Genomic DNA, 119,603 nt, shown 5'->3' on the forward strand with positions numbered 1-119,603 from the left:
GCAGCCGCCTAATGAATATGTTCTTGTAACACATTAAATGGGGGGAACCAAATAACTGTTATCGTTATGAAGCCTTTGTTGACGCCACAGATATTTAGGCAAGATAACAGACTGCACATGGCTTTGCCTCTCTTTGCCGGTGGATCCCAGGAGCTGATTAGCATGCCATGGCCCCATGGCTCGGGAGCTGTCTTCTGAGGGTTTGCAGCAAACCTGTGGGCTGTGGGCTGCTCAGCAAACACATGCAGACACAACCCTTCCCACTGATTTCTGTTCATCCGAGGAATCGACAGCCCTGGGCCAAGCCAGGCTGCCAAAAATTTTGAACTCTTTGGGGAGTATTTCCATTCTCATTTGTAAGGTAATGTTTTTTGGATAACCAGCTAAATCTGACTTGCAGTTTGGCTTTGTGATCCTTGAGTGAAACTTTTTTTTCACCCTGTTGCACTTGTGCCAGGTCCTTGGAAAGAAGAAAGACAAAGGAATGTGATGGGCACAGCACCAGCACAATCCTGTCCCACCTCTGCTGCAGCAGTTCAGAGGCTAATGCTAAACCTCTGTGCTGTGTCCAGGTTGTCTCTGAGTGTTGTATTACCTGAAAAGGAGGCTGAGAGACAGGCGTCTTACCTCATTTTTATCACAGAGAGACCAGTGCCAAATGTCTCTGGATCTACATTCACATGAATCTGCCTTCCCTTCGGCTGATGCTGACTAACCCCAGTACAGCTCTGCAGTCTTACAAAGATCTTTCAGAATCAGTCACTGAATACACAGTCCATTAAAATGCCTTAGAATATAACTAATATTAAAAATTTGGGGTTTTCCCCAAACACACAGAAAATTACGAGAATCTGCAACATGAAGAATCTCTTTATATCCTCTTTTTAAAATCCAAATTCAATTGATGATAGAGGGGTGTGTTCCTGTTGGCTGGGACGCCTGAATGGTTTGGGGCACAGACATGTTTCAGGTGGCTGATTGACCTAACTGGCTAAGACGGCACCAACACGTTCTTCAGCTGCACTGTGAAAATAGCAGCCTGCAGCAACATCAGAAACCTGTGTCTTCCCTAGACAGATGCAGTGGATAGGCCACATATGTAGCATATTAATACATAGAGATGAGATATATAGGCTCTTTGTCTCATCCTTCTAAAAAGGTTATTAACTGTCTTTCTTAGATCTAAGGGGAGAGATTGGCCAGAGCTGTCATATGTTCCTGTCAGATTTTTTATACCAGCACTGCAAATTAGGGCTTTGGGGAATTAGCAAAAAATAAAGGTAGGTGGTACAGAGCCAGCTGGAGAGAAATGTTGGATGTTGTATTTGCATAGGTTTTAACACAGACAGGATCAGAGTGAATTCATTCCTGTTGCAAAGGGCTGGCTTGAGACCCATGAAATACCCCATTAACCCCTGATGGCTCCACAGCTAAGGTGGAGGGAGATATGTCCTTTGTATAGACAAAATACCCCTCTTAAAGAAAAGCAGTCTGGCTAGGATGTCCACAGTGTTTCCAGCTGACTCCAGAAAGATGCGATGCAGTGTCGGAAAACGCCATCCCACAAAAGCCATACAACACAGCTATCACTAGAACCTGGAGGGGGAGATAAATACATCAATTTTTTTTCCAAGGCAGGAACAGCTATTATTGGCCAGGAATACAAGGGCTATAGAAGTGATGAATTTCTGCAGTAGAAGTCCAGTTACAAGAGTCCTCTGCTTTGGTGTGATTTGTTCACTGCGTATGTTTACAAAAACAATGCTATCAGGTCTTATCCTTGCAAGTTGGCTATTTATTTATGATAATATACAGGCCATATCTTGTCATAACCTGGGTATCTCCCAGGCTGCCCCAATGTACAATGCCTTCATGAAAGGGAGGGGGAGAAGGACCACACCTGTTCCAGCCTGTTCCCACACGAGAGTGAGGCATGCAGTGCTGTGGTCAACAGAAGGAGAAACTGGCTAAAGAAACTGAGCCAATAGTAAATATCATTAACTGTCTGCATTTGAAGTTCCAAGTACAGAACTATCACAGGAGAGTTTATTTCCAGCCTCATCCAAGCTTTACTTTCTTTGTTTAGATGGTTCTGGGCAGCTGGAGGCAAAACCTTATTATTTCATTGCTCCAAAATGTTCCATGGGCACCTCTTGCCCCATACATACAATAGAACACTAATAGTTATAATAGCAGCAGTGGAAGGCTCATGCAAAAGACTTCAAGACTCATCCCTGCCCAGTTAAAAAAAAATAAATCCAAATACATAAGTGTAAACTACAAATAAGCACTATGAGAGTTTACAGGATTTTAATGTTTCTCAAAAATCTACTGTGCATCAGTACAAAGCTTTGCTCACTAGGAGAGAGAGAAAAAGGTTTATTCATACAGCTAGCAAGTTGACTTCAACTATTTTACTCCTATTGTTTTGAAGACATTCCTGTTTTCTTAAAAAAGAACTTTCTCTACCCAGAACTGAGCTGCTTCTGCTTGATTATTCAGCAAAGTCACCATAATTCTTCTGTATGACCAGTCTGTCACCATCTAAATAATTGCCGTGTCACAAATTCAACATCATAACTTTACAGTGAGATGAAGCAAGAGGAAACCACCTGAAAGGTAAGCAGATGTAGGCAATGACACAAGTCAAAGTGACCCTCAGTGTGAAAACTCTCCCACACAAGACAAATGAGAGCATTTGGGTCACAGAACAGTCAAGTCTATGTGAAGGGTGGAACATATGGAAATTTTTGCTGTTAATTAGGGTGTGCCTATGGCAAGGCCATTGCAGTTGGACTTCCTTCAATTCAGAAATATTCATCTCAGCATAATGGTCTGGTTGGAATTCAGAAAGGAAAAAAAACCCAGGCTTGTGGGGTTGGTTTTTTTTGTTTTGTTTTGTTTTGTTTTGTTTTTTCCTTAAATAAATGCCAGAACACACTATGTAGAAGTCAGGAGGAATAACAGTAGAAGGAATGGAAGAATTCCCAGAGTCTGAGCTGGGAAGGTGATGCCCCAGGGTGAGGCATCCTGTTTTGGGATACCAGCTAGGACAGAGGTCCCATACCTTTCTGTTCTGCTTAGGGTAATTTTCTGCCCCTCACAAAATGAGGATAGTGATGTTTAATGGCCTCTGTAAAGTTCACTGGGTTGGGATGAAGGCAATCTGGACTTTGTTCTTGTCACTTCCATCACTGGTTGAGTGATGCTGGCCTGGTTCCTTTGCTCTGTCCTGGGTTCCTCAGCTTAATCAGGGCCAGCAATACCGACCTCCTCTATAAAGAGCTTTCCAGTCCACAAAAATCTGGATGTTATTATAATGGTTGGCAATCACATTATGAGAGTGGGATTAATTTTTTCAAATTCAGATGTTTAAAATATTTTAACTCTTTCCTAACAACCCCAAGACAATTCTAAATTCTACAGTCACTTTAGAAATTAATATTGTCTATGGTTTTGTTCACAATATTTAGGAGACTGGATCCAATCACAAAATATAAATGCAGTCCAGAAGATGAACTACATTTAGACTCACCTTTTGAAGGAACTGTTGGATACTCAGGAATCGAAATCTCAACGAATGAAGAGAAACACAAAGAAATGTGTAATGGATCCAGCTTTTCCAGGCTTATTTTCATTACCAATGATTTAGTAATAAAGAGGAGTCTTGTGATTCCTAAATAAATCAAAGCCATCCATATATCTGTTAAGGTGATGGCTGTTTCTCCAGTGAAGTAGGGATTTTTTTGTCATTTTGCTCTTCTTTGAGCTGAACTTCAACAAAAATTGAAAATCAGGATTAATGGTGAAATAAAGTTCTTTGGATATCCAAAGACATGGACTTTGGATAAGGTCAGTGAACTACAGCCTTGTGTCCTCACTGGGCCTCATACAAGTATGAACATGTGTTCCAGATGACCACCCTTGTCACAGTACCCATGATGTATCTTATGGGCCTGACACAGCATGACACTTATGCTCAGGGGAAAACCTCGAGTTTATTTAATATAGTCTCTCAATGCTAATAAAGAACTTAGGAACTGATAGAGGATTTTAAATAAGCCTTTAAAATTATGCTCTCTCACCTGGGCATGAATAGGTCCCAATTAGCATTTTGAATGAGATAAATTGCTGTAGATCCAAGCAGGTAATCAATCATACTTTATCTAGGCCTTTCCAGGGGTAGATAGGGTGAATGAAACTGCAGTATTGAAAAGAAAAAGGATACAATACACCAGCCATGCTCCCTACACACTCCAGAATAAAGACGGGGAGATTTTAGAGTCTCCACTACAAGGACATGCTCCTTTTTGTGAGTATGCTTTACCAAAAAAGAGGTCACACCTTTAATTTCTTCTGCACAATCTGAGAAATGGAGCAAGCAAGACCAGCCAGTTGTGTTCCAGACACCATTCTTATGGTCTGTTTCCCTTTGACATTTTCTGCTACCCATTTTCTGTTTCAACAGCACGTACTCACCAGTTCATTTGACAGCATCTGCTGCCCTATACATAGACCTGCTGATTACATCAGCTTCATTGAGGTTCAAGAGCAACTCAAATGTGAAAGAGAGCCCTCATTTAGTTCCACGGTAATCTTGTAAATGCTGCATGAAGGCACCTCTAATTTCCCAAAGGACACATTGACCCACAGGCACTGGAGGACACCATCATCCTCCATCATTGTTTCAGCGGCTGAGAACTTGTAAGGGGTTGAGAACTTGTAAGGGGTTTTTTTGGTTGTTTTTGTTGTGTTGGGTTTTCTTTCCGGAATGATTAAACAATGGAAATCTACATCACATGAGATCTTCCAAATACAGCCTGTACTGATGAGGAGAGATATATTTATCTCCCTTTGTACTTTTCTGAGACCACCACAGATACAAAGAGTAGAGGTTATTAGGTCTGATGTCACAGCCTTTCTATACTGCAACTGAACACACAGAGTTGATTTTATTGACTAGGCTTATATCACTGAACATAGGTATCCAGAAAAAGATTCCTTCAGTGACCTGGGAGAAGAGACGGGGTTGAGGAAAAACATATTTTGATTTTCCTTCAATTAAGAACGTGGTGAAAAAAAAAGGAGAATATACAGCAGCAATGAGATGTTTTCCACTGTATAGGTATTCGCAGTCCAGTGTATCTGAAAGTTGTGAAATTATTCATGGGCTTTTTCTCTGAGATAAGTCAGTGGAGAAAGATAATATCTCCTCTCGGCTACTTTCTCCTAGGCTTGAGATAACCTCTGATGTTGAACTGGCTTACTTCATATGGCTAGAAAAATCAAATAGAAGACAAAAGTTGGATGCTTTATTCAGATAACCATCCATTTCTTTGGCAAATTTGAAATACACAGAAAATAGCTGAAAATTTCCCAAAATATACACAACCCCCCTCAATAATTTCAAGAGTCATTCTTGCCATATGTGGAAAGACTGTCTAAAATGAGACAACATTATTCCTTATTTATGTTCATTGCTACTCTTACAGAGAACTCTATTTATTTATTTATTTGTTTCCACAGAAATGTAATGATAGTCATCCACTCTTGGTTCTTTTCACCTCTGTTTTTCCATACAGTGCATGAAGGACAGCAGTCTTTCCAGAGCTGCTTCTGTTGCAATCACAGTTGTTATGTTGCAAGCAACAAATTTAATATTTTCTGCTACTCTCCCTTCAGGGTAGGTCATGTTTGAAGCAGTAGTTAGGATTCTATTTCACTGATAGCCATGTCCAAGAAGAATATAGTTTATTTGAAAACACTACGTACACTTGCTCAGTCAAGGAGCACAGAACTCTGCATTTTTAGATTCAGCTGACATGCACATTGGTTAGGCACAAAGTCTTTACCTTCTAGTATGGCTAATACTAGAATTTGGCTTTCCTTAGCCAGGTTCTGGAGGGATTTCTTTAAATAGACATGACCAATTAATTGACTTAAGCCAAAAGGAAGATTACTTGTTAAATAAAATTTGGTTTTGGTTAATTCACATTTTAGAACTGACTTGGATGGTTTGGAAAATCCAGGAGGCAGTGTAAACACCTGCATCCCGAACCAGTGTGAGCAGTAGCTATACCACCCCTTAAACTGTGCTCCCTGAACAGTTTTGCAGCTAGAGTAAAATAAGGCAGCATTTATAAAACTTCAGCTGGTTTTCTACTTTGAGGCTTAAAGACAATTCTTGGGGCTTCTGTTGCAAGGATCCCAAACACAAGTTAATTCAGAGGATGGATGAAGCAATACAGATGAGTTATCTGAAAATGCACTTCAGTATCTATTGTTGTCACTGTCTGCACTTAATATGTGTGACAGACACTACAAGAAGTGCCAATACATTATTCAAACAGGCCATCCTACTGAGAAATAGGCAGCTGTGGTAAAGGGATGCTTGGACAAGCATGCTATATTGGACGGAATTCAAAGCAAAAAGACCTCCCGCAGTCACACAGGAATCACTCTACAGAAGCTTTGTTTTTAAGTGAGATGCAAACAGCTGCAAACAGTGGGCCTGGATAGCAGGTGTGATCCACAAATGACAGCTCTGACCATCTCTTTTCCTTTCCTATACCAGACCAAACCACATTTGAAGGCAGCCTTGCAGTAACTCATGGCAGACTTCTCCACCTTACTCTGCCATTTGGAGCATGTTGCTGTTCTCTCTCCACAGACTGCCCACATGGTCTGGTCTCAGTCCCAGGCCCACAGATACTCATTTCTGGGCTGTGAAAGCAGCTGCAAACTGCTTAGATCTATGGAGCAGGTGGCAAACCCTTGATCCCTTGCCAGGGCTGAAGGGATTCTGTTGTGAAGGTGTTTTGGACCTTACCTGCATTCATAGACACAGAAATAGTTATACATCTTGCAGGATATAATCAAACTTGCTGTGCTAAATCCAGAGATGCAAAATGCAGACTTCAGAGCCATGGCAGAGATCTCAACAGAGTGACCAGAATAGGAAAATGTAGAAGTGTATGTATGACAGAGGATGAAAATGGGTGCAGGCAGCTGCTCATCACATAGCACAGGAGTACACAGTGCATTGGGCAATAGTCACAGAGGCACAGGGGGTTATTCTGGTCTCACCCTGTTTTCTAGACAATCCCTGCTAGGTGGCTATATCTAGTCACCGGGTTTCCCCAAAACAGCTGGAAGAACCAAGGATCTTAGCATATAAACTAAAATCTACTACTTTTCTGAGAAGAAAAAGAATCTCATTAAAGACACCATTCCCCATAAAAAAGAACAGCGACATCCAAAGTGCCATACATCTACCAATTTGATAGGCAAAACTGAAAAGCTCTGCCAGGTTCCCTTGCCTGTGGAAGAAAAATTCACCTCTGCCTCAAAACAGGAGCCAGTGCTGATGATTTCTAACTAATAGGTCAAAACAGAAAGACATGCTTGCACACTGGTTGGTTTACCAGAATAATTTATGTTGTTCAGCTAATTCCTGAGCAACAGCAACAATATTCACTGCTCACTGAGAGACTAAGTCTGTCAAGGGAGTAATTTTCCCCATGAAATATGTAAGCAGTTGAAGAAGCAGAGATGGGAAGAGTCCATTTTTACATATCAGATATATTCTTGCTTTGCTATAGTGATGGAACTTCAAAGGAGAGTTAAAATGATAGGTGTGGCTCAGTTTACACATCCAAATGTGTCAAAGGCTCAGCACAGTACCTGTTTGAAACAAGCTGCTTCCCGCCACAAAGGACTGTGTTGCCTGTGCCAGAGGATGCAGTCAGTACTGTAGTCACCTTATTTCCCCCTCTTTCACTTTTATCAGCTCATAAATTCTAAGCGTTCACGAACACATTGTCTTCTCAGACAACAGGCTTCAAAAACAAGGGGGACAGATGTGTTTTCACAGGGCTAGGTGGCTCAAAGGGTTATACAGCGATAAAGATCTACTCACAAGGGGATTCACATGAGAATATACACAGGATATGATGATAGGGATTAAAAAAAAATCAAGGTAGCTCACAAGACTAAGAAAAAGAGAAAACATTCAAAAATGTAAAAATCCCCAAACCTGATGCATTTCGGGATCCTAACTGGTAACTGCTGAAGCTGTGAGAAGACAAAGATCATTGAGCTGAAATATTAGTAGTAGTTCTTTCACAAGGGAATGAAAGGTCACAATGACATCTTCTCTCCAAGATGTAGTTTCCTAATTTTCTCCCCAGTATCAGGAATGAATTCACTGAGAAAGCTGTGCCCTTGTGGAAGGCATGAAATCTTCTGCTTAATATTTACATCTTTACTAAGTGGTAATATGGAAAACAGGTTTAGGGAGTGTAGAAGCAGGCAGCTTGGGGAATACTCTGGCTTGGTCTGAGGCTCTGCAGAGGCAGAGAGCCATCTACCGCCAACAAATAAAATAGAAAGCAGCCCCACAGGCTTCCTGAGAGTCGCATTTACAGAAAACCATGCCTCACAGGAAACAGCTTTGCTTGGCACATGAGGCTATCCATGCTAGCCAGCATCAGGACAAACCTGTCTCAGGAAATGTAATATTTTCTTCTCCTACTGGCATGTTCGTGCTGCATCTTGGGGAAAAAATCAGGAGCAGATGATGGAATGGAAGCCTTTTTCATACAGAAATGCTGCAGGTTTTTGGATACCATTTGTGGAAAATCTCTTCTCCCCGTCTCTCCACCCAGCTCCACATGCACAGTCAGATTCACAATGAATCCTCAGAGGCTGAAACGCTCTGAGCTCTGACAAGGAAGGGCAGTGAATGGAGGCCAGAAGTGCAAATTGGAGTGCTGGGAGCTCACCGCAGGTAGCTGAGTATCAGATTATGCAGGCACCACAGACTACAGCTTCCACCTGGAAGGCAGAGAAACAAAAGCCTCCCTTTGTGTCCCAGGGTTTTGCAGGAATTAAACACAGCTCCTCTTTGTGGTAGACCCAGACTCTCACAAGGAACAGGGAACAGCCAGTGAACTCCCAGGCTGTCCTCAGGGAATGGACTATTTTAAGCCTGCTTGCAAACATCTCCCTGCATATGTGCTGTATTTTCACGGAAGAATAATTTAATCTTCATTGCCATCATTAATTTTTGACAGAGAGCACCATATGACATCCTGTTTACAGCCCACTAAATCTCCATTATGAAGCCATGCTTACAGAAAGAAGAACAATCTGAAGAGCTGTGTTAACTTTTATGATTATATTCCAGCCCTGAAATACAGAAACATGATTGAAGTTACACATACAATACAAAAAAAAAAAAAAAAAAAAAAAAAAAAAAAAAAAAAAAAAATTAAAAATCTTGTTTAAATAACCTGTACTAATACAACAGATACCTTTAAAAAGACCTACATAACACATTGGCATTCATCCTTATGCAATATTTACCCTGTTGTTTCCAGCTGTGTTGAACAGCACAGGTAAATTCTGCTATTTGGAGAAATTCTATGACAGCAGCAGAGATTTAACCCTGGTGAGCAGGATTTTGTTAATACTTCTTATACTTACATCCTTTGATTTGAAAATATGGGTTTTGGTGAGATCTGCTACTTTTCCCTGGGGCAAAAAAAACCCACTCAGAACTAAAAACCACCATCAGCAAGGAGAATTGAGGAGAGCCAAAGGCTCCAGAAGGCTTCTGGCACAGAGGCATTACAGCCACCAAGGTTCTGAGAGGGACTTGTAAAACCAGGAACAGTTCAGCAGCCACAACACAGGCAAATGGCACAATTGCACCAGTTCAACAACAGGGAAAACCCATAGTTTAGGCTTAAATTTACCCAACTAAGTTAGGCACACCCAATTAATTTAACATTTTTCAAAAGACAGTGAAACAAGAGAGGTCCCTCCAGGGAGTAATTCTAGTCTTAGACTAAACTATTTGAAAGATAAAATAGAGCCAGGATTATCCTCTGGAGTTCTCCCACTCTTCCCCTCCTGCAGAGAGTGCATAGAAATACTCATAAGTATATATATAATAGGTGCCTAAAGACTGTGAGGTAAATTTGGACAATCACTATCTTCTAACCCGCCTCCTTTGAGATGAGACTTTCTCTTTGCAGCAGTTTGAAGGACATCCAAGACACAGCCAAGATTTCTAGTCCTACCTTACTATTTCAGGTGAGACTATTCTCTTCCACTATCTACTTTAATAAGTATATATTCTATTAAGCATTTTATGAGGCATTTAAGTATATATATTTAATACAGTACTTGCCTTTCAATCCTGCTCCTAGCAGCAATCATTCTTCACATACACCCAGTCTCCTTTGGATTCAAGAAAGCTGAGTCATGGCTTAATACTCTAAAATGATTCCCATTAACATTAGCTTCCAGTCATCAGTTTCTAAGAAAACCTCAGTGGCAGTACTGAAGCAACAGCTCATGACTATGCAGGGCAAACCCTGGCTTGTGTGGATAACTCCAGTCAGCAGGAGTCCCTGGAAAGTATTTATCTGGAAATCAAGGTGATAAAAATTAGACACTACAGCAAACAGCCCTGTGGCTAATTTATAACTTTCATAACCAAAAATCAACCAAAAAATTCTACAAAAATTTATTATTGTGTGTATTTTACAAATTTACACAAAGCCTGGGTTTTGGATTCATTAGTCTTTTCAGTCTCCAAAAACCTAGCAGCAAGTACATGTAACTCTCTTTGTTAGAGGAATTAGTAAAATTCCGGAGATTTGTTTTGGTATGGTTTTGCTTTTGTGTTTTTCTTTTTCAGCTTTTTATTATTATTTGTTTTTTGGTTTTGGAATTATTTTTGGAATTATTTGGGTGATAGAGACAAAATTAAGAATAACACTTTTAACTGTTTCCTACCATGTTTTCTCACAGCCAAGGTTTTTACAAAAAGAGCAGGAAATGTTTTTGTCACCATCAAGTACTCCATAGCATGAGATTACTGGTGGCTATCAGATATGACCATATTTTTCTTTCTTTTTTTCCCTCCTAATTATTTATTTTTATTAGTAGTACAGCCTGTTGAACTTCACATTCCAGTGAGGGCATTGCACAGCGTTCATCTGGGAAACACTGATGTCCTGCTGGACACCTCATCCATGACCCCCATGTATGCTCCCTCAGTTCAGGTTCTTTTGCCTTCCCCACCCATTTCCTTGAAGAAAAGTTGTCCTCTCTAAAAGCATAATGTTCCCAGCTGCCTTCTGCCTATTTCCCATGTCGATGACAAGTGCCCTCCCCAAGACTTCTCCCCTAAGCCCTTGGTACCTATGCTCCTTTTCCTTAGAGACACATTCCTGCTTCACAGCCCTATCTCAGCCACCGTGAGAGGGCTGCAAAGAGCAGAGGAAAGTTGAGGAGTGCTCCTCGACTCCTAGAAAGCACACTTTGCCTTTGCTGCCCACACTCCTCTGCGGAGCTCTCTCTGCTGCTGCTCCACCACTACCCACACCTGCCCCTTCACTTCAGGTTTCAGGGCTGCAGCATAAGGAGCATGGGGTAGGAGGCAGACAGAGAGGGCACATGGACGTGGTCTTGCTTGCTCTGAAGTTTACACCACATCTCAATTGCCTGGGTCATCTCTGTCTCAGCCTGATGCCCTGCTCCTCTATCCCTCCCTGACACAGATGTGGTGAACCTTGCCCTCTGTGAGCTACCTGGCTTCCTTCTGTCTTTCCCTCCAGCATGCAGAGCAGAGAGAAAATAAAGCTTTGAGTGCACACTGCGTTCAGGAAAGTATTGAGTGAAACGGCTACTTTTACTGACACTTCTTTATTCCCATGGCTATTAGGGGCAAAACTGAATAAGGGAATAGGATTGGTGATCACATCAGCTCTGCACTCTGGTTAAAGGGAACTCTGCTGAGAAACTGGTGATCTGCTTTTTCCTCCCATCTATATCTAATGCATTTCTGTCTAATTGCTCTGACATTTACCTAGTGGAGGTCAGATGTAGGATTTGGAAGAGAGAATATGTTTCAGTGAATGTAACAATTAGATTATGTAAATGAGAAGACTGCTTAAATACTTAGGTAGCAGACTTTGCAGAAAGCTCAACATCCCAAACCTTTGCAAGCTCAGTTAATCCTACATGGTATAATAGCCATGACCATGTGTGGCTTTTCATGTGAAGGCAAAGGAAGTAATAAAAGCTTCTGTAAAAGGATGACTAAAGGAAGCCACTCTCAGTACACAAGTCTTATTGGCCCCACAAAATCAAAGAAATTTGCTGCATATCCTTGATTCCTCTTTAATGAAATTATATTTATCATTTACGTGCAGAGACCAATGTATATTCTGACATTAAAAGAAAATAAAAGTTCAACAATCAGATCATGTGGGTGCTGTTACATTTGGAGGGTTAAAAAAGCTAATGCCAAAGAAGTTGTCTGCTCTAACTGCCTGAACTTGGCATTTGGATTTTTCTGAAAACAAGATTTCCTCTTCACCTGCAGGACAGAGGCCAAGCCAAAGAGATGCAAGGATTTTGTGCACTGGATCTTTGTTTGAAAGCTCACCTCTTCCTTTTTCATGACTTGAGAAGTTTTAAGTGAACTCGCTGAACTTGCTCTTTGGGAAGAGGAAAATGTTTTACCCTGTTCAGTGTTACAGTGACTTGGTGTTTGTGGCAAAACTTAATGTGTGACTTGTTTCCTGTGGGAAAAGGAATGCTGTTTGTGAGGAGCAGTGATTGAGGGTGCCATCAGTGTGCTTTAGGGATAGAAAGAATTTTGTTGGTAGGTGCTTTCTCCTGCCTATATCATTACTGTGAAAGGGCAGTAAGCATTGTATCTTGAAATGCTTACAGCTTGGAGAGGGTTGCTGGCAGAGCTCCAGAGAGATATCCCAACCTGATTTGAGCATCCAGAGCTTATGGGGACAGGCACCTCCAGCAGGCAAAGAAAAGTGGCATGGGTTTTCCTCACATGTCTAATGCAATCCCAGCTGTTGTCGTCTCCTGCAGTATATGTTCCCTCCTACTCTTCTGTTTCTCCTTTTCCTTTCCTGTCTCTGGGCCACTAAACTTTTAGTCGTGTTTGAAGTGGTTTGCTGCTGTGCACACACTACAGATGGTGATAGAGCCCACATTTATTCTATGACAGATATATGGAACCAGGCCCTAAACTTCACCATGCTCTATCTACTTGAGGCAGCAGCAGGAGCAAATCCTTCTCCTTGACCTTTCCCTGCAGCCCCAGGCAGCAGCAAATCCTCCTTCACCTTTCACCTTTGCTCCAGGCAAAATTTTATTGCTATTCACTTTCCTGTTTCACACAGGATGGACTACAGTTTATTTCTGTGTTCAGAGGTTTACACTGAGATGCTCTTCAGACTCCCCTAAGATGAGGGGCAAGAAAAGTAAGAAAATAAAAATAATAATAAACAGCCCTGAAACTACTAGCTCGGATGGCACTGCAGTTAAAGAACAGCAGTTTTGGCATGTGTGGAGAGACAGTGACAGCATCACACTTCCCTCTTCTCCTCTTCCTGCCCTCCCCAGCCTGGTGACTAGAGACCCCAGCACTGGCGCCTGGGAGCAAGACTGGGCTGGAGAGGCCTATCAGGATTGAAGCTCACAGAAGGGAGGGAGTACACCCAAAGGAGCAGAGGATCTGCCACAGCCTAGATAGCCTGAGGGTTTGTGTTTTGTTTAACAGCATGTTCATTATAATTTCCCTCAAACATGCCATGGCAGGGTGGGAGGTTGGAGTGGGGGAGGGTCAGTAATTGAGATCCTTTGAGGGTTCAGTCCTGCTCATTATTTGAATCTCTTAAGTATAAGAATTAACAAAGAGGCTGTGGAAGCTGTCCATGTTATGTTTTCACTGCTGGAATTTTTTCCAAGATGCATTTTTGACCAGAAATCATGCTTTTTGTTTCCTTAACAATTGTGCCAACCATTAGGCTATTATGTAGAGGGTGTGAGAAGAGGTGCTGCACCTATACTTTTCTCACTGCTATTTGCAGTGGATGGGAGAGAAGGAAGTAGTAAATACTTTAGGACTCATCACAGCCAGAATAAGGTGACATCAACATTAGATGAATAAAATTCACTCTTTGGAGGTGTTTCTACAAAGTCAGTGTTGACCCAAAAATCTTGATGAAGGTTAAATCAAATCATCCCACAATACAGTTGTACATCTACCTAACCCAAATATAATTGCCCTGGGCTGATGCTGCTCTTCCCACCTCTTTGATTTAATGGTAAATTTTTGGGACAAAGCACATCTTTTGCTGTCTTACAAGATTTATGTTGTATCATCTCTTTAGGCTCTGTAACATCACAAATAAATATAGTTTACTAAAGGAAGGGATCTTCTTTTAGCAGCTTTGCACCATTTGAGTGCTTTGGCTCCCTAGGATGCTATGATCATTTCAGGTGGTGCTGGAAAAATATATACTTTTTTGTAAGGGGTAAGTAGAACAAATGTCAAGAAATCAGAATTCCTCAAAAACTGACATGGTATCAGGAGCTTTGGTATACATAAGCTGCTATAAAAGGAGAAGTGTTTCTCACATCTATTTTATTATTTCCTACTTAAATTCCATTTCTTCCTGCCCTCCCACACAACGGCTTTCCACAACTCCAGCCCCCTCAGCTGAAGTTTTCTCCAGGGCTGTTTGACTGCATCAGGCTGTCTTCCTCTGAGAGATAGTTTAAAATAAACCCCCAAAACCTTCATGTACTAGAGGTGTTATCAAGATCCAAACCCTGGACCTTTTAATGACTGGCCAGCTGTGGCCAGACATATGAAATATGCTCTGGCTTTGCTTGGGCACAGTTTCTGTAGAAGCATGCAAATGAACCCCAAGGAACAGCCAGACAAGGTTCTCTGCCTTTTTTCAAAAGATGGAAAGTAATATTACTGTCCACTGAGCTGAATTTTTTTTTTTTTTTTTTTTTTTTTTTTTTTTGAAAATACAAGAGCTTTGATGCTAAGTTTCTCCAGCAGGCTGAGGTTGGTAAGAACATCAACCACAAGCCAAAGAAATGGTCAGAAATGTCACCCCTTCTGAAGAATGTGAACAGGACTACAATGGCTACACATGTGGGGGCCAGCTGGCCTGAAAGGGAGAAAAGATCCTGTCCTCCTGCCAAGGATATAAAGTACTAAAAGCAGTTATGACACTGTGAGCTCAGCATTCCTCCTTTCACTTCCCATTTAGAGTAGGAAGGATATAGCTTTTACTTGTCTATAAAAAACATGATAAAATTATGTTCTTCCAAAAGAACTGCTACATTTTCTTCTTCCATAACATGCAAATACCAGAAGTTACTTGGTATGAAGTTTTCGGGATCACCGCAATGGAAGAAGGCACAAAGGTCACAAATTTTGGTCAGGATGATGGCCTGACAATGCATCTAACCTCAATAGCTGTGAGAGCTCAGCAGGCAAAGGGCTGCAGGGAATCGCTGCCCCCAGAACTGTGTAACCCCATCCCTGCATGCAGGACCCCAGGCTATGCAGTATGGAGGCATATTGGTTACGGCATCTTTAAGATACTCTCTCCCTCTCCAAAGCCTTAAGCACTGCTGAAGTCAATGTTGCTCCTAATTATATCTTAAATAAACATGTGACATCAAAAAATTACTCTATAGATTCTCCCTCATCTATATTTACTCAGGCATAATAGCAGCTGCCTACACGATTTTTGTCTTGCTAATGCACAGCAATAATCATAGAACCACCCACAGCCCATCTATTTTGGTAGAGTGCAGAAATAGACATTAAACCTATAAATGTCAGAACATGCCTTCATTTCAGATGTTAGTATTATTTAAATTAGCACTTGAATGATGTTTCCACAACGTGATAGCTTTTCAAATGATGGTATATTGCACATGAAGTGCACTGGCCCTGCTTTAAGCACCTTCAACCCATTAGGCTCATCTATAATTTGGTGCTTTTAGAAAAGCAAACACATCGTAGAAGAGCTGTGGTCTTTTTTGCTTATGCCCAGAGGTCCTCAGGGAATTGCTGATGCCATAATTACCTGAGTAGGGCTTGAACATGGGGCTCTGGTGAGGAGGTAAACATGGCTTGTGCTTGTTGTCCACATGCATTTGGAAACAGCTGTGTCTGGGTGGTTGGAACATCACACTATCTGAACATGTCCTCACATTTCAGAGTGAGCACAGTGCTCACTGTGAAAGCAATGCTGTTGGAGGAAAAATGTGTTAACCTGAAAATCGAAGCAGCAAATCATGTTTTCTCTCTAGGTCTCAGACACACAGGAGCAAATACTCCACCTTGCTTTTGACCACTAAAACACAGTAAGATTAATTAAAAGAAAACCAGGAAAAAAGAACTGATTATTTGAGATTTAGTAGACATTGGGAAGCTTATTGAAAGGAAGTCTTGTTTTAAAAAGACAAAAACAGGGTAAGTGCGAAATCAGACAGCAGTTAGACCAGATCAACTTGATGTTGCTTTCAAGAAACACAAATTCTGCTCAAACAGAGCACTGCAAAAGGAGACACGTGAGATCAGATTGCTGGGAACAATATATGCCTGTTTTAGGGTGAAGTGCTTCCATAATTCTGTTACACAAGAGCAAAAATGAAATACTGTAAGACATCCATTTCTGAGAAGGCCCTATATGTCATTTAGTAAGTCTTCTCATTATAATAAAATCTTTGACCATAAACATCACATTTTATTACAAACTGCATGCAAATAGAACATCCTGATTCATCAGACAGGAGACTAAGTTCATACTCCTCTTTAAAGAGCCACAGCAACCACCAAACCACCACACATACACACGAGCTGCATGTACAAAACCAACAGTGACACCTCGTGGGCAATATTTAAGCACAAATCTAATAATTACGATTTCTTCCAAAATACCAATTTTAGGAGATTGATCATTTAAAAAAATGAAGGTATATGTTCTTTTGTAGCACTGGGAGGGGGGGTGGGAATCACCCTTTACAGAGTGCTGCAGAGGATAATGCAGACAGCCCAGCAGCTCCAGACAGTAGTAGTCTTGTATCCTGCAGGAGCAGTACCAGTGGAGTCCTGAGTGGCACTAGGGGCCTGCCCACAGCAGCGGTTTGAATTAGAATTGGGTGTGCACTCAAGAGGACATTTCCCCCCCCCCACGCCTATTTTCTCCAGTTTGGTTTGCATTCCAGTGCTGTTCCAGCACATAACACTAAACTGGAAGACAACATTCAGGAGCACGAATTGCACAGGACAAATGGGCATGCAGTGCACAGGCCAGGCTTGGTCTCACCTGCAGCAAGGAGCCCCAACATGCAGCATGGAGCTGATGGCCAGCCTGCCCAGAGCCTCCCACAGACTGGTTCTGGGTGTTTAGCAAGCCAGGCTTTGCATGGTGTCACTGTGGCTGCTTCTGGGCTCCAGCTAGCCTGGATTTGCACCTCAAACTGTCCCTCAAGGTATCTCTAGTCCCCATGTCTGCTGCTGATACCAAACTAGAATGAGCTGTGGGCTTCCTCAAGGGTAAAGGGACATCTGGATAGACTACAGAGCTGGGCAATCACCAATTGCATGAAATTTAAGGAGAGCAAGTGCTGTATTCTCTACCTAGGATGGGGCAATTCTGGTTGTATGTACAAACTAGGGGATGAGAGGCTGCACAGCAGTCCTGCAGGAAGTGACCTAGGGGTTTGGGTTGATAGCAAGTTAAATTTGAGCCAGCAGTAGCCGTGACAGCAAAAGGGCCAACCACACTCCAGGGTGCATCACGCACAGAATACTTTCTCCCATGTAAGTTCCAGCAAGAAATGATGTATTGCACACGCTCTCATAAAAAAATAAAACCTGTGTAATAAAACCTTCTTACTTGCCTTTATCAGAGTGAAAACTTGAGTAACCTGCAATTTGAGCACAGAAACAGCCTGGGTAAGCTGCAGGAGAGGCTTTTTTAATGGTAAGACTACAAACAACAATTCCCAAATCTCTTGTTAAAAGTGGCTGCTGAGCAAGAGTTCTGAAGAGAACAGTTAAGGACTGGAAGACTTCTGAACTCAAAGGAAATGCCAACAGAACATTTTGGTAAAGGAGCACTGCCAGCTCCTCCCTTTGGTCCACAGTTAAGGTCAACATCAAAGTAAAACCAAACAGACCAAGTGCCAATCTGTCCAGATTCTACTAAACTGCAAGCCAGTCAGTGCACAAGCCATCAGCTGCTCAAGGCACACTGTAATCTTTGCTGCACTGCAGAGCTCAACACGCTTTCAGACAGTGAATTAGCATGTTAAGCTTTAGGCATATGAACTCTCTCTTGCACACTGGAGCAAGGATATAGCTAAACACTGGATATGTGTTTTTAAAAGAGCATTAAATTTTGTTTTTTCTAGTCACTAGAAAGATTGATGAAGGAAAAGCATACATTAAATGCACTCAAGAGCTAACACTGACAGTAAAAGATGAAGCACAGAATCACAGAATCAATTACAATTCTTCTAAAGGATGGTGTAGCCTGGCATAAATCTTGACATGTTACAGCCTGCACATGCCTGTCAACAGCCATCTATGGCTACAAAGACTGACTGGATAATCACTATTAACACCACCTGGGGTTATTCACCTCAGCACAAAAAAGGCTATTCACACTAATACCTATGTGGTTTCAGGTTTAGATTAAGTGTCCAGATGCAGACCCTCTGGATCACAGTAGTAATAAATTCTTGGATAAACTGCCTAAATTCCTTTGTATGTTACAAATTGTTCAGCTTTCTTGCAGTGATAGTGAGCTAAGAAGTGTCATGTTGAAGAGGGCTCAATCAAACCACTTCAGATCAACTAGATTTGTGATTTCAAGTAAAGCCGATTTCCTGTAAAATCTAATGCTCTTTTTAGACAAAAGTGAACAAATGCAACTTTCAGGCACCTTAAATAAACACTCCTCTTTTAAGGAGAAAAATAAATACTCTACTTTGTAGGGCAAGAATAAAACCCCAACAAGCAACTTTCTAGCCAGGTTTCTCATCTATAAAAGAAGCAAATACCACAGTCTCTTCTACATTAGCCCTTCTTATCAGACTGACTTATTTCAGCTCTATTCTTGCCAAGTGGTACTCTTCACTTACCAGTCAGTTTGCAAGTTAGAAGGACATATGTCTTCCCAGACTTTGAAAAAAGCCCTCTACCAGCACAAAGTAGTCACCTGTTTCTGAAAAAAGCAAGTAATTATCCCTCAAGAGATAGTTCTCCAGAAGTTGAGAGCAAACACTGAGAGCTCTGTTGTGCTTAGCTCAGATAGAATATTAGCTTTTTACTGAAAACTTTTTTCCCATCAGAAAAACATAATATAGAAATAGAAAAGCAATTTCTCTGACCCCAGGAAATGCCCCTTCTCCCAAGCAATTACCCTTGCAGCTCTTCCTCTGGCCCACTGCACCTTAAGACCTCCCTCCTCACAGCTGCACAAGCGCAACCGCACAGAACAAATGTAAAGCTGTCTATATGTTCCAGGTGGACACAAACACACATTCAGCTCAGTCTTCTAGATAATCTTGCTAGCTATTCAGCTGAGGATGGTCTGGAGGATATCTGCTTGAGTGCAGACTTCAAGCTACACAACTAGAGATACCCAGTTATAAGGCACTCTTGGGTTCATCGTAAAAACATTATCAGAAGTGGCCTGACACTATGAGGCACTTCCTCCACACTGTGGTTTTTCTTCTGTAGTTTATTCCCATGTGTGTTGCACTCTCCTCCCTCTTCAAAGCTAGACACACAAAGTTCATCAAATTACTATTCTCAACATGCATATGTACTAACTGAACTGCTACAGAACAAAAATACCTTTAAAAATGTCATCTTCAATTAAGAACAATGTAAGATTATTCTCCCTGAGAAGAATATCTATCCTTGTACTCTGTGTACTTTTACAAATCCTGCAGGTTTTCTTCCCCACAATTAGAAACTAAAGCCAGATCCTTTTCATATTTCATGTGAACAGTACTATTGAGAATGAGATTGGTATTTGAGGTGTAGGAAAATAAAATTGGCCAGAGGCTATAGGAAATGCAGCAATGACATTTATTAGAATTTCTCCAGGCATTACATGAAAAAAGATTTAAAGTTGAAACAGAGGATAAAGCTCATTCAGTGCATCTTTAAAAAAAAAGATGTATCTGAATAATCTTGGTTCTTTGTAATAGATGCTGCTGCAGTTCCTGGGATTAGTTTTTTATGTACACATCAGCTGAAACTCACTTTGAACAAAACAGCAAAGAACTCCTTTTTCACTTGGCATTTCCCCATCTAGTACAATACGACATTCTTGAAATATCTAGACAGATTCCACATAATTTTATACACAGTTAAGACCTTTCACCCCAAATGTAAAAAGAGAGACTGTTAAGTAAATCAGCATCTTTAATCAAATAAAATATCATGGAAGTAAAAAAACAACAGCAAAAATCCCAGGAGAGCTGAAGCCCCTGCATTCCACAGCAGTGTGCAGCAAATAAGAGTTGTTGTTCCTCACTGTTATGGTAACATAAAGCATAATACTTAGAAAGCAGTGATAATCAGTCTTCGCTTTCTAAACTGGACAATCTTATGTGAAAAGACACTGCTGGATTTGGCACTTTGCTTAATTGGTTTTCTTACTAAAAAGAATAAGTGTTTCCTGAAATACAGTATAAACTGAAAGAGATAACATGAGCCACTGTAACACGCATTTAAGGGTTCAGACATGCACTCCAAAATACTCATCTATTACACATTTGTCTAAGCCCTCTCAAAAATTTCACTCAAAAACATTTTCAAATCTATATGCAACTTTTTATACCTCTATAAACATAATTTCTCCCTTGAAATGATCAGTTTATCCCACCTTCTGTCCAGAACACACAAATTTATTACTTTGTTTTAAAAAGAAAGACCACAAAGCAGTATTAAAACTGGAATAGCCTGGAAAGTGTTATTAAAACTGTGCCTGTACTTCAGGATCCCCTTTGAAATGTATAGCCACTGTATATGAGAAAAGTGAAAGGTACATAGTATCTGAGACTTGCTTGGTCCTCTCTTGTGCACTCACACTTAACTTCCTGCAACCTACCTCAATTTTCTTTTCAAATAAAATTTAAAACAGCTTTCTGCATCCCAATGTAATTAGACAAGGCTTCTTGCAGCATTTCTTTGGTTAAATGAGAACCCCTGACACACCCAACCCTTACAACAGGCAAGTCTCTGGTGGAATATTATCATCAGGATAAATCCCATCCCACTGCTGTGCCTCCTTCCTTTCCTCATCACCATCAAGCCCAGGACAGGTGGAAGCAAACAGGCCAGGAAGGAAGTGGCAGTCACTGCCAGCTCTTGCCTTGCAAGCTCTGTGAGTGCATGCAGACACCTTTTCCTCAGCTCTGGGTTATGGAGGTGGAGCTATGATGCGATGCATTTTTGTTTCCAGTTCCAACATGCACGTGGAATTACACCACTGACTGGTACAGCCCAGGCAGTGGATGGCACTACAGCTCTGTCTGTGCAAACCATGTCATGATACTTTTTCTGCTTATTGGTCTGTGCTCACAACGTCAGTAGAATTAAAAGAGAGGCACGCATGAGTTCACACAGATTTTCCACAGAAGACGTGAAACATGCTGCTCTTTGGAGGGAAAATTACATTCTCCTTTTTTTTTTCTTCAAGTATTATTCAACATATTCAATATACATATATATAAAGACACACTATCCTCATTTCACTACAAGACAAGCACATCCAGAGTGAATTTGCAGATCACCATTATCTTTGTCTACTCCAATTTCTCCTTTCCTTTAGGTCAACTCTAAATATACATCTCCTCATCATAATTACATGTGAGAATCCTTAATTTGCCCCTTGTGATTTATTTACATAATCATAAAAAAAATAATAGCCTGAATTTGCATACTGACACTTGAAGGCCCATCTGTAGCTATGAGTGTCCCAGCACTATTTTTGGGTAATACTGTCGCCTATTGCTAAGTAGCTATTGAAAGCAGCATACTCATTTTTTCATTCCCTTTTTTTTTTTGAAGAAATGCTGCCTAGAAAACCCTGGTTTATGGCTTACTCCATATTTTATTATTTGGGTTGTAGTTTACTTCCTTCAGGAGCTGTTCACAGTCAGACAACACTTCTGCTGGCAAATACTTCACTATCTGCTCAACAGTCTTTTGATATGTTGACTTCTCCTTTTCCAAGGATTGAATTAGAGTTTTCATTTTGCTCTCTCGTGTCAAAACAGTCTCCAGGCTGGCTTCCAGACTCTGAATTTTAGCGTGAGCAACCTGTAAACAATAACATTATTTTAAATTGATAAAGTCTGTATAGTTTTTTTTTTTTAATTTTATGATATGGTATCTGTTAAGGAAAGAATTACATAGCTACTTGTAAAAGACATCTGCGTAGGCAAACAGTACAAGGAATGCATACTGTGTATCATACAAAAAAAATCTCCTCATAGTGACCAGATCAATCTGAAGAATTTCTCAAAGCTTTACAGAGGGAAGGAGACACACAAGTGTCAGCAAGCAAGGAACAGCTGAGAGTAACAAGGAACTGGAGTCGGAGGGAGAAAAAGGAAATCAGCAGCTGGAGTAGCACTGGAAGACACGACCTGTCTGAGAATGATGGCTGGAAGAATTCTGATTCTTCCTAGAAAAGGGTACAAGCAAAAGAATGAAGAAGTTATGCAAACAAAAAGGTGAAGAGGTTAAGCACTGAGAAAGATGCATTATTGTAAGGCACTCTGAAAGAACAGAAAAGCTTTGATAGAGCCTTTCAAATCAGCCACTCAATTATTCTATATCTTTTGTGCATTTTCAGAACAGAGGCAAAAGCCACAGCTGAAGTAAATAAATGAAGAAAAATAAAAAGAAAAAATAATAATGGTAAAAAGTTCAAGTGATTCCTGCTTTCAGTATCAAAAGAATACAGCACCCTTAGCCCTAAACACAAAAATAATGAGGACTTGATCTTTGCTTTTTTCCTTCCATTTTCACGTTTCAGAAGCTGAAAGTGCTTTTTGAGCTCTTTGCAATGCTTGTTCAAGTTAACAAATATAACAAGAAATAGCCTGATGATGAAAAACCCAATAATTTATCTTTTAAGAAAATGCAAGACAATACAACATATTGCAACTGAAACAAGTCTTGGCCAAGCTATGAGACAAAGGGTAACCAGTGAAGGAGGAAGGGCTTTTTTAAAGCACAGCTTCACCAGACAAAGTCTGGTGGGCTTTCAGACGTCTGCTAGGAGAGACCACCTTCCAAAAGTAGGACTATGAGTTTCAGCAGAAGGAAACAAAACAACACTGCCTACAATGGCCTGAACAAAACAAGTCTGCTGCACTATGGATTATTTCTTAAAACTTTCCAACACAGAAGTAGAGATAGAAGGGACAGAGAATTCACTTTTCAGTAAGATACACAAATTCTGCCAACAGATTTTATGGCAGATAAGGGTAGAGAGATTTTGAGGAAAAAGAAATCTAAATCAAGAAGGCAAAGTCCAAGGAACGACAAAGGAGTTAGAAGGATGCCTAGCAGAAGTGAATCACAGTAATTAAGAGAACTGCTCAACTGCACAAGGTCTTGCAGTAAGAAGACTTCTCACATACACTTAAAACAATACTTTTTCCTCTGCTGGCTGAATCATAGAAATGATTTCACCATGAGTTTATTGCCTAAGTCACCTACCTGTAGCTTCTCCAACAAATCCATGTTTTGCCTCTTCAGATGATTATTTGCCCTCTCCAGCTTCTCCAGAGGTTCACCTTCATCACAGGGACTCACGTTTTCCTGTAGTTCATCCTGAAGAACATGGTACTCTACTTCATAGGCATGGAGCTGTTTTGAAATGTCCATCTCAAACACCTGCCATGAGAGAAAAGACCACTTTTAACTACAATAGGGAGGACTTATTCCACGTGAATGTTTGACTAAGAGTCAACTCTTCTTGATTAATGCTTTTCCTGTTCCCTTCAAAAAAGTATATTAAGGGAATGTCTACATTAAGAGCATTATAATAGAATTGTAGCCATAATAAATCATAGACTTCAGAATAAATTGGATCACACCTTTCACAAGTACCATCTCTGACTGCAAGATGTATCAGCAGAAAAGTCTTATTCAATACAAGAATTTTACTCTTGCACAGGAATATCAAGAAGTTCAAGACACATTTTTTAAACCTGGGATTCATCAGATCTCAGCTTTCAAAACTGGATCCCTTGACTCTAAGAGCTCATTTACAGACTTCTGTACAAACATTCTTCATGGTTACAGTTTCCACGTGCTCTGTCCCTGCATAATGACACACTACTTTCTTATTGGGATACTTTAGGGACAAAGCATTGTGAAGACTACAGAACTGAGCCACTAACAGTGATGGGACATACAACCCATATCTGTTTACACATCTAGTCACAGTTTCTCAGCTTTGGAGAATTACCGAAGATTTTAGACTAGGATTGGAGGGATGTCTACAGTGACATCAATTTTCTATTCCTTATCCTAGAGATAGCAAACATTCCACCAAGACACACACAGATTCCCTCAAAAACCAAGTTCTGTATTACTTTCACTGTTCTATTCTATTCAAGAGAGAATAGAAATATACAAAACTTTACATTATGTAATGTTCACGCTGGGTAAGAACCACTTTCCTCTACATAGCTACCTGATCAATCATCTGTGTATTACAGATCTGCACAATGTCTACATTTTTCTTTCATTACCCATTATAAGGGGATGGTCCTGGGAACTACAAGATTGAGATAGCCCAACAAGTGCCCCTGCAGCCAGGCTGGGTAGCAGCAACAGGATACAGGCAGTCTACACATGAACACAGATCTGGAAGGCTGCTCAGTACAAGACCACACCACAGGCAAACACAGCAGAGCTGAGCTGCCCTGTATGTAACCACATTCAGTTCTGCAGGCAATATAACCCATTCTTTATCAGACCTGGCTTTGCACAAAGCCATCTCTACCCTCCCCGAAGAGCACAGCTGCTCTGCAGCCCATGCAGAGCACAGAACAGATTTAATGTCTAAGAGTACCAAAAGTGTTAAACTACCATCTCTATCATTCCCAGAATCAATGAGCTGTGAAAGACACAAAAGTGCCTGACAGGTTTAGCATGGCAATGACAGTCAATGCAATGAGGAAATGAAGAGGCACATTATCTGTAAATGAATTCTTATCTAACAGCATCTGAAAGAGTCAAACCTTAACTTAAGCCACAGGAATGCACAAGTATTTACTCCACTCCTGCCCATGGACATGACTTTCTAGAGCTCTTCTGTTATCTCTGAACTGCCACCTGAAGGGGGAGCGCTGCTTGAAGTTTTACAATTAACATACTAGACTGAGGCTCACTCTCGGTTTGCAGCTTCAATGTAGAGGAAGGTAAGCTACAGACATGAAGATTCTAGACACTGTCAGTATGTATCAATAAGCTTTACATACCTTCTTCTGAGAAGACTTGCATATAGTGTAGGCATGATTATTTTAAAGCAAACTAAAAGGGGGGGGGGGGGCGGGGGGGGGGGAAGTAAAGAGAAAAACATCCTTACCTGAGTAATAATTTTTTCCATTTGAGGTTTAGTCATATCAGGAATAGTGGTTTTAAGAAAATCAACAATGTTCTCAAAACTCTCACATCTCTTTATAGATGTCTCTTGACTGCTAAGTAGGCTCAGTGCTACTTTAAATATGACTTCTGTTCCTTGAAGAAAAATAATGTCTAAAAGAGAAAATAATTAAAGTATCTTGAAAATTTGAACTAGAGTCATTGGATTAATACCTATATTTACTGGGATGGTCTTTGTAATCAATCACAGTGCAGATGTATTCAGTTCAGAAGTGAAATCTGTTTTATCTCAACATGAGGATAAAGCATGAATTTTCTTTCACCTTACAGATGTTAGGGAGCATTAAAAAAATACTGCATGCTTATTATGTCTGTAGCAGTTATCTGCAATGAGCAGTTATCTACAATGAGCATTTCATCACTGTCTGCCAGAGATGATAACTGGTTTTAAGTGCTCCTGTGACTGAAAAGCAATTGGGGAGCAGATCAAAACACAACTGTTTTCTACAGGCAGAAGCTAGTCCATAAAAAAAAAAAAGTTATTTCCATAACCAGTTATATTATTTTCAAAATTCATAGCAGTGATCTCAGTGATCTTACTGGCTCTAATCTAAGCCTGAAACCCTTACTGTGAGGTACTACATCAATAAGAGAGGAAAGTCTGGGCTCTGCAGGTCAGGAGACACAGATTGTACAGAAATGGGAATCTTGAGAACAGTAAATAGAAATTCTGTCTCAGAATCAGCGGTGGACTTGAAGTTACTGAGATGAAGGCAGTACATAGGCATTTCAAACAAACCTGAGCTGTCAGTTCTGTCACACCACAGGGTGTTGTAGTTCCCCAAACCTGGGGAATGTTTTTTTCCCCAGGACCCTTGAAGCCTGTAACCATGTAGTTTGATCCTTCCTTCTTTTCTTGACCCAACTGGCTGAGGTCCAGTATCTTTTCCTGAGCAGGAGACTAGATAAGGCCCTGGTCTTCCTTGTTTGTCCTCTTTCCCCTTAGAGAATAAATGCCTTGGACTAATCCCAGGGGTAACAGCCTCTTTTGGAATCTTTTGTGTTGTCCCTGAGATATTCCTCCAAAGCCTCTCAAGGAACTGAGTTAGCCAAAGAGCCCCGGGGGTTTATTTCAACAGGGTGTTTGTTCGGGGCTACACAACTGAAGAAATTAAGTTCCTGATCCTGATACTCCAGAAGTCATCCCTGGCCTAATACAGTATCACACAGCAGCACAAGGACACTGATGAAGCAGCCATCCCCTTCAAATGCAGTTCCTGAAATTCTCCCTTCCCAAGTCTCTGATGGACATTTAAACAACATAAATATGTAATTTGTAAAAGGTAAAAAACAGCCATTTGTTCCTGGATATGACAATGTCTTTAATAAGACATTAAAAATTCAGGAATTCAAAGCATTAAGAAGTAAAACAACACAATAATTTTCAATTTTAAAATGGGAATCTGCCTTGCACAGCTTATTACAGAGAAATGAACATCAAATCTCCTTCCCATCTTCCCCGTCTGCAAAAAATTCATTTGGGAAAGAAAAAACCAAACAACGAAAAAGAAACACGTAATGCTCAATTGTCCCAGAATTCAGAAAACCCACTGGGAAACAGATATTCACATAACTGGTACATCACTGAGAAAGAGATACACCAGTCATTTGTTTACCCAGACAGCAGACAAAAAATGACAGCTGTAAATGGAAAAAACCCTCTGCAACTGAGAAAGCACTGGGAAAAAAAATTGAAAACTTAAAATCAAACCCAACCAAACAAAACCCTCTTCCTGTCCCCAAGCCAACACACCACACAAATTGAGAACCTAACACACCCCAGTATTAAAATATGAGACAAAGTCAGGCTGAATTTCTTACAAAAAGACAGAAGGTACTATATGAAAACAGGAAGATCAAAGGGAAAAATGTATCTGATTTTTGAGGAAGTACTTTACACACGCATTTAGATTCTTGGTGCCTACACAAGTACAGTGAGTTTTGCATTAATAAATAAATTTAAAATTTAAAAAAAGATGTATTACTAGAGATTAAGCTGGAAGTTCTTATGGATAAGAAAAGAACCCCAAAATAATTACTTGACATCCTGATACCGTAAACACTACCAGGCACAATCAGTATTTAGGCTTCTGTAACTAGATGCTACCCGTAGAGGAATTTTTAATGAAAAAACTATCTAAATGAAATCAGAGCCATATTAAGACCCGGAAATTGTTCAATATATATACATGAATACCTAAACCAGCCTTTAAGTTCAAATTTGCCTAAAATTTTTTAGAAAGCACTTTAGAATCAGAATTCAGAAATGCATTTTCTTTTTTCAATTTGCAAGTTCAACAAGATGAACTTTTCTACTGATATAAACCAAATACATTTGCATAAAATATATTTGCAACAATAAACTTTCTGCTGTTTACACTTCAGAAGTCTCTTAGGTAGTAAGATAAGATTTTTTTTTTTTTTTTATATTCTGATGTTTCAAGAAACACCCGAATTTTCGGATCATCAGAACCTTTTGGATTTTCCTCTTAAGAGGGAGCTGATATCCCACCAAGACAAGTGCTGCTACTTGCCACCCACAACAGTCACCCCAAATGTCCCAGCATGTACAAAACTACTCCTGGAGTGTTTCAAAACACAATTGATATTGTTTTATTATTTCAATAGAATAAACTTTCTTACCAAACACTCTGGCAACAAATCCTAACGAAAACTGAGATGCGAACAGTGTAAGAAACCACGGCGCAGCATAAAGACTGGGACTGATTTCATTCTCTTCAAGATGATTATACAGGTCTCTGTGATAATCATGTAGAAGCCTTGAAAGCTGATACATCTGAATCTACAGTTCATGAGGGGGTTGGGGGACGGAGGAAGTAAAGAAAGAAAAGTTCAGTTTTACTCAGTTTTCCAAATCATTCATATTTCATTCAAGGGAAATTAACTGCAGTACAGATGGCACAGTAAAATGAAGCTTAGCTGCCTCCTGGGGCCTCAAGCGGTATCTACTCATGTATAAACAACATGCCACTAATGAATTAAAACCAACAGGGCAGTCAAAAACAAAGAACAGTTTGAACCTGATTACAAAGTATAATTTCAGATTCACAGGCTTAAGGTAAGAAGGCAATATATTGCTCCAACTTTTTCAACAAACCAGAACTTTCAGTCTTGCAGCAATGAAAGTAGTTACACCTCTTCCAAGATGTCAAAACCATGAGTTGTGACTAAATTTAAACATTTCAGGTTTCATTCTTTGAATTTTGGCCTTATTTTTGCTGCATTTAAAACTCCAGTGCTACAGTCATCACTTTGGACAGTTTCTGTACCCACAGAATACATTTTACACAGAGGTATACCTACATACATACTTCCCAGCACACCTCCCAGTGGTCCTGTGGAATTTAAGATACTGATGCAAAGAAGTGTTGCTGAACAACCTATAATGGTTGCATGGGGAAATGGTTAAAAGGTGCTATTCATGGCTAAAAATATCACTCTGTGGAAAATTATTTCCTTGCGACACTTCTCTCAGAAAGCAGAAGATGAGAAGTTGACGTATACTGTTAACATTAGTTGTCAGGTCCAATTTTATTGTCAACAGTGTTTTATGCTTAAGGTGAATCTGTTCCTCAATAAGAAAATTACTCTTTAGATCCAGCTATTTTCCCACTTCTAGAGTTCATGCTTGTTACCTAACAAAAGCTGAGTGCATTTGAAGCTACCTGTTAGCCAGCACTGAGCACAAGCAGAGGGATCACTTTTACATAGGCAAATCAGCTAAATTTGTGCACGCATTTGAGTTCTTGCTTTAATTGTGGAAGATACCCATTAAGCCCAGTTTGAACAGTGTCAACACAAAACACACGTGTGAAGTCAGAATTGCATCACAGAGCAGTAAACCAATTTGGATAGTTCTTTATGAACCAAGGACATAGATTACTACTTTCTTCAGACAACAACTGAAAAATCTAAGTCAAATGAGTGTTCATTAACCTGAAGTCAATTCTCCTTATAAGCATCACTACTGTAAATGCAAAAGAATTTGCAGTACTCTACTTCTAATAGAAAACAACACAAATATAGTAAGCTCCTCTAAGTCTTCTTGCCTAGTTTGTCTTGAGCAGACAAAACTTTAACAGAAAAACTGCCTAGAAGCAAACTGTGGAGAAAGATAGGTCATTTAATTTAGAAGGCAAACAGTACTACAAGTGGAAAACTTTCTCAAAATTGAAAGTGTTCTTACTGAGAGGTTCTGACAATGAAAGAGTCACACTCATTTGAACTAAAATGTCAAATGCTGGACATATGAATGCTCTCAAATCATCAGACATTGGAACTCTACAATTGCAATATAATACTCACACTTAGAGAGCATCTACTAGTGAAAAAAAGGGCACAAACATGCAATATCAAACTTTGAGCCTCACTAGTTTAAAACATATTTGAGGGGGAGAATTGGAACAGGAGGAGCTAAACCAATGCTTTTTATGGCTGTTCACTCTTAATTCATCAAGAACAAACTTGATACAGCATATTTACATCCAGAGTCCTCTATTGTATTCACAATAAGCACATACAATTTCTTTAACTGCAATTTATTCCATTGCTCTGGACATTTACCAAATAAATTCCTAAAGTGACTGGTTGTGAAAAGTGGGCTGAAACTCTCCCTTTAGTTTTACTCAATTATAAGTGTTTGCCATGCAGGGAGCATGGGGAAAAAAATGCGACTTTCGTATCTGCTGCTGTTTTCTCTTCTTCCACTGTGGATTATAAAAGTTTTTAACTCATCAGTGGTACATTCCTTTAGAATGTAAGGGGTTTATAGCATATTATAATTATTCAAATCAGTGGACAGTTGCATGTCAAGGTGAAAAATTTCTCAAACTTTAAACCCTGAAATTTCTATAGATCTGAAAACTTTCCTGTTTCCCTCCTAAACAGTCTTGAGTATCTATTGCTAGCTATTAAATATTTCAGAGCATGTATCATTGCATAAGATAATAAACTGATTAAAAATTAATCTGTTTTCTCTCTCTGTTGAGGGTGGTGGAATAGAAGACAATGAGAGAAAGAGGTGAAATGGTGAGTCAAGGCAGAGCAGCCCCAAGTACAAATGCCTGCAGAATACATTGACTGGCCACTGTGTGTCACTATTGACTTGACTTGGCCTTACAAGAGAGAAATCACATTCAAGTGCTCATTGACTGAAGAAAAAAAAATCTAATTAATTTTTAAACTCCATCCATACATGACAAAGCATATCAGGTTTTTTCTGGCATGAGGAAGAGAGAGGAAGAGAAAAAGAAGGGCAAAACTGCAGAAAGCAGAATTTTTGAAGAGATGACAGGGCTGTGTGCCAGGAAAAACTCTGCAAGTTATAAACTTCTGTGTTTGCCAATTGAGAGGCAAAGAGGGGCTTGACAGTAAAATATACACGTACCTCAAAACCTCCAAAACAGTACAAGAAGCCTCATAAGGCCCTGGAGAACCTAAGCAACCCCTAGGAGCTCCAAAGTAATTTAGAACTAGTTTCCTCCAGAAGGACAGACTCACCTGTAGCGACATCATGTCCGGCCTGTACTGTTTACGGAAGCCAAGGTCATACATGAGGAATTTCAGCATTTCAAAGGCCTGTTCTTCACTCATATGTAGAAGCAGCACCCCAGCTACAAAGCTTATACCTTGACAATAACCCACTTCTTTGTCCAGCAAAGAATATGCTTTCAAGAGATTAAACAGTGATAGCTGTCCTGCTCCCAGGTGTGTGGAAAAGTAAGGATGTGTTGGGAATGTCCGTCCTGATGCAAAAAGAGAAGAGTAGTTCAAACTCAATTCTTCTGAAGGAAAACCCCAATTCATCTGACAGTCAGCATTTCTCCTCCCTCAGACCATTTTTCTTTGCTTTCATATGCAGTTTGCTTTTAATCAGATCAATCTGTATGTTACCACTGATTTTGGACTGTACCTTTTGAACTCATTTAATATTCTCATCTGCATAGAATTTGCAGAAGCAACTGCCTGACTTCTCTTTTCAGACAGATGCAGAAGGGCATAAATACAAATGGCACAGCCTAAGAAATCATCTGCTTACAGGACTCTTAGTGGCACACACAGAATGTATCCTGATGACATAGAAAATGGAGCTCATATAACAGCATCCATCTTCAGCAACAGCTTCTATTAAGACTAGTGTGTTTTTCACTAAAAGACCCACAAAATCACTTGGAAAAAATAGACTTACCTAGATCTACGAGGATGGCATGCTGCTGAGCAGTCAGCTGTTTCAGAAGTTCTTTGTAAGAGATGTCGGGAGGCTGCTGCTTGTTTGGCAGCCTGTGCCTGACTCGGTGTTGCACAGCCAAAAACTGCCAAATTTCTCCCCGACGACTTTTTGGTACACCTGCATGTCAGTCAAAAAACAAGAGGCCTAAGCAGGAGGATACTTTTAGTGCTACAACAAAGGATTTTGCTTTGTCATAATTTTGGCTGAACCACTCTGGAGGATCCCTTACAAAGTGAACTCCACTGTGCAGCTCGTTCACTCACTAGTCACAGCTCAGTCCCAAAAACTAAACATGAATTACAACCTTAAGGGCAATTACACTGAGCAGTACCCTGGGCAACTGAGGTACAGATATCCCTTGCTTTGCCACTTCTGAGCTGCTAGCCTCCAGCAGGAAAAGATGCACAACTTCATTCAGAATGTAGAACAACCAGTTTAGAAAAGCTGAAATAACTTCTCAAGTGTAAAATACAGGGAAATCTAACTCCTCTTTCCCTTTGCAAAGGGCTGTTCATGTCACTTCACAGATGAGGAGAGATACATCCCCCTTTGATATCTGACTTGGTAAACCAACCTTTGAAAGTCAAAATGTTAACTCTGCTAATACCTTCTAGGTAAACAATTATTTAACAAGAAGACAAGTTAAAAAACCATATCCTTGTTCCCAACTCTGAACTGCAACCCAACAGCAGAAGACAGGGTACCAAGGTAAATAATTTGTTAGCAGACTTCTGTAGGTCACTAACAGGAACAGCTTTATATCTTTGCTACCATTTACTTTGGTAGCAATTTAAACTTCCCTTCTGTACCACAGCCAGATTACACTGAATTACTTTTTCAGCATCTGTAACACAGACATGAGACAGTGCAATCAGGCCCTACATCTGTATTATGCTAACAAGGCCCTCTGGATACCCTCTTGGCCTATGGCTAGTCTACAGGACTGGACTTCAAGACAAAATTCCCAGCCTTTCACTCCAGGAAATTAAATACAAAGTGACATATTCCAGACTCTCCAGAACTTGGCTCTGATTCCTCTAGGTTTTGGGCACAGTCCACAGTAGATATTATGGTCTGCTTTCTCAGTAAGCAAATAAAATCAGAACATCTGAAACTCAGAGCCAACTGGACGCACTGATCAGAAACCAAAAGGTCACAATGTTGGCTGCAGAGGCTCCAAGTTCACTCTTGAATGTAATGATACATGGAAACAAGCTGCTACTTTCAGGAGTATGACTACATTATACATGTTTCTGCATATACATTGCAAGCTGCAGACACAGCAGAACCTATTTTCTGTTCTGCAGCAGAAGGCAGCACCTTTGTGAAGAGAAGGCATTTTTTTTTTTTTTTTGCTACTGGAAAAGGTGTATTGCTGATTTCTGTTAGTATCAGAAGGGAACAAAAATATGATCTTGTGACTTCAAAGCTAAAAGCCCTGCTACATAAATACCTTCTTTTAAAGTGGAATGAATATCTTCCATGTCACATCGGATTTTGGCTCTGCAGTTTAGTAACTTCTTATCCCAAATATTTATGGCATCTTTCTGACATGTGCCAACTTCATCATAGTCCAGTTTTACTTTTCTTGATTGAAGCTCATCTCTACTTGCTAGAACACAGAACAAAAAGGAAGAGCAGATGGAAAACTAGACTACCAGAAAATTACAAGATAACAACAAATACACAAATGCCATTCAAGTTAGATATATCTATCCAATAATCTGACTGGGGATAAATACATCTACAATCCATTAGTTTATAGCTTAGATGGGGACAGTTGTCATAAGATGTTGCATATAACAATTAATCTTCTCTTACTGGGTCATGAATATTAGCAATTCATGAAGCCCATAAAAGTATTTTTTAAAGCTTGGGGGGGGAAAACAACAAACAAACAAACAAACAAACAAACAAAAAACCGACCCACTCAACAAAAGCTCACAGCACCTGCACAGCAAAAACACTTCTGATCACTTTATTCTTTTTTATATTGAACATTACAATTGTTTGCGTATGGAAAGTCCCAAACATATAAATGTTTGTATTAGAGATTTAGGCAAGCAAGCTAGGCAAGTGTTCTGATGAAGTCAGTCACACTGGTTCCAGTTCATACACATCCCCTTAGGAGAGTGAGAAGTACTCTTGGCACTGCTACCTGGCATCATCAGGCTGAGTAGGGCAAACAGAACGAACCAGCATGAACCATATCCAGAAAGATACGTTTGTGCTGAAGCACAGAACTGTTGCTGTTATAAACTTAGAAGCTTTGCTGCATAGGACTGCCTGGTACAAAGTATTTATTACACTAGGCTGGTACAAAGTATTTATTACACTACTTCTGAAAAAAAGCTGCACTGTCACCCTGGCATTTCATGGAGAAGCAGCTTTCATTTCCATCACTAAGAAATTAACTCTGAGTGTTTTAGTATTGATGCATGTGCAGAAAAACACTCCAGTTCCTCTAACTACTGGTACAAAAAACTGAAACCAGGATTTAAATGTCTCTTAATTTAGAGAGATATGTTTAATTACCATTGGAGTGAACTGTACATTTCACAACATCACCTCTGAGCTGCAATCACGTTTATCCCAAATTTGCCTTGATCTGTGCACACTACTTACTGCAGAAGCCCCCTTCTCTTACAAATGTATCCCCTTTCCCACCATCACCTCTAGCTGAAAGCAAACTCTTGCCCACATCTTTAAACATCTTGAAAAACAAGAGCATCTGTTTCTTCACCTACTCATCTCACTTCAGAGAGTCAATATTGGATCAATCCACAGGATCATTGCCTAGCCCACTTCAAAAATGACAAATTATTTCCAAAAGCTCAATGTTACACATCTGAGATCTTACCCATTCGAGACTACAAGGGCACCTGCAGAAGCAGGTATTACACAAGATGCAGTGCACTGCCATAAAAATGGGTGTGATCTTACCACAGGAATTTGCAGTTCAGCTGGGGCAATTTCAAATGCTACCCTACTGCTGTATGATTTCACCCAAGAACTCTCCCTCTTGTAAGCAGCATGCAACAGATTCAAGACAATAGTAACATATTTCAGTGTGACAAACGCCCACATGAACTGTGCAGTTAACCCTAGTGAAAGCCAGCAGGTTTGCCTGTTATCGTATGTGCCCTACCTACTACCCCCTCCTTGGTTGTTTTCAACCATCCTTGTTAACATTTCTCCTAATCATTGCTAAGTGGCCTGCTACTTTTTGCAGCTCTTATATTTCTAGGTGACCTACTGGAAAATATAGCTTCTAGCTTCTCAGAAAAGAAGAAAGGAAAATAAAAGGAAAGCAAGTTTGTGCAATTGACAGAACTTACCTTCTGTAAAATAAAGAACTAATAGCATTCAAGTCTCCTCGACAGCAAAAGGAAGAGGAAAAGAGGTTCTATTTATATTTTGTACATCAAAGTCAACAAATGATTAACAGAAATCCACTAGAAACAGTTTCACAGCAATTCCAGTCTTAAACCAGTCTAACATATACAGGTAATAAATTCACAGCTAGGAACCTGGCTTCAAGTCAACAAATTTCTGCATTTCGGTTACTACATTTCCCTGTCCTGAGATGTACATTTAACTGTAGGCTAGGATGCAAAGAACCACCTGAACCTACACTTGTTTGGATTGTATCAGCTCTGCACACATCCTGTCCATAAAATGGCCCATGTTGTAACAGCCCACAGGAAGGAAACCTAGAGATAGGTGTCAGAACAGTTTACTTTTCATCCTTCAAAAATAAGATGATGAATTCTAGCTAGCAAGAGCACCAGTTTCACCAGGGGTACTCATGAACCTGAAGACAAGAATGGAGACATGCTCCTCAGAGCACAAACCAAGAATGTGGGGTGGCAAATGTGTGCTGGCAAATGTGTGCCAGTTTGGCATCTCCACTGCCAACACTTCTGTTTTCACCGCAAATGATCAGGTAGGAAGGATCTGATTTCTATACATCTGTTACAGAATGGAAGAAACTTGTACCTGAGTCTTAAGGAACTGGACTGATTAAACAGTCAGTACCCTTAGCCACACAGGGAAAGTAGAGCAAAGAGTTTATCCCTCAGCAGCTGGAAGTATTAGAGGGAATAACGTGAAATTAGTCACCACAGTGGATCTCCAGCTTCCTCATCCCACAAAAATAGACTTTTTGCTAAAACAGTTTATGAAATGATGATTGTAGCTAAAGTTCTCTCTAGATGTTCCCTATAAATCTAAGAGTTTCCACAGAACTATGTGTCAACAGAGAGACAAACTGTAGAGAGAAACAGCACTGAGAAATACACTATGTATGTGTAGGAAATACATTCAAGGATGTACACTTGCAGGGACATGGAAAGACTTCTGTCCTGATGTTTATTTTTCCTCTCCCTGCCTTCCCAGTAAGCTAGTCTAAAGAAAGAAAGTTAACTGACCTTAACAAGATCATTATGTTTGAAGTAGTATGGCAGTATGAAGAATCAGATTACCATATAGGTTATAAAGCATAAAGGAGAAGATGAAGGTAGCAATTATAGAGAGGCTACTTGGAATTTTCAACCTGCACCAAAAGCTTGTCAGTCTATTATACTGAAGAACTTCTATATGCTAGGATAGACATTGCATCCTGTCTTTTATTTGTGTGATTCTTGACTAGTCTTAATAAAATATCCTAGCCAGAAGCTCAGGCAGTTGATAGTCACAAAATGGCCAACTTTAGATCCCTCCTAACAGCACTCAATTTTCAGTGTACAGTGCTCATGTTCCAAAAAACAGAACTTTCTGACATACCTCAAGAGCCAGTTGCTCAAAAATCATATTTGGATTCAAGCATTAATAAATTACCACTGTGATGTGGTTAATGAAGAACAAAAAGCCTGGAGAGAAAGGCCATGAGCTGCAAAGGACTGAAACGAGATAGAAAGGGTAAGGTTTACCATACCTAAGTGTTCACACAGCACCTGTTCTCCTCACTCCACAATACAACTCTTAGACCCAGACAGATACAACACAGACTGTAGCATCCTTTGTCTAACATGCACTCAAAAAGGAAAATTTATCACTTTCTTCTGTCACTAAGATTACTCATTTAAAGTGACATAGACAGAGAACCTGGTAGACTGTGAGACAGGAGTAGGAAAACACAGGTTTTTTCTAGTACTGTTAACTAAAAAGTTACAGAACCACCTCTCTGCTTGAGATGCCCAACACCAGAACAATTTTCACCTTCAGGCAGCAGAATCTGCAATAGCTTTTAGGGGTATTTTCTAAATAGCTAACCTTCCAGCTTCTGGTTTTCTTTTTCCATTCGAAGTAACAGAATTTGTTGATGGATGGCTTTTCTCCACAGACTTTGTAGTTCTTCTGAGTTTTTCCTCTCTCCAGTTTTATCTGGACCATCCTCATTTTGCAATACTAGAACAAGAGGGTCCTCCTCGAGGGGTGGAGCAAGAGGGGATAAGGGTAACAATTCACTTCCATCATGACCATCTGCAAAGAATCAGAAAGCTATTACAGAAAACTCAGATTGTTTGACATATCATGAACATCTATGTCATAGCAGAACAAAAATAAGCTGTCTATCACATCCAGCAAGTGACTTTGTGATTCCAAAGACAGATAAAATGCAGTGCAATGGTCAGAATTATTTTTTCAAAAGTGTTTTGTTGATATTAATAAAGTTATATTTAAATTAAGTAGAGTTAGATAAAGGGTCACCCAGTATTTCAAGCCTTTCCCCTGCCAGCTCCTTCGACAGTTACCACAAGACATTTATCCATCAAACCTCCTTTACAAGTTGAGCTTGTTTACTGGTATGATTTACCACGGGTTCTACATTAAAAAGACTTTTTTCCATCTGCTAAGCTGCACTACAGAGAGTGCTATAGCACTTTGTGGTCATTAAATATAGAGTTTGTCATTTGCCTATGGTTTTGAATTCTGCCAAACGGGACTTTATGAATAGCATGATTTCAGCTATTTCAGAGGCTTTTACCTTAAATGGCTTAAAGCTGTAAGAATTAGTGGCACACTCAATAGGTGCTATGTGCACTACAAGGGCAAGATATAAAATTTACCATTTTCTGCAAACACTTCAATTATGCAAACAGGTCAGGGTAAAAAATTTCCTAACTGTTAAAAAGAATATCTTTGTCAGCAAGAGACCTGTCATAATTTCCTTGCTACAGCAGTTGTGACAGATTGCAACTCTTTTGATTTTGATGCCAACATCCTCTCTTCAAAGCAACAAAAACCTACACAGTTTAAAGCCAAATGAACACAACCTCTCTGGCGAAGTTCTAGCATCAATATTGTACCACTCTGACTCCCTTTGCATATTATCACACGTTGCAATTCACTACAGTATAAATTAACATCTGCTTGTTTATTTTCTTTAAAAGCACACACAGACCTGGATGCTGCATCTTGGAAGGAGACTTATTCATAGGTGAAGCTACCTGCAGGAATATTCTCCGCCGCCAGGAGATGCGGCGAGGTGTGAGCGTGGCCCCCGCAGCATTTAGAGATTCACTGCTGCAGAAGGTTGATGTTCTTTTCTTTCCCTCCCCATCACTGAAGGAAAGAAAAAGCAGATGGGGTATTTAAAGTCAGTATTCCTTTTAGGGGGAACAAAACCTTTATTAACTCTGTCTAATGTATAACCAAGCCTGCAGGAGCATTTGTGGGGAAGCTTAAGAAGGCAATGCGTGCTGCATGTGAGCTTCACCTTGAATACTGAAGTGCCCAATTGTTTTCCTGTAGCACAGTGATGTGAAGTTTGCACTATATACCACCAGGAAGCATTCATACAGGGCTCAGCTATAAGATCAGAATAAAAGCTGAACTTTTTGAGAAGCTAAGAGAGAAACATGGTAATACTTAGCCTCTAACTTTGACAGCAGCGAGTTTTGTTTTGCCATACATCAGTCTTCTGGGAGCAATCTGATGTAACACCCCTAAAAGCAAAGATGGTGCTCCAGTGGAGCACAATACTCCATTTAGTGCTGTTTTCAATGTCATGCTGAACTCACAGGTGAATATTTAATTGGAGACAATATTCTGCCATCTCATACAGTCTCTTTCCTAAGCTTCAAGAAGTTGATACTTCACTTGGATAAATGGGGCACGTGTCCTCATGTTTCATCATCTATAGGAACAGAGACCCTGCAAAAAGAGGGCAAATCTTCTCCCCAGCTGCCATGTAGCAAAATAATTACACATTAATTTTAATAGTATCTTATGCTGCTGGAAGAAACAAGGAGAGGATACAGGAAAGCTTTACTGGGAGGACACACCAAGTACACCTTTCTACTGACTACTGCCAGAGGAAAAGACACTAAGCTTTCGTAAGTACTTGATCCACTTTCAGAAATATTTCAGAATTTTGCATTTGTGGTATTAAATGCATTAGGTGCACAGATATTGTATAGCAATGGGCACATCGATTATCTGCCATAAATCCTTCCATGTAGTGCCAACAGCAGAAGGCACAATTACAATCTTTAAGGAAGAGGGCATCAAACAGTGAGCTCTTTCTGCAGCTTCACCTTCACCACAGGGAAAACTGCCACATCCAAACAGTAGCTACACTTAAACCTTCCTAACAAATTTCCATGCTTTAGTGCAAGGATCTTAAAAAGTTAGATGAAAGAAAAGCCCAGCATGTTCAATATGTTTTTAGTGGGAAGGCAGTTGCAGGCAATTGCAGTTTGCCAGCTGCAGTCCATCCCCCCACATCTAGCTTGCACAGGAAAGATCTGCAAGGGAGGACTATGAAGTTTCAGCTACATCAGTCTACCAGCTACACTATATAATCAGCACTTCAGAACTAAAACTCTCTGCTGAGTGAACATGTTGAATTCACCAAGCTAGGACAGGCCTTCTTTCCCTGGTATTTGTAAGCCTGAGTGACCAGCTGGACTCACTATCACACCAAGATATCAGACCCTCTTTCTGTATCCTGGCAGAGAAATAACCACAACTTCAAATTCACATACCCAGCACAAGGCACCAGCCCTTGCTCTCCTCTAAGAACAGCACTACTGGCTGGGAGCCCCAGATGACACATAGTCTGAATTGTTCTTCACTCGTGATTTAGCTTGCATAGTGCCTCAGTTCCCTATAGCATCACACTGTCAGTAGGTGGTCTCAGTAGATCCCCACGTTGCATTAACCTAAACAGCAACAGTGACAATCTTCTTTGTCTAACTCTGTGTCTTTGATGATGGGTAAACACTGCTCCTGATAGCCAAACACAGACTATCAGACTGTAACACTAATTCTGAACCTACAGGTGTTGCTTTTCAAAGGTATTTCAGTCCAACAGCTCTTGGAAATGGGATACTGACTTTGGATAGATATAACTCTAAAAAGCTATGTTTCTATAAATAACTCCCACAGAACTACTTCTTACTGTTTCAAGTCTAACCTATCATCACATGTTATTAGACAAAAACTGAGTCATTCCAGGGCTTACTAAACAGACGCTATGCAACAAGGAAATGAAAAAATCTTTTCTACTTCTATGTACAAAAATCTACATTCAGCTACTGTGCCTCTAGACAGTCCTAGAAATAGTGTTCAATCTACAGTAGCAAAATTCACACAAAAGTCAGAACAAGAAGGTGGCTGTTTTGGGGTATGAAACTAACCTGTTTACACCACTTGAGTCACGCAGTTTACATTGGGATGAACTAATCACTTACACCACCTCATGAAGTATGCAAATCACACAGTTCTGAAGACCTGTATTTTTGTTGGTAAACCCTTCACAAAAATCCCCTGTCATTTTAAGCAACTAATAATCACCTTCTCTTTCAAAGACCTGTCTCGTAAGTGATTAGAGGAAAACTTTTGCAAGGCTCAGAAACACACCTTGTCATATTAACCCAGGAAGACACCAAGATTTAGGAAATGGAGGGTAGAAAGGGAGCAAAGAGAGTTTCCTCATTTCAAGACAGACAACTCCTAGCTTTGGATCTGATCTGAAGGTGTGAAACAATACCCTACAGAGCCAAAGTAGGAAGAAGTCAGAGTAAAATGGTAGTGTCTCTCACCCTAATGAAAAGATTCAGGTGCAAAAAGCAGTTTCTCTAAACAGGGTGGAGGTAAAGAAAAAAAAGCTAGCTATCAGCTCCCACAAAATGAAGAAGTTTATTAATAATGAGTGGAGAAACTAAGCCAAAGCATCTCCAAAACAGGAAAAACTAGTTCTTAAATAGAGTTCAGTCACCGCTATTGAAAAGCAGAGCAGAGTTTTCACTACCACCTAGGCAGACATCTTAGGTGGGCATCTTCCCATCCACAAGGGAAACATGCTTCAAGGTCACCTAGTAGAAGAACCTCTGGAAAAAGATAATAATGCAATACTCTGTATTTAAGGCATATGCATCACAACTCAGTTTGGAGGATAATGGTTCTCTGTAGGGCTACTTACCCTACGCTTCTGACCCATACAGAAATCAAAAGACATTTATCAGCTTGTATACAATAAAAAATGAACAGCTGTAAATTTAGTATAATTCCTCAAACATTTCAGTCTCTACTTTCATCCTTAAGCTTTTCTAAGCAATGACCCAAATACTCAAGAGTACAGAGTACTGATCATGTAAGGTTTTATCTCAGGTAACTGCAACTCAGTTTCACCCATTCACTATTCTATCAGATAATGTATGGCATGAGGATGAGGCAGATACTTCAGGGGAAGGAAATAAAAAGGAAAGAATTAAGAAATATCAAATAATCGGTCAGATCATAAATATGCTTATTGCTTGTTTTTAATTATCTAAATGTCTTCCCAGAACTGTTCTTGAAAATGCTGCCGAAGACTGATATTTAAAAAACCACAGTGCTACCCCATTTCTTGTGAACCCTTTACATAATACTTACCTGAATTATTTTGCACTTGAGTCCATGAAAGCCAAACAACTTGTGAATAAACACTGTTTTTGCTCATGCCAAGACGTGCATTTTTCCCCATTTTGCTTTCATTTCAACTTCTCCTCTTGATTGCTCTAAATAGCAGTTGAATCAATGCAACCTATTTTGCAATTTGGAGGTTGAGATGGTACAAAATTCCCCAGATTAAGTATAGAATTCAACTTCCCAGCCCTTAAGCTGGCAGAAACCTATACGTCAGACTAATACATGAAGCATTCCTCCCATCTGGGAGGAAGAAAAACCAGTTTCTATCGGTTTACACCCCTCTATTGGTTGTCACTCCTGTCACACATTTTTATTTTGAATAATTACTTTCTGCTATTTTGTTTGAAGAACATTCTCAAGTATCTCACTTCCTTCATGGGACACAAAGCTGTTTTAAAAAAAGCAATATGTTCAAATTCATCTTAAATTATCCTTGCACAGCAACACAATGAACAGAGAAATTGTGGGCTATTCAAACCTACACTGAAGGTTGTTCCACTTTTAAAAGTGCTGCTTTTGCGTTGATATTAAAAAGCTTTGTTTACCTCTACGTTGACCAGACATTTTTTAATTTCTTATCTGTAATTCTGTTCAATGCTGCACAGCACAGTTGTCAAAAGTCAAGATTATGTGGAGATCATTTCTATCCTAGCCTTCTCTCCAGAGAAATGTATTAACAGTGCCATAAAAACATTCTGAAGGCACCTATAAATATTATGTTAACGCTAAATTTAATATACTGTTAACTCCTCAAAGAAAGGAACTATCTGGGGAGCTGTAACTAAATAATCTTTATGGTCCTTTCCAACCCCAAATATTCTGTGATTCAATAGAAAACCCATAAAAAACAAATACAAACAAACAAAAAACCCAATAAAAAAACTCATGCCATTCTATAACATTCTCTTTGCATAGGCCAATCCAACTGCCACAATTCAAAAATCTTTCTAAAACTAAAATTCCAACTGAAACTGTCCCTGCCCTTGCGCATTGAAGTTTGCCAGAATACCAAGAAAAGTTGCCTGCTGCATCATGTATAATCTCAAAGCTATATGATAAAGAAGTGAGACTTCACAGATTTTTTTCTCCAGTGCAATAGGAATTCCATACTTCATGAATGCATAGTAACCAGGATTATTCTGGAAAATGCACTGAAGTTTTAATTAGGGTCCCTAACAGTCAAACAGAGATTGGAGATTGCAAAGCACTGACACACTGTGCTTAATTGCAACCTATCATACACCCACTCACGTGAAAATGCTAAGAACACCTCATACTGATCGTACTAGGATAGGCAGTGGTCCTCTCTGAGGAAAAGAACCAAAGGATAAAAATCCCAATGCAGCAAAGAAGAAACCCACATGAAAAAACACACTGTAAAAAATTAAAACTTCCTCTCTTTCCTAAACCTGATGGCATAACATACATTTGCAAGTTTTGGCCTCTGTCAGTTGGACAATATATTTCATTTTCCATTAGCCAGTTAAAGTGACAGATTACCTCACTGATCCCTATCACATCAGCATTATCCACTCAGCACTTCTTTCTGACTGTATCTGCTGTATTCCCTTTACAAACTCAACTAGATGCTAACAGTGTGCTCTTGCAATTTCCTCACCATCACAGTTCAGGCCAAGTTGCTCCCAGCAATATCTATAGCTAATAAGATCTCATTTCCACAAGAGTCTCCATACAAATTAAAGATAAAATGATATCAGAAATGTGAAGACTGTAAAACCTAAGTAGAAACATGGTGGTCTTCTAGGAATTACTCCCTGAAGATCTCCCCACTCCAAGAGTTCAAAACTCCACTACAATGAAACACACTACCTTGATCTGCCTGCATAACCAATTCCAAAAACAGTGTACCAGAAATTTCAGTTTGGAATTATCTAGCATTAAATACAGTTTTTGTACAATACCCAATCCCTCATCCTCCAGACCCAGAAAGCTGGGTTTAATGGTGTCCATTGCCTGTACAAACTGAGCTGGCCATTGGTTCAGCTTGGACCAACTTTGCTATCTAAAGGGAACACAGAAACAAAGCTGGACTGGAACCCAAATTAGAGGTAGCCTATAAGAGACGGGTTTGGGGTTTTTTTGCCACTTTTCATACCTTTGCTTCTTCCCAAATCCTCTTCAACTGGAAGTTATTTGTTAATTCTCTCTAAACATCTCACAGCGTTACTCAGTTAACTTGGTGTTTCCCATTCCTCATGCACAGGCATCCCACATTAGTACTGTACACTCTTCACATTGCTCTTTTGGTATTTCACATGCCAGTGATCATGGCAACACATGCTGGTTTGCATTCAGCAGAGAAAGCATTAAATTGGCATAACACTCCTAAAATCCATTGCATTACATGTGACAAACCAATGCAGCAGGTTTGCAACACTGTAACAGAAACAGGTGACAGCTACTTGATGTCAGCATAGTAGCCTCTAGTTTTAACAGGCTTTTTTTATCCAAAAGCCTGTTTGTCCATTTGCATCATGGAAGTCTGTTAGAAATGTTGCAGGAGCACAAGGCAGAGTGGGAGAGATTCCATGTGCTGCATTCCACTGGGAATCCTACTGTTAAGCTAGTGGCACTGGAGAACTAGGCAGGAGACAACGCTCTCACCTCTTGGAGAGGTCATTTTCTGAGTGCTGGTGCAACCTTCCTGAGCCCTGGTAAAGGGTTTTCAGGAAAGAAGGGGCAGAGAGAGAGGAGGGGAGACCAGGTGACGCAGATTCACTCTCACTGAGAGCGCGCCGAACCCCGACCACAGGACTGTGCAGGCAACAAGAGAACACAGCAGATGGGTCAGCACGGATTTGGATACAGCAACAAAACCACCAGATTAGAGACACTGGCCAAATGCCTCATCTTGGCTTACATTAACTTTGTTTCCCAGAAGATAAAAATCTACCATGTGCACTCCTGGGCAGCTTCCCTAGGGATATTGATTTTGCTGTTACAGCTACAATTGTATTAAAAAACTTTTCAATGATGTTGCAGAACAGGGAGACCACCTTATTTCTTTAGCTTTATTTATTCCCAAAGCAAATTCAGAAAAAACAATCTCTTAAACATTCAGAAAATATCCTTAGAAACCTTCTTCCAACAATATGAACCACATTGTTTCTTCCCCTTCAGTTTTCTTTTGCTTTTGTAAATAATACATTAGGAAGTAGAGATTATTTAAATGCAGCCTTTCTGGATAAATTTTTGTGAAGTAATTAAATTAAGAAAGGCAGTCCTACTCCAAAGTTAAACATTACTTAGTAGTAGTGACAAGTATTGGAGGGAACATAAAAATTAATTCAGTTTCTTTTGCTTAACATTTATGACTAATCCTCAAAAAGTAAGAAAGAAAAATCCCAGCCTAGAACCATGCTGCTACAAACGGTTTTGACTAAAAATCTGCTGATGCCACTTAATCAGTGTCTTCTTACAAGTTATTACAAAGTAATGTAGTCAGCAAGTCTTTCACTTTGAACTGTCAGGGTTTCCTGCTTGCATACAACGTGGTCAGTGGGAAAAAAGTTTACCTCAGTAAAAAACACACTATTTATCTCTCTAGAAACACAATGTAACAAAGGCCAGCTCCTTACCCTTTACTCTCTTCCACTCTCTCAAAACAGAAAAAAATTTTTTGCCTTTCTCTACTAGCTGGTGCAGCATTCAAACTGATATTTTAATGTAGACATCAAACAGGTGACAAATTTCTATTTAAAGCCATTTTTAGAAAGAGCCCACAAAAAGCAAAATTATAGCCAAACACTGAAACAGACAATAGGTTGGACAATATGATCCTCCAACAGAAAACAGTTCAGCTCATCTGGACCTGAGTTTTGTAGAGGGTTTGGAATTTGTAGTCACTTACTGCAGGTAGCCAGCATAGAGGAGAAAAAGAAGGCACAACCAAAGAGCCCCACAGTGAACTGTGGGGACCTCTTCTGCTGAGTGAAGGAACTCCTGAAGGAACAGTGTTTCATATGTTAACAGCTGAAGAGTCTCCAAAAAGGAAGCAGAAAGGAGTTACAGAGGGAAGCTACAGAGGGAAGCTCTGAAGAAAGGCAAATACGGAAATCACATGCCTCGGAGTTCAGTGGATGTGTTTAATCCTTATGTCCTTTTGTGAGACTCCTCACCAGTTTTAATTCCGGACATACTCTCAGTGAGATTTCACTAACACGGCCACAGACACTTGAAGCTGTTAGTGCCTTTCTCCTCCTGGCATAAAAGTTTCAGGCTGCCATCCCTGCCGCTTAAAGCACTGAGTGCTTTTATTTCCAAAGGGTCTGACTAACAAGACTGCCAAAAAAGGCTCAGCTCAGAGGTGACAAATAAATAAATAAACATATTGGTGCTGACATCTGGCCGAATCATCAATTTGATGGATTGATGCCTCCCCTGAACCCTTAATTCAGGGACTGCTGAGTTACTGCAAAGTACCAAACTCGTCAAAGGCAGAGAAGACAGGCTGAAAGTAAGTAAGTAAATGAACAAACCGACCCCGGAGAAGCGCAGAAACCAACCTGAACGAAGCTCCTTATGTACTTTGTCAGAAGCAGGGCTGTTGCAGCCTCCACCAGGAGGAAGGCTGGAGAGGCTGGAGTGGGAGGGCAGGGGCCCGCGGGCGGGTGGCACGGCATGCCCCGACTCACCTTGCCGCCTCCACGCAGTTCTGCCGCAGCAGCGGGGAGCGGGCGCTCTGCGACCTCCCGTTCTGGAAGGTTATCCTCCGCCGGGCACTGGAGGGCGGGTGGCTGAAGGTGTGCGCACGCCTCCTGAACTGAGGGGAGTCCGAGCCTTCCTCGGGAAACGCCTGCCAGGCCGGGGACACCGGGGACGCTGGAGGAGTAGCTGGCGGGGAATCGCCCGGAGAAGTGTCCTGAAAGGAAGCGCTGGCGGAGTAAGGCCTGAGGCTCTGTGCCCTATGAGAGCTCTCACTTAACCCACGGGCAGCCAGCACCGGGGCACCAAAGCCTCTCCCCCTTCTGGGTCATGGCCTATTGTATGCTAATTATCACCCAAACCAGACATCCTTTGATAGCTCACTCCAAACCAGCAGCGTCCTTCTTCCAAAAAGGGAAAGCGGAGGGAGGAATAAAACTGTATACGCAACACAAACAACACACTAATTACTCCAGGCATCCTCTCACAGGGATTAGCATTCCAGCTACTAGACTTCTGTCTCTTTCAGGAAAACACAGGAATGGAAAAGGCTAGGGAAACTGCTTTTTGCTAGCTTCCTCGACATATCGCGAGCATACTTCCTGTACCGTCACAGCGACATCCTGGAAGAGAGACTGTTATTACACAGCCAGTTTATGAGTAACTGTAGCAGGAAAACCATAGCAGAATCTTCACCTCCTGGGAAAACCAGTACCCAACCCTCATGTGAGGTAAAAGTTTAAAAACAGGAAATAAAAAGAAAGTGAACACAGTTCCGCCCTCTTGCTGCCATACAGCATCCCCAACAGCTGGGCTTAGGTCAAAAATTCTTACTTCCCTAAAGCCACTATTACTTACAGAAAGGATTCTTCACCTTTAGAGCACTTCCTTTTATTGAGACACGACCTTACTTAATTAATTCAGTAAAACAAGGCAGAAACCAGAAATTCCTTGCTTTTTGTAAAAGCAAGGGAAGTGTAGGATAAAAGGAGTGTCAATCAGATTAAAGCTGAAGCTTCAAGTGAACATAAACCTCAGTTTTCTTACACCCTCTGCCTCCCAGTGGAAACATTTTTGAGTTTTGTAAGTTGATGTGCTTTGTTCTATTTCCTTCAAATAAAAGCAGAGTGCTGTATTCACGCTCCATTGACAGCTGTGTGTGAAAATGCCAGTTTTAAGCTAAGCTCTTTACTTACCCTGTCAGAAGCCAGGCTGCTGCAGCGCTCAAAGCTGTCCACACTTCCCAGGCGGCCTCGCATTCTGTTGGCTCCCTGGAAAAAAAAAAAAAAAAAAAAAAAAAAAAAAAAAAAAAAAAAAAAAAAAAAAAAAAAAAATTAATCTAGTTTTTTTCTGAAGGTTAGGCAAAGATGGCAACACCTGCACAGGTGAACACAGGACAGTTCAAGAATGTGACATGTCTGACGTAAGACCACAGGTCATGGGTCAAGCACTGGACTTTACAAAAAGTGACATCGTTAGCTGGCCAAATTGCATCTTCTCCCCCATTGCTCCCAGTAGTTTTACACCTGTAGCTCTATTGTTTGAGGCAAGTGAGTATTTCCTGACACTTCTGAGGCAAAGTAGCTAAGTTCGCTTAAACAGCTGAGTTCAAAACACTCCAGACTTCAGTACTGTGCATGCACTGCTCCTAACACACTACAGTTCCTTGAGATACAGTTTATCAATATCTAAACATTTCAGACAAATTAAGTCCACCTGGGCAAAAGGAGTAAAAGTACTAGCACTGGGGACAAATGCTCCCCGGCAGCAAATCCAGCCAAACAGCACCAGACAAGACAAGACTTTCCATATATAATGCAGATATAAACCAGATGCAAATTTGCTAGAAATTTATACTAAAAGATCTCTGCTGAATTTTTAACCGTCCATTAGTTTCATAAGAAAAGGCAATAGATCCACAACACTTTTGACTATCCTTCATTCCTAATGTTAACTCCCCGGTGGTGTTTGCTGTTGGACACTTCTGACTGTGAAGCAAGTTGCTTTCAGTACTTTATCAGGAGAAAAATAGCCTACATTTTAGGAAAACCATAAGAAAGAGCTCCTCTTGGTACGCTTGCAACTCCAGGGGAAGTTTTGTCAACATCATCAGAATTTATTTAGCCTACTTTTTCCTGGTAAGTTATTTTCAAGACTTAGAGTGCCATTTAAGTACCTTATCCCACTTAAGCGCATTACCAATAAATACTCTGCCTGAAGCATCTCTTCACTGAATCTCCCAAAAAACCAAGAGCAAAGTGTAATCTGGAAGTTTCTCAGTACCTTTGAAATAGCACGCTTTTGGCACTGTAAGAAGGACTTTTTGGTTAAGAAAGAACAACAACAGAAGAGGTTAGGGCAGCATGGAGTGGATGGAATCTGTTCAAGGGGTCAAAGAAAGGTTATATTTATTTCTCAGAGGTACCTCATTAGGAAGCCTGTTTTTGGTTCAAACCTCACAAAAATAAGATCAACCAGAAAAATAAACAAGTGAAGAAGTGACATTCCTCTGGGACTATGCAAAGTCAGGGCAGAGAAAGCAACATGTTTCCTAAGGCAAGCAGTGAATGGCTTAAAATGTCACTTGATGCTATTTATCTAGCTAAGAAGCCATCCACTTAAAGTGTTCCTAGACACTGATTACCACATACTTCTTTCTTTCTAACTTTCCTAAGATTGAGGCTGTCTAAGACTCTCGCCAACTTATACTGACTTCTAACTTTTATTTGAAAAAATTTATGTATAAAAAGATGCTGAATGCCACTTTAAAAAAAAAAACAAAACAACAAAAAACCCCAAATTTAAGTTGTTTCTTGGTCTCTCTCTTACTAAATGTACTTTTAAATAAAGACGGCAACTTATGCATAATTAGCTCTATTGCATGAATGCCATCTGCACCTGGCTTAAGGAGGGGAAAACCCACTACAACAATAGGTATTTAGTGCTTAAATACCTTTAAGAATTAACCATGATCTGTTAGGCTTGTTGTAATAGCCTGATGAAGAACAAGAACTACTGAAACAGTCATTGTGTATCACATGTAGGCACATAACACAGAGCACACCTGCACAGAGACACTTGTATGTACCTGCTTTAAACAAATAATTAGTGGTTAAGCTGCACTCCAAGTAATCTTTCTGGGTCTTGCACTGTGTAACCTTAATGTGGATCTGCAAGGATGAATCCCTATGTGTATCAAGACTCACTGCAACATACTGCTGTTCCTGATCTATTGTACAGTCAAGGTAAACGTGACATGACCTTTCTCACAATTGCAAACCTGCTTCATAAACAGCAAACCTGAAATGGCCCTAATTCAGATTCAGGTGTCCCCTTCTCTTGAACTCAATCACAGGCTCTGGTAGAGCCTTATATTATAATATGCAGCATGTCTCAGTGGCCTGGTGAGAAGAAACATACTATACAAAAAACCTCTTAACATCTATGTATAAGAAATTTTCCTTCAGAGATTTTTCAATTTAAGCAGTGTGTTTCATCCAAATGACTTTTCCTTGACATGACTGGAGTGCCAGCATGGCCATAAAAGCTCTACTTCAGTGATGACTTCTTTCACAGCCACCACAGGGTTAGTGACCCACTACTAGAGCTAGATCACTTGCTCAGTCACATGTCCCTTAGATGTGGAGAAGAAACCAGACACATCAAAGGCATGACTGTAGCTGTCACCATTTGATGATATTCCGAACTGATGAAATTACCCAGATCTCCTGACAGCCATCACTCTTTTGCTCTCTCTTACATACAGTCACTCCCTCTTTCTCTCTCTCCATATTCAGACCAAGTCCCTAGTTTGTAAAATCTGCTACATGAGAGAGGTCAATTTGACAAGGAGAGTTTAATACTAGTTTCAGTCCTAGATCAAATTGACACCTACTGTAAGTTCTAAGGATTCTCTCTGGCTAAGAGTATTCAGGTATTTTTTACAGGGAACATCCATGGCATCCTACACTTGCAGGTTACTTTATGACATGTCCATGTAAGCTGCAGGACAGGTTCAACTCAGTGCTTTTGAAGTCACATTAAGCAGAAGGAGCTTAATGTCACTGGTCCAAATTATCCCATACTCTGCTCATAACATTTCCTCTGTAATGACACATTGGATCCCAGGCACACAGTCTTCTTCAGGTACTTCTCTATATGCCTCTCCTCTGACTCACCCTTCTGAGCAGAGGACACTAAGCAAAACTTGCCGTTCAGACTTCTTTACCAGAAGATCACTTAATGTACATGAGTTGCAGCAATTTTCCCAATTTCACATCATTTCTGGCTAGGAACATTAAAATGAAGATCAACTCACTTTTTAAGATTGTTGCTTTTTATTCCCCTGCAAAAGAAACTTTGTTACTAGTTTCTAAAGATTCTTAGTGCCTAATATGGGAAACTGTAGCTATGTGCTGGAAGGTATTACTTCTCAGGACAGAGAGAATGCCCATATATGCAGGCAAATTTATTCACACTTTGCAAAACCAATAACATGTCTCTTTATGGGATCATGCAACCATCCTGATTGAATTTTATTTTGAAGCAACACATCCAACAATACTCAACCAGCTCACTTGCTATGTACAATGAATGCTCATTATTCAGAAATTTGTCTTTTTTCCCCTCAATATGTGTGAGCGTACAGTAAACTTTCTAGTACAGGTAAGTCACAATCAACCCAGCTGTAACTCTCAGATTTCACAACAGGGATATTGCTTCATTAAGGATTTATCAGACTGAGGACAAAACAAAGAAAAATCTGATAGGTCTTTACTGTCAAGGATATCTAGGACAGCTGATGATAAGGCGTTGTTAAACTTACCCTTGAGAAGATATTTTCCAGAGAGCTAGTCAAGGATTTCTTTGCTTTGTTTTTTAGAATGTCCAGTTTAAACCGGCCACCACTGGTGGTGTTTTCTGGAATTGCACTGTTAGAAATGACCTGTTGAAATGAGCAAGGACACTATTCAGCTTCAGCAATTCTTTTTTTTTTTTTTTTTTTTTTTTTTTTCCTTTTTTAATTGTGAAGACTATTTCCAAGGACTAGAGCTGAACCAGGTGACATAAGAAAAAAAAATACCCTTGGCCTTATTAAAAAAAAAAAAATCAACACAAACACACTACCCTCCTTCCAAAAAAAAAAAGCCCCAAATAAAAAACCAAACCAGTCTCCCAAACAAACAAACCCACAGTTAAAGATACATTCCATTCCAAAGATTATATTGTAAAAGTACACTAATTTAACAATACTGTTGCCCATTTCCTTTGCAAGGTAAGTTCACAGTTTAAACTAGAACCGATGCCCTCTTCATTCCTATTCTTCCTAGGTACTATTGATTGGGCACGGGGATCAAAGGGGAAAGAAAAAGAAGAGTTATCCTCACGCTATAAGGAAGTACAGACATAAAATTAATTGGTTTTCTTTCTTCCTGTTGTGTCCCCTCAAGTTAAAACTCAGGCAAGCCACTATAAATTAAATCAGATTTCTTCCTGTACAGTCCTTTCTTAATTATAATACCCAGCTTCAGGTACTCCTGAAGAAATCTAGCAGTGGTCCTACAAGTGATTAAGACAGCATTTGAATAGGCTGGGAAGGGGGAAAGGGATGATACAAAACCAAGCTTTACCGATGGTGCTTCACCAATGTGGATGTGTGTTTTCTGCTTAGTCTCACAGAGCTGACGGAGATGTAAGATCACAAGTTCATTTTCTTCCTGGTCATTGTCAGGCTTCATTTTCTGTCAGTAACAGCAAAGAAAGGAGCTTGTCTTTCAAGTAATGATTTGCTTATTTTTCCTTCTCTTGTAGGTATTCCTTGAAATTAAATACTGATACACCAAATTGCCAGAGTGCACTGTTTTAATGTTGAATTGCAATTCTGTGTGCGTTCACACTCCAGAGCAAGACAGAACAAAACAAAAATGTTGCAGGCTGTAGAGAGAAGGGAGCTTTACGCCCACACCTTTTGTTTTCTAAGACTGTCTGTTACTATACAGCCTTCTAAGTGGCATAAGGAAACCAAGCCACTCTATTCTTTAGGAATCCAGAGAGGAGCACAGCCTTTGGAAGCCAAAATCATTGTAGTCTTCATCCACTAGAGTACATTGGCTTACACCAGAACGTTGTGCCAAACTAAGTCAAAAAAGACAAATTCTGAAAATGCCAGAGATGTTCCTGATACCTGCATGTCCCTCCTGCTCCCAACCTACTCCCACATCACTTTCAAGCAGGGAAACATGTTTACAGATGAAAAACTATTCTCTGAACAAAAAATATTATCTACGTTAAGAACACAGAGTATCTCAGCAAATTTGGGAACAAAACTTTTCCAACAGCAGTGTATCGCACATGAGGTTAAGTTGGAGCATGCTCTTTCAGTATGACTTTTGGTGGAAAAATAGTAAATTCTAAATCAACTACAAAATAAAATAAACAAGTCAAAAGCAAAAACATCTAGTCCATTTTATCATGGTCTTTTTCAAGTTAAGAAGAACAGCTTCTAAGGTATTACCTGAACACGTTCAAAAATGTCTGCTTGCTCATTGTCAGTTAGTGATGACAGATGTCTCTGAATTACAAGTTTGGCTCTTGGTGGATAGAGTCCTAGGAAAAGGATGGAACATAAAAGATTCTCAAATGATCTCTTATAACACTTTTGAGCAAAATGACAGTAGAAGATATAAACCTGCATTTGAGTTTACACAAGTTAAATGTATGACAGTTGTATATCCAATGTATACACGATACAAAATAATTGAGGTTTTGCTAAACCACATGGCTTTGTCTCCTTTCTTTAGCAGCAAAAATATAACAAGCAGCAGCTAAGTGGCTGGCTCCCGTGTAAAAGGTTGTGCTCCCTACCCCACCAATGGTTTCTGTCCTAATGCCAAGAGATCACTGACAGCTGGAAGCCTGACAACTGTATGGGAGAGAAGGAAAGGAGCAGATCTGGGTTATAATGGGAGAAATAATCAATATATAGGATACTTGGAAGTTTTCAGATGCTTTTTACAGAAAAATTTAGATGCCTTTCTGCCCAAGAAAAGGATAGGGTAGAGGTCATATCAGAGAACTGAAGACACTTTTAAAAGCAAGAACAGAATAAAAGCTGTAAGAATAAAGGAAAGAATTTCTGATACTCAATAAAGTTCACACTTTGTCGCAGAGGTAATTCTAGGAAGCTACAAAAAACATGAGTGAAAACAGATCCCTCAAACCAGATAAAGACTTTTTTTCCATCTAAGGTAGATATCATTCATAGAAAATTACAATCTGAACAAATAAATTTTTTTTTCAAAATCACGCAGCTTTAGGTTTGATTTTTCTAAATTTCCAGACTCAAAGCAGATGGGCAAAAAAAAACGGACACTAAAGAAAGTTTTTTAGTCACTAAGAAGAAAGTTTACGAAGAAAGTTTATGAAAGTTTATGAAAGTTTATGAAAGTTTATTACTACTGTACTCTAGTTGCTGCCTCAAGAGAGATTTTATTTCTATACTGGGTACTTTCCAAATTATTTACACTGTCTTATACAGCAGCCTCTAGAGTTTATTATTTACAGAAAACTTTCCCGGTTTAACCACTTCTGAATAGTTGTTGTTAAACCTGGAAACTATAAGTCACAGCCTAGCAAAATTTCACCCCACTAGGATTTTACATTTGGCTTTTCATCCACAAGAGGGAACCAAGTGGCAACAGTGACTTTCAATGAATGGGAGAACTGTAAATACCGAGCACCACCATAACCACACCAGAAAATACAAGACTATTTGCTTTTTGTAACATATTTGCCTTTTTTTTTTTTTTTTTTTTTTTTTGCATACAATACTTTGCAAGGACACATAGAAGAGTGACTATAAAAATAAGAACCTTTTTTAAAAAACTTCTATCTTGTATGACTTTTTGCATGTGTTCTAGCATACTTCATTTCCAGTGACACTACACAAGTTTGTCTATTCATATCTGAAGTCAGGCAGTTGCCTTAACTTTTCTTATTGGATAATAATCTCCTAACTTAATAATTTATTTTCCCATAATATAACTAGATTTTGAAGTGTGCGAGGGAACAAACACAAAGAAGGAAAAAATAACCCCACACAGAAAAGAAAGATCCTTTTTGATAATGACTGTCTTTTTATGAGTCATTTTGAAAGCATGCAACTTGAGAAAAAAAATCTCCAAACAAATGGAAGGTCAACTGCTGAGTTCTGCTGCTCTGCTTAAGAAAGTATGATGATGAAAGAATATGTATTTATAACAGAAGCTACACTATATTCTCTTGCAGTATCATTACTGCTAACACACCGCCTAAATACCAATAATGCAAAGTGACAATACTTTTCCCTCTGCTCTTACATTGTCTAAGTTATTCCTCTAGAAAAATCAGCAAACCACAATCAGAAGATAAACTCAGCTGCTACCTTCAATTCTTTCACAAAGTTTGTGCAATGAATGCATAGGGCAGGCCTCACACAGTTTAATCTGTGTCTTGGCATTCTGCAGGGCTGCAGCAGTGCTGAAGGCTTGCTTCAGGGTCAGCATTACCTCATCAACCTATATAGGAAGGAGGGAAAAGAGTGTATAAACAAAAATATCTGCCATATATACAAAATTAGGTTTATAAATCACATCTCAGACAGGTGTTTTACAATTAAAGAAAAAGACAAAAATACACAAAGACATTTGCTGTTTTCTAAAGAGATCAAAGTGGAATTCCCAGCTTTCTGCCTTTTCTGTAGATGATCACCATCTTTACGTTCTGCCGTAATTTTCCAGTTCTTACGTAATTTTGATGTGATTTTGAATTTTAACTGTAGCTACTCAAGCTTAGTGGGAAAGCACCCACTATTTTAAAAAGCTGCAAGTGAGAATTTCTGGCTTGAATATATGCTGGCTAAATAAAAAGCATTAGTTTCTTTAGCTTCATGTCTCTCCTGTAAACTGCACATGTTTCCTCTGAACCTCCATCCTCCCACCACTAGAGCATTTTTTCACCAACCCCCACAGACCCATTCCTGCTGCCAGACAGGAGCTTCCCACAGCAGTTCACTTTTTTCCTGGATACCAGACTGCCTACAAGCTTCATTACAACCACTACATATCCTTAAGTGCTACTGGCCTTCCCTGCAGTCTGCCCTGATCCTTCCTCTGCCACTACCACAAACATAGCAGTGATATGTTCCCACATACCAGCACTAGAAAAGCTCAGCTTGTTCCTAAGAAAGGTTGAGCTCACAGCATTTATCCACATTTATTCAAATATGCTCCCAGAGCTGGCATACAAAGCACTTGGAATTCTCCTCTCTCTATTTCAGGGAAATACAATGCTTATTAAAAGCTGTTTGCTCAGTCTCAGCATTAGCAAGGAAATAGGGAGACAGCAGCTTGAGAACAATTTTAGGAGTGAAATCAGTATTCTGCCTCAGAATCATGTCCTCACTCTGCTTATTACTTTGTTTTATAAGCAGGAAGAAGAAAACTGAAATATTTGAGATCAAAATCAGGCAGTTTAACATTAAAAACATACAGACTTTTTTGAGGGTCTGTCACTTGGGGGAAAAAAAAAGTAGAAAAAGAACCTGAATGTAGAAATTTGAACTAGTTTATGTCCCAGTATATCTAGGTTGTTTTGTTTACTTTAAACTTCACAGTTTTAAGCACTACCAGTAATTTCTGTGTGCTTTGTCTTTTTAGAAATAAAGCAGAACATTGAACAGCGAATGTCCATCTTGCAACATGGACTGGTAAGTTTTTTAAGTTGGCTGCAATCCCTCTCCAATGCAAGATCCACAGAACAGCGCTAAGCATACGGATTATGACTACCCTAAAACCGTAAGAACTATAGCACAAACTGTAACTAGGCTTGGAGCAAATACACACAGGCCTCCCAACACAGCCTGCTTGGCAGTGGAGAATCTGGAAAGCTCTGCCCTGCCACAGTCAAACTGCCACCAGGATCCAACTCCTTTTAAGGTGTCACAGATTTAAAATAAAAATAGAGTAGTCAAAATTATTTCCTGTATGCATCTCATATTATTAAGCTACCTGTTATCAGTAAAATCAGTGGCATCTAGAACTTTGGTTAATTGATACATACTATATACAGTGTCCGATGTACTTTTTTATAGCTATATACATCCACAGATACTATGCTTTTCTTCTTCTGTTATCAGATGTGGCTATTTTCTTCTCCTGAGGAACAGAACAGACTACAGGGAAAAAGCTAAAGCCAGATGCAGGCTTAAGACAGATGCAGGATCAGCCAGTAGTTAAAACCCTACCCTGAAGGGTGTGTTCGGGTTTTATCATCAGGTTTGTTACTGATTCAACATATGTCTTTACATGTTTAATGGGGAACGAAGTCTCTCAACAGCTAGAACTGGAAGAGTTACACTCAAATACAGAGCCCAAATATGTGCACAAACACACCCGTATGGATCAATCTATTTGTTATTTATATACACATCAGCAGGGTAGCAGGATGTGGCTGTGTATGAACAGAATGCACGCATTTCCTATTGCAAATTTGCATGTGCACAGCTGACGCCTTGCACCGGAGCAGATGTGAGCACTGAGGCTCAGCTGACACAGCAGAACAACAGAGACTCCTATAGTTCAGAAAATGCCTTGGAAATGCTCTGATGAAATGGTTGGGATCACTAATAAATACTCACCAGAGACTCACTTGCACACTGGAACACATAGCAAACATACTGGCTTAACCCAGGTTCCACAGATTCCCGGCAAATAAAACCAAAGTGATCAACGTGTTTTATACCCTAAAAGAGTTTAAAAACAGCATTAGTGGACTATTTTATAAACAGGTTTAGTTTCAAAAAATTTGAATTTTAAAATCTGAACTATAAATGCATACCCCTAATGATCTATTTTACAAGTAGTATAATTTTTTTGACTGTTTTTTTCATTTAAGTTATATAAAGATCTTTATACAATCAAACCCAAAGTCATACAGCAATACACCTGGACCAGGATTTATTCCATTAGCAAAACTGGATTTTTCAGGGAAGCAAACTAAGGACTGCTGGGTTGTATTTGGAAATGCATCCACAGTGAAAATTTTCTGTTTTAAGGCCATGATAAAACACAGAATTGGAGAAGTATCAGAGTAGCAGCAGACTCTTGCTTGACTGTAATACATGTTAGGACTACACAAAAAAAAAACCCAAAAAACAACAAAAGCCCCCAAACAACAACAACAAAAAAAAAACCTAAAAAACCCCCAAAACAAAACACCAAAAAGAAAAAAAATTAAAAAAAGAAAAAAAAAGAGGGAATAAGTGGCAACAGACAGAATTCCAACTAAATTCTGAAATAAATTCTTTGAGACTGAGTTATATACCAGAAGTTTCAAGACTTACTACACATTACTACCGACACTTTTTCCAAGATGTTAGTATAACAGCTTGACAGGGAATGCTGCCTTGCTAAAAACAGAGCCGAGAAGATCAAAGACAGCTGCTTCCTAAGAAGCACAATTTCCCAGTCTCAGTTCATGGAACATGACTCACTATTGTTAAAGCTTTTGCCAATGCTTTTATCATCTGAGTATGGTAATAGTAGATTTTCTCCAAATGAAAGCCTAATCCCTTCAAGTTCAAATACAGCAAGAGTCAGAACACGGTTGCTTGGATCCATCTCCAAAGAAAACACCTACATCATAAAAGAGAGGACGAGGCAAAGCAAGTTGCTTGCCACTACAGAAAACACTCTAGACAAGATTGGAAATGCAGTACGTGACAGACTGAATATTGTCACTACATACTGTTGTTTTTAAAAACAAAATTCTAAAAGTCACATTTGTGCCACTTAAGAGATGCACAGGGTTGCTAAAATGGCACAAATGGCATTAGTTGAACCACAGCCCAACTAACCTTGACTTCATTTTCTCGAGACATATGAAGTCTTCAAAAGCATAAAATTAAAAAGGTCAGATGTATACACATGTTGATCTATAGAACAGTGAAGTGTTGACCTCTGTTTTGCAAGAAATCATATTTATTAAAGGTGGTTTGGTGAGATGCCAGTTCCCTCCTTACTGACAGTGCCTGAACAAGTCTACTGCTGTCCTGACTTCTCAGTCTCCACAGGAGAACATTTGAAGGGGGAGAGAGATGTGACACTTGCCCTACTGAAGCACAAATAGGACAGCATGTTCCTAAATCAACAGTACTTCCATCACATTTCTTTAAGATGGTGGCTTTAAGAGGTCATGACAAGAGAGTCAAGTTCTGTGTTCTTCTGGGTTCCCTCCAGGGGAAGGCTACAACAAGAAAACTTCTACAGCATTTGATATCTGAGTTTAGACTGCACAGACAGGCTTATCATCAATTATGTCTGCTGCTTGACAATTATAAGGAGTGTGGAAAATTTCTTGAATGCAGCAGCTCAACCATGATTAAGCTGTGGAATAAAAAATACCTTTATTAGACCAGACAAAGAGAATACAGAATGCAAACTGGCAATAACATCTCCTTTTCATTGTTTGTAAAGCTTGGAAGGACAAATATTTCTAAGCCACAGGCCCACAATACATAGTAAATCACTGTCCTATAAATCCGTACCAGAGGAGCCCTGGGGCTAGCACTAAGTTCTTAAAGGAAGTACTGATGAGGTTTCTGCAACCAATGCTTAGTCTTGAACAAATTAATGTTTTATTTCGTTTAAACAAAGAAACCCCTTGACTTCTCTAAAGTAACTATTTCACATAAAAAACCCAAACAAACAAAAACCCCAAAGTATTGTGACTGCCTCTTCGAGGTATTCAAGAATGCAAAGTAACAGAAGCTTTGCTCCAAATGAAAGTGAAGAGGTGGAGTAGAAAACATCTCCAAAGCACAACACACAGAATTACCTGACACTATTTCCTGTACAAAGTTATTTTCCTGAAGGAAAGCTGGGTCTTGAAGGTTTTCCATGGTCTTATTGATCACCATACTTTAAAGTCAGCAGAAAAAAGGTTGTCCCTGCTTAGGACGGCTTTATTTGACTATTTTAAGTGTGTATATACAACCTAGGAGCCCAGTACCTAAAGTTGAAATGTAACTTCAGTACACCCAAAAAGCAGGAGAAGACCCAAGTTGTCTGCAAATTTTGCTTTCCATACCTCTTCTTTAAGAATCATTTTGATCTGTATTTATTATAAAGCCATTACTACATTGTTTGATTATACTGTCCCACTCTGTTTTGCATTAGCTTTTTTCTTCTGCCAAAAGCAATACAAATTGTAGTTAAAATGTAGAGCCAATTTAAGGACCTGGGCCTTTAGTTGGTAGCTCAACACTCCACTTGAGTTATAAGTATTGCCTAATTCTTAATTTGTCTAAGCATTGGTAGCCAGTCATGCAAGAGCAGACTTGTTATTAGCATTAAAATGAATGCACTTGTGGGTGAAATACAGGTTTAGAGAATGCCAAAAGTGTACTTTGAACTAGAATAATCATGTTTAAAGAAGCCTGAAGTGATGATGTGGCATGGCAAATGAAAAGAGATAAAAAAGTAAGACCTCAAACCAAAAAGTGTCTGTAGTAACTGGTGCTGAACAAGAGCAAGATAGAAAGGTGAACATCTTAGCCTTGACATTTAACTTATAAGAAATAATTATTTATTACTGAACATAGCTAGGTACAACTATCACCAAAATCTCCAGAAGAAATGACGCAGGTGAACTGCTGTTTTCCTGAGGTTTGATTTGATGCTCTCCTCCTTTCATTCTGAAGGCTTTCAGGAACTCATCTGCTCAGAAATAGTACACTCAGAGCATCCTAAATGGAGATAAAACTGCTTCCAAAAACATATCTAATACTCCCCCAAAGAAGAACAGCTTATACTTCGTTTGCTGATGAGTGAGTGAAGTTGCTGCTATTACACAGCTCAGACTGGTTATTTTGCATTCATATTTTCTGGACATTTTGGAAAACAAATTCTATGTTTTTCTTTTTTTCTCCTGCCTATAGTCCAGCAAGCCAACACAGCTGAAGAACAAATAAAATCTTTTTCTCCTGATGATATACATATTGCTTCTTATTAATGCTTACCTGAGAACATGAGGAGATATCTTTAAAATTCTTTTCAAACACAACAGATTTCGTATCTGGACTGATAAGGTTAACTTCAAACCTTCCAACCTAAGGGGGAGAAAAATAAATCTAATTTATGACTGTCTTGGGGGCATAGCATTTACAGCAACAAAAACATCAAAACCTCGCCCTTTCTTGTTCACATAGAGTACCTTCAGCACAACAGAGTACTCAGCAGGAACAAGGGTGCCAGGGTGCTGTAATTCTGCCTAGGTTGAATAAGAATATTTCAGCAAGAACAATACACTCAGCTGAATAACAAAAATGACTTGGAAAAAACACAGATTTTCTTCCCCTCCCCCATCTTTTTTCTTCAAGTTATTATAGTCCAAAGATCACATGTTTGACAGGCAATACTAAAACTTTTTATGAAACAATGTGGCTAAATTAAAAGCTAAAAAAAATTTAAATTCTTGATTTTTAAATTATACCCTAGATTAGCTGAGAAACTAAGATGATACTTTTTGCTTTGTACTAATTCCAAATGAGAAAGAGTAGGTTCTGTAGCAAACTACTTTTCAGCTTTCCCAAAGTACTTCTCAAGCCCATGGAATTTATTCTACAGACCTTAGAGATTCTGTCAGCTAAATCCTTTCATTACTAGTGATAATCTGTGGCTCTCTGAAGAGCAATGCATTCTCACTTCAGATATCACTTCCCCAAGAGAATACGAAACAAGAATGATCCTTAAAACAAATGGAAAGACAAAATCCAGGCATTTAGCCCACTGTTATTTTAAGGTCCAAAGATTTTTCCTTTTATGGGTCACCTCCTCTGTGTGTCCTTCTGTTTTCTCAAAACAAATTCCAAAGATGTGAAATGCACTTCAGGCAAGAGAAGAAATAACCATTGTAGTCTGAAGGAAGAAGCCTTCAGTGCAGGGATGTCTGAATACTCTTCTCATAAAGAGGTAACATTAACACAAATTATCAAAAAGAGATCAGCTCAAACACAAGACTATGGAAGTCTTATGTGCAGTTTCTTTTTAAGTGCACAAAAAAAGAGGTTTTGTTTGCAGGGTAATCTTCATTAATTCTCTTTTTGAAAGAATATTCATGTTTTTCAGCTAGGTTCTAAATATCACCAACACAGACAATCCAGAACTGCATATAAAATAATTATTTCATAAAAACTCTACTCCACTGAGTGATTACTCCATAAATAACTCATTTTTCTTTAAATTTGCCTGAGCTCATAAGTCGAGGTGAAAAGTTCAGCTACTTGTGTTCCAACCATTTATGAACAGATACAAAAATATTTATGACAAATTATGAAGCCATACTGGATCCATATTACTTATCTTGCAAAACTTGTCTCAAACTGCACAGGAGAAGAAAATACAGTACAAAACCAACAGGAAATTGCTTGTCCTAGAACACACCTGGAACAACATTGTCCTGTTCTTCTCAGAGTCAGAGGGCTGAACGTGACTGGGTGCACTTGCGTGTCTCCTGCGGGACTGTATTTTCAGGTTTGTGTCATGAACCCTTCTCTGCATCACTGCAGTGACACTGCTGCACCGGGAGCGAAACTCCTGCTGCTCATCGAAGCCGGAGTCCTCTAAAATCCTCTCTGGAAAGCAGCCACGAGTGCTGGCCAGGTTGGTCAAGTTGGTCTGGCTGCCAACTGTAAACATTGCAGCATGCCCTGAAGTGCTGTTTGGGCTGTCCAGCTCCTCAAAGGGGCTGTCCAGAGGAGAAGCTGGCACATTTTCTTCACACAGGGGCAAGTCCAAACTCGACTCATTATTCCGCTGCTCGTTTAACAGTTTCAGGCGCTGGCGCTCATGAAGGCTGAATTTCTCTATGCAGTCATCAATCAGTGTGGAGGGAGCTTTCTTGTGAGCCACTGTCACCTTTCCACAGTACAAGACCTCGAATTTTTGAGAGTCATAGAAGGCATCTTCACTTTCCTTACTTGGTTTGGCATCTTCTTTCAGCGCTGCTTTAGAGACTTGTCTTATGCTGCTGATGACATCAGGAACCTAAGGGCACAGTGTGAAAGGCCTTTTTAGTAACCACAAATGAGTCAGCAGAGACTGATGCATCAAGCATTTGTTAAGGTAAGTATTTACACAAGCTATTTCTCCAGCAGAGTGCCACAAGCTTCTTGGCAAAGAATATAAAACCAGTAAAGTCTAAATTTTGTATGGACAATTTATGCAGTGGAAGCAGAGCAAAGAATTTCTAATTTTTTTCCTGGAATGTCTTCCAGTACATAAGGTTTTAAATTACCAGAAGGTCAGCTGGCAAATGTTCACATCTTGTTTGTTTGTTTTTACTGAGACTACCTTCTCTTTTCCATTGTCCTCTGCCCACACTGGCATGTTTTACTGCTGTATTCTGTAAACAACCATCACTGTTCCTTTGTTTTTATTTTGCAGAGCCACTTACTCTATTCTTAAGACTGTTTTGGGAACAGTTTTGTGGAAAAGAGACCAGCAATCTCCATCAGTTTCAACTGACAGTTCTGGAACAGAGGTAGCAAGGTTATGGGTGTTTTACTGAAGTACCATGTACAACTGCATTAGGTCTAACTTATTAACAACTATAAAAACCTTGCCCCAACCATCCTATGACACAGTTCACCTTAAGGTCACACTTCTCTGCTGCCTCAGTCATTGTGCAATTAAGTGGTACACACAAATCTCTTCTCCTCTCCACAGACCCCTACTAGACCTTGCAGGGCCAAACTGCACATCTCCAGAGGAAAGTCACAATTTCAGCCCTGTGTCACAGTCTTTCAAAGACACCTGGTTCTTCCTCCATTTTATTCCAATCACCCTGGGAGGAGTCTGCTTTCAGTACCAATATATTTAATACGTGAACTTGTTTTTCATTTTGGCTTCACAAAAGAAAACAAGGACTTGCCCAACTCTACTAACTGCAGATCAGAGGGGCAATAGTTGCTCTTCTGACAGTACCTACTCTTCTGAACCATACATCTTTCCCACGTGTCCCGTTTTCTCTATAAGTACAATTACTGGCATTTTACTACATTCATTGGGGAAGTTACTAGTGACAATGAAATAGAGAGAATATCAATCCAATTCTCTTTGCAAGAGAAATCAATTCCCAACATTCAACTAATCCAATATAATCAATCAACAGCTTTTGTTCTCTATACAGCTTCCCACTATAATATTTGATATTTTTCAAAGAAATTTTCTACTAAAAGAAGGTAACTTTAAAGTCACACCTTAGTAAATAATCCATGCCCCTACAGTATCTCTTTCTTTGAGTCACATGATACCAGCTCAAGCCTGCTACTGAGGCAGCAATCTCATATACCAACACTTTTGCAAGTCACAGTGGAAAATTACCTCATTAATCCCCGTCTCCCATTACACACTCCTCATCGCTTGGGCATTCAACTCAAATCTGCTTCCAGTTCATTTATTGCAAAATGAAGTTCAATTACCCTAAGGTCTGCTGACTGTTTGGCTTCTATCCCTTTAGATGTCACCATCATCTCAGTTTTCAGTAAGGCTAAAAGCTAAGTCTAGATCTGACACAGATATGAGAGTGTAGCTATTCTTCCCCCATTCTGGCTACAGGGCTGCTTTACCATCACCCTGTTGCACTTCCTCCCAGCCATGGCAGTTCAGCTGGACATGCACAATCCTCACTTTGCACTTGCCTGTTTGTATTCCAAGAGGCAGCTCTTTTTCCACTGGCTGGTCTTTTGTTCTTTCTATGACCTGTGCTTAAACAAGCTCTAGAGTTTAAATTCCTTACTTCTCTATTTTAACAAAATTCACAAACTAGATATTTCTAATTAAAATTTCCCTTTTTAGAATCCAGAAGCTGTTATAGGGCAATTCACATTTATTTCTACTCAAATGAACACGTGACAAATGATAATTCCATTCAAACTGCATACGCTTTACACACAATGAACTAGAGCAACTACTGTCAGCTGTTTAATCTGCAATTTAAATGTTTTTAAAAGTGTAGCATCACTTCCACTCCAATAACTGGGTTTTGCCTCCTGCTCATCACCTCTAAGACAAAAAAACTGGATATTCCTAAGACTTTCTAAAAATACTCAATAGCCTCCTGACACATTCTCTCCCCCAGCAGCAAATGTCCAAATAGTCTGGGTGGAGATAAGACACTACCAATTCTACCCTAACAGTAATACCCATCCATTCCCTCTTCTGTCAGAGATCTCCTTCACAAATGCAGTTATAAGTAATTGCAATTCTACTTGGAAAAATCCACCATCCTAAGTATCCTGCTGTTTATCACTTCTATTTCCGTTTTTTCCAGATTGTGTACACTCTTCAGACACTAGTATTTAAGTATTTAACAAGTGTTATTTCAGTATGTCTGCTCCTTAGAAAGCTTTTGCAATACATAAATTGCTACAGTATTTTCACTTGTGCATAGGGAGACTCTAGCATTAGAGCAGGGGTTTCAGCTCATACAGCCCAAACAATCCTTATTCTCTGCTTTGTTTAGGTAAATTTTTTTACAGGCTATGCTATGTTTTGGGTGCTTCCTCATCAGCATTTTTTTTTCCCAACCTAGAGACAGAACTAAAATAAAATATCAAAGTGAACATTTTGAGACCTGTTTAATCTTTGTAGTTATGAATAGTTTTCTTTTATACAGATGAAGAGAAAAACAGTGTAATGCAATACAGGGATGTCACAACTGATAACTAATATCTGTCAGACAGCCCAGACATAGCTCTGGATGCTTGTAAGTTGTTTCATGGTTACTCTCAGTAGCACGGTGTTAAAAACAGCTTCAAGCATAACATTCAAGACAGTTACTAACACTGCCAGACTATTAGTTGTGCACATTAATTTCATTGGTCTTTACTGGATAGGAGTAACCGTGTGCTGCTGCTGATGTACTCAATGACAGACAGTGCGCCAGCCTGTGCTGTTAGACCTGACCCTCTTCACTCCCGGAGTGACACCTTCTTATCGAGAACCAAGAGCTACTTCTGAGATGTATCTGATCAGAGTACGGTATTTTCATGTAAAGATTTGACTTTGAGCAAAACCACTGAGTGGGATCAAGAGGAGTCTGAACAACAGTTTGCATCTGTGTTTTCCTGAAATGCAAGATACAGGAGAAGTTACATAATTATCAAGCATACATCCCAGTATGGCTTTTTACACATTTCTTTGACATATATAATTGGGTTTAGACATCTTGCTCCTCTGTGTATCAAGAAACTCCAGTCACAGAAGTTTCATCATCAAAGTTGTGTAACTTTTTTGGATTTCAATATTAGCTTATTATCTCTTAATGCCAAAATTGCAGGGCAAAGTTAGACAAGATATTAAGCTTTAAAAACGGAGCTTTTAAAATACTGAATTACCTGGATGAGAATTCTTAATTACTTTTAGAAATCAGTTTAGGAATATTAAGATGACAGACTCCTGAAGCAGTCAAAACTTAATAATGTGTTTCCAAGTTTCCCCGCAGAAATCTCATTAAATTAAGCAGCCAGAGGAGAGAAATGCAATTCTTACTCCCGAAACCCACTGGGCCATTGACAATCTTCCTGGACATCTACCACCAGCTCTTATAGCAGAGCAAAATTAAAAGTTAAAATTAAATGAGTTATTGTATAGGTTTTCAGTATTCACCTGAATATAAAGAAATTAAATCCTTAAAATGTTTAAGCAATTGATCTATTTAACATACTCAGATTTTTATTTTTTTGTCAGATCTTGAAGAGAGTTACATGAAGAAGGACAACTGGATTAGACAGGGCAACACAGTATATTCTCAGGGTGAGAGAGGGACACTTCCAGCCCAAACAAACCCTGTGGTGGGACAATTCAAGAAGACTTAATTCTCCCAGACTCAGCCTCTCCCAAATCCCATGGTCTAGGGGCCTAGTATCTTTTTGCAAATATTTTTGGACAGAGAAGGGAATTATTATGTTCCAAAGGGAGTTGCACAGGGCTCCTCAGTCCAGGAAGGTAGGAAGTCATGGTGCAGTACTGGAACAGCAGTTCTCAAATGCAGAAACATAATATAGGGCATATTTACAGGTTTTATTCATGAAGTTTCCCTATACTACTGAGTAGCAGCAGACTAATTCACAAATCAGAACAAGGAAATTACCCCCCACTCCAATACACTTACTCAAATACGCTGGAAGAGCACATAAAACTTTCTCTAATGCAGCAGTGACCTCATGCTTAAGCAGTGACAGGCACACTGAACCAAGCAAAATGGATCTGAGAGCTTCAGGCAAGCTTTCTCCCCCTCCAGGATGTCAAGAGCATCCATGCCTGTCAGGAAAAAGCAGCAGCAGTACTTTAAGACCCTTGAAACAGTGATCATAGTAACTCCTCGATCTCTACGCAGAGCCAAGAGAACTCAAGAGCAGAGATCCTTCCTCAGGGCCTGTTCCAAACAACACTCCCAAACGCAAGAGGCCAATAAGACAAGGATGGACAATGGCTACAAAACTAAACCTGTGATATTAGTTTGGCCCTTCAGTTGAGCAACACTACAAAACTTGGTTGAGAAAAAAGAAACCAAAAGACCAAACCCCAAAACCAAAACCCACCAAACAAGACTGTGATTTCAGAGCAAATAGTAAGTGCTCTATAATGTCATTGAAGAGGCAATATTTCTCTCCAGGGAAATACACTTGATCTAACAAGAGTAATTAAAGAAAACGACAAAAAACAACCCCACACCTGGGAACCCAAATCAAATTTGTTATTCACATCTGAGAAGTCTGAGATTGTATGAACTAGTCTTCACCCAAACAGATCTGATTCAATACATGGCAACTCAATAAGGAAAAGTCAGCTGCATTCAAATCAAAACAGATGGCATTGGCCAAGCTCTGCATCACCTACAATTAGATTCTGCTCTGAAAAAACAACATAATAAGTAAATCCTGACATTGACACAAAATTTGTTTACCACAGGCAGTAGAGTTTTGATAGCTGAAACTAATGATGCACCAGTTTTAGCCAAATAATCCCCCAATCTCCTCTCTTTGTACCACACACCTATGATCTTGGTTAAAGACCTTTTGAGCTACTGCAGGACATCATCCCTTTGGCCAAATAGTGTGGAATAAAGTGGCAGCACTTAGCTAATTCCTGCTCTGCAATTCAAGGACTAGATCTAGTTCTATCCCTTGTAACTAGACCTGTAACAATGTGAATTCATAAAGGAGAGCAAACACCTTCCTCATGCGTTAGCAGCACACTGCACAAAGGGCATGTGATTAGTACTGCCAATATATATTCTACTGTACATCAAGACACTTCACTGTGTTCTACATAGAACAGCATCTTCATGTTGGAAAGAAACATCACTTTAACTGATGTAAGTAATGCAAGGACTTTCATCTGACCAAGGTGCAAATTAAAACCAAAGGGTAGATTGCAGAAAAATAATCACCACCGAATTCGTCCCATGTCATGTAACTGAGGTTTTGTTAAAATTAATTCCAACTGCCACAACCCTCAAAACCTCAAAACCAGAATTTCAGTTATGAGTATTCATCATCAATATCTTTAAGTTGCAAAACAGAAAGACTGTTGAGACTACTAAATCATGACTGATGCAGCATAATAGTAGAACATTTTGTCACAAGCCTAGAAAGACTAGAGCATCTCCATTGTAACACTACATGCTTTCTGGAAGAGCAGTGAGAGAAATGGAAGGACTAAAAAAAAAAAAAAATAATCCTTTCAAATTTACAAGAGCCTCCAGTGAACAAAGGTGGATGTCCCCTTTCTGCTGGAGCGATAACTTTTAAATGTATCCCTCAGTAATTACTGAGCAGTGTTTTCAATTTTAATCCAAAATTAGAACTTGAAAGCTATGAATATTGCAAAGAAGAACAAAATTCACAGGCTGGATTCCATTATTTCCACAGATTAACAGAATTTCACTGTGCAGAGAAGCTGCAGCTCTTCCTAATTTCTGTCTAGCCTCCACATGGAAAATTTCAGTCTGGAATTTATTAACAAAGCAAAACCCCTCTTCATACCATAAGGCTTATAAACCTAAGTGTGACTGTGAAGTACTAATGTAACAAACATGCCTAACAAATGTGGCTACTTAATGACAGCATTTCTAGCAAGGCAATTATTTTCAAAACAAGGAAACAGCTCAACCCCTCTCACTCCATCACCACGCGAAGTGCAGCGGCAGATCCCTCGCACCGTACAATGAGACGGGGGATGAATGAACCTCACACACACCCGACAGGAGCAGGCAGTACCTTCTGGCGTGAGATCCAGCTCAGAAGCAGAGGCATGTCCAAGCAGAACTGTCACTAAACCTTAGTGTCACGAACACCAAGACTCAGCAAAAGATTCCTGGGATAAGTGAGTGCAGAAAGGATCCCCCTCTCACAAAGGGCTGGCAGTGCTGTCACGGCATTTCCTCAGGCTCGTTTCATGACATCCCAGCAGAGCCAGAGATCCGTGCAGCAGCCGTTGTTCTTCAAAAGTCAAGTATTTCCTGACTTGGGGCTGGAAGCATCCGCACTGCCTCGGATTTGAATAATGCATCCCACTCATGATCAAGCTATGTACACTTAAAAGCAAACAAAACAGAAACAGGATACTGTTCAGAAATCAACACCTTGCACTCTGTTAATTACTGGGAGTTTGACATCAATAAGAAAGCAATGGAATGTGAGAAAAAATTAGGAGCAGTTGGAATGACTCTCCTTTCAGTTGGTGTTAACTTGCACATTCACAAGATAGGAGAACCCTGCCACAGCAGTGAAACATGAACAGAGACAAAATAAGTGGCATGTTGTAGTATCCTGCTATGTACCAAGCATTTGATGGGAGGAGGCAAAGTTCTTACCTTAAAAAAACCACAACCGAATGCCAGCCAAAGTACAGATCTCCATAGCTATTCTCAACTAGAAAGAAGGGTGGGAGAGGAAAAAAACTGTTTTCCTTTAACTGCTAAAAATGTTTTTATTGCCATTCAGTTAGTCCAGCACTGATCATTCAGATCTGTTGCACTTGTAAAACTGCTGCATTCTGCTGCTTTCCACTCTGGTGACAGTGCTCCACTTAACAGTTTTCACTATTAAAAATGCATCTTTTTGATAAAGAGATAAAAGAGCAGGTCACTGTGATTCAACTTATGCAGTCACACAAGCAATTTACTGACTTTGTCTATGGTAGAGGTATTTAGAAACTAGAACAGAAGAATCTGCCTCCATCAGCTGACTTACTGCTGAAAGGATACTATCTTCTTTTTTACAGAAATGAGGAGGATAAGCAGCCAAGAGAAATGATATCACAAAGAGAAAGGAGTAACAGCCTAATTACTAAGCATTTCTATAACCCATCTGCACTTACTGGACAGCCTAAAAATAACTTTGAGTTTAGAAAACTCCAAGTCAGGTTCTCAGCAGGCAGTAATAAGCATCTGCCATCAACTCCAATTCACTCTGCTGCATGTCTGGGCTAACACAACACAAGCCCAGTAGCAGAAACCTGGAACACAGGGACTGACAAAGAAAGTTTCAGTGAAAGCAGTTTTTGGAGCTTCAAGCTAACTGCCATCCCTGGCAGCTAGTGCTTTCACATTTCCTCTCTACAGGCTCATGAATTCAGCCAAATTCTAAAGCATCAGAAAACACATTAAAGGATTGCATAGAGGAACATTAAAGGATTGCATAGAATAAAGTTTTGCTTTCAGGAAACAGTCTTCCCCCTATTTGCCTGGCCTATATTATTCCCAGGCAACTGGTCAAGACCCAGCTAGGTTTGCTTCTAAAGAACTGCGACAGAGCAGTGCATGCATTTTACTGTGACATTCAGCCTCGTGCCACATATTGGGGCGATCACAACACTCCTGCTAAAGGCAAAGCTGACTACTACTACTGCACTAGCCTAAAGAGAATTTTTTTTTTTAGATAGGTAAGCTAAAATAAAATAAAATTCAGTTTTCAAAATAATTCTTATCCAAGACCAACCCAGGGAATTACTTACACTGTTGAGCTTTGATACAGTCAACAAGCAGAAAAAAATACCAGAGTTGCACAGCATACATTTAGCAAACCACCACAGTATCTAATTTGCAGCTGGAAACTTGTGGACCACCTAACACATTCTGTGTGCTACACACACACAAGATGCTTCTATGCCAAATATACAAATTTAAGTAAGTGGTATAATGACAGAAGGCGGATCAAGTTATTTAACAGGAAAGAATGTTTAAGAGTTACAAGACAATTTAGATGCCTGAGCAGACAAGAGGTGCCTCTCTTTATACTTCTATGCAAGCACTACAGTGGTGTATCAAAGAACTTCAGTGATGGCAGTGACAGCACAGCACGAAAGAAGCAGTGCTTAAGCAAGGAAGGTTCTTGCACTCAGTACTTTGCTCCTGTGTTTAGGCCAGTCAGCCTTGATGCTTTTCCACCTTTCAGATACAGCTCACTCAGCCTGCGTACTCTGCAACCCACAGAAGTGTCAGGACAGAGGACTCATGACGATCCTTATGCTCTTGAATAAGTAGATTAGGAGAACAATTCACCTACCAGTTTTATACTTTGAGCATATGTAAGTTTGTTTCCAAGTTTAGGAGACAGTTCCCAGTGAAAGACTTAGCAAAGTACAACTTGCTTGGAACAGCAGTTCTTAAACTTCTTTAACCCAAGTTATCACTATAAACTATAAAAGCACGAATTCAGGTATTAACCAGGAATTTTTTTCCTGAAAACTGTGAAACAAACTGTTACAAAACTGTAAAAAGTTTTAGCTTAACTTCGCAGGTCTATTAAGAGATTTATTAAATATGTTGTTTTTAAAACTCCATCATGTTTAACACATACCCTATTTTTAAAAGGGCTTGCCTGAGAAGATAAGGCTGTCACGTGGACAGTCCCAAACAATTAATGCATTCTCTGCATTCATTTCCTTTTCGGGGGGGTAGGGGGGAAAGCTAGAGAGCTCATTGAAGTATTTTGCCCATTTATGGTCACTTCTTCTCCAATACAGATCATGAACTTCATTTTTAGCAGATTTATAGCAGCAATACTGAAATAAATGCTCTATGCATCATGTTGGAGAAGGTGGCATTTTTTTAATTCTGTAGTTTCAGATAGAAGTTCTCAAGATTTTAAATTTAAAATGTTCACTAACATGTTGATTCACTATGAAATGAACACACTTTGGTCTGTTTTTCCCCAGTCAAGAGATCAAGATTTCAGGACTCCTACAAGGCAGATCATGAATTTACTACTAATTTACTACAATAACCACCTTCTTCTACTATCACTGAAGAGGAAGATGATAAGTGGTTAAATTCAGTGTTGACTCTGGGAGATGGGAAAAGTTAGATTCTATTCAGTCTAGCAGATGTGGGTATACTTGGTCCAAAAAAGTCAGGCACTACAATAACTTCTGGCTCCCTTAATGAGGCCAGAATTCCTCAGTGACTTGAAACCAAGGAGTTAGTTCTTTTCCTATTTGATGTTTTCCCACAAACTCTCAGCTGCAGTGGGAGGTTCCAGACTACAAACTTTGCTTTAAAAAGGCTCTGCTTACAGAAAGTTGGACATCAAAAGTAGTGTCAATCAGCAGGTAATACTGTGGCAGAGACAAAAAGTGTTACTACTGGGTTCAAGGCTCTTTTTGTCACAAGAACATTTACTAAAAGACTGTGGAAGACAAATGCACGTGAATCATCAGGCAATGTGGACAGAGTAAAAAGAAAATAGACTGCAACCTAGTAGCGTTTCAACAGCTTCGCCACACCTGCCAAGCAATGTTCAATAGTTTTCCAGTACTTTGGAAATACACACGTGTACATGTTCCAGCTTGTCTACTAATCTCACAGTCCACCAGAGCAACTGCATTGTCTTGTGACAGTATCAAATGCCTGAGCAACCAGCAGTACAATTAACTCTTCCCAGATAACAACCAGCAAAGAACCCAAGCATAAACACAACAAGGCAGGATTTCAAAGCTGGATGCTGAATTAGGAACTGCTTTGAAATGAGGTGCTGGGAAATTCCACCTAACTAGACTTCCTTCAGCACTGAAGTCTTGAATCACCACTTCACCTAGGAGGCAGGGGAATAATGAATACCACACGTGAAGGCAAAGTTATCACAGCACAGAACACTAAATACTTAAATACTACTCTCCCTGGGAGTCACATTAGTCTAATCTTGTCAATCACTAACTGTTTAAAATACTAAGATTTCATCAGCTGGTTATGGTAGCTGTAAAGAGAATGAAATCATTAAATAGTTATAGTGTTCAAATGTAAATCCATACAGACACAGCTGGATGGGCAAGTATTTCAAATTTAATAGCTGAAATTAAATAAATGCATGGTGCTTTTATCTTTTGACAGAGAAATTCTAAAAGAGCTACAGACTTACTGTTACCAATAATAATAATAATAATAAAACAAACAAAAAAACATACCAAAACAAAAACAACTCACAAGACCCAGGGCCAGCAGATAGGAAAATGCTTTCCTAGAAAGCTTTGATATAAAGGAATCAATACAGTAAACACACAGTAAGGACCTTTCAGAGAAACAGCTTTATAAGGCAACCCAGTGGTGACATCCATGAAAAGTAAGAAAAGGGTGTGATAGACACCCATGAGACCATTTACTTTACATATATTTCCAAAAGTCTGTGAGAGCATTTGGTTTTTTGTTATGAATATGAGTTCTACAAAACTGAAGGGAAAAGAGGAGCACAGAAGCTCCTAATCACTGTACAAGTAAGAAAGCACAATAGGTACATAAAGATGGGTGGGAAGGAACTGTTTCTGAGCTCATCAAGGAGGTTCTACTCATTATTTTAGGCAACATTTTCATATACATCAAGTATATGAAAACTAACTTCTGCACTGCTTCACTAATTGTTACTGGTAGATGTTACTTATTTCAGTACAGCTTAACTTTATTTTCTGAATTTACTGTGGCTGGTACGTGCTCAGTATTTCTGCACCAGCATTGCCTGACAGCATAAACAGTAGGATTTTTGGAATTGGCTTGAGATCACATAGGTAAGAAGAACATCTAGGCTGTATTAAGGAACTGCAGCTTTTTGATAACAATATTCACAGGACAAGCAGCATTGGCTTAATGAAGTCCTAGCAACACAGTGACAAATTAACCCAGGATTTCTGGAATTTCAGTTCATTATTAAGGCAAAGCAAAGCCCACATTGCTTCACCTTCCCTAGCAGCATCTTCATCTTGGTAGTTCTACTGAGTTTGCATGGCAAGGTTTTGGTAGCAAAGGGGATTGCAGGGGTGACTTCCATGAGAAGCTCCCAGAGTTTCCCCAATGTCCAACAAAGTCAATGACAGCCAACTCCAGGACAGACTCACCACCCACAATGGTGGTGATGGTGGCAGCCCCTGCAGGACAATGTATTTGAGAGAGGAAAAACCTGTGCAATGGCAGCTAGGACAGAAAATGAGAACACATGAGGGGAACAGCCCTGCAGACACCAAGACCAGTGAAGAAAAGAGGGGCAGGAGCTGATCCAGGTGCCAGCACTGAGACTCCTCTACAGCTGGTGGTCCAGACCATGGTGAGGCAGCTGTGCCCCTGCAGCCCATGCACATCCATTCTGGAGCAGGAATCCGCCTGCAGCCCTTGGAGGATGCTACACCGGAGCAGTGGAAGATCAAAGGAGACTGTGACTCCATGGGAAGCCCATGCTGGAGCAGGCTCCTGGCAGGGACCTGTGGACCCATAGAGAGAGGAGCCAACAGCGGAGACAGTTTGCTGGCAGGACTCCAGCAGGAGACCCATGCTAGCACAGCCTGTTCCTGAAGGACTACACCCTGTGGGAGGGGCCCACTCCAGAGCAGTCTGTTCCTGAAGAAATGCACCCGTGGGAAAGACCCAGTCTGGAGAAGCTGGTGGAGAACTGTCTCCTGTGCGAGGGGCCCCACACTGGAGCAGGAGAAGAGTGTAAGGAGTCCCGCTCCCGAGGAGGAAGGAGCGGCAGAGACAATGTGTCATGAATCCCCCTTCCCTGTCCCCCTGAGCTGCTGAGGGGGAAGAAGGTAGAGAAAATTAGGAGTAAAGTTAAGTTCAAGAAAAAGGAAGGGGTGGGGGGGGGGGAAGGTGTTCTCAAGATTTGGTTTTCTTTCTCATTACCCTACTCTGATTTGACTGGTAATAAATTAAGCTGAGTCTGCTTTGCCCATGACAGTAATTGGTGAGTGATTTCTCCCTGTCCTTACCTCACCCTACTGGCCTTTTGTTATATTTTCTCACTCCTGCCCAGCTGAAAATGAGTGTGAGGGAGGCTTAAGTGGGTGTCTAGTGTCGTGCTAGGGCAGTCCCCCACACCAGAACTATTAGCACATCTTAGCTGGATACCTATATAAGATATGTGCCCTGCTTGTAAAGGACCTAATGTCTAGGGCTTGGTTAAAGTATACTTAGATGTAACATGGCAAATCCCATCATGCGGCTCTGTCTGGCCTGGAAATAGAAACTCTTATTTCTGGTCTGATGGGCGAGGGATGAGAAGGGAAGAGTGATTTTGTCAGTGACACAGCAGTGTTCTCATGACACTTAAATAAGCTATTTGTAAGGATAATGCAAATCCCATTCACTTCAGCTTATAACAGGAGTTTCTTTATGATTTCACCTAAGGTATTACTTGTCATGTTCAGCTGCCACCAAAGCAAGATACACCTTCAAATAACTTACAGTTTCAGAAATAAGTATGTGAATTGTTCTCTCATAGAAGTCAACAGTCCTCTCTAGACTGAAAAAAATTAAAACTCAGTTTACCCACAACTTTGTCCTTCTACAGCTTATTTTTTTCTTCCAATAGCACAGCTTATGAAAGATTTCTCTCCACAACTGGAAGTCGGTTTGCTGATGAGAGTTAACAGTGAACATACAGACTCTTAACAGAAACCAGGAAAAAGGTCCTCTAAACAGTGAACTTCATTCCTCCAGCTCATCAACTCTCTTTCCCCTGGGGCAGCTTAGTTGATCTGGGAATTATCTATGTTAGGAATCTATTCTTGGTCATGTCTGAATGTCCTGTTCTCACTGAAGTCAAGGCTGAAACTTGTTTTGCAAAGCCAGCGAAGAAACACTGTATCATAAAAGTTAAGCATATTTCTTAACTACCTCTTCTGTGATTCCCAGCATTCAAACTTGGCAGACAAGGTTATGTCTTTCTCTGGTGGGATTCACAAGTATCCCTCCAAGTTTCACCTGTGACACCCACAAGGGCTTCCAAAACAATTCCATACATTTCTGTATGGTTGATATTGGTAAACTTCAAGAGTGACAGAAATACACAACATTAGTTAGATTTACTTATTGTCTAGGGAATTTTTAAACCAGCTGGCATAGTCCCAAGTGCTGTAGTTTCTGTTTGTTTAAGAGCTCTTAGGGAGCTGAAGCTAGCATAGAACACAAGTTGGATAATTTCTGTGTTTTTGTTCTTGTAAAAACTAAACATCTTGCATAAATTAGGTAACTTCAAAAGAGAGTTATGATACAATGAAGCAGGGTTAGCAGATTCATACCCTATCAAGAGAATTTTATCAGAACTTATAAGAGTTCAGAAATTAATGTGAACTTTAGCTAGGAGAAAAATCAGAAAAATGCATAATCTATTCGAGAAGCCACAACTCATAGGCCAAGATGTTGTTCAAAGGGATTTACACGAACATAAATAAAACTGAATATATTAACATCTCCATCTATAATTTTCATAAACAGAAGTCAAGTCAATTTTTTTGTTTGAGTTTTGTTTATTTTTTTAAGTGGGGGAGACCTTTATGAGAGTGTTTTGAACCACTGGAACAAACGGTGCCAAAATTGTAAGTGAAAGTAATAGGAAAATGTAAGAACAGGCATGTTTGCTCCCAAATCCAGTACTGGATATGTGCACAATTTCAAAGTGCCAACTGAGAGCAGCTTTCTGCAGTGTTACAACCTGCCCAGCTGAGGCTGCTCCCCACATGCTTGAACCAACACCCCATAAAGAGATTTTAACATCCTATTTTCCCTCATGGGAACACTGGGAATAGCTATCTCAAACTTGGATATTCAATTTAATATCACACTAAAAGTACTGCACCTCGTCCACCCAAGCAGAGGAAGCATGAAAGGAACCATTTTATGCCATTTCTGCTTATCACAAAATCCTTGTTCAATCTGTTGGACTCCTTCAAAGATGCATCATATGTAAATACCAGTCTTAGAATTAAACAATTTGGAATTGCTACCAGCATGTAACACTTAAAAACCTGTGTTACTTTCAGTTAGTAGCAGATCATTGTTAGCCCAATTTATTTAGATGATGCCAGCTCTGAGGCTGACCATAGCAGACAGGATGCAATAAAGAAGAGTTTCTGGAAGGAATTTGTAAGCCCCAATAGCATATGGTAAAAAAAAGTCACTCTAAAGCAAATTTAAAACTTGTGCCCTCTTTTCATATTAAGAACACAAGAGGAAAGCAATCCGTGAAATAAGAGCTAATCAAAGGAAAAGGAAAGAAAAGAAAAAAACCCAAACTCTTACACATGAACTCAGTTAATTACAGGGACACAGAACAAAGCCTGTTACAAGTTACTGGATTGACAGGTATGAAATTTTTATGTACAACCAAGGAATAACAGTCTTTTGAGTTAAAAAAACCCACAAAACTATCTAAAGTGTCAGAAGTTGTCACTTCTAAAAATCAGTCACTGGTTTAAGTGGATAAATTGGTAAGTAGGAGGATGATTTTAAGGCAGCACTTCAAAGAAACAGATTAGGTAACAACAGATGCATGTCATGTAGTAACATCCTGGCATTATACCATGTTCCTAAGTGGCATGAAGGTGAAATACAGGGTTTAAGACATCAAAGGTTTCTTTCCAATGGCAAATATGCAAAGAGTGTAAGATTAGGACACTGGTGAAGAACAACTGGCAATCCCAGTATTTTACTAGTTTGGGTTTTTTTCTGTATCTGTAACTAGAGGCAGGAAATTAAGATCAAATTGAGGTCATGTGGCTATAACAGATGTTGACTGTAACAACTATTTTACCAGAAATACAGGTAGAGTCATCTTTGCAAGCAGCTTTTGTCAACAATCCTGTATTGTTTATAAGCTACACTGACTGCTTGTTGTGAATTCCCAAGCAGATAAGAACTGCTCATGCTGCACACACTTCACAAATAGCCCCACCTCAATAAAACTTGGGTTTGCACACCTGCTACTCAGAAATCAGGAAATCACGATTCCCCTCAAACTTTAAGTTATGTCTTATTTCATGGTCTATAAATTCACAGTAAAATACAGTTGTCATTTATTCTTCTAAGAAAAAAAAAGCATTGTTCTTCCCAGTTTATTATTATGGAATATACTACAATTTTAATATGAAAAAAAAAAAAAAAACAACACCACCACACACACAAAACACCCCCAAAAAACAAACAAACACCTAAAACCAAGAACAAAACAAACAAAAAACCAACCAAACAAAAACCCCAAAACCCCCCACAAACAAACAAACCCCCCCCCCCCCAAAAAAAAACCAAAACACCACCACTGAAACTCCCAAGCATTTATCAAAACTCCAGTGCACAGCCTAAATGTTTTTTCACCTATAATTATATGCAGTATAATTGGAAAGCCTCAAACTTACAAGAAGAACTACCCAAGTGGTGACAAGATGACAGAAGAAACTCCTACTGGAAGGGGAAACCCCCCACTCCCCAGCAGCTGGTCCTTAGAAGGGTTCGTACATGCAGCTGGAAAGGAAGAGATTCATCTCAGAGCTGAGATGTTGAAGAGGTTCCATACTACCACCTCCCCAGTATTCTCTCAAGATATCAAACCCAAAATTGTGGTGAACCTGACAGTATTAAGTTAATAGTTGGCCTTGATGATCTTACAGGCATTTTCCATAACTAATCTATGATTTAAACTGATAGCTACATAGAAACAGGATTGCAGACATTGTATTTCTATTAAGCTTGGTTGGATGCTCACACCCACAGAAGGTAGGAGTATACTTTCAGCCATTTACGAAAAACATTCCATTTTGCCACCCCAGCACTTCCACAGGCTTTATGAGCAGACTTTCCTTGAATACAAAGAACTGAGGCTGCCATTCTACCCAGCAGGTGTTGCTCATAAACTGACTAAACTGAAGCTTCAGAGCTTTTAAGTTCCCAGATAATTAAAAAATATTTAATAGACTGAGTAGGGGAGGGGGAGCAGCTTTTTACAACACATGAAATCCCTTCATCACGTTAAGAACAAAGCTGCATTTATATCATTTCACCGCTTATCTGAACACCGCCCTGCACTATCTAACAAAACACACACTGCACTTCCCTGACAAAACACCCTGTGCTGAGGTAGCTGTACCCACTGGGATGTGAGCATGTGTCCTAAGCCCTATTACAAGCAGCACAGAAACAGATGATTTCAGGTTTTATGTACTCAGCTTGCATTTAATCAGCAGCTGCACAGTGAAGCCTCTGCACAACCACAAGCCTGAAAGAACACTGGCTCCCCTTGCTTTATTTTTATTCTAACTTGAGATCTTGTCATCTTAACCTTTACCTTCTAACATCATCAGCCACATTAGGCTGAGTGTCTTCGCCAAGAGCTTCCCCATTTAGACAGCCAGAAAACAGACTGCAAGACTCTTTTTTTTTTTTTCTTTCAGTGAGGTCCAGAGGTCATCAAGGAAGGGGTCAAGCAACACCCACATGCAAAGGTGCAGTAAATTAGCCTTGCAAGGATGCACAGAGTGCTTGGTTCTTGCAACACAAGCATGGCCAAGAGGCTGCAATGTTCATCCTCATTCTGTTTTTTTTTTCCATACTCTTAGGCTCTGTGAGGACCCTCTGCAAGTGCTTTTAATTTTAAAAGCAGAAGCTACTAAATTATTCTTTATTTTACACTGGAGGGGACAAAAAAAGGAAATTATTTGTTTACTACAGTATTCAATATATTTACAAATGCAATTTAATTTCTTCGGTAGATCTCTCACATTTATCATTACAAGGATAAGGTTACAATATTTAATTTTCTACAGTATAATTGCTTGGGGAGAAAAAAAGAACTTGCTTTTCTGAGACACTCAAGAATTAGATGAGAAATTGAGACCCCTGGCAGTAAACTCTCCCCTGCACCAGCACTGTTACTGCATCATTGTAAAAGTGCAGGCTTTAATCTCTTTCCTTCCACAGCCATGCCCAGAAGAGTCCAGACACACTGATTGACCATTTCTAGTCAGCAGGTTTCTGTAAAAGGACAGAAGATATTCCTCTCAAACCAATCTGCAAGATCAGTTTTAAATACCTAAAAAGGTTCATGATCCAAGGTATGTGGTAAGTTTTCTATTAAGTAATTGTAAGGCCTGTGCAGTAGAAAAAAGGAAAAAAAAGAAAATTTTTGTATGAAAATTAGTACCACTTTTGTAAAAGCTTTTTCTGTATCAAAAGGTTTAAGAAAGAGCACCTTATCTACAAAAAAAAAAAAAAAAAAAAGGAGTTTTCATTTTGTCTTGTAGCCAGTAATGAACAAATTACGACTGCGCAGGAAGGAGGGGGGGAGAGTCTCTCTTCTCAAAACTTGAACCAAATAATGAAATCCAACTTTCCCAAGAAGAAAATGACAGCAGACAAAGCTTTCTCTCCATGTCACCTGTGTCATTTTTACATTCAACTGCACAGTGGCACTTCTCAAAGCAGCCAGGTTCTAGCAAACAATACAATAGCTCACACAGGGTGACCCAGCAGTGTCCACCTAGTATCTCTGTTAAGTGTTTCTGAAGTCACTCCTGCTAGCATCATTTTTCTACACATTCAAGGAATCTGACAGAAGATGGAAGACTGGAAGATTCAAGCCCCTCAAATTTCAGCCACCATCAGTTTGCTTGTTTCATATAGCACTGAGTCTTTCTGCACCAAGCAATCAAAAACATAGCAACTACCCAAGTTGAAGGTGGACTTGAACAGATAAGATGACAAGATATATACGTGCTTTACAGTGAATTCTCACTGGAAACACTTCAGTGCACTGCCAACCACTATCACAAATTTGGTGAGAACTGGATAAAAAAAAATAAAAAGCTCTGATTTTCTGAAGTCATACTCAAATCATATCCAGGCTTATTTTTAGGCATCAAGTTCTATTTTTTCATACTTCAAAAAATGAGATTTCAGATACTTCATTCCCTAGTAAAGCTGATTTACATTACACAGCACATAAGTAGCATGAAGAGCATAATCTATTTGTGATGGCTCATGAACGACAGACAGGACATTTATATATGCTACTTAAAACTTCATCTCTTAGGAAGGAAGTCATTTGCCTACCTACAGTTCTTCAGTTCAATTCAGTAGGGCTGGGAAGAAACTCAACTGTTCTTAAAAGCTTGTTTTCAGGATTCAGAACCAGGCAACATGTAGGCTGCACGTGTATGTCTTAACTTTTGCTGAAAGCATAGCCAGCTAAACCATTCCTACAAGCAAACAAGTGCTTGTAGCAACAACCAGAACTTGAGAGATTTATTTTTTAATAAACCTTTGGTTGATATTAGATTCCAGCACATGAAGCAGGGCTGATTTCTGTTTATAAAACATTATGATTTATCATTTCACAGAATGAAACTATCAAAGGTACAGCATAACAGACCATAACAATGTGCTTTTTCTTTCCTTTTTACATGAAACTAGTTCTTGGAAACAGACTGGAATTCCACATTGCCTGTCTTATTTCTGTTCTTCGATGAGCCTAGTCTATCACAGAGGTAAGTGTAGTCATTTTCTGCAGGACAGTCAGGGATATAAGAACGCTGCTCATGCACTGCCAGTTTTATTTCATCCCCAGCATCATGAGAAATGGCAGGATAATGCTGAGAAATTGCATCCTCAAGCACAGACAGAGCAAACATATATTTAATCGTTTTCTTTTGCTGCACCCAATGTGCAGTGCCTAAACTTCATTCCTTGCTTCAGATATTTGAACCCCTCAGGGAAAAGCAGAGCTTCCCAGTACCTAGACAGCAAAAGAAAGAGCGTTTGGAATGAAACACCTACTATTTAGAAAATCAGAATGAAAGATCTTGTTGGGATCTCCACAGCTAACCTGGAGGTGCCCAATCTGCCTTTGTAGGGGATCACAATGGGCTAGCAAACTTCTCACAATGAAAGAGTTCCATGTCCAGCCATGAGACTGGAAGAAATAATCACAAGTCCCCACATGTGCAACACCAAGGACCATCTACAGCAACCTTGTACATCTCCTTTCCTGGCTAAAAAAAAAAAAAAAAAAAAAAAAAAAAAGCTTCTGAAATTACATCATCAATTCCTTCTTGTCTTCTCCATTCTCATAAGCACCTAAGAGTCATGTCTTCCACCGAGTTTGACTGCTTTGTCTACATTTAGATTAACCTTTGCTGGGGAAGGCCAAGAGGGATGCAGAGAAGAGAAAGTGACCAAGGGGCTGTGGAAAGCACAGAGACCCACACAGGGCAGAACTGACAACTTGTACTGAGGGCATCTGTTCTGCTTGGCTGGCCAATGCACACAAGACTGTGTGCACAGTAAACATCAGCTACAGCTGGCATAACACAGTGTTTCTTGCCCAGAACTACCCAAGGACATAGAATTAGCTGGAAAATTAAAGACTGTGTAAAACAAAGAACTTCATAAACTCCTTTATATTAAAGAAATTCTTATTGTGCATTTTATTTGTGTGTTTTTACATTCCCTCTTACTTCTGGCTCCACCTCACAGGACAATTTCACATTCATTTTCCAGGAAATGCTGAAGGCCTAGAAGAATCTTCTGAGGTACCCAGCATATTATAATACATCCTTCTTATCTCTTTTAAACAGAAGGAAATGGATCAAAACAAGAAAGTCTGTAACTCATGAAGTGGCAGGAGTGTTTGTTCTGCAGCAATCTGGATTTTCCCAATTTGTGAATGAGAAGCTGTATTACAGTTTTACATGAACACTAGCACAGTGTTATTTCAGGCATGGTGAATATCACAAATTGAATCCCTCCTTCCTAGACACACACAGACATTGCAGCATTTCATCAATTACAGTCACAGCTCTCTAGAGCATTAAGCTAAACGTTGCACATTAAGACTACCCTATTCATTATCTCCAATGCTACACCAATTTTGTGTGTTTAAGCTCAACCTGTTCCTATTTACACTTTGCAGCATGTCACTGAACACCACCCACTATTTAAGAACACTGAAAACATTGAACAACAATGTTTTCAATTGGCAGCTTAGACACTGCCTCTGAAGCCAAAGTGCTGACTTCACAGCTGAACTTTACAAGAGCTACAAGACGGAGCTGTACCCCCAGCAGGACAGCAGAGAGCCTAACACACACCCAAACCAGCTCGTCTCACAGGGCGAATCCAGAGCTTCTAGATGTTAAGACTTCAGGTTTTTCAAATGTGTAAGAGCTATCCCCTCATCTCCTTCCACAAAGTATTTTTCAAGGGCATTATACTACCAAGCTGGAATATCTGTAATATGCCTTCAAGGACCAAAATGATTAAGTGTTTGAACTCAAGGGGTGTTACACAACTCTCATGCACAGAAACAAATCTTCAGCCTTGGAAGAGACAGCAAGGACTTTGCCATCCCATAAGATAATGCCTCAGCTACCTAAGCTACAATCAAATTCAATACTACAAAATTACTGAAGTCAACTTCTTGGTATACTTGTTTTCAATAGAAAAATGAACCCTAAACAGCACATAAAATGCTTGTGTAGAAGTACTATTTTTGACTAGTCAAAAATCTTCAAATCCTAAGTAGCTATGTAATATTTAACTATTTAGAATGAGTCTTATGCTGCTTGTCTTTTCTAAACTGAGCTAAAGCAATTCATGCATAAAATATTTCTGTTACTGTCAGTCAAACCACAACTTTCTCATGCTTTAGGCAAGAGTATTTATTCTGAGTGAACAGACTAGATTAATAATTTAGTGGGTAATTAATAAAAGATGGAAAAGAGTTTTAATACTCCATGTGAATGAGGTACAATAGCCATCTCATGCAGGAGATGGAACTTAAACCTGTAGCTGTATATCATCCTGCCCTGTCCCACTCCCAAACAGCTCTTTGTTTTCCTCCTCTGAAATGAGTTGGACTGAAGAAACTGAATTCTCAGAGCAGAAACACAGCAGAGTGCCCAGCATCTCACTGACATCTGGTCAGGTACCCCAGACTCCACAGACTGAATTTGGTAGACCACTGCCAACTATAATGTGCCAGGTGTAGATGCCTAAGAAAAAACTCAAAAGCATGAAACAATGGAGTGAGACTCTACTTACATGAAGCTCCAATTTTTATCATCTTTTCATATACAAACTCCAAGGTTAATGTCTAAGTATCCCAAACTGGCAAGAGTTACTTCTGAAGACAAATAAACACAGACTTTCACTTTTCAATTGTCCTGGTTCTGTTCAAGACAGGGTTAAGTTTTGCAGTAGCTGGGAGGGCCCATGGCCAGGACACAGAGGTTACTCTATACCACTTTGTGCCCTTGCTGGAGCGAGGTGAAGAGAGTCTCCTCCAGGGAGAAGTAGTTCCATCTGGTTGGGACAGAGCCATCCACTATTATCCATTATTGGGTGGGGTTTTTTGCTATATGAATAATTTCTTCTACCCTCTGTACTGTTGCTGTTACAGTTCGTTTTCTTATCTCATTGCTGTCTCCAATAAACTTTTCTTGTCTCAACCCATAATATTTGCCTTCTGTGTCTCCAATTCTCCTCTCCAGCCACCTGCATGAGGGAGGGGGAGGTGCAAGCTGCAGCGTGGGAGCACTAAATTGGAGAATACCATTCCTAAACCATGGCACGAGTTTATTCAAATACCTATCAATAAAAAAAAAATAATCCAGTCTGGATTCCGCCAAAGTAATTGGAAATAGTTGTTTTTAATGAGAACCAAGTTTACTGAACCTCATCTGGAATTTCAAATTATACTGAGCAGATTAAAACCTCTCATTTACTTACCATTCTCTTCCTAGTTATTTGCTATCACCTTTCTCTCACTGCCCTGTAAAGGTCGAAAATTAATGCTTACTCTTAAGAAATTTATTCTTCCTAGAGCAAATCCTTCATAAAATGCTCAATGATACCATTTAAAAAATGGATTGAGGCAACAGGGGTATCTCCTAATATCCAACTACCTAATTATGGCAACTTACATACTTTAATTTTGCCTTTATCCAGAATTTAACTTTCTTTTCCAGGGAAGAGAATAACTGAATTAAAGGAAAACAAACAAAAAAAAAAAAAGGTAAAAAATCCATCATATCTACTTCCTATCTTCCTAAAGAACCCTTTTCAAAAGGTTCTTTAACCCTCAAGCCTGGCTAAATGAGCAACTGCCATTTGAGCTTATTGACCAGGGATGCTACTTGTTATCATCCAAACCATCAACAGCCAGGAAGGCAGGACATTTCCTATGACATTTAGCATTATCTGAGATACGCATTTCAAAGGCGTCCCCTTTTAGTCTCGGGTAATAAGCACCCTCTAATAGAAAGATCACACATCAAGACTCCAGTCAGAATAACAACTTTCTGCCCTACCACCTCCACCATACCCTCATGTGGCCATTAAGAGCTTGTCCCTTTCTCAATCCATAAACCTGAAAAGAGGCACTGATTTCACAGGGAGCAGGCTCCCTGCTTCCAGCTCTGGATCCTTTCTGGGCAGAGTTTATGGTTAGCAGGATGAATCCTAAGGAGGCTTATGCTGATTTGTGTCTAGCAAGGCTGGGATCCTCAGGGAGTTGCATCATAGAGCTGCAGTGAGTTGCTACAGGATCAGCTCATGTGCATTTACTGAACAATTTATCATACATGCTTTGACAGCTCTGGCAGCTGCAGAAAGCCCTTCCAGCCCCTCCCTTACAGCAGGGAATCTCTAGCTTCCAAAAAATCCTTGCTCAAGTTTTAGACATCAATCAATGTTTTCTTTATGACCTTTGCTCACAGAAAGCAACTACACATTTTAAACTCAGTCTGAGATACTCCCTTCTGTATAGAAAGTGGTCCGCTATGTCCATATGGTTAACTTAGGTCTATATTATTAATTAAGAAGTAAGAAATTTAAGGAGTCTGCCCAAGGTTCTTTATGACAGACCCTAATTCATGGACCGGCTTTACCAAAACTGGGTCTTGCACTGACAGTTTTCTACAAAAGCGTATGACCTTTCAGAAAACAGTAGAGTCTACTATAGAGTAATTAGCAAGTTGGAGAAAGAACAGATCTGTCTAAAAAGTTGTACAAAGAAATCCTCCTTTATCATTCTACCATCCTATAATTTTGCAGAAAGACAGCTTTACAATTTGGTTCATAGTGGTGACGAAGTTATGCATATAAAGAAAACATTTCTGCACCCCAAAGCCAACTTCTCTGCTTGAGGGAGACAGACAAAGAAATTTAATTTTTTGGGGTTGTTTTGAGTTTTTATTATTTAAGACAAAACAAAGTGTACCAGATCTGAAAAGAGAAGCTCAAATACTGAGACACAGAGTCCTGTGAAAGATAAATTCTTGCCAATTGCATGTAACCTCCCTTCCAACTGATTCTGTTTGAACTACTAGAGCAAGAAAAGCTGATTTTTCACCTGAATTTGTGGGAAAAAATAAGGAAAAAACTTTAAAAATCTGTATCAAGGTTCAAATCATACAAAGGCCTTACAGTTACCATACAGGAGAGATCATATTTTACAATTTGACTTCTGACAGCTGGAAAATTGTTTGTGGGGTGAAATGATGCAAACAAGGTCAGAGAGCATCATCTACAAATTATGACAATGAAGTAAACTGTAGGAAACCACCTGTTTGCTGGAAGTTGCATGGCATTGTGAGGGCAACCTGAGCACCTTGCAATGCCGTCATCTGGGAATCAAGGTATTGTTAAAAACCAAGCTACATCATATCAGTTAATTCCTGGCTCATAAGGGCCATTATCAAAGTATTTTATCAAGTGTAACACCACCCGTACTAACTTTGATTCTCCCTGCTCCTTTTTTTCTCCTGCCCCCAGCTATGATCTAAGGGATATTATCCAAGAAATAACTACATCTATAGAGACAGTTGCAAAAGGGAAAGAGTTGCATAAGAGTAGAGAACTTTAGCTTTACATATGAAGCATGCTGTTGGAATTAAATCTTATACAGATGTAGATCTTTCACGTGACAGCTTTTCATCAGTTGTGGCAGGAGTCAAAAGACATTCCCAGGAAGCCTGAAAAAATCATTAAGGGATTTTGTTTATGGTGACAAGAGTGTAGAAGAGCAACAGCCAGCATTTTGCAGTGCTTTGGGGAAAGCAGCCCAGGCAGTAGTGAGATCTCCTCTTTACTGAGAGCCCAATCCAACGCTAAGCGGACAGAAGTTGCTCTTTACAGCTCCTACTTAAAAGGACTAATAAAACAAACTAGGAATAATATACCTTGTCAATCTGTACATCCTACAGTGGAAAGTCCATTTATTTTGGTCACAATTGCCAACTATCACACCACGAAACATTCCAAAAGATGTCATGATTTTTTTCCCAAACTAAAGCTCTAATGGAAGAACAGCATTGCTGTTTCTGATACATAGGTAGACACTACATGACAGCACATGACTCCCTATCTAGGCTTTTTTTCTGAAAACGGCATGGAGTTAAGGGAACTATCTTGCAGCATTATAAAATACTAACTCTGCATCAGTGATTCAGTCTGGCAGTTTCTCCAAAACCATCAACATAAACAGAAGAGGCTTTGTGCATCAAGTAGACATGCAGATAAAGGTACTGAACACAGCTGTTCCTACTATAAAATGCAAACTAGATGAAGGCACCAAGAACAAAACTTGTTTTCAGATGGCATCAGACAGGGCAAGGTTTTTTTTGTGGGTATAATATTAATTCTCAGGCATAAGACTCAGCAACTTACCCAGATCCTAGTATCTGGAACCATAAAGGCAGCGCAATATGTCACCAGCCAGTGGATATTTTTAAAATCCTTTGAAACCACTAACTGAAAGGAACCATACACTCTAGAGGAATTAATTACTAACTTGAAATAAATGCTTAAAACACTCAAGAGATCACATTAGAAAACTTATGCATGTATTGGGTGATAAATTCTACTCTGGATTAATTCCTAATAAAGAAATCCCTCTCTAAACACAACTCCAGTCCCTTTGAATCCAACTGTAAACGCTAAGTGTCTCAATGACCAGTCAGAAGTCAAAGTATACACCTAACACTGCACAGTTATCAGGCAAATGCCATCTTTGCAGCTAATGAGTGACCACATCACCCTACCCAAGCAGAGCTCCACAGCATGCTCACCAGCTCTCTGCACAGCATCTCCCACACTGCCTGTGCTGACACCTGGCTGAGGTGGGAGGGAAGTGCTGTAAGCCTGCTGTGTTCCACTCCAAGTAAAAGACAACTATGGCAGAGCTACTGTGGAGCTGTCAGCACTTGAGCTCTTTCCCCTGCACCTTTGCTGTGAAGCAGACAGGTCTTAACAAGAGCTGGAACACATCTCGTGCTCTCACCTGCACCTCTAACAGTCCTAGAGCTGGTCTGAAGACTTTCCACACCAGTGCCACAGCCTAAAGAAAAAGAGCTTGGGTTTAATGGAAATGTACTCAAAGGCACACTGAACCAATTAATGAGATATGAAAGTCTCATCCTCCTCTTATTCATAAAGCATCAAGATAACAATGTACCTAAGCATCAAAGAGTCTCAAATTATCTTCTCAAATGTAAAGAAATAGATTCCTTTAACTCGGAGCATGGGAGACATCATCTTTCGCCTTCCTCAGAAAGATCTTTTTTTGTTTCTCAAATGATCTTCATCCTCTGAAGTCAGAAGGACCTTCACTTGAAGTTTAATTAAAACCATTTGTCTTAAGAAGTGATGTTGCTCTCTCTAAGCACGGTTTGTGATAAAAAACAACATGAAGAGAGGTACTGGAGGGAAAAGAATATTCTGGACTTTTAGTTACTCTTGCTGGGAAGAAACTGAAGGGAAATAACCTCTATCTTCTCTTCTCTTGAAATGTGCATGCTCTAAAGCACAAACTAGCACCACTGAATACTATAAAAGCTTGATCTACACAGTACAAATGTATCACCCATCAAATGTACACTGACAGTCGTTCAGTAAGGAAATTCAAATTCATACTGTCACAATTTGCCAGTCATACATTCCCTATGAGCTACCCTCTTTGGGACAGCAAGCAGAAAAAACACATCCTTTAAGAGTTACATTTTTGCATGTGCAGTGTAACTCAACACCGCAAAGAGAGAAAACGACGATGCACTTCAGTCTGAATCCACTGCTAACATCCACCAACGAGAATATCCTTCCAGGTCCAGAGTGTTGCCAACATTCTGGAGTTCTGTTACACAACTGCAAGAACTGCTTCAGCTCCCACTGTGCAATTTTCCCCAGTAGCAATTGTTAAAGACTCTTTTTCCCGCTGTGTTATGGAACAATGGGAATGATTAATGTACCCAAGAGCAATACTTGAGTCAACGATTATTGATATCAAGTGTTGGTGTTTGGCATGAGATGAACTAAGTTCTGTTACATTAGAGACAACCCTCCTCTGCCAAAATCCTAACCTCATTTTTCCAGAGGGGAAAAAAAAAACCTCTTCATACAAGTAAAAACATTTTTAGGAAAGTTACCCACTTAAAAAGATATAGCTAGTCCCATTATTTATTTAGTATTAGCAGTAAAACATATAAAACTAAACCCTGACACATTTGATCTGACATTTAGAAAAATTCAGAAGCACTAAGATTTTCGCTTTACCCATAACTTGTCTCTTCCAGTACAGAGCAGGAACAACAGTTACTACTGTGTTTCAGCCCACTTTCTTTTTAATCAAGGTTGTTTGTTTGTTTATTCAGCCCTTATGAGCTGGGTGAAAGTACAGTTTTGCTTAGGTACACTTTGGTCACCATCAGCTCTCCCCTAGGAATTATTGTTCATGACCACAAAATTTGCTTATCTTAATATTTCAGTATATGCTATTTGTACTGAACATCCTTTTAATCAAAAGGTACAGATACCGCTGGGTTCTTTGAAGCACTTCAAAGCTTCCCTTTTTGAAAGCAGCTACAGAAGCACACAGGCAGCCACAGCAGCTCACCCCTGTGAGCAGCAGCTTAGGGAGCCTCTTTCATCCACATGAGAAATACCTTGTGAGGCCAGGCCTCGCACATTCAGCTCTGGACATGGATAGAAAGGTGGGGAAGAGGGGGGAAGCTGGAAAAAACCTAGTATTTTTCTGCATAAGCGATATACTGCTATGCAAGTGTTTGTACTGAGTTGATGATGAATGTGAGCGCTTGAGTAGTGAAATACTAAACACATGTAGCTTCTAAAAAGTGGATATAGAGCGAGGTGCACAAGTGTAGAATGCTTTCCAACTAAGGTCTTATGATTTTTGATAAATGAAACAACTTAATTTGGGGCCAAAACTCTTCCATTTTTATCATTTTGCAAAATGTAAGCATTACAGTAGCTAAGTTAGATCTAAATCATTTATTTGTACTACTGCATGCAATTTCACTGGGTTTTAGTGCTCAAGTTTAAAAATTGAGAACATGTGGGACCTTGGCACCCATTCCATAAGCACATTGTAAAAGGAATGGACATAAAACTTTTTTAAAAAAAGTAATCTCCCACCTTAATGGAGATATGATCCTCACAAGTCAATGGAGAAACACAATGGATTAATACAGGGTTATAAGGAGGGAATAAGACTTGGGGGGGGGGGGGTGTTAAAAAGTTTTATAACAGAGCTCCAAGATCACAGAAATGACATAGAAGAATGCAAAGACACACTGATGCAGATTTTTTTTTTCTCCCCAGACTATTTCAACTCTTCCTGCAACCACAATTCTTCTGTCCCTCTCATCTCCTCTAGCATTGTTCTAATGTGTGTAACAGAAGCATCTTATCATGACTTTCATTGCTGGACCTCTTAAATGCTAAGCTTATGAATGGAATACTTCTGTTTACATTCCTTTAAACAGAAACTGCTAGAAGAGTGAAAAGAGTTCATCATACAGCTGGGTCAATGAAACAATACCCTTAGGTTAAAAGACACACTCCTTAGGAAGCTGGTGGCTGCAGTTGTGGTGTACCAGATTATGGATAGCAGAAGCATGTGTCCAGGAAGTTCATGTTTGTGCAAATGTTATGTGCACCCTAAACCACCAAAGCAGCATGAACTATCTTGGCTGAGTGCAGTCAACTGGAGGAATAAACAGTAGGAACAGGACATGTAATTTCTAACTGTAACAAAACAAAGGAGAAAAAAGTCCCTACATATATTGCAAGAAATAATGCATGTTATATCTGATTCTTCCCCCCCTTCCCATTACTAATCCATTTTCTTAATCTATGTCTGTAGCTCATAACTAAGTGCAATTTACATCATTGTTTGCATACTAGATTCTTTAGCTATATCTTGGTTTCAATACCTGACCTTGTTATTCCTACGGAACATTTGAGCCTTACTTACCCATCTGCTTTAATAAGCCAGAGAAATCATTGTATCAAGACAGCACAGTAGAAAATACTTTACAAACATTTTAAGTACCACTTAGGTTCTACAACTACTAGAGAATAATTTTGTACTACAGACCAGAAGATCTTAAATCAGTATTTTGCATTTGCTGTAATTTCATAATCATTGATGGATACATTCCTTCTTGCAAGCTGTGAGAAACATACATCAGAAAACCCAGAGTACAGCTGCCTGGCAGAATCACAGCACATGGCTATGTTTGCTATTGGACAATGGCATTTTTAAAAGTCAGATACTAGTATTAAAATAATAATAATAATAAAAAAAAGGCTTTACTCCACACTCACACAGCAACCATAACAGAGCAAGAGAACATCAGCACTGTCAGCAACCAAAATCCCATAATCATACCTAAGCATAAGCTGGGTCGCTATAGTTTGACACTTCTTTTAAGTCTGGCATGGAATTGATTTCATTAGTGATATTAAACTGCAACGTGAAATTTCACAAATCCTGGCAGAAAATATTATTATGGGGTTTTTTCATCATGACACTTTTAACCTGTAGGCAACCTGACAACCCTACCGTGGAAACATTAGGGAAATACTTCTGGTTCTGCTCTTCAGAGTCTAGGTTTTTCTCATTAATTAAATACAAACACGGTGGAATCCAACTGTCATATAAGCAATCATTCATGAAGAGAAGCATTGGCAAACCCTTTTTTTGACACAAATAATAATTCAAGGAATATACAGCATTTTTTTCATATTCCTGCATAATATTAGAAATAACTTACAATCTTATAAATACAAAGATAAAGTTTCTTTAGGAAGAGCTAATTCATTTACTTGAAGACGCATTCTGCTAAAGATAAATGATTCACTAACATTCTATTTTGTGCCAACAAAAAGCACAATTTTTAATGACCTACTTCATGCATAAACTAAAGGAAATGAGCCATAAAAATGGATGCCAAAACTGCCACATTCATCAGAATGAAGAAGATGGTCCAACCCAGTTGTTCTTTGCAGGAGCTCCCTCTTCCTAGAGAAACTGCCTCCTCACCAGTTAAGACTACTTCATTTACAAAAGTAGGAAAAGACAGTTCCTGTTAGATGTGACCAGCTTCCCAAGAACTAACTCTCCCTACACACACTCAGAAGCTTTCTGGAATCAGTTTGGTCATTTGCTTCTCATACCAGCAGTCTGAGTGGCTCCAGCTGCCTGTAAGCTCCTCTTGAGAAATGCAGCAGTCAGTCAAAAAAGGTCTCCTCACACCTGCTTTCCTTTAAAAAAATCAGTTCCTCAGCAGTTTATCAAGTCATTCAACAGCTTTCTCTTGTTCACTGTGGATAAGCTGCCAGCCAGGTATTTTCACTGGTGTTCTTAAGACCCTCAAAATAAAATCCTTTGAAAATGCTGTTCGATGCCTTTCAGCCTGCCACTTGCTTTCAATTTCAGTCCAAAGTCTCATCCCTGCTCACCCACACCGTGCATACAAACTCACTCCCAAGCACCCTCTTGGCTTTCACCATCTCACCCCTTTGTCTTGCTCAAACATTAAGGATGAAGCCTAGCAACACTTGCTTGCAGGGCAATACAGAAAAACAGAGAGACTGCATAAGGCCTGACCCTTTCCCCCCTTACCCTTCCAACATTTACATGCAAGTGTTGCTTTCCACCCTCAGTACCCCCTACTACTCTTTGTGTAAGGAAGTTTCTTCACCCAGTGGGTGGTTGGGTACTGGAACAGGCTCCCCAGGGACATGGTCACAGCATCAAGCCTGACAGAGTGCAAGAAGCATTGGAAAAATGTTCTCGGGCACATGGTGTGATTCTGTTCAGGGCTGGAAGTGGAACTCATGATCCTTGTAGGTCCCTTCCAACTCAGGATATTCAGTGATTCCACGATTCAGGCAATGGCCAGGACATAATACAATCACTTCAACATTGTGCTATTGTGTCACTCCTATGACTGCCAACTCCAGCCTCATGTTTTTAGCTCCCTGTACCATGCAAAGTGCCTACCTTTCCTTGGAGCCCTGTGATGACAAGAGAAATGGATAAAACTCCAAGCAGATGCTGGCCAGCGTGGACAGAGCCAGTACCGTCTGGAGGGAGCTAGCTGGACACGTTCAAACATAAAACTCCCATCTGTTTGGTGCTGGAGTCAAGAACCACTTCCCAGAGCAGATACCTTTGTCAGGATATACATCAATTGAAATAGGAAGCTCTTCAAGGACAAGACCACGTCTTTATTTATACTCGCACAACTCCCTCTGCAATGCAGCGCTGACTCGTAACTGTTCAGCTGTGCAAGAGAGACTGCAACTGTTAATGCTATCAGCTCCATGCTAATTAGATTAAATCTGCCACTCAAAACTGTACTTAAAACACTTTAAACATCCAGCAAGGTGCAAGCTGTTCACTGACATCATTATCCTCCAAGAATGTTACAACTAGGGATGCCTTCCTGTGCTTCTTGGTATCGATATGTTTAACATTTACTGTTTCAGCAGTCTCTTCTCCAAGAATGAACCCCATTGTAACACACTGAATCTAATTCATAACACATCTGAGTGTTACAAGTGGGCTCACAACACATCTAATACCTGTTCCCAGCTGAACAATGAAATAGTGTTTTGGTAAACAGATGCACCTTGTGTGACCGATGGAGATGTCATTTCAAATTGGTACTGTTTTGTGAAATATGTGCACAGTCACAGGATCTTCACTGTTACCTCCCACTACCTCTCAATACGAAATCCCAGCTATAATGTGAAGGTAGCAGATGAAGGCTTTTTGGATAGCAGAAGGTTACAGCCTGATGCAAAACATCGTGCACTAAAGCCTCTGTCTGTGTAATACAGTGATTTTTTTCCCCCCAGCTTCAGCTTTCTTCTCCCACATTTGAAAGAACATCATAATTAGGGTCCACCTGAGCCCCCCAAATGTTTGGGGAATAGGACTCATTGCCCAAAGCAAGCTTCCTTTCCTTTATCTCCCTCATTTTCATAGATCTCTGAAGTACTAGTTCCATAGCACTGATGTCTCAGCGCTACCAGAAACAGAAATGCTATAGACACTAGAGATCTCTGTATTTAAGCAACTTGTAAATCTATAAATAGGCTATGATTTTTGCACTCTTCCTTTGTTTATTCCTCATCTCCATTCAAGTTTTTATCCAGTATCCCAAAATAATGCATGTCCCAACAATGTAGCTATCCTAATCAGAGTTTCTTATTGAAGGCTAAACCACTTGCAAATTTCTCTCCAAAGGGACTATTCCAGATGACATATTAAGTACAACCCACGTGGCAACCTGCTCTGAAGAGCCAATCCTGTCATCATCTTAAATAGTTTTGCTCTCAAGGCAACACCACGGAACTCTCATAACAGCATACATAGAAAAAGAAAGGCAAGTACTTGAAAACAAGAAATAATAAAACTGACTAGAGTACAGATTTTGCATGGTTAAACAGGAGCTCCAGTGCAGCAGATACAAGTCATCTCCATGTGCTTTAGGAAGGTGCTTTTTTGTAGCTTCAGAAAAATAGCAGAGATAGTTCACTTTCTGGTATTCCTTTTATAATCCAACCATTTTTTAGCTCCATTGTTCATTCTGGTCGGTAACTCAGCTTAATAGTAAAAAAACAAGCACTACTGTTCATTGTTTTTGAGGGGAAGCTCTTTTTTTTTTTTTTTTTTTGCTGACAAATAAACTGCAACAATAAACTTTTGCCTTCAATTGCCCTACTTTCTCCTAGAGCTGCAAATTTTGTCTGGAGTTTCATCAGGATAACTGAGGGCAGAGCCTACAAGCCGAATGCAGCTGATCTTGCTGGGAGGGAGAACAGGTCCATTGGACACCAGCTCTGAACTAACATTTCAGTCAGGAACATGTAACATTCCTGGCTAATGACAAAACATGCAAGGGCCTTGACTGTGCATTAGGAACACAGCAGCTGATTAAGGTGTTGATTTTGTCAGTCACTGGCTCCCAAGGAAAAACCTAGCCAAAGTTTCCATTATCTAAAGTAAATGCTAATCAGCCTTTTCAAATACTCAGCAACGTGAGTTGAAGCCCGTAGTTAATTAAAATTACATTGATTTTTTTTTTAATTTTTTTTATCTGCCTGTAAAGACCTGTCTGATACAAGCTTTTCAACCTGCAGTGAAACAAAGCACTGCTGTAGCTACAACAAAAAAAGGTAAGATTACAGACCTGTTGTAAGATGATATCCCATCCAGAACTATATGCTTGGCTGGAAGATGCTTAACCATTTACAGTTTAAAAAAATAAGTACAGGACACAGACTTTATTTAACTGCAACATTACCTGGGCATTCCCACCTAACCCGAGCCTATACTAACCCACTGGGCTTTGTCTTTCACAGGCTTTCCCCAACCCAAATGGATCAAGACTGTGACCATGACTTTAACCAGGAGACACTGAAATTGCAACAATGAGGTCTCATCGCTGGATCCAAGGCTGGGCACTATATACCTCTCTAATGCTACCCTTTCCTTCTTTTCCCTTACACCTTTTGTTAAGTGTTATATGTTTTTAAGCTGTTGCACTTCTAACCAAAACACATACATTTTAAAATCTGCCAAGCACCTTATCCTACCTTACTGTTTTAAAGTTTGCAAGTGAAAGTTTGTTACTGAACCTCCTGTGAATTTTCTTGTTTCTCCTATGCATCATCTAGAGAAAAATCAAATAACCTTCCCCTAAACTTTCTCAGCAGACTGGGGCACAACACACATCCTACAAAAATACAAGAACATGCAAAATAATATACTAAAATGCAAGAAATGATAACCACCCTAAAAGCTTCTGGTTAATGTCAGGGAATGACGGCTCTCCTGTAAATAGAGGTCTGGATTTCTCTCAGTCTTTCTTGTGGAAAGCCACAGCAACTTGAGCAATGGATATCCAAACTTAGATATGAACAGCCCTTGAACTCTTTACCCTCTAGCTGTTCCCAAGTTGTTTCTAGCAGTTCCTGGCTCCATTTGCCCAGCTCTTCTGCAAGACGTCCTTCCATCCCCCAAAGAAACATTCAGGTTTATTTTAAAATAAAAGCATTGTAACAGACATATTGGAAAAAAAAGTATTGTAACAGAAATAATAAAAACGTACAGTTTTCTTCCTTTCTTAAAGAAATGTTTTCTTGGCTGTTTTTTTATAATTGTAACTAGCCAAATGCATGCTTTTGTAGATTGCTGTTACTCAGTTATCCTACTGTGAACATTAAGGAACAATTAGGTAACTGAGAGTTACTCTTTAGCACTTTCTAATTTAGGAAGAGAAAAACTTCTCAGAATATGGAGTCTAAGAACACAGTGGCAGGCACAGAAGGTGAAGAAGCTTTCAAGTAGCCTTAATTTTTAATCCATACTACATTTAATAATCTGCAAATCCAGATACTTCAGCAAATATCCACATCTGCTAAGTTTTTTTTCCAACCACATCACTTCAAAAGCTTACTGTCAAAATTAATCCTTCCTTTCACTTATGACATTTTATCTCATATACTCATTTTTTTCAGGAAAGAGCAGCACAATGTTATTGCTTAAAAGCATCATATTTTTACTCCTAGATTTCTAAGCTACTGGAACTTAAATTGCAACACAATTAAATATAGAAGCAGATGAAGTATAAATAACTCCATCTGAATGACTGTAGCAGAAACATCTTCCCTGTTTATCTGTATTTTACAGGATTTGGGGTTTAAAAATTTAAGCTGCCTCCCAATGTACGTGGCTGATATGACATCTTCACCCAGTTTGGTAACCTTTCTGACAGCCCTTGAACAAGTGAAATTAAAGTTAAGCAGCTGAGACAAACAGTTCAAGAAATAGATCCAAGAGAGCCAGCAAAAGCTTTTGCTGAGATGCAAGTGTTTTATTGGTGCAATTAACATTATCATTATAGCAGATTTAATTTGTGAAAACCTTTGGAGGAAGCTTTAAATAACTGACATCCTTCCCCTTCAATTAAAATGTGACAGCTTAAACTATACACAAACTGAAACACCCTGGCCAGCAGCCTGCTAGAAATATTAGAAACTGAACCAGGACAGTTTCACAGACTGCCTTTGCACTGGAGGAGAGCCTGCAGGGAAGTAAGTCCAAGGATACCACATTTGCAGCCTCTTCCTCCAGGCGATGTAGTGCCTTCTAAATGCATTTTTGTCCTAAGATCCTTACCAGTACTTCACACTCCTCCAAAGGAGAAGCAGCACATGGCTTCAGACAGGAAAAGGTTTAAAACTAGGTAGGAGTAGGATGCTAGGTACATGCATGCTGTGGTTTGCTCTTCTCCTGGCAGTGCAGGACAAGGAAAATAGCCCCAAGGCCATGGCTTCCAAGTTACCTACTACTCTCATTTGCTTCTGAAAACTAGCTCTTGTTCTGTTATTTTACCCCTAAATGGGAAGGGAAAAGGTGGCCCTGGAAGCAGCCAGATTGTGTGTCCAGGAAGATGAAAAGATTGCAGAAGCAATAAAAACTTTCTGGCATTTAAGGGAGGCTGCATGTGAGAGAATGCTAGTCCTACCATTCTGGGCCAAAGCCCCTCTGATGTGTGCCAAGGAGCATTTCTCTTCCAAGAAAACTCCTGAATGCAAGTTACGATCTCCTATTCCACTTTGAGAGTTAAAAGCTTATTTGGACTACAAGAGAACTTGTAGTAGCTAATCATAAAGCATAATTGCTGAGGGCTTAAGCAAACTCCAGAAATAAGCATAACCAGAGTTTCTGACTGATGAGAAATGCAGCCATAAAAAGGTTCAGCAGAATCATGCAGTCATGCACCATGTTTTCCCCAATTATATGGGAGCTTTTTATTTTGGTTACAAACCATGTGAAATACCCGAGCTTTAACATTTGCAAAATTGCTGAAAAGTATTTGGAAATGTTACTACTTTGGACTTAGCTTTCAGGTTGTGCATAAAGAAAATTCAATTCCCATTGCTCATAATTTCCTTATTGGTTTATGTGCTTTTATGGTATTTTTTGTGTCAAATTTAGATTGGGAATCACAAAATGAAAATTAGCATTCCAAAATAAATGACTTTGTTTCTCAGCCTAAACATATGCTTGATGTAAAAAAAAAAAAAAATTTACAGTCAGGACTTCCTTAGATTTTAGGTTCTTTTCTACCTGTATTTAAATGTGCAACAGTGGAAAAGTGAATGAACAGATTCACCTTTTCTAATTAATAATGAAAATGAAAATTCAAAGGAAAAAAGCTGAGTCACTGTAAACAATACATTTCTTTACAAAAGTTATATTCCTGACTGACTACTCCATGCACCAATGTCTGGCTATTAAAAAAACCCAAGATTTAGATCTAATTTGGGATCTCTTAAAAATAGCGGTATTAACAAATGGAGAATGATTTTTACCTTATCAACACAGGATGTTTATTCCTGATTAACTTTATACATCAGTGTTAATCTTTAATACATTAAAAATAGCTCTTGCAAAACACAATACTCGTCCATGGTGCCTGAAGGTTATGTTCCTCAGAACTATTCTGGTGTTTCCAATAAAGGCTTAAAGGACTGTATGTAGATTAGGAACTAATCTTAATCCTAAACTAGAAGGTTGTACATGGTTGACCTTGAGGCACTGTAAAGTGAGAATATATGTAACTTTTTAATTTATTTTTTTTAATAAATTGTATCATTTGAGCCATGGCCTGGTTGTCAGGAACTGTCACATTCTGGTTCACTGCTCAGAGGACAGGACCAGTGCTTTGGGGACTAGCCTCAGCTCCAGCTAATCAACAGACCTAGGATGCAGCTTGGATCCTTCCACACTGGGGATCAGCGAGCAGTCAGCAGCCAAACATCTGCTTTCAAAAAGGCAGAAAGTAGCGTAAAAATAAAATTTTCTTGTAAGAAAGCAGATCCAGTTCCTGAGGAAAAGGGATCTTTTTGGTATGCCTGGTTTCCAGAGGCAGATTCTGACCCTCTTCTGTAACACATGCTATCAACTCTGATGTGATAGAGGTGAGGCCATTCTATGATGCCCTCTGAACAAAAAAGTAGGCTTGCTCTTCAGACTGAGGTGTCTTCTGGGGTGCAGCATAGTTCTGCTTCTGTTCTGGGGGCTCTCTGTCTAAGGAAAAACATTATGTAGGAGGCAGTGCAAACTTGGACCTTATGTCATGGACAGAGAGTAAAGCAGAATCATGAGCTGAAAACCATTCCTGGTCTCTCTCATACTACAAGTACCAACTAAGGACCTAGTTTATTTTCTGACATAAAGAAACAATCCCAATGGATTTCACCTTGTAAAGACAAATCTGTCACCGACCTTTGATCTGAAAACTAGAACAGTGCAATTTGTGCAGCTTACTTGTGCAAAACACAGCAATTTTGCTGAACTCGTGTTAAGAGCTATATAAAGCTTGCACTGAACAACTAAAATAGGCTGGTATTCTGGTGGGTACGTGAGGCAATCTCCCATGGAAATTTCCTTCCTGTTGCAATCCTAATTGAAACAACATGCTAGTAAATAACTGCTGAACACTCAACTGCTCCCACCACACTGTTTGTTTCAAAGCTTTCTGAACCTCACTGGCACATTGACAGTCTTGAAAAAAAATTGTGAAAGAGTCTTAATGAATAGAATTTCTCCTCTCTTTAAATACCACAACTGGGGGTGTGTGTATATACATGTATATAAATGTAACAATGACACTCACTACAATTTTTGTTCCCAGTCACTGTCTTATTCAAAAGGTGAGGATACAGTGCTCCACATCACCAGTTCCAACCTCCCTGAAGAGTTAAGAAAACTGAATGACTTGATCCTCCACCAAGTCTGTATTCCGTGGTGGTGTTTTGGGTTTTTTTTTATACAGCAGTCACTCTCTGCAGCACTATGTCAAAAAGAAGCCAGAATCCATGATCCTTTCTCTGCAAGAGAGCTGTATTTCACCTTCTTTCTGAATTTATGTTCACATCTAGTTAGGGTGATTCTTAAAATTCTTTTGAAATGCAATTTAGCTGGACCTGTAAAGTCACATAATAAACTCCATTTGATAAAAACAGCTGACAACCAAAATCAAGTAATTGATTGGGTTTTTTTGGCATGATTTTGTTGGGGATTTTTTTGAAAATTCGTTGCTTTGGTGAAGTTAAATAAAGCATATGGGCCACCCAGCATATGCTGACCTTTTAAAGTGTTATGTATTTTAAGTCCCTGTTAGGCCCATTTGTCTCTGCCCACAGCTGGCAAAGAATTTTGATCTTCATATGTCAGCTCATACAAAAAATAAATCTGTTTATTTTAACCTAATAAACAAGTTTGTAATACTGAATGGGTACAGGGCACCAAATTTGTTTTTGTCTCAAATGCAGTCTGTCCAAGCTGATTGTTTCAAATTCAGAAATACCTGGAAGTGACTAGAAACTGCTGCAGTTTCTCTACTCTATAAAAAAATAATAATAAAACAAGCATCCATCACCAACATACAGAGCTGGAAACTTCAAAGAGAAATGGAAGTGTGTGTGGACAGATCAACTTGTCTTTACAGGTAATAAAGGTGTTAATCAATGAAAACCCAAGGAAATCTCAAGAAATGCCCAATTTTTTTTTTCTAAATACTCAATATGTGTCTCAAAGGGTAGCAGTGAATTTTCACATTTACATTTAAGATAAATGGTAAATTTTTAAAAGGTGACAGACTTTTCCTCTCAAAAACAATCATATCTGCCCTTAATATGTGCTAATATTCTAAAAAGTAGTTGCTGTAATTTCAAAGCAGTTACTAAAATTTAGTACCCTTTAAACTATCCTTTAAATTCAGTAAATGAGTATTCATTTCCCTTCTGAAACTCTATCTGATAAACAGATGCATTTATCAGGAAATACCTTCTCAAAAATGAGATCAGTCACTTTCAGCTACGCACAGCCTGGTCTAACCACCGTGTCTCGAATTCAAATGCAGCTGAAAGCATTTTTCACAGATGGCAATAAAAAGGGTAATGCACTCTTTACTACAGAGGCGTGACCGAATTCATTTAAGCTGTGAAATTACTTCTAATGCTATTGGAAGGCCTTCCTCTTGAAAATGAAATTATTGTAACTGAACCATGCAGGGAATTAATGAACTCTAGTATTTCTTAACATCTCTGAATTCACAGAAATAGCTAGATTTTCATCTACCTTTTCCATAATATCAGGGGAACATCAGTCACACACCTGGCTCTAGATGCTTATGGCTAAGATGTGCAATTCTCTCCTAGTTTTACTCTGACCTGAGAAGCATCTCCTTTGGACTCCCTTCTTGCAGAAGCAGGCTTAGCACTGGACTGCACATGTATGGGTTTCACCAGCTCTCCAGACTGCACACAACATACAGTCCATGTGTCCTGTCTTTACTGTCTGCTCTTAAGGTACAAGGGAGGACCAACAGGTCTGCTGAGGCTCACCTCTTCATAACCCAAAAACTACTGTGCCAGGAAGATGCTCTGTCTCTTGGTGTTTGTTCACAAGTAAGAATATGAGACCATGAGCAAACGATCAGCTAACTGCATCAACATCTTCCATCCTTCTTGAAGATGACCTTAAAAAGAAATCGCTATTTTTAGAGCCACCCCTACCCCCAAAGGCGAGGGTTCCTCTCTAGTTCCTCTTGTTGGTCTGTCAGTCCATCTGGAGAGAAACTACAGTGCTTAAAATACAACAGAAAACACAGAATAGCTCAAGCACTGCTATGGAAGAAATACACTTTTGGCTTGGGTTTTGGACTCTGTTAAAAAATAAAATGACCAAAAGCAAACTCTCTCAAGGCATCTGGAAACGCCTTGTGCAAATTTTTCAGTTCGGCCTCACTCTTAATGTCTGTGCCACTGTGCCACAATAAAATTACTTTTTCCAAAACATCCCCAAGTCATCAGGAAGTCAAATAAAACTGTAATCTACTATAAGAAGTAGATGGAAGAAAAGATCCAATAGCAGGTTCTTTAGTCCCTGAGTTTGTGGGAAAACAAGTAACAGCTTATTCTTAGAATGTCTTGCAATTATTTGAAGTTGCTGCTTCCTAGTAAAGTGTGCCTGCTGGAAGAAGATAGGTGACATTTTACACACATTTCTACTAATGCACATTTCCAACCAGCTAATGAATAAATGAAAGAGCATACGCCTGCCAAAAATCCAAATTTACAAAAAGTTTTAATCTCAAAACAAGACCTAACCATAGTGCTCTTCAGATTAACTTTCCCAGTGAAATATTGGGCTTGCAGCCAATTTCAGGAATATTCATACACAAGCCAAGTCCCTGAAGTCAACCAGAGTTGTCCAAGAACACCTGAAAGGCCTGTGCCTTTAGAAATCAGCTTGGAAAGAATCACCACTTGTAAATATTTAAGCATGTAAAGGCAGTAGAATAATGTAGTTCTGTGTGATGTGGTATTTCTGTGCCAGCCCAGCTGTAACACTGGCCGATTGTGCTCAACCAGGAACTGCAGCTCACAAGGCAGCAGCAGCATGACTGCAAGGTCACAGACAAAGGTTGTTTACAAGCTGGGAAACGACCTGAAGTAAGGTACTTTATTAGAAATTATAGATTTGAGCCGGGGATCTAGAAGGAAGGGCTTAAGGAAAGGAACTTATCTATGCAATAGAGAGAGAGAGCTGGACATTTAGAGATGATCAGTCCCACAGACAGGAGGTTGATGTTTGCTGAAACAGGACTCATGTTGTTCAAAGCAGCCATTAGCACAACAGTTGCAGATTCCTTTATGTGAAACTGTAGAACCAGCTGCAAAAAATTCACTTCTGCTTCATCACATGCAAATTATTTCACAAGGTCTAAGTGCTCCCATGGATCATTTTTTTGCGAGGTACGGATGTTTTTTGCTTCATATCCCTGTGTGTGGGAATTCTTGGGATGCACAGTGAAAGATGTAACATAAACAGTAGATACTTAGACTCTGAAACAGCCAAGTGAAAGTCATGCTTGAGAAAATAATTATGGTAGAAGCTGCAGGAAAATTTATTGAGACACAATCATCCTTCACTGAAAAGCTGGAGAAATACACGAGAACTAGAACTCCCCAAAGACAGGTAATAGTCAATTTTGTTAATCTGGACTATTAAAATTGCCAGTGACTCAATCTATTCTTGAAAATAACTGATCTTGTCCTAATAGGCATGCTGCACATAAAATCAATTCACCTCCATCAGTACCTTTTTTAATTTTAATTTGCTCATCTCTAAAAAATCTACATCTAATCTAATCATATCAATTTATTTCCAACCTATTTCTGGGGCACAAAGAAATAATGCTTTTATGAATGGAATTTCCATGCTTGAGCTATACCAAAAACATTTTCATGCAACAGCATCTTTTAATGAGTAATTTTGACGTAGTTAATGTCCTCTCTTTTCTTAGCCAACACCATCTGCTAGTTTATACTCTGAAGGCTCGAGCAAGAGGTATGTACTGATGTATTCTGTCATCAGTGCTGCTCCTACAGGCTGAGACCATCCAGGTTGACAGAAAGAAGCTACTGGGTAACAAAGAACTATCAGAGCACTCTGAGCTACGTGGTCAAACAACAGGAGCCATGATTCTCTGTGGGACTTGACTCTGTGAGTGGCCAGATATAATATACTTGAAAAAATTACTGCCATGGTTTGGGAGTTTTTCCTTTATATTATTCAAACAATGCCGACAAGCATTGGATATCAGGGGGTATGACGCCCAGGAAGGTATTCAGGTAGCTACTTATGTTGTAAACTTGTAGCTGTAGTGCTACATCTACATAAGTAAACGTGTTCGGTGTTATATAAGCATCGCATTCGGTGCTAGAAACAACATGATTTGAGAAACAGTAGTGTATTTGTCAGAGTCACTGGTAAATTATTCAGAAGCCTGCTTAACATACAGGACACTAAAAGCTTCTCTCTTCTATGGCTAGCCACTAATCATTCCTCCAGAAGACTCCCATGGAAGCATTACTATTCCCTCATGGACCAGGGGAATTGCCCTACTTTTACCCTTAGCTTTAACCGATGTTGCTGCCCTCTCCAAAATGGCACTCCGAAATTTTGTAATGTATAGTCCCATATTTATATATATATCAAGTCCCATCAATTTGTTAGCTTCTTTAACAGCAGTGAGAGAACTGAAGGATTGTTAAAAACTATACCTACTCAGCCTTTGCCACAGTGCACCAGGGCAGGTGCTTGCAATTATTCTTGATGCTCAGTTTTGAGACTGCTTGCTTGTAAAAAGGCAGCTGGGAGGCAAAGGCAATATTAAGGAAGGTAGAAGCCTTCTTCGTTTTACAATTAATTAACTAATCTGTCAAAACAATCTTCCAATGGACATGATGTTCAGCAACAACAAACTGAATATAAATTTTTGAGAGGATTAATTTTACATAGTTGCATACTCTGGGGTTCACATTAAACACATTCAAACCTCATTAGACAGACATGACCATCAGCACAGGGACCTACAACAGCAGCCTGGTACTGCATTAAGAAGCAGAGAAGTAATAGTCAGGATACTTTCAAGGACAGATATTAACTTCATAATTTGGTATATGGACCCTATCTGTATTAACAGTAGAAAAGAATGTGTTCTCCACTACTATTACTAGCGGATTGACAGAGAAGAACAAATTATTAATTGATAATTTTGTGAATGTCATAAATATGTTTGCACATTTGAAAACCTGAGGCACTAGAAAACGCTATTGAACCAATTAAATGTTCCAGAGATTAAGTATGCTTATCTGGAGTGTACTTTATACAGCAGTTTTTACCAGCTTCAAGTTTACTTTGCTCTTACCCAGGCAATCCACCAGCTGTAGCAGCAGCCATGCGAAAACAAACATCCTTCAGCACCAATTTGTCTACTACCAGCTATAAATGACTCAGCTGTTCATAGTAGACTCCAGGAGTAATTTTGCTAATATTACAGACTTTTATCATACAGCACGCCATCCCTCCCCTCTATGGTAGAGGCTGGGCTTTTCTTACCCTTTTGAGGGTGTTTTTGTTACTCATACCTGCCTTCTGAAACAGAATCCATTTGTGCTGGTCACTGAGGAGACCAGCTTTCCCTTCCCATCAGCCACTGCCAGTACAACTTAAAAATAAATTTGTGCCAGGTCATGTGTTTTAAAAAAAGGGTGTGAAGGTGAAACTAAACTTCAACTGCAAAGGAAGTTTGAGCAAGTAAAACATTAGAACAGCTCTATTAAAATTGACATTAACACCATGCATTATTACTTTCACACAAAAATTTCTGTTCAAGTTCCTATTCAATAAACAGCTGCTACTGGAACATATGTTTTAAAGAAATGTTAATATCAATAATAAAAAGAGCTAGTCTTGGTAATACGTCCAATACATGAAACTTGAAACAAGCAATATGAACAGGAATAAAGTTAAAATTTTTATAATCCTGACGGCTGTATCTGAAAAGCTCAGCTCCTGGCAGCAAGTAATCAAAAGAATGAATGACTGCTTTTTTTTTTTTTTTTTTTTTCTTTTTTTTTTTTTTTTCTTTTCAAGCTTTAATTTGGGACCAGTGGCTTGTGGGAAGCAGTAGGGTTAAAGGGACTATTATCTTTTTTCCCCTATGGTCAGAATCATGACTCTTCATAACTGATAGTACTACATGCAATACCTTCAAAACCCAAAGATTATAATCCTGGACTGGGACAATTTCAAGGAGCTGAGAGAAACAGAAGAGCAAGAGATACGACTTAAGAAAATAATAAGCAGTATTCTTCTATTCTTCTATCACAGATCATTACTGTGGGCAGCTCTGATTTCTGTACCAGATTCCCACATTATCTTCATGGTGCACTTCCCTATCCTACCTACACTGTAACCACTCACAGGTGTCAACTAGAGAAAACATCCCTCAAAGAAGTGTGCTCCCCTGAAAGAACACTCCGGGTGCATAGCAGAACTCATGCAAGCCTCCACTGGCATGTAGATTTGGTGCTTTCTTAGGTCTCAGCAATGTTCCAAATGACAATAGCAACCCACACTGAAACTGAATTAGAAACCTATCACATCCTTTCAGCTCAACTGAATAAACAAGAGAAAGATATTTTGACATTCTAACAGGAACAATACAGGCAGAAAACAAAAACTTCCAGAGTATTACTTTTACGACATAGTAAGAGACTGCTATATTTGTTAGCAGGAGACACTTAAAGCAGCAACAGAGTAATGAAGCAGTATGATCCTCTAGCAGCTGGTGATCCTACAGGAAAACACTGCAATTCAGACAACGATTTGGTTGCCTTGGATCCTATTTCAGAGCAGGGCTCTCTAGACAGAGTCTTAAGCAGTTCACTGAATAGTCCCCTGAAACCAACCCAAAGCAATTAAAACAGGGGATGAAAGCATGAAGCAGACCCTGTATAGTTTCATGCAGGGCTCTTGTGGGAGCACAACAAGAGCCCTTCCAGGAGCAGTGATCCATTACAATACACGAACACTGCCCCTATAACCACAGCTGGGGAGCCCACGTGGCAGCAGCACACTCAAGTGAATTAAGTGACCTGTGTGACAGGACAACTATTAAGCCTACTCTTTATTTCTAAACAAACTAGCCCAGGAGAGAGCTGGGTGATACGCTTCTACAGGGATAGCAACAACCTTGAGACTCCACAGAATATCCTGAGTTTTTCACAGAGCTACAGTAAGAATTTTAAAATCCACAAAATGAGTGCCACAGCTAGTGGAACTCTGTCAAGTTTTCAGGTGCTGGTAAATTTTGCATAAAGTCTGACAGTAGAATTGCAAAACATAAGAGCAGGACTAAATAGCTGCAGGACTAAATAGCTACAGGAATCTCCAGTATTAGAGGCTGGGTCGGCAAAGAGTGAAGCAGAACGGCAACATTCATTTTGATACTTCAAGCTTAGCATAATAGGAAGCTTATGCTAATCCAGATATAACGTGAGTCTTGCAGATTTGCTACTTGATAGGTAATGAGCAGCAGTATACATATACATCCCCACCTTGCTGAGGTTGACACTTCTAGAACTAACATCCTAAAGCATCCAGCCTGTTGTCCTGCAGAAATACAGGAATTAATTATCCTCTCAAAATCTAACCTTTTTATGGTGGTCATGTGAGAGCTCAGACCAGAAGCATATCCAATAGGTTGTCAAATCTTAAAAATTTAAACTCAGATAAGAAATAAAATGGCACCAAAATTAAGCTCCTGTTCAGCTTACTACAGATGGTATTGTTAAAAATGGGGTTTAATCTCTGATTTTCACTAAACATGAAGTTCCCTTTCAAACGCCCATACAACTACAACCAGCGAAGCTACGATTTTTAAGTTAAAACAGATGAAATGCAGAACAGTGAGCAATCATACTCAAATCAAGCAAACAGTGAGAATCATAATCAAAATACTTGGTACATAAAGAAACACAACTCAAGCAAACTTAGCAGTCTGGGCTGGCCACTATGTTTCTCACACTCCCAACTATAATGCTTTATATTTTAAGGACAGCATTCATATTCAACAAATTCCCAAAAACTCCACAGCAGTTATACAGGTTGATTGATAGCTTGCTCTATATAATTTTTTTAATATCACCTTCTTCCGTGGTGATTTCTGCAGACAGAAGGTCACTGTGGAAGAAACTTATTAATTTTGTAAACTTCACACTCTCCCACTAAACTGCAGATATTATTTTTAGTTCTCCCTAGCACTAAGCAGACAGGGAATCCAAGGCACAGTGCCAGGATGTAACCCACTCCTTCTTGAGCTGGCTTTAATCATGTTGCCTTGCTCCTACTTGGCTCCCATGTTTAGGTCAGGAAATTTTCTCAAGGCTAAATCTGAATACACACACATACTGTGGATAATCTGGGTGTGTTTCTTCATGAATAATTTAAATAAAAGTATGGTGTGTTGCTTCTACTGAAAGCTCACTTGATTTTCTTTTGGCATGATTCACCCAAAAAACTGCTGCTGAAGGAAAGCCAACATCTTGAGTCTATTTATAAACGTAGCTGGTTTGCAAAAAAAGTGTATCCTCTTTACAAGTTATTTTTTTGTACTGCTAAAGTTTGCAGTCATGCTGCACAGAAAATTGAGGCCCTCAGTGAGTATGACCATAAAGTCAGCCCAGAAGTATTGTCTACAAAAGGGATACTTGTTTTAAACTGTTCTCCATTAAAAAAAAACCTTGACAAAAGCCTAAACCAATTTTACAGAAAGAGTAATACTTTCCATAAAAAGCTCTCTTATCAGTTGTAATGGGATTTGCATATCCGAGCAGCATTTCAGGATTTAAATTATGTTCTGGTTTTTTTCTTTTTTGTAGGCTATAGTTACAGTAGCTTGTTTGGCAATTTGTGACCTAACTGCTTGATTGCCACAGAAGTACCATGACACTGAGGGCAGCCTGGTATTTATTTTCATTGCCAAGTATGGCAGCAGTCATACACACAATCCCTTCGCCTTCTAATCTGCACACAGGCAAGAATGAATTTTTTCACCTTAGCTACCAAAGCTATAATTTTGCATGCTGCGACAGAGCTGGGGCAGGCAGGAATTGCAGACCTTAGAATTTGTACCGCACCTGAAGGTCAAACATCAGCTTTCAGCACAGGCTTTAGCTGGAGCTGGTGTGATGCTTCATTTCTGCCCTTCAGTCAAGCAGCAAACAAGCACTGGCTCCTCCCTGGCAAATACAGCACTGTTAAATATACATTAGCCTACTCTATTTTTATTTAGAAATCTTACCGTAACTTGAGATGGAGTTGTTAGGAATAATCAAGCCAAAGCAAGAAACAAACTATGAACAGGCACATAAAATACGCTTCAACAAGTTAGCACTGCACGTCCTGGTCTTTCACGGCTCTGTTACCGAATATTTACTCTATTTCAGAAATATTTAGGAACCACAGACCACTGACTATTCCCAAAGTTCCTGGGACATGGTTGCTTTTTGCGCTTTTTCTGAATTAACATAACAGGAAACCCATATCTGTGTCACATCTTCCCTCAGCTTGTTTTTCAATGCATCAAGGATGAGGATGTCTAAACAGCACCGTGAAGATCTACATGTTCCTGCCAAGAGGAGTAATGAAGTAAAACACAACCCCAGTTACTTTAACAGAGCAAGCTCTTTGTTAAGGTTTATCAACACAAAAAAATGAACTCCATGACTGAAACATACCGTTAAGTCAGCTGTAATGGGAGAGGGAAACCGCAGTGCTATGGATGGTAGAGCTGGAAAAAAGCCACACTTCTATGGTATGGTTTTTATCTTACCCAACAGCTTCTGCAAGTCTTTCACACTGGCTTTGAACAACAGTCTCCTCATGTTCGCATTTTAAATTTATTTAATCATTCAAAAAGTGCCACGTGCCCAATACTGTAGAATCCTACCTATCTTCAGTAGTTCCAGAGATGCTGAATAAAATCCTCACCATATTACCCTTCCAATTTCTAGAAATATAATTTAAAAGCCTACCTAATTCTGAATACATAAAATTCTTTTTAAAAAGGAAAATTAGGGATTTCATGAGAAAGCAACCAGATTTGAACACAGATGAAGAAAACTCACTACTACAAGTAGCTCATAAAGTCAGGAATGTGGTTGAATAGATACAATCCCTCTGAAGCATCAAGCAGAGTTTATGAATAGCATTAGGAGTCCATCAAAAATTTAAAAAGTGTTTCTTTTTTGCAGTGGTTCAACTGAAGTATTTTGCCACTCTTACAATGGTCCAAACTGAAGGAGCTGCAACACAAATACGCAATCATTAGCTCATGACATCTTTTTGAGGTTCTGAACAGAAAATTTAAGACATGCCATGTATGCATTACTATATGCCCTCAGCCTTATCTGAACTTTAAACTGTGACAGCCTTTGAAGTACATGTTGAAAGTTTTTGTTCAGTTGACCTCAACTAAAACCACACAGAAGGACATAAAAACCATGTTTAGGCACTGCAGCTGAAGCCAAGACACAAGGTTTGATATTGGGAAGGTAAAACGATACCTAACACTCTTGTCAGTGCTAAGCTTTTCCCTTTTTTTTCACCCAGCAAGAGTCTGCTAAGGGAAGTCGTGGAAATCCTGGCAGCACCACCCTATCCAAAAGAGGTGTTAGTCTCACTCTAAGTCCTAATTCCCTGCAGCAGGGAGAGGGGGCAGGGGGCTAAGCAGCCCATTTCACTTAAGAGGGATGGCTTTAAGCAGGCTTTGCCTCAAACAGCCAGACACAGTTGCTGCTCATTTCAAGCAGGGTGGCTGCTACAGAGAGGCAGAGGCAAGGAAGGGAGAGCAGCTTGAGATGATCATAGGCTTTGTGCTGGCAGAGTGTGACTGCATTCAGAATAAAAACCAACTGGATTTCTTAAGATACACAGTGAACTTCTATAAAATATAAAGCTTAAGACTCTAATATGGACTGCCACAAGCCCTTTCAGTCACATACATGTGGTTTTGTTTGTTTTGAGTTTTTGTGTTTTCTCTGCAGTCTTAAATATACTATCAGAATTAAACCCATCCAGCACAAACAGGTTTACCTGACCAATGCCAAAAGGAAAACTGAATAGCAGAGTAATTGCAGACCTACATGCCATCAAGAATATTTATTTGCCGACTTCACTAATCTGTCAGATGTCACCTGATTAATACACCCGAAAAGGAGTAAAAAACCCTAACATGCTCATGGACGAAAACAGGCATATCCAAAACTTATGCATCTTCTGTGGTACCCAAAACAAATCATAAAACACGAAGTCACGTAGTTCATGCATCCCTGGTGTAACCACTTCCATATTTTTATCCTACCCTCTGACATTCAGTATTGTCTTTTTATACTTTGACCTCCGCAGGGACAATATAGTTGTTTGCCAAATGATCACATGCTATCTTATATTCGTGATGCTCTACTTTATTTTGGAGCCCATGTAACTGATTATGGTCTAGATGCATGTATTTGTGTCAGAACATTGATACAGTGACAGATACTGTATTACAGGTGATACAGAACAGGAAACCACAGAGGCTATTTCTTAATTTAATCACTTCACTTTACTGCCTTAAATTTGGTTTTCAGCAGCTCTGGAAACGTCACGTTATTTAATGACCTCTACAAGTAGATTTTTACCCTTGAAGGTCTTGCAAGTCTTTTTATCTCCTTGTGGTCTCTAAAGGTGTCTCAGAACACTGTGTAACTCAAGGTGGAAGATGCCACAGCTCACATATGTGACAAGTAACAAAAGCCACACTGGAACAAACTCTTCCTTTTTTTTTCTTGTCCCTGCACTTGAAATAATATCTGAAACAAAGGAAGCAAAACCAGGTGGCAGAGGACAGCTGGTACCACGAGGAGTCCATGCCAATGCTGCTGAAATCTGCATGACCTACAGACCAGACAGCAATCTGAACTGGTCCCAACTCACTGCGGTATTCATTCCCCACTTTACCTTAGAGAACTCAGGATGTTCAGGGAGCTTCAAACGGGGAGGATCGATGGAAGAGATCCAAGGTGCACATCAAATGCTGTACCAAACTTTTGCAAAGAGCAGAGACTGACAGGCACCAGGAACACACTATTTCATAACGGCTGTTTAGAAATTAAATATTTTCTAGAATTCCCTTTATAAATAACCACCTTCAAGTATTTTGGTCAGAGATTTTCATTACCCCTAAAAATCAGACTCTCCTTGTTGCCAAGACATACATATGCTAGCTGAATCTTTTTTAAGTCAGATTTCTATTTAATTGTTTTTAAAAGAAGCTCCCTGCACTTTGACAGACAGGACAAAAAAAAAAAAAAAAACCCAGACCCTAGAAACAAATAATCAGAAGAGAAGCCTTGATTGGTATTCTGAGATACACACAAGCTCCTTTCTTAAGACAGCCGTATTATCTAGTCACTGTTTACCTACAGCCACTCTCAGTGAAATACATAATTTCATGTATTTATTTTGCCTTTTTGAAAATACGGTCCTCCAAGACATTGCTTCTACTCTGCAAATAATGGGTGGTTTTCATGAACTGCAAAAGGAAAAATTAATTAATTCTTTCTACAAACATGACAGACAAGGGCATTTAAACCATTCCCTTTCCTCTCCTAAACATTAGCTATCCCAGCTGGTTGAATGGGGTCTGCCGCTTGGGACCCAGAGAGCCACAGCCACCCCAAAGGATGTCTCACTAGAAACTGCTCCTTGGGGGATCAGGGCGCTCTTCAGCTGGCAGAGGGGCTTCTCAGCATCGGGCAGAGCAGTGATTTTTAAGCTCAGTGATTTCAGCTCTCAGTGATTTCAGCTCATGCCCTTGTGAGTTAGCACCTCTTTTAGCCGGCCGTGGTGAGAGAGAGAGAGGTCTCGTGTGGAATTTCCGCAGGTGGTACTTTATTGAGAGGGTACCAGCAAAATGGATCCAGGGACGAGGAACCCCTGCCGACCAGAGGAAACCCAGGGGGTTTTTATGGGACACCAGGGTGGGAGGAAAAGGGTACAGAACCAGTCAATTGTAACAGATCTACATAAATCCCGAGGGGACTTGTGGGTCTCCGGACAGGTCGCCATGGACTAGAAAGTTTGTCTTTGTCTTTGGGGCTCTGGGTGAAGTTGCGAAATTCTTTCTTAACTCCTCAGCTTGGCCCTCTCCAGGGCAAAGCAGCTGGGGCTCTGCCCACTCCCACAATTAGCCAGGAATAAAAAGGCTACATATCACCATTTAGAAACACTTAACAATTTTAAGTTTTTAATTATTGTTCCGTTTGTGGTGTAGGAAAAATATTATGGCCAGGATGTTCAAACCAAAATTTTAAAGATAGTTTTACAATCCTAAGATGAAAAGTACTCTCAGGGGGGAAAAAAACGTGCCAAATCTATGAAGGAAATAAAAAATGAAACCTTAAGCTCTCAACTTTCGTTCTAAAAGAAGGGAGTGCAGGACTTTTCATCTGAGGTGGTATAGCCTATGTAAGCTAGAGATAATAAGGCTGGTCACCAAACAATTCTTCTGCATTCATTGCAGGCCCTTAAGATCCATGCTTTGTTCTGAGTCATTGCTTTTCAGTTTCTCAACCCATGAATGACCCACACCAACGTTAGAAAACGTTTATTTTTTTGGTCCCTCCAAGACTTGTTTTCTTGGTAAAAACTGGGACAACCTATCTTTCTCATGGAAAAATCTTTCCTCTGCAACCAAATTGTGCTATCAACCAATGTCATCTCTCCCATTTGCTACAGAGCCCTTCAAAACCTAGAGTATATCTATTTTGTCATGTCTGTTACACTATTCAAAACACATCAGACAACTCAACCAGTGCAATGCTTTAATATGAATTCCAACAATGCTGTATATATGTACTCCCTACACTTGCCATTCAGCTCATGCTCCTATATCACATAAAAATCAAAGGACAACAGAAATATGCATGTTAACTTGACAAACTTTCTTCTTCAAACATTTCTAACTTACACTCTTCAGTAAGAAATTTATGTAACATGATATTCATACAGCACAAAAACCTCCTTTGACCAGACTTAATACTGATGCCTTGCTTTTCCAGAACAATTATCTTACATACGTTCTTGACTGAAAAACATTATCCAACAGAAGAGAAACACATTCTTGGAACAGATAAGTGTTTCTGACAAGTGGGTTGTCTCCAGCTCTTGACTCTGAGCTTCTACCTCTCCAGTTCTTATCACAGCTTTACACTGTCACCAAAAGGCTCCGTTACTTCTGCTTCACCTTGAGAAAGCCTAGACCTTTAATACGTGGGTGTAGCACAGAGACATAGCTATAGATTATACCCACAAGAGCTAAATTCAGCTGAGGTCTGTCCACCCAAATATTCTTTTTTCCACAGCCAGCACAGACCTTTGAAACCTTATACAAGACATTTTTATCATGCTTATAAGTTTGATAAAACAAAACCAAAAGGTATGAAATGAGTTCTTACTTAACTGGAGGAAACAACTATTTTCATTAATAAGAATCAAAAATAGTATAGCTTGATTTAGAACATCAGTTTGCGTTAAAAAAAATCCTCTCAAAACGTGCTTATTCATGTTTCAAGTAGGAAATACACAATCTAGATCATCATGATAATGATAAAAAACTGCAGAAAGATATCATACCATAGCTTCTCCCCAAGAGAACAGGGAACTCAAGGCAATTGTCAAACTGCATTGAGTGTTCCACACAATTAAAATCTGTTTACAGGCTAAAATTAGTATTTAATGATAAAAATGTGTTAAAGTTGAGTTTGAAAATACTAATCAAACAGCCTTTTCTTGGTGGCTGCAAGAAGAGCTTGCCCGTCATATTTATAAACTCTAACTTTGGGTTAAAAAAAAAAAAACCAGTTCCCAGAATTTTAAAGAAAACTTGTCAAATATAAATGAGACAGTGCTGTCATCTGATGTCTACATACAGTCTGTGAACACTCATAATTCTCAAATGACACCAACATAAAATAAAAAATCTCTGGCTGCTACTCAGAATCTACCAGGCGACACTAAATAGACAACTATCCTTGTTCACTCCAGCTGGCTACTGCTTTGAACAGTTGCAAGAAGCAGCAAACACTGTAGTAAGTTCTGAGGGAGGAAAAAAAAAGGCAAACATTTCTGTTCCATCTCCACCAGTGAGATGGCTTCGGATGTCTCTCCTTGTAATTAAACAGCAAAAGAAAGAGACACACACCCACACTGCCCCTCCAATAAAAGCATCTTAGCATCCAGTGTCATGCTGACAAGCTCTGGGTTTGACACTCTGCCAAATTACTCCAGAACAGTAGTCACCCCACTGACTCCTACTTTTCAGCTCTGCCTAAAATTTGCAGGCTTTCAAATAAAGATGAAGTTGTTTCATATTACTAGCTCACTCTCTCATTTTTCTCCAGTCACAGCAAAAATCATTAAAAGATGTCATCTTCCCCACCTGATGTCATCAGAGCACATATACATGGCTTTTCACAGGTCATCTGGTAAAGGAATTGCAGAGAATAGCAAGAGGGAGTGCTTTTTTCTATGCATACCAGTCCTTTTTGTGATCATAGTGGAATGCACATGCACCCTGAACATTGTGCAAGTAGAGCTGGTGGACAAAGCTACAGGCTTGAAGTCAAAACTTTCATTCTCACCTATACTGTTTTTTGAATTATCATGGTAGCACTATTATAATTCACTATGGACCTCAAAAGTAAATCATTAACCTCACCCTTCTGTAATTAACCTCCATCATTCAAATCATGGCTAGCTGCCTTCTAACTTCAGAGACCACACGGCATCTCCTGTACTTTCCTTCATTCCAGAGTTACTTAGCTAAACTCAGTACTGCCAAAATGGACAATACCATGGCTTTGAAATCATCTCTGGTGAATGTGAAGTCAGTATTACTTCCACAGAATGCCAGAATAGTTTGGCTTGGAAGGGGCCTTAAAGACCAGCTAATTCCACCCCCACTTTCAGGGAACACCTTCCACTAGACCAGGCTGCTCAAAGCCCCATCCAACCTCAAAAAATTCCAGGGATAGAGCATCCAGAACTTCTCTGGAAATGAGAACAATCTTCTCCTGAAAAGGCTATCTGACCCTTCCCTTCTTGGCCACTTATTGATACCATGTGCCTCCAACCCACAAGCCTTGATGTAAACAGTTATTAGGGTTGCACAGAAAGCAAATGAGGTAAGCGGTTTGGAAATGGTCCAGAGAAGGTAAGAGAAAAGCAAGCTTAACAGTAGTCAGTTCCTGGATCCTGTTTGCTGTATAGCAGCACAAACAGCTGTCCACCTTCTTTTTCTTTTGGTACCTTAAAAAAACCTGCCTGTTAGTCAGACACTTGTGAGTCACATCACTAGCTCTGCATTTACTACCCTCACTGTAGTTCAAAATCATGTGCTGAGTAATGCTCCTGGGAGGTATATATTCTTTATTAATGATGTGGAATCCTTAGAACACCATTCTATGTTGCTACAAATGATAACAAAGTTTAAAAATCTTAACAGGTGTAATAACTAAAGACAGGACAAGATACGTTCACACTAACAACTTTTTCAATAGGAAGACTTTACCTACAGTATCAGTTTGATTTAATTCAATGGACATAAGGGCATTTTCCTATGAGAAAGAAAGACAAACGTATGGATAGAGCTTTAGTCAGAAACAGCCTTCCAAACAAAATGTTTGTAGCACTTTACACATTCACTGGACTAGGGATTCACTGTCTTCACGCAAGATTGTTTTACAACTCATGCTATCAGTATAGACCTACCCCCAAAATAATTTGATTCAGCATCTTCTGCCAAGAGCAGAAACCTTAGTTTCCCTCAGTCCATACTGCCAAACTCCTAAAAAGGACATTCGTGCTCCTTCCCTGGCAGTTAATGATCCCGTCCACACTCTTGCTGCATGCTCTCCTGGAAGAGTACAAACCACAGCACTTGCCAACAAGTTAAGCACAGTTACCTCCACTTGGGATACTGCCTATCCTAAGCCTGTCCTTAAGCCACAGCTATGAATGCAACCTAAATGCCTCCACGTTCTCTGAAGTATGCTGTCTCAAATAAAAGTTAATATACTGAGAACTTTTCAGTAGTTTTCTTAACACTTCCTACCCTCCTCACTTAAGAAAACCCAAACAAACAAAGAAACCCTAGCAGCTGTTCAGCACATACAGTAAGTCAGAAATCTTCTAACTGCAAGAGTTTTTCTCCAGTTTGTGAAAAACCGAGGAGAAGGTATTCTGACTTACTCAACCAAGGACTGTTATTGAAAGGCCTTTTTCTTGCTGTCAGCTTGCTAAATCGATTATCCAACCTACTCATCCACCTGCTACTGCTCACATACTCTAAATGGGAGAGAAAGAAGTCATGCTGCGTATCTAGTTGTGTTAGCCAAAGCCAGCAAGATAGTGAGGAGAATACAGTCTTACTGTTAGATCTTTTTTTCCAGTTGGCACTTTATCAAAAATGTCCCCACCCCAAAAACCTAGCTTGTTTGTAGCAACGACTGCATATGCCTGAGCACAGCCAGGTGTCCTTAGCGTGACCGTGAGCGCAACAGGACCCGCTGGTCATCGAGCCGTCGTTTCTGCACCACGGGGGTGAGAGGGAGAGCATCATCCTCCCACTACTCCACTTCTGTCCGACACTGACAGCACCGAGCTTTAACACAAAGCCTGGCCTCCTGCCCGCAGAGCAAACCGTGCCCTTGCCATTGAGCTGCTGCAGGATGCGAGGCCTCCCCGCGGAGGGTGGACCGGGAAGAAAGGGGCTCCATGTCGCCGGGCACTGCGCTCCGCAGAGGTTGGTACCCGCTGCCTGGCAGGGGCTGGCAGGGCACCCCACGGCCACACGGGGCTATGTGTCCCCACTGCCCCCCTTTTCCGCGGAGCCCAAGGGCGCTGCAGGCGCCTGAGCTGGAGCGGCAGAGCGGGACGAGCCGCGGGCTCCCCCACGCCGCGGGTGGGTGTGCGGGGACGCGGTCCCGCAGCGCCCCGCCCGGGAACATCGGGCCCTCCGCGCTGCGGAGCGCAGCGCCCGGGGTCCCGTCCGGCCAGGAGAGGAGCCAAGCGGGGAGATCCCGGGCAGCGCCCCCGCCCCCCTGCCCCACTCGCCTGGTTGGGGTCGGTGGCCCGGAAGACGTGGCAGGCCATGGGGGAAGTCAGGGTTGTCGGGCTGCGCCTTGATCAAGTAGGCGAAGTAGGTGAGTCGTGGCTGTTGTGGATGAAGCGGGCGATGTGCTGCGGCCTTGTGCTCGAAGATGAAGACGGCGGGCGCGGGGCCGGCGGCGGGGCCGGGGCTGGCGGGCACGCAGCGCAGCGTGGGCGAGCCCAGCAAGCAGCAGCACCTCGCGGGCCGGCACCCCGCTGCCCGGGCGCCGCCGGGCTCCTGCCGCTGGCCGCGGCGGCGGATCTCGGCCACCAGCCAGGGCAGCATGGGCAGCGTGGTCCGCCTGTCCAGGCACGACGAACCCACGTACCACAGCCTGAAGCGCTTCTCCCCCGGCGGCGCCGGCTGCGGCTCGGGCTCGGGCTCCAGGGGGTGGGAGAGCGGCTCGCCCTCCCCTCGCTTCTCCATGGCGGGTGTCGGGGCGCGGGGCGCGGGGCTCCGCGGCCGCTTTCCCCGGCGCCAGGTGCAGCCGGCGGGGCCTGTGCTCGGCCGGGGCCGCCGCTAAACGCGCATCCCGCCGGGCACGTCCCCGCCGCCGCGCCGCCTCCCGCCTGCCCGCGCGGGGTCAGCCCGCGGGGCGGGGAAGGGCGGCAGACACCCCACTCCTCCTCCTCCTCCTCAACGCCCCGGGGCGGAGCGGCGGGGCTACGCCCCGAGTGGGCTCCGAGTCCTGACCACCCCCGGCTCAGGGGCAGGACAGCCCCGCCGACCCGGGCCCCGAAGGGAAACACAGCGTGCGCTCCGCTCCAGGCTCTGCCGAGTGCTGCCGGCCCTCCGTGCGGCCGCGGGGCTTTGCCTGCGGCTCGCGGCGTGGCTGGCCGTGAAGGGAAGGGCAGGAGGAGGAGATCCGCAAAGGGAGGAAGGTCGCGGAACGGCGGGTGGCGGTGAGAAGGAGGTGGGGAGGCTCCCGGGCCCGCCTCCCCGCCCCGTTCGCAGAAGCTCCCAAGCGCTGTCTGAGTTGGTTTTGATTCTGACGAGTCGGAGAGTCGCTGCGGAGAAGGCTCCTGGCAAGGAGCGGGGGCCCGGGGCACCTCCCGCCCGCGGCGCCTTCGCTCCCCCGGCTGGTTCTCCCCCGCGAGGAGAGCCGGCCATACAGCCGGCGCTGCGGCAGCCTCCCCCTGCGCACTGCCCAGTCGAGTTTCATCACGGCTCATTTTCCTTTTCCCCCTAAGCTTGTGTTTCCTGCTTGAGCTTTTAATCGGGGGGTTTTCCTCGTCGCTATCGCGATAACATCTCTTGTCAACAACAAATCCGCCACATACTGTAGGTGTTAGTAACTAGCGTCCTCCACTGAGAAAGTAGCTGGACAAAGCTTTGCCAGCCATACTGCATCCTTATCCTTTTGGTAATTGCCAGTTGTAGCGACTGTCCGCGTTTAAATCTATAGCAGCAGCGACAGTAGCTGCCAGTACACGTTGTTATGGCCACCGTTTTAACCCTGCCTACAAATAAAAAATCTGTAGCTTGAGCTGAAGAGCTGCTCCGTGGTAATTTGAGACTGCATGATTACTTGTGCAGAGAAGGGTCATGTAGCACTCAGGTCGCAGCCCACAGTAGCCTGAACTGACAAAAACTGTCACATTTGTGGTATTTTCATACTGTTACAAACCACTCTGCTCATTTCCTGAGCAAACAATTTTGCGCCTTTTTTTTTTTTTTTTTTTCCAGTTTAACCATCTAGTTTATGCGTTCTGGTTTATCGGTTTGTAATTTTCAATTTAATATTGTTGTTTGGTAAGACCTCAAATATATATTCTCTCATTGTATCCTACAAGACTTAAGGGACATCCTACATACTCTCTCAGGACAGGGAGCTAATGCAAAAAGTCTTATGCAGGCTGAACACGTTCATATGAATATGAACTAGCTTTAATATGTGCTACAGCGGTACAAGTTA

The 119,603-nt window shown here is 40.1% G+C and overlaps 1 protein-coding gene across 1 annotated transcript; it reads right to left on the reverse strand.

The window, feature by feature from the left end:
• Positions 1-19,944: 19,944 nt before the first annotated feature.
• Positions 19,945-118,192, reverse strand: TBC1D4 (TBC1 domain family member 4). Its single transcript, XM_066313392.1, is given in 23 exon segments — positions 19,945-22,204; positions 23,615-23,791; positions 25,494-25,663; positions 28,214-28,373; positions 31,091-31,335; positions 31,779-31,937; positions 33,274-33,432; positions 37,095-37,304; positions 38,227-38,387; positions 44,364-44,513; positions 46,394-46,620; positions 47,600-47,674; positions 51,229-51,348; positions 52,034-52,144; positions 52,918-53,009; positions 54,826-54,958; positions 57,079-57,183; positions 60,460-60,549; positions 61,883-62,485; positions 117,652-117,696; positions 117,698-117,744; positions 117,747-117,780; positions 117,782-118,192. Coding segments are annotated over 23 exon segments (3,834 nt in total). The 5' UTR covers positions 118,115-118,192; the 3' UTR covers positions 19,945-21,976.
• Between the last annotated feature and the right edge of the window lie 1,411 nt (positions 118,193-119,603).

The sequence above is a fragment of the Sylvia atricapilla genome, chromosome 2 (assembly GCF_009819655.1).
Source record: "Sylvia atricapilla isolate bSylAtr1 chromosome 2, bSylAtr1.pri, whole genome shotgun sequence".
Classification (NCBI taxonomy): domain Eukaryota; kingdom Metazoa; phylum Chordata; class Aves; order Passeriformes; family Sylviidae; genus Sylvia; species Sylvia atricapilla.